General features: G+C 42.2%; 1 protein-coding gene, 1 long non-coding RNA gene and 1 pseudogene across 3 annotated transcripts; all 3 read left to right on the forward strand.

Moving 5' to 3' along the window:
* Positions 1-8,593: 8,593 nt before the first annotated feature.
* LOC115113878 (5S ribosomal RNA) lies at positions 8,594-8,712 on the forward strand (annotated as a pseudogene).
* A 6,222-nt stretch (positions 8,713-14,934) lies between these two features.
* Positions 14,935-90,398, forward strand: LOC115113435 (protein FAM184A-like). Of its 2 annotated transcripts, none has more exons than XM_029641053.2 (17): positions 14,935-15,573; positions 19,460-20,314; positions 20,980-21,115; positions 23,941-24,122; positions 26,603-26,788; positions 32,865-32,987; positions 37,111-37,272; positions 50,420-50,541; positions 51,393-51,543; positions 62,768-62,980; positions 70,375-70,528; positions 73,158-73,285; positions 74,423-74,607; positions 76,623-76,769; positions 77,218-77,356; positions 86,235-86,339; positions 89,786-90,398. In XM_029641053.2, the coding sequence occupies exons 1-17, from the start codon at positions 15,397-15,399 to the stop codon at positions 89,792-89,794; spliced, it is 3,174 nt and encodes a 1,057-aa protein (XP_029496913.1). In that variant the 5' UTR covers positions 14,935-15,396; the 3' UTR covers positions 89,795-90,398. The 2 variants fall into 2 exon arrangements, with proteins under 2 accessions (XP_029496913.1, XP_029496914.1); XM_029641054.2 differs by having other exon boundaries at positions 14,936-15,573; positions 77,218-77,335.
* A 1,319-nt stretch (positions 90,399-91,717) lies between these two features.
* LOC115112793 (uncharacterized) lies at positions 91,718-92,562 on the forward strand. Its single transcript, XR_003861020.2, has 4 exons — positions 91,718-91,893; positions 92,048-92,208; positions 92,320-92,427; positions 92,528-92,562. It is a non-coding gene; the product is annotated as an uncharacterized LOC115112793 (long non-coding RNA).
* The last annotated feature ends 51,617 nt before the right edge of the window (positions 92,563-144,179 follow it).

Below are 144,179 nucleotides of genomic sequence, written 5' to 3' on the forward strand. Positions count from 1 at the left end.
ATCTGTAAACGACAACAAAATAACAGAGAAATGAAAATGATTTGTCACATCCCTGTCAGTCTTTCTTTACACAGGTCAGTGAAAGTCATGTGCCTGGGTCCATAATACTAACCAATAATATTCTAGCAATACAAAACGATTGTCATATCTAGCCACCATGCATAAAATGCTGCAGTATGAATCAGCAGGTAGCTAAAGCGAACCAACTAGGTTCAATGTTATCTAGCTAGATAACATTTGGCTATAACTAGCAATGTAAATTGATTTCTGAGATACGAATAACATTACTACACAGATCATACACGTAGCTGGCTAACAGTACGCTTTAACTTGAAATGAAAACAACTTTCTGACAAAATTAGAAATGTATAATATCTTAAAAGAGAAATTAAAATGAATTGTACACATCCCTGTCAGTCTGTCTTTACACAGGTCAGTGAAAAACGTGTGTCATACTGAGACCAAGGTCTCTTTCACAGATGAGCCCTGAATTACATAAATTACAGAAAATACACATCAATATGAATTTAGACATGTAAATTAGTTAGCTATCTATACAATGCACCATAATCCCAAGTCATGCAGTACTAGCATAACAAACCGATTGTCGTAGCTAATGCATGAAATGCAGTAATATAAATCTGAAGCCCAGTCAAAACGGTGGGTTTGTGTCTATTCCGTTTGAGTCTCTGGGTACTCGTTATCGACTCTGCATCGACTCCGGGGGATTCATATGGGCCGAGCTTTTCCTAAGTCTGGCAAAATCATATTACTATGGGTTCTGGCTAATGGTACTCGGACCGAGTCCACTTCAGCATATCTGTTTCGATTCACTTTTTCAGAAGTAGGGCCATATGAGGTTTTTATTTGGCAGGTGATGGAAGAATAAAAAAACAAATTTGCGAGGTCATTTGCAACGAAAGATTTGGCCTATTAGGCTCTTAGTATCAGACCTCAGGATAAGACCCAGATGCAGACAGTTCGAAGTAATAAAAGTTTATTACAAAAACAGGGGGCAGGAAAACGATAGGTCAAGGGCAGGCAGAGGTCAGTTATCCAGAGCAGAGTCCGAACGGTACAGAACGGCAGGCAGGCTCAGGGTCAAGGCAGGCAGAATGGTCAAAACCGGAAAAACAGGGACTAGAGCGAAAACGCTGGTAGAGGATCCGCTTGATGAGACAAGACGAACTGGCAACAGACGAACAGAGAACACAGGCAAACATACACAGGGGACAATGGGGCCAAATGGGTGACACCTGGAGGGGGGTGGAGACAAGCACAAAGACAGGTGAAACAGATCAGGGTGTGACAATTCAATAGAGAAGGACCCTAGAGAATCTATGCTATAAATTAATTAGATTTTACTACAGATTTGTTTTTAGAACCCCACTAATTCTATAGCAGTCATTCGGCCAATCCTCACTTAATATAATGGCATTAGCGATTTTTAGGCATTTGCTGGTGGCCACATTAATTATAGGACGACTTGGCATACATGATCCACGACAGTGTCATAGGCCTACCATTGAAAAACAGGCTATAGCCTATCTGTAAATGCCAATACATCCTGACAAAATGAGTGGTCTAATGTAATTTTCTGTACCTTGTAAACTGTCGAGAAAGAATCCATAACTGATCCCAAATGGTTGTATAATCAGGACTTTATTTCGGCATGAAACGCAAAAGGACGTTTGAGGGGTTATTCAAATTAGCCTACAACACTGAAGTTTACAGCCTAGACAATAATTGTGTACTAACAATAATAAATTCCTCATTGCACTGTGTTGTTATAGCCTAGGATGTAGAATAATAGTTTTTTCTAAAAACGTAGGTCTATATCTTCCATTTGATAATCTGCTACCTAGGCTGAAAGGAGTGATGCTGCCTACAAACATGCATGTTAATGTATTGCAATAGCCTATTCAACTGTTACAAATGTAGTCTATAGCCTATTAAAATAGCAAAATAAATAACCACCATGACAGTCAATGGAAAAAATCATGGCGCTTGAAACATCATGATTGTGGGTTCAATTCCCGGGGCCAAGAATGAAAAATGAATGCATGCATACGGTGGATTTGGATTAAATTGATGATAATGGTTTATTTCATTTCATGTGTACTATGGCAGCTAAACACTGAATTACTGTAACACAATCAATGGGTCAATCAGATGCTGTCTTCATTCATTGAAAAGCAAATCTATAAAAAAAGAAAATAAATTATAAGTATAATGTAAAACAACATTCTATAGGTTGACTGATTAGTGTTTCCAGCTGATCCCATTCCTCAGTTGGATGCCATGTAAAGCCATGTGCTCCACAATACATGTCTTCCTGCCAGCAGACTCGGTCTCTCCACTCTCAGCCTATCTGACAGACTGTCTCCACCAGTGGCAATTTTAGCATGTAAATCTTGGTGGGGCAAACTCCCCAAAAAAGCCCCTACACAACACAACACTAAACAATACATTAATTGCACTATAACGGTTACAAACGGTGCCCACAAACTGTTAGGCCCTACAGAAAGCTGTCCCAACAGCATGGCTTTCTGTTCAGCACCACGGAGTGAATCCTTACCGCCGCTACACCTGGCTATCAGCGGAGCCTTGCTGGCAACGAAAAAGTAAATTCAGTCTCATTTACTGCCTGTTTAAAAAGCATATTTGATATGGCTGGCTTGCTTAAAATAATGTGGTTAATACTGACAATTGAGATCTACAAACTATGATCATAATTTCGATTAAGACAATGAGCGAGCTAGGATGGACGTAGTCAGAATACCTATTTGTTCAGCGCTTTGAAATGTACAGCGACAGAATTCAGAACATGGGCCATTCTTACAGTACACCAAGTCAGAACCGTATGTTAAATAAAGGGGGCATATGAGCAGACAATGAAAGCTCTTACAAAATTCGATAATTACATTTCTCTAAAACAGGTTACAGGCTACATGTGCACCACCAGAACATTAGGTGAAATTAAGAGTGGTAAATAGACCAAATTATTAGGGTGAGGCACATGGGCAACTAACAGCTTACTACACAACATACATTTAGTATTACTTTTTTAGCTACAGTATACATATCTCCCTGGCATATTACTTCATTTATGCAGCAGCATACAATACATTTTTGGACTCACCTTGTTGTGATGTGCTCACTTGAACAGGAAGGTGGCTCGTCGGTGTCACGTTTACTCCCCATTTCCGGCGCTCGACGTCACCAGTTGTCTCATCATTACGCAAACCTGCCACCATCGTTACGCGCACCTGTGCCTCATGACACTCATGGACTCCATCACCTTCCTGATTTCCTCCCCTATATCTGTCACTCCCCTTGGTTCTTTCCTCAGGCATTATTGACACTGTTTCTGTTTCATGTCTGTACGCTTTTCGTATTTCTTGTTTTGTACTATGTTCTATTAATTATTACATTTGCATTCCCTGTACTTGCTTCCCGACTCCCACGTTACAGTCAGTCCTTCTTGTGGGGATGTTTTGTCATCAAAGTCTGGCATTCTCTAGATTTATGGTGCTTTCAAAACAACTGGAAATTTCTGAAAAAAAAGGTCCAATCATAAAGTCAGTGATCTTCAGGTCGGAGCTCTAGAAAATGACCCGAGTTCCCGACTTGGAATTCCGAGTTGGATGACCGCTCAAAACGTATTTTCCCAGTTGTAGCTAGTTTCCCAGTTGTCTTGAACTCACTGAAGTCTGAGATTTCCCAGTTCCGAGTTGCCAGTTGTTTTGAACAATGCAAAAGTCATGCTGGATTGACAGCATTGTCAAAGTATTCAACCTTTTCAGGCCCATGGCATGTGAATGTTTATCCTTTTAAGCTTGGAAAAGAGACACTTAAACTCAGACTTGGACCACACACCCACTCCACTGAATAACAGGCTAGTGATTGCTTTGCGGTTAGCCACTGATCACTACCAAAGCACTCATTGTTGAATTTGCGATTTCCAACTTGTCGTGTAATGTTCATGTCCAATGGGCGCTGATACATTTTTCTATAATGTCTCTTCATAAGACAAGGATTTGCCAGTAGATTGTCAACTTGATTCATAATGATTCATGATGACTGCTTGTCTCGATTGCTAGCTAAGATTTTGAAAATATGATATTGACATGATCAGTCCAATCTAAGCTACAGTAGATATAACGTGATTTGACGTCATTTTATCTGTGGCCAAGGACTTTGAGCCTTCTGGGATGGGCACTTCTAATGTACCCATGGGCTTGAATTTTCGAGCTCTCCCCGTAGAGTTTGCAGTGAAGTAATGTCCCCATGAGTGGCAGAACACTGAGGCAATTCACGGCGCAACTAGAGAGAAAGCATTGAGCTAGGCTGAAACATCTGCATTGTGGCGCTGCCTTACTCAAGAAAGAAAAAAAGAGACCATGTTTGTATGCAGCTTTATTAACTACATTTACATTTACATTTAAGTCATTTAGCAGACGCTCTTATCCAGAGCGACTTACAAATTGGACTAAATGATCATGTTATTTTTACATTGTTTGCAAACTGATATGTGACACGTATTAATGCCAAAATAAAATGCAAAACAGGCTAAAATAAATAAACAGGTGAGGCTCTGCCCCACCTGCCCTGAATGACAGGTCGCCACTGGTCTCCACCTTCCACCACAATGTGCCAAATACTCAGACTGTTCACAGCTAGAAGCATATGTGTGACACAACAGTTATCACTCATAATAACATATAATTTGTTGAATAACAATTACAGTCCATCGAATCTGGTTTACAATACGTTTTAACTTTCCACTAATAATAACTATAAGTATAATGTAAAACAACATTCTAGAGGTTGAATGATGAGTGTTTCTAGTTTACCCCCTTCCTCACTTGAACCACATGTACAGTGATGTGCTTTACAATACATGTCTTCTTGTTTGTCTCTCTGATGGACTGTCTCCACCTTCCACCACCGTGCACCAAATACTCAACATGTGAATCTGAAGGCTGACTTCCTGAGCCTTAGCTGGTGTGGCTGGACAGTAAAGGAGTCAATCTCAAATGTGAAAACTTTTCAAGGGTGTGTAGACTTTCACTAGGCATTGTATACCCATTGATTCTTGAAGAAAATAAGTTATGAATGGTTGTTGAGCTTAGTTGAACTGTTCTTCCCCATCAGATCCAAACATAGGCCTGTTTAACTGAAAACAAACACTGTATAGCCTCAAAACATGGTTTAAACTATAATTTGTATATAATGGATGGCCAGTCCTTGCCTATACATAGCTCCTATATGTTTATGGTGAGGGTTATCTGGGATCCTTGGAAATTCCCAAACCTTACACATAACCAAATCCCTTACCTCACCTTAACCATTTTATATGTCAACTTCAATGGGGTAGGGATGTCCAAAGTATTCTAAGTAGCACGGACCATATGTTTATAATCTGAGAGCTATATCCATGAATACTGGGCAGGGGATACAGTAGAATCGAGTGGATTTGGGTCATTGCTGGGTCGTTTATGGCCCTAAAATGGCAGCTTTGGCTCAGTTCAGGATGTCCGATCTGGCCGCCAAATGATTCGGGCCTAGTCTGTACCATCATTCATTTTGAACTCGGGACGGGTCCAGCTGCCAGACCCCGGGCCAGAAGTTTTAGATCTGGCATGCCGGAATCAGGCTAGATGTTTGCTCAACCTGGGAAGTAGCTAAAGCTAACCAACTAGGTTCAATGTTAGCACCTAGCTAACATTAGGCTATAACTAGCAATGCAAATGGGTTTCTGAGATACAAATAATATAACTACACAGATCATACAAGTAATGTTTGCTAGCATGCCAGCCAGCTAACGTTAGCTAGCTAGCTAACAGTACGCTTTAACTTGCAATGAAAACAACTTTGACACAATTAGAAATGTATAATATCTGAAAATGTAGCTGGCTAGAATCTTACCCTGGATGAACGCTTCTCCCTGTGTGTCACAGATGCCATGGTTGCCCTTAGTTTTAAGATGTAATCCGGAGTCAGGTGTTTTATTCAACAGCCTTCTGTGTTCTCTTTTTTGGACACCCTTCACATTTGCAATCAAATGCCAGAATTATCTCCATCTCCTTAGCTATCATACTCTGCTTTTATTGTATTTTTAATCAACCTTTATTTAACTAGGCAAGTCAGTTAAGAACAAACTTTTTCCCACTGAACTTTGTTGATAACACCTACTAAATTCAGGGTAGCAATATTGTTGAGAGCAGTAGCAACACTTTTGCAGTTCTCCATAACTTAATAAAAAAAGATGTGGTAGCAAGGATTATCTACACATACTGAGAAGCTCATGTTATAGACAGAAGCATGCTACATGGTAGACCAATCCGAACTCATCTCTCGGCATGTCCTTTCTATCCATTATCACAGTTAATCCTGGCTAATGAGAAGGTTCCTGCCTTTTTCCGTGGCTAAATGAACTAGGCTCATAAATGAACAATGTTGTTCTATTTATAGACGGCATACACGGTTTTTTATTAAGGCACATGAAAGTTCACATGTTCCAGAAGGCATTAGGTGCTGCTCAAATGCCTCTCCTGTGAAGTTGTGACGTGTGACATACGCCTAGAGACGTGAAGAGACGATAAGAGGAAGCCACTTCAAATAATTGTAGTTGTAACTACATTTCGATACTTTTCTGTATTGCAACATCTTTATGCACCTTCATGTTCAATGATTTCGCTATAAACTGAAAGGAAAAGCTTTTATATAAACATTTTTGATTATCAAATAAAAATCACTTCCTAAATTGAGTGACTTTATACTAATTGGACTTAACCCTGTTATATATATCTTACTTGTACTTGAATGTGTGGGTGACAAATGTAATTGTTTAAATATTTATGTCTCCCCCGTTCCACCCCACAAATTACAACCTTGACTCGTGTATAGTGGACAGGAAAATTAAGCTCAGGTGTGATGGACAGTGGAAGTCTGACATTAATAAGTAAAATGAGAAATCACAGGCAATGAGCAGTAGCCAAAGCTAACATATCATCTAGCAATTTGCTGTGGAGATTCATCATAATGGTGAGGTTAGCTTCATTAGATTATTTGTGTGTCTGTGTTTGTAGGGGAAATACCTTTTGGAGCCTGTCTTCCCCAATTAAGGTGCCACAGACCTCCTGTGATCTGGCATGGTTGGTATATCCTCAATTCATTGAACAGATCAGTCGTCTAGATCTATTTTTGAAAAGCAGGAACAAGCATCAATAGACTTAATGGTAAAATAAAGGTTAAATGGAATAAAACATGTAATCTAATTTGACAAGCAAATTAACAAACTTGAAATGTGAGAACAATACATGTGAGAACAACACATCACTAGGCTGTAATATATGGACGAAATATAAAATGTTATGTTATAGGTTGATAAGAATTTCTATCCATTTCAAACAGTCCCCCAACCAAAACAAATGAGATGTTCCAGAATGTGGCTCATTCTCGTAAATCCTGGAGTGTTATTCCACTTAGTCCAATGGTCTGACATTTGATGTTGAACTCTGATCAATCAATAATCGAATCACGTGGCAATATTTATTTTTCACGTCACAGTACCATAGAGGTCTAACTAGAGTAGGACAGTTATCTGATAAAAACAGTGGTTGGTAAAGATTATCATTTTAATCCCTGCTCAAGAGCCTCTGGCTGCACTAGGACAACAACTTGCTAATGTGGGTATTAATAAACCTCCAGGCATAGCAGTGCCTACACCCTTGTGTACCTTGGTCAAGACACTGTATCCACATTGACCCTGGAAAATACCAGCTCACATCCCTGTCAACAACACCCTCAACCTGCGGGTTAGGAGAAAAAAGGTCTGGGCTACAGGCAGAATGCCCACCATGAGACTAACTGTTTGCTGAGTTTCTGTGACCGGCCTTCCGGAGCGGAAACTTTTGGACACCCCCTGGTGGGGACCGGCGAGAGAGGGAGGGCCGGCAGGGATACTGGGAGGAGGTGCGGTGGCAATCGGCCAGGTGCTGTTTACACTCTTTGGAAGGGAGGGCAGGAGATGGTAACACAAGGGGAACAGGGGGTGCTTGCAGACAAGGGGTGGGGGTTAAAACAATGTCTGCTTTAATGGAGCATGGGCATAATGGGTTTCCTTGACCTTTGAACTCACACAGAAAATCCCTCCTAACCCTCTCTCAGGAATTCCATTGTCCTCACGCAAGTGAACACCACTGTCCTAACATGAACAAACCCACGATCAGAGACATGTCGTGTTCTCCCTAGGCAGAGGGGTTTCACCAACATTAACAATGCTCAGACAGACACGTCCGCACAGATAAAAGCATCGGTTGGCATAAGCGGATATGGACGGAAATGTATCTAATCTGATATTGGAAGCTAAGCAGGGACAGGCATACTTAGTACTTGGATGGGAGAGTGCCTGGGAATACCAGATAATTTAAGCTGTTTTTCTCTGTTGTGTCAAATTTCCTCTGAGTTTTATGTTTTAATTGTGATGTTGTGACTGGAAAAAAATAAAAACATTAAAAAGGTGACACTGCTTTGAGGGAAGGGGCTGACACCAGCCACAAGTGGCTTCTTTTCCACGAGTGCCGTTGCTTATGGCCATACCACCCACAACACGGCCAATCTTATTTGATCTCGGAAGCTAAGCAGGGTCAGGCCTGGTTAGTACTTGGATCAGAGACTGCCTGGGAATACCAGGTGCTGTAAGCTTTTTCTCTGTTTTTCTCCCTTTCTCCAGGAGGGGCCACTGGAGCCCCACTGGTACTCCAGCTAAAGCTCTGAAATAAGATTCAAATGAAGCCTCATCATTTTGCTAGGCACTCCTTTCTGTGGAGGGCCCAATGCCATTATTCCACAGCGCCACAGTGTGGACACACAATGCTCATGTGTGATGCTGCTGTGGGAGGGTGACCGAAGAGATCAGCCTCCTCCCTGCTTTTTACTCCAGTTCCTGTCCTTTCATTCCTTTAACACAGAAGATCAAGGGAGAGTGCGGACGTGGTCCCCCACCTCCCATGTCCATGAGTCCGGAGATCGCTGCTGCCCGATACCACGCTGCTTGGTCCTTGTTTGGTGGGTGATTCTGTAACGGAATTATTTGTCCTCCTCTGACGAGGAGTATGAAATGTCGGACCAATGCGCAGCGTGGTATGTGTTCATGATGTTTATTAACTGAACAAAAAAATACAAAATAACAACGTGAACTAAACGAAAACCCGAAACAGTCCTGAGAGGTGCAGAAAACACTAGACAGAAAATAATCACCCACAAAACACAGGTGAGAAAAGGCTACCTAAGTATGATTCTCAATCAGAGACAACGAACGACACCTGCCTCTGATTGAGAACCATACCAGGCCAAACACATAAACACAACATAGAAAAAAGAACATAGACTACCCACCCCAACTCACGCCCTGACCAAACTATAACAAAGGAACTAAGGTCAGAACGTGACACCAGTGTCCAGTCATGGCCACCTAAACATCCACAGCTTCCAATTAGATTATTCATCCCCTCTCCTCCCTCCTGTAACTATTCCCCAGGCCGCTGCTGTAAATGATGTGTTCTCAGTCAACTTACCTGGTAAAACAAGGGTTAAAAGGGTTACAAATAAATCTTGATGCACAGATTACAATTGGTCAGACCAATGTTGAACAGTCCTTACCACGGGTGCTTCCTGCTTACGTTTCTGTCTATAGGCATGGAGGAGCAGGGGGAGGCGTGATCTGACTTGCCGAAAGGAGGGCTTTGTACCCATCCTGGAAATTAGAGTAACAATGATTAAGGGTGTTCTCTCTGTGTGTATTATAAGAATTGATAGAATTTCAGGGAGCGTTTTCTTCAGATTTCCTTTATTAATGTCCCCAGCTACAATAAATGTTACCTCGGGATATGCGGTTTCCAGTTCGCACAAAGTCCAGTGTAATTCGCCGTCATGGTGTCGGCTTGGGATGGAATATACAGCGCAGTGACAATAACCAAGGAAAATTCTCTCAGGGGTAATTCGATCGGCATTTGATGGTGAGGTATTCCAGATCGGGAGAACAAAATTACTTAATTTCCTGTACGTTACCATAATCACACCATTATTTAAAGATGAGACATACCCCTCCACCTCTGTGTTTCCTGGAGGTTCCTTATTTCTGTCCATGTGATGAACGGAGATGGGGACAATATATCCAGAGAGAGCTATAATTACATAAAACAGAATATGTTACAGTCCCTTATGTCTCTCTGGAAGGAGGTCCTCGCCCTGAGCTTGTCTACTTTATTGTCCAAGGACTGAACATTAGCGAGTAATATACTCAGAAGCGGTGGATGGTTTGCCTGCTGCCTGAGTCTGACAAGAAGCTAACTTCTCCTCCCTCTTCGATGTTTTGGTGTAGCACCGGGAATTAATGGGACTGCCTAAAGAAGTTCAAACAAAGGATCCAGGTCAGGGAAGTTGAACTTCTAAACACATTTCTGGTGAGTGATCACCGATATAATATCCAAAAGTTATTTTCAGCTGTAGGTAATAAAACTAGAAACGTTCTGAGCAAATAATGCAAGAAATAACACTCAACAAACAAAATACTGCAAAGCTGGCAAGGAGTTAGCAACAGGGCAACCGTGTTTGTCGACGCCAGTTGTTATTATTATGTAAATGAATAATTAGGGTGAAAATTATGGGAAAATGTGAGATCTGCACCTCCTACTTCTTCGAAGAGGGTGCTGTTCCCTGGCAACACCATAGACTACACTATGCACAACCAAAGGCTCTTTTAAGAGCCATCCACATTACAATAAGAGTATTCTTCCATTTACTTAGCTACGTCAACTGCATTTATTAAATTCCCAGTTTCTCTCCTTTTGATTTCTACTTCTCACGTAAGGGTGTGATGTCTGTACAAAAACAAAAAAGGCTGTTTTAAGCCACCCATATTGATTTTTTTTTAAACAATTAGACACCCTATAATCCACACCTACACACTCATGTATCAATCTGATTGATGGAATGTGTTGTAAAGTAAGCAGACTCAGGTGTATAACTGTGGCTCCTTCCACCTTCAAAGAATAGGCAAGAGGGCCAACCATGGAGAATAGTAAGACACTTCATGATATGTATAACTACGCTATAAATCAAATCAAATTGTATTTGTCACATACACATGGTAAGCAGATGTTAATGCGAGTGTAGTGAAATGCTTGTGCTTTTAGTTCCGGCAATGCAGTAATATCTAACAAGTAATCTAACCTAACAATTTCACAACAATTACCTTATACACACACACACAAGTGTAAAGGAATGAATAAGAAAATGTGACTCACCTATTTGTTTTATGTACCAGGTGAGTCCACACACAGATTCTCTTTAACTACCTTATTTTCTCAATAAGCCTCTCTCCTTCACTTCATCCCTCTCTCCCCTTCTCCCTAAATCATCTAGGTTATATCAGCTGTGTCGGTGAACCCCTGCCGCATCTGAACTGGCTACATAGAGGGCACAGCATGATCAGAGGTGAGAGGTCACTTGGTTGGGTCAACAGGAAATATTATTAAAGAGATGATATACTTTGAAATACAGATAGAGATGCAGTAGTCCACCTCCTGATTATGACTGCTTAAACATGTTAGCAAGTTTAAGCTTTGTGTTTAAAAAAAACATCTCTCTTGTCTGCAGGTATGTTTTGAAGTGAGAGGATGCCAACCCCCAGTCCTGTCACCTGCTCTTAAGATAACTGTAACGATTGTCGTCGGGAGAAGGAGAAGAGGACCAAGGTGCAGCATGGTAAGTACTCATAATAATTTTAATAAATACGAATACTTGAACAAAAAACAACATGACAAAACAAACAGTTCTGCAAGGTGCAATACACACAAAACAGAAAACAACTACCCACAACCCATAGTGGGAAAACAGGCTGCCAAAGTATGGTTCTCAATCAGACAACAATTGACAGCTGCCTCTGATTGGGAACCATACCAGGCCAAACACATAGAAATCTAACACACTGAACAAAACATAGAATTCCCACCCCAACTCACACCCTGACCAAACTAAAATAGAGACATACAAAAGGAACTAAGGCCAGGACGTGACAATAACCTTCAGGCCGACTGGGAGCCCAAGTCTGGTTTGGAGACACCAATATGTAATTGTGATGAACTGAGAGATGCCTTCCCTGCTATTACCTCTCTCCTGTTGTCTTTTATAATTATTTAACCAGTTAAGTCAGTAAAGAACAAATTCTTATTTACAATGACGGCCAAACCCGGACGACGCTGGGCCAATTGTTTCACATCCCTATGGGACTGCCAATCACATCCGGATGTGATGCAGCCTGGATTTGAACCAGGTACTGCATCTCAGTCTCTTGCGCTGAGATGCAATGTCGCCATTCGGGAGCCACCTCTTTCTTTCTTCTTTGTTTTTATAGTGCACACCAGATGTGTATTAAAGTACAGATTGAACTTGTATTTACAGTTGAAGTTGGAAGTTTACATACACTTAGGTTGGAGTCATTAAAACTAATTTTTTAATAACTCCATACATTTCTTGTTAACAAACTACAGTTTTGGCAAGTCGGTTAGGATATCTACTTTGTGCATGACACAAGCAATCTTTCCAACAATTGTTTACAGACAGATTATTTCACTTATAATTCACTGTATCACAACTCCAGTGGGTCAGAAGTTTACATACACTAAGTTGACTGTGCCTTTAAACAACTTGTAAAATTTAAAAATATGATGTCATGGCTTTAGAAGCTTCTGATAGTCTAATTGACATCATTTGAGTCAATTGGAGGTGTACCTGTGGATGTATTTCAAGGCCTACTGTCACACTCAGTGCCTCTTTGCTCGACATCATGGGAAAATGAAAAGAAATCAGCCAAGACCTCAGAAAAAAATGGTAGACCTCCACAATTTCTAAATGCCTGAAGGTACCACGTTTATCTGTACAAACAATAGTACGCAAGTATAAACACCATGGGACCACGCAGCCATCATACCGCTCAGGAAGGAGACGCATTCAGTCTCCTAGAGATTAACGTACTTTGGTGTGAAAAGTGCAAATAAATCCCAGAACAACAGCAAAGGACCTTGTGAAGATGCTGGAGGAAACAGGTACAAAAGTATCTTTATCCACAGTAAAACTAATCCTATATCGACATAACCCGAAAGGCGGCTCGGCAAGGAAGAAGCCACTACTCCAAAACCGCCATAAAAAAGCCAGACTACGGTTTGCAACTGCACATGGGGACAAAGATTGTACTTTTTGGAGAAATATCCTCTGGTCTGATGAAACAAAAATAGAACTGTTTGGCCATAATGACCCTTGTTATTTTTGGAGGAAAAAGGGGGAGGCTTGCAAGCTGAAGAACACCATCCCAACCGTGAAGCACGGGGGTGGCTGCATGTTGTGGGGGTGCTTTGTTGCAGGAGGGACTGGTGCACTTCACAAAATTGATGGCATCATGAGAGGAAAATGATGTGGATATATTGAAGCAACATCTCAAGACATCAGTCAGGAAGTTAAAGCTTGGTCGCAAATGGGTCTTCCAAATGGACAATGACCCCAAGCATACTTCCAAAGTTGTGGGAAAATGGCATAATCACAACAAAGTCAAGGTATTGGAGTGGCTATCACAAAGCCCTGACCTCAATCCTATAGAACATTTGAGGGCAGAACTGAAAAAGCGTCTGCGAGCAAAGAGGCCTACAAACCTGACTCAGGAGGAATGGGCCAAAATTCACCCAACTTGTAAATAAGAATTTCTTAACTGACTTGCCTAGTTAAATAAATACAAAAATGAAGTCTTTATTTGAAATACTAAACCTATCCTGTGTTTATCAGATCAATCCAGATGAAATAAATTAGATAGTGAGAGGAACCGGTTTTAGAGTATTTACATGATGCATAGGAAGTGTAGTGTACTGTTTTTTAAAATTCTATTTCTGAATTATATGAATTACAGATCAGCCTCTAACTAGTTAAATCATGATTATAGTCTATTGCATACAATGTGGGGATCTTATGCATGGTAAAAACTACATGTATATATTTATTTTTTTATTTATTTTTTTGACTTGCATCCTTGGCAGACAGTTATATTCTACTCAATCCATTGGCTTCGTTAATGTCATTCCAACAGTTTTGAAATTGATACAACTGGCTATGATAGCTGAGGTTCATAGCTAGGTTCTGAACTAATATGTATACCAAACTTTTTAGGGTCTATACACAGATCGGCTACATACATCCATAGGCATACATTTATTTTTATCCTCCACTGCACAATAAGCAAGAAAATAGTTAGCTAGCTACGTTACTTCATCTATTTGCATTGCATGGAAAATATCAGCAAGGCAAACTTACAAAATTGTGCATTCAATTTGCAGTTAATGCTTTAGCTAGCTAGAATCTTTAAATCCACCGTTAAACAAGACGACAGCAAGGTTTCCTGGTTGTTTCAGGAGTCCATAAAACATGAAACAACCAGAATTACAATTTCATACTCAATTATTTTTTTTCAATTACATACATACTCATGTCACAACACCCATAAAGCTAGCAGGCTAATGTTAGCTAGTCAGCTAGTTTGCTAAATCGTTTTTTTGTAAATTAACTTCATGACAAAAGAAGATGCATTACCGTTTCTCTCTACATTAACTAACATATTCCTCTACATTTTTTGCATGATTCGTTATGACGTTATAGTCACTTACATTTGCTTCCATCCTAGTATTTTTGTCAGTCATCTTTGCTGAAGAAAGCTCTTTGCTGGAGAGCCTTGGGTTGGGTAGCATAGCGTCAAATTCGTCATGGGAACTTGATATGATTGGTCATCACCCAGCGGTTGCCGATGGTGATTTACATAAAGTTGGGAAAAGTGTATATTTTTCACCGCCTCCCACGCACCACCCAAAGGTCCCCGCCCTCTCCGCTTTCCATCCTTCCATTGAACAGCAACCGCGCGCCACCGCTTTGCTCGTGAACAACCTCCGGGCACCGTTTGCTCGTGAACAACCTCCGGGCACCGTTTGCTAGTGAACACCCTCCGTCAACGCCCGTATACATTCCTTCAACCTTGCAGGGCATTCCGTTGCGTTATTCCGTTATGCTGATGTGAAGTCGATCGTTTGACCAAAAACAACAGCTGTGACGGACCGGGCTAAATGTTAACCCGGACCACGTTTAACCCCGCCCCGTTCCGCGGTCTGCAGCGACGACCATCTGGCGCTCTTTGCAGTCTGCGCTAGGTATACCACTATTCTGCGATTGCGACTCATATCGCACCGGTAAACAACAAAAGAGAATGCTACAACCACTACAAAACATTAGTTAACCTGGTTCACATGAACCGTTTTCTGGCTGGACTGTCGTGACAGTAGCGTGTGTCTGAAGATGGCGACTGGAACGGGTTGGCAGCAACCATACAATACCGCGTTTGGCAATCCATGTATTATTACTAGTACAGGGAAATATAATTCATCGAACATGTTTTACGAAGCAGGTTTAACGATGGAATATACTCAAGACCTGCACCTGAAAATGAGTAAGAAAATAGCACAGCTGACAAAGGTTTGTTGATGCGCACGTTTTCTTGCAAACTGTCACAGTCCAGGCCAATGCATTTATTTGTCCTGCTGGCAATGTCAATTATGTAATTCATTATAAATTCACCTAGGCTACAGTGTCTTTGTGATAGGATTATAATAATTTAGTAAAGGATACGTTGTTATAGTGAAAAAAAGGCTACGTTGTTAGTGAAAATCACACTCTGATGCTGAAGAAAAGCATTAAAATGTCCCTGTTGGAGTGGTCACTCATCGCTAAGGAAATATACAATTCAATGTTATTGTGCCACCTAGGAACACTGCAATTCTGTTGAGGCCTGATACATTTGCGAACAGCAGGAAATGTATTGTCTTACATAATTCCTGAAAGATGGTCTGTTATATACTGTATGGTTTATATAGTCATTCAATGTCAGCTACAGTAGGCCCTAAAAAACATTTAACTGACAGGATATTACTTTTGAATTGTGATTTTCTGTTTACTAGCCTTCAAAGTATTTACACTTTTCAAAAAGTGTTGTATTATAGCCTGAATGTAAAATTGATTAAATTGAGATTTTGTGTAACTGATGTACACACTACCCCATAATGTCAAAGTGAAAATTTGTACCTAATTAATAAAAAATGAAAAGTTATTTACTTGAGTCCTTCTTAACTTAGTTGCTGGAAAGGGAGGAAACTGCTCAGGGATTTCACCATTAGGCCAATGTTGATTTTAAAACAGTTGCAGAGTTTAATGGCTGTGATAGGAGAAAACTGTGTGTTTTAACATTATTTCGGGCAAACACAACACATCACTGAGTACCACTGTTCATATTTTCAAGCATAGTGGTGGCTGCATCATGTTATGAGTATGCTTGTCATCGGCAAGGCCTAGGGAGTTATTTAAGATAAAAATAAATGTAATACAGCTAAGCACAGGCAGAATCATAGAGGAAAACCTGGTTTAGTCGGCTTTCCAACAGACACTGGGAGACAAATTCACCTTTCAGCAGGACAATAACCTAAAACACAAGGCCACATATACACTGGAGTTGCTTTCCAAAATGACATTGAATGTTTCTGAGTAGCCTAGTTACAGTTTTGACTTAAATCGGCTTGAAAATCTATGGCAAGACTTGAAAATGGCTATCTAGCAATGATCAACAACCAACTTGAAAGAGATTGAAGAAATAAAAAATTACAATGGGCAAATATTGTACAATCACGTATGCAAAGCTCTTATAGAGACTTACAGTACCCCAAAACACTCACAGTTGTAATCACTGCCAATCATGTAGCTGTAATTGCTGATTTTAAGATGTATTGAATTATTTGTCATTATTTACTAAACCATTATTTATTTTTTAAATCTATATCATTTTTTTCTCCCAGTTTGACATTTGAGTATTGTCTCAAATGTCTTGAGTCAAGTCAAGAGGTGTAAATACTTTCTGAAGACACTGTAAAGATTTTCACATACTACACACCGATGTATTAGTAAGGGGAATTCCATCATATATACAGAACTTTTGAGTCTAATAAATTACTTGAAGTACTGTAAAAACAGGAGAATATTTTGTGTAAATATTGGTCGTTATTGGCATCTTCATTGTAATGAAAAATTGTGAATTATACAGTCATTTTTTGTATTATCAAAGGTAAAATACTCAAATGTTTTACTGCAGTATACTGTAAATTGTGGTGTATTGGAAAATTTTGTGGGTGGGAAAATACTTGCTGTATTTTGAATGGTACTGTAATTCCACCCCACAGAATACAGTACTTCACTGTATTTTTTTGGAGCGCCACTAGTGGGTGGATGGTATTGTTTCTGGCTCATAAAAATATTTTAGGGTGTGCCTTGTAAGAGGCTATATTTGTTACTCCTGTGAGTGAGAATGCTATACCAATTTAACTCCTATGTGATTATAGTTCTCCATCAATTTAAAATGTGTAGGGGACAGATTGGAGTGGCAGCAAGACTTAAACCTTAAATGGTTTAGCATTTTGCCATGTCCCTTTGGTCTGTTTTGCCCAGTAGTTGCTGCCAGTTTGGAAGCCTTTGTTAAGGCCTCTAGAAGTGCACGTGACATAGAACTCCTAATATTCTGTAATGTTTGTTAACACTTTACCTAGCAGCCAACCAAACTACTTGCACCAATCCCTTTTAATTACAGTAAAATATTATGAAATATAAACCCCTCCTCTCAACAAATTTCATTAATTTATTCATCCATTTTTTCATTAGTTCATTCCGAAAGTATTAACTTTTTTTTTTACAGTATAATACAGTACATTTTACAGTATTGTACTTGGTGTCATTACACAGTACTTTCTTTGATACTGTATTTATATTACAGTAAGTGTACTGTAATATGAAATACAGACTTTAACTGCCTCTGAGCTGCCTGTAAACTACTGTCAAATTCCTGGTAACCCCTTTACAGTGTTTTTTAATGCAGCACCCACCAACAAGCTGCTTGTATGGCTAGTGGGAATGTCCTGAGCCAGCGTAGAAAGGATTAAGAGGTGTATCCTTCTCCGCACATCCTCATACCCACCCATATGTCATGACAGCCGATGACTGACTTTGGCAAGTTGACACCAGCTATCATGGCTGTTTTCTGTTGTTTCATTGTTAAGATAATGTTGTGTAGGCTTTGACTAAGCATTCAACTAAAGCGAACATTTATGTAAAAATACATAATTTCATATCCTCCAAATCTTTACTGATCAAATTCTCTAAATGCACCATGAGGACAATTGTTCTGATGCTATTCAACCAGTGCCAGTGGGGTATACGTTACATGCCATCCTGTGGTTGTATAGATGAAGGGCATGGTCATATTCATTAGTGCACAACAAACCATTTTGTAACAGAAAACGTTTTGAAATAAGGACAAGTTCATGTAGTCCCTCCCATTTTCCGTACATTTTCTTTTCTTTGGTGTGTTGTAAATACCACCCCGGTGACGGTAATCAATACAGATAATTATATCCCTTACCGTTCTGCAAAAATAATACAAATGGCAAAAATCATGCTTCCTTGTTAGTACTGACCATTAAGATCTTACATAATAGAGAACTTGGGTTTGATTATTGTGGAAACCCTCTACTCCAACTGCTTTAGCTGCTGAAAAAGGGGAATAATCTTTTACTAGTCTTTCCATATTTGGCTTGTATTCAAAAACTTGACACTAGTTTTACCAGACACACTACATACACTAAAGTATTTGGACACCTGCTCGTCCAACATCTCATTCCAAAATCATGGGCATTAATAGGCAGTTGGTCTCCCCTTTGCTGCTATACCGGCCTCCAATATTCTGGGAAGGCTTTCCACTAGATGTTGGAACATTGCTGTGGGGACTTGCTTCCATTCAGCCACAAGAGCATTAGTGAGGTTGGGTACTGATGTTGGTGAGGTTGGTTGATTTTGGAATGAGATGTTCGACGATCAGGTGTCAATACTTTTGGTCATGTAGTGTATGTCTGGTAAAACTAGTGTCAAGTTTTTCTGTGCATGTGAGGAATGTTGCACACACCAGCAACATCTTAGACGAGGTAAACAGGCAGAGACAAGGGTGTGTTCATTGTTGTAAATCAAATTTTATTGGTCACATGCAGATGTTATTGCGAGTGTAGCGAAATGCTTGTGCTTCTTGTTCCAACAGTGCAGCAATATCAAACCTATAATCTAACAATTCAAATTCCACAACAACTACCTAATGTATCTAAAGCTTTTGTTTTTAATGAACAATTTCCTAATGTGTTAGTTATGTGTCATCTATGATTTACTAACTGATTAGATATTCATTATCTTTTTGATGCTGTGAGGATCCTTAACTATATCCTCACTAATCTTCTCAATCCTCATCATTTTCCTCTTCCTTGTCTTTTTGCTCTAGGTTATCTACGCCCTCAACACGAAGAACGACGAGCATGAGGACGAGATGGAGTCACTGCGGGAGGCCCACGAGGACGAAGTGCAGCACATTGTGACGGAGACACATGACAAGATCATGCAGTATAAGAGCAAGATGGTCGACGAGGTTGACCTGAAGCGCCATCTGCAATCGTTGGAGGAGTCTGTGGAGCTGCACGAGCACATGAAGCGGCAGGCACTGGCTGAATTTGAGATGTACCGCCAGCGCATGGAGGACTCGCAGCTGTGTACTGAGGCGCAACACACGCAGCATGTGGTCTCCATGTCACGCGAGGTGGAGGAGATGCGCCGCGACTTTGAGGAGAAGCTGCGCTCCTTTGGCCAGGCACAGGCCCAGTTCGAGCAGGACAAGCGGAGGGCAATTGACGAACTACGCACAACCCACCGGCAAGAGGTCCAGGAGCTGCTCCACAGCCAGCAGAACCAGAGCGCCAACTCCACCGTGGATCAGGAGAAGCTGGCTGAGCTACACAGGGCTGAGGTGGAGGCCCTCATGGAGCGAGTGGAGGAGCTGACCAAGGGCAAAGTACATCTGGTGGAGGAATACGAAGCCAAGCTCACCAAGGCTCAGGGCTACTACGAACGCGAACTGGAAGCCATGAGGCGCACACAGCAGCTGACCGCCGAGAAACTGCTGGCCTGGAAGAGGACGGAGGTGGAGCTGAGGAAGGAGTTCCAGGTGCAGGAGGCAGTGCTGCAGAGGACACTGGGAAAGCTCCGGGCTGAGCTGCAGAGGGCGCAGGAGGAGGCGAGAGAAAGCAGGGACAAGACCAACAGGCTGCAGGCTTCCCTCACCAATGCAGAGGGCACCATTAAGGTAAAACTCTCATGCATATTCACGTGTGCCGTTTTGTGTCTGCAACCCTGTTTGTGTATGTTTCCGGTATGTTTCATTGTACATGTATATAAATGCCTACACGTAGAAGCGGCAGGATTTGCAGGCAGAGACAAATAAATGGGTTATCAATATTTATTTCCAGACAATGTAATAAACTATAGCCAACTCATATTTAAGAGGTTAATTTACTTGGTATTAACTAAACTGCCCTGTGCTTCTCCGCCCATGCATATAGTCTACTCTATTTAATTGAGACCACACATATAGGCACACTTGATCTCGCATGCCTGACTAGGAGAGGAGAGTAGGGTACTGAACTTCAAGCATCGAATAATGAGTTTAGATTGGTCTGACATCAACTCCTGCATGCAGCATGAAAAATGCAGATTGTGCCGCAATGATGACTGATGGTTCTCTTTTATCCCTGGTAGTTTGTTGATTGATTCATGTCACTGATTGGCCAGATCTTCAATTTACCAGCTGTGAAATAATCACTGATTTATATGGGAAGGATGAAAATCAGCAATACTTTTGACCTCAAAGTTGAGATTTGAAAAAAGGGGCTACTAACTAAACTATAGTACTACAAACTAAACTACAGTTTTAATGCGTTCTTGTTTCTGTTCCTTGACCTGATATCTCAGAACTTGCACAAGCAGCTGGAGGAAGCCATCCAAGATGGGGAGATCTGGGTGATGCAGTTGAAGGACACGGAGTATGAACTGGAGGGGAGCCGAGATCGAGTGCAGCAGCAGGCTACTGAGATCCTCCACAAAGCCAGTGAGATATTAAACCTCCATTTATCTTGAGAGTTTGGATAGAGAATACTAATCTCTGGTATTTTGAATTGTTTTAAATATGTTCAATATGTGTTGGTGATTGGCGGGATAACTGTACGTTTTCCTAGTATATGGGGTGAGAGTGAAATATAAGGTTGTCTGGCCAGATAAGAAAACATGTTATTTTTTGATGAAAGAAGGTTAGGCCTATTAAAGTTTTTTTGTGTGCTTATTTTCTTCCATATTCGCACAGGACGAGTATTACTAGAGAACATTGGTTATGTAATTATTCCAGATGACGATTTGTACGGGATTCATTTTTTCCAAACTGCCCCTTTGTAATTCTATATTTTTTTTTATTCCAGGCGTGAAGATATTTCAACATGTCCTGGCGATAACAGTCTACACTGATAACTCAAGCTTGGCTTCCAAGTTTCTAAACCATACAAAACCATCTTTGTCTATTTGATTTGAGGAAGTGTGATCATAATCATTATTTCAGCGATCCGAGGTAGACATCCTAATTGACCCCCAGCCTGCAGATGTGAGCTAAACAGAGCACTTGCACTTCAAATCAAATCGTATTTGTCACATGCGCCAAATACAATACAACCTTACCGTTTACAAGCCCTTCACCAACAGTGCAGTTCAAGAAGAGTTAAGAAAATATTTACCAAATAAATGAAAGTAATTTTTAAAATAGAAAGTAACATAATAACAATAATGAGGCTATGTACAGGGGGTACCGGTACCGAGTCAATGTGCGGGGGTACGGGTTAGTCAAGGTAATTTTTATATGTAGGTGGGGGGGAAGTGACTATGCATGGATAATAAACAGCGAGTAGCAGCAGTGTAAAAACAAAAAGAGGGGGGGGGTGTCAATGTAAATAGTCTGGGTGGTCATTTGATTAATTGTTCAGCAGTCTTATTACTTGGGGGTAGAAGCTGTTAAGGAGCCTTTTGGACCTAGACTTGGCGCTCCGGTACCATTTGCCATGCGGTAGCAGAGAGAACAGTATATAACTTGGGTCACTAAAGATGTGTTTTTAGGCTATGGATGAGAACTTGAACTTGTTATTTAAGTTTAGCACAGTTGGAATGCTGCTTTGCAATCTATTAACAGCAAGTGTTGCACTAAATAGGGGCACAAACCATGAGGTCAAAGAATTGTCCATAGAGCTCCGAGACAGGATTGTGTGGAGGCACAGATTCTGCGGTAGGGTACCAAAAAAAGTCTAGTATTGAAGGACACCAAGAACACAGTGGCCTCCATCATTCTTAAATGGAAGAAGTTTGGAACCAGCAAGACTCTTTCTTGAGCTGGCCACCTGGCCAAACTGAGCAATCGGGGGAGAAGGGTCTTGGTCATGGAGGTGACCAAGAACCCGATGGAGCTCTATCAGAGTGACCAGAGTTCCTCTGTGGAGATGGTTGCCCTTCTGGAAGGTTCTCCCTTCTCTGCAGCCCTCCATCAATCAGGTTTTTATGGTAGAGTGGCCAGACGGAAGCCACTCCTCAGTAAAAGGCACATGACAGCCCGCTTGGAGTTTGCCAAAAGGCACCTAAAGCACTGTCAGACCATGTGAAACAAGAATGTCTGGTCTGATGAAACCAAGTTTGAACTTTTTGGCCTGAATGCCAAGCGTCACGTCTGGAGGAAACCTGGAATCATCCCTACGGTGAAGCAAGGTGGTGGCAGCATTATGCTGTGGGGATGTTTTTCAGGGACTGGGAGACTTGTCAGGATCGAGGGAAAGATGAACAGAGCAAAGTACAGAGAGATCCTTGATGAAAACCTGCTCCAGAGCGCTCAGGACCTCAGACTGGGGCAATGGTTCACCTTCCAACAGGACAACGACCCTAAGCACACAGCCAAGACAATGCAGGAGTGGCTTTGGGACAAGTCTCTAAATATCCTTGAATGGCCCTTTGAGAGACCGTGAAATAGCTTTGCAGCGACGCTCCCCATCCAACCTGATAGAGCTTCAGAGGATCTGCAGAGAAGAATGGGAGAAACCCAAAACGTACTGAATAAACAGTCTGCATACTTATGTAAATGTGCTTTTTAAAATTTTTAATACATTTGCAAAAAATTCTAAATGCCTGTTCTTTTTGTCTTGATGGGGTATTGTGTGGAGATTGATGAGGGGAAAAAAAACAATTTAATCAATTTTAGAGGACCTTGGAGTTGTTTTTTTCCGTCTGGAATTATTACTCTCCTGCTATGTAAAAATGACCGACATGGCAGATTCAGATGGGATTTAAGTTACGGATGTGGTGATTTGTGCTCGTGTACATAATTACCTAAGCCCATCTCCCCCATTAAACTAATCTCCTGCGAATAGGGCTAAGCTTGTCTGGTCAGATAAGAGAACATATATATTTTTTTTTACCAAAGAGAAGTAGGCCTATGTATGTTTTTTAAATACATTTTTTTGTTTGTTATTGAAGTAGGGCTATGTGTTTTGCAGATCGAGTGTTATTCGAGACAAGTTTCATCATCCTTTTATATTCTCCCTCAGTGCCAAGTCCTTTCTCATTTTGTACTTCCCTTTGCAGTTCTATGAATAACTCATGCATTAAAAGCAGTAAGATATTGTTGGAAAAAACGCATTGTTTTATTTGACTTTTAAGCTAACTTAGCACTTTACAGTGAGATTTTAACCGCAAGTACACTTCATGGACTTTTGAGTATTCATCCCACTTGAATATTCTGACAGAACAGATGTTCAGTGTCTGATATGAAAGCATTGCCCATTTAACTTGCCTTTCTGCCATTGCCCTTCACACCCTCACCATCTGCTTGTTTTGCATGTGTGCCTCCAGGTCAGATAGGCTCTCTACAGGCCACCCATATGAGCCACGAGGCCACTATCAGGGACCTGGACTTGGAGCAGAGCCGCCTGAGGGAGAAGATCCTCAGGCTGGAGGAGGAGAGGGAGAGGGTGCTCAACCAGAGCCAGGCCACCGACGAGCAGCACAAACATCAGGTCCTCTCACTGGAGCAGGTATTCAACTTCTCTCAGTTTTTAAGATGTGCTGAATATTATATTTCGCTTCTCCTAGTGTCTAGGTGTTTAGTAGATCCGGACACTGGGAAAACAGTGGGAAGTTTCACAGATAGCAAGCATTTGTTTGGCCAACATATTTGGCAAAAAACATTATGTACAGTACCAGTCAAAACTTGAACTTGAAAAGTTCTTGATATTTAACGGATTGACTGATCTTCATGTTTTAAAGTAATGATGAACTGTTTCTCTTTGCTTATTTGAGCGGTTCTTGCCATAATATGGACTTGGTCTTTTACCAAATAGGGCTATCTTCTGTATATGACCCCTACCTTGTCACAACACAATTTATTGGCTGAAACGCATTAAGAAGGAAATAAATTCCACAAATGAACATGTGAGGTTATGACAGAGCCAAGTGACTTGGTGTATAGCGAGAATAGGAGAGGGCCTAGAACAGAGCCCTGGGGGACACCAGTGGTGAGAGCACGTGGTGAGGAGACGGATTCTCGCCACGCCACCTGGTAGGAGCGACCTGTCAGGTAGGACGCAATCCAAGCGTGGGCCGCGCCGGAGATGCCCAACTCGGAGAGGGTGGAGAGGAGGATCTGATGGTTCACAGTATCGAAGGCAGCCGATAGGTCTAGAAGGATGAGAGCAGAGGAGAGAGAGTTAGCTTTAGCAGTGCGGAGCGCCTCCGTGATACAGAGAAGAGCAGTCTCAGTTGAATGACTAGTCTTGAAACCTGACTGATTTGGATCAAGAAGGTCATTCTGAGAGAGATAGCGGGAGAGCTGGCCAAGGACGGCACGTTCAAGGGTTTTGGAGAGAAAAGAAAGAAGGGATACTGGTCTGTAGTTGTTGACATCGGAGGGATCGAGTGTAGGTTTTTCAGAAGGGGTGCAACTCTCGCTCTCTTGAAGACGGAAGGGACGTAGCCAGCGGTCAGGGATGAGTTGATGAGCGAGGTGAGGTAAGGGAGAAGGTCTCCGGAAATGGTCTGGAGAAGAGAGGAGGGGATAGGGTCAAGCGGGCAGGTTGTTGGGCGGCCGGCCGTCACAAGACGCGAGATTTCATCTGGAGAGAGAGGGGAGAAAGAGGTCAGAGCACAGGGTAGGGCAGTGTGAGCAGAACCAGCGGTGTCGTTTGACTTAGCAAACGAGGATCGGATGTCGTCGACCTTCTTTTCAAAATGGTTGACGAAGTCATCTGCAGAGAGGAGGAGGAGGGGGGGAGGAGGATTCAGGAGGGAGGAGAAGGTGGCAAAGAGCTTCCTAGGGTTAGAGGCAGATGCTTGGAATTTAGAGTGGTAGAAAGTGGCTTTAGCAGCAGAGAGAGAAGAGGAAAATGTAGAGAGGAGGGAGTGAAAGGATGCCAGGTCCGCAGGGAGGCGAGTTTTCCTCCATTTCCGCTCGGCTGCCCGGAGCCCTGTTCTGTGAGCTCGCAATGAGTCGTCGGGCCACGGAGCGGGGGAGGGGAGGACCGAGCTGGCCTGGAGGATAGGGGACATAGAGAGTCAAAGGATGCAGAAAGGGAGGAGAGGAGGGTTGAGGAGGCAGAATCAGGAGATAGGTTGAAGGTTTGAGCAGAGGGAAGAGATGATAGGATGGAAGAGGAGAGAGTAGCGGGGGAGAGAGAGCGAAGGTTGGGACGGCGCGATACCATCCGAGTAGGGGCAGTGTGGGAAGTGTTGGATGAGAGCGAGAGGGAAAAGGATACAAGGTAGTGGTCGGAGACTTGGAGGGGAGTTGCAATGAGGTTAGTGGAAGAACAGCATCTAGTAAAGATGAGGTCGAGCGTATTTCCTGCCTTGTGAGTAGGGAAAACCAAATAGCTAAAATGTTATACAAAATTATCCTTGGCATAACCTTCCATATAGCTTAGTATATATGCAAATGTATGTGGACACCCCTTCAAATGAGTGGATTCAGCTATTTCGGCTACACCTCAGCCGTTGCTGACAGGTGTATAAAATAAAGCACACAGCCATGCCAACTCCATAGACAAACATTGGCAGTAGAAAGGCCTTACTGAAGAGCTCAGTGACTTTCAACGTGGCAACAAGTCAGTTTGTCAAATTTCTACCCTTCTAGAACTTCCCGGTCAACTGTAAGTGCAAGGAGAAACAATGGCTCAGCCGCGAAGTGGTAGGCCACACAAGCTTACAGAAGGGGGCTGCCTAGTGCAGGTGTCCACATACTTTTGGTCATGTGGTATACATAGTTTATCATTTCTTTAGCGGATTTTAAAACATCAACATATTGATTTTAAGAACCATTGGGTTCCATTAGTAACACTGCAGAAACTGCTGTGCTAAGATGAAAGTAGCCCATCTGCTCTCTATGGGGAGGGTACATTCATCTATTAGATTTCAGCTGTGGTTTGTTTCATTACAGCCATCACGTGTAAATGCTTCATGTATCTATGGCCCTGCCAGGGTGTGAAATAAATCTTGGCTATTCCCCCCCCCCCTTCCCAAGTCCCTTCGCGAGGAGAGGCAGGGCTATGAGAAGGAGCTAGCGAGGCTGAGGGGCAAATACGAAGAGGAGGGTGTGAGATTCAAAGAGGCTCAGGCACAGGCACTAGAGGAGCTGTCGGAGAAACACAGGGCGACGCAGGAGAGTGCACAGAACGCTGCAGAGAAGGAGAATAATCTATTGATGGCTGTGAGTATCATGCACACACACTGCCCTACACACTGTTGTTAACACACTATTTATTCTACACTCTGTGCACACACACACAGCCACACTCAAGCCCAGTATCTATACATATATTCATAAACAATGAACTTGGTACACACCCCCAAGTCTACATACAGTGCCTTCAGAAAGTATTCACAAACCTGGACTTTTTCCACATTTTGTTGTGTTAGTCTGAATTTAAAATGGAATAAATTGAGTTTTTTTTGTCACTGGCCTACACACAATAACCCATAATGTCAAAGTGAAATTATGTTTTTCAAAATGTTTACAAATGTATTAAAAATGAAAAGCTGAAATGCTTTGAGTCTAAGTCGTCAACCCGTTTGTTATGGCAAGCCTAAATAAGTTCAGGAGCAAAAACTTGCTAAACAAGTCACATAAGTTGCATGGATTCATTCTGTGTGCAATAATAGTTTTTAACATTTTTTAATGACTACCTCATGTCTGTACACCACACATACAATTATCTGTAAGGTCGTCCCTCAGTCGAGCAGTGAATTTCCAACACAGATTCAACCACAAAGACCAGGGAGGTTTTCCAATGCCTCGCATATAAGATGCCCTTACTGGTAGATGGGTAAAAAAAAAAAGCAGACATTGAATATCCCTTTGAGCATGGTGAAGTTATTAATTACACTTTGGATGTGTATCAATACACCCAGTCATTACAAAGATACAGGCGTCTTTCCTAACTCAGTTGCCGGACAGGAAGGAAACCACTTAGGGATTTCACCATGAGACAAATGGTGACTTAGAAACAGTTAAATGGCTATAGTAGAAGAGCGCTGAGGATAGATCAATGACTTTGTAGTTCACTTTCAGTCAGTCAAATTCTGTACCACATAGTATGGGGAGTCGTACACTCTTTGGTAGAAGGATCTACAATCACTAATGACAAGGCCAATGAAATCCGCACCTCGCTGGAAACCCCACCTTCCACAGGTGATAGGCATGAGGCATGGATTCATTCCTTCAATTATTCCCCTCTTTACCTTGATGTGAACGGGAACGATTCACGGTACTAAAACAAACAATTGGAAAACGAGATTGTCGTACGTTGCTTCAACTAAATTCCCTCATAGTGGTAGAGCCTGCTCACCCCCTGAACATTTGTGCTAAAGGTTGTACTTGTTCTCGTAAGATTTCTTATCATGCGGATATACAGTTGAAGTTGGAAGTTTACATACACCTTTGCCAAATACATGTAAACTCAGATTTTCACAGTTCCTGACATTTAATCAGAGTAAAAATTCCCTGTCTTAGGTCAGCTAGGATCACCACTTTATTTTTAGAATGTGAAATGTCGGAATAATAGTAGAGAGAATGATTTATTTCAGCTTTTATTTCTTTCATCACATTCCCAATGGGTCAGAAGTTTACGTACACTAAATTAGTATTTGGTAGCATTGCCTTTAAATTGTTTAACTTGGTCAAATGTTTAGAGTAGCCTTCCACAAGCTTCCCACAATAAGTTGGGTGAATTTTGGCCCAATTCCTCCTGACAAAGCAGGTGTAACTGTGTCAGGTTTGTAGGCCTCCTTGCTTGCACACGATTTTTCAGTCCTGCCCACACATTTTCTATAGGATTGAGGTCAGGGCTTTGTGATGGCCACTCCAATACCTTGACTTTGTTGTCCTGAGGCCATTTTGCCACAACTTTGGAAGTATGTTTGGGGTCATTGTCCACTTGGAAGACCCATTTGCGACCAAGCTTTAACTTCCTGACTGATGTCTTGAGATGTTGCATTTTTATGGCGTTTTTTGAGCAGTGGCTTCTTCCTTGCTGAGTGGCCTTTCAGGTTATGTCGAAATAGGACTCGTTTTACTGTGGATATACATACTTTTGTACCTGTTTCCTCCAGCATCTTTACAAGGTCCTTTGCTGTTGTTCTGGGATTGAGTTGCACTCTTTACACCAAAGTACGTTATAGTCTCCAGGAGACAGAATGCGTCTCCTTCCTGAGCGGTATGACAGCTGAGTGGTCCCATGGTGTTTATACTTGCGTACTATTGTTTGTACAGATGAACGTGGTACCTTCAGGCGTTTGGAAATTGCTCCCAGGGATGAACCAGACTTGTTGAGGTCTACAATTTTTTATCTTGGCTGATTTCTTTTGATTTCCCATGATGTCAAGCAAAAAGGCACTGAGTTTGAAGATAGGCCTTTCAGTACATCCACAGGTACACCTGCAATTGACTCAAATTATGCCAATTAGCCAGTCAGAAGCTTCTAAAGCCATGACATCATTTTCGGGAATTGTCCAAGCTGTTGAAAGGCACAGTCAACTTAGTGTATGTAAACTTTTGACCCACTGGAATTGTGATACAGTGAATTATAAGTGGTTATGTCGACATTGAATATCCCTTTGAGCATGGTGAAGTTATTAATACACTTTGGATGTGTATCAATACATCCAGTCATTACAAAGATACAGGCGTCTTTCCTAACTCAGTTGCCGGACAGGAAGGAAACCACTTAGGGATTGGGTGCGGTCCAGCGCTGGGTGCCAGCTGGTTTCCTGGGAACTCATCTTACCACTAAACTGAGTGGGGCTTCTGGTGACGATAGGCAAACCTTGGCACATACTGGCACATACTGTAAACCGAGTTCCACAGTGTTCACGGGTGTTAAAAGTGTTGTCTGCCATATGTGAGTTTGATGAAAAGTGTTCCTTCTCCATGTTCAGACACACAGTTGTCAAGACTGGTGGAAATGGAAGAAGAACCAAGTGTTACACACATCCATGCTACTGTCTTCTATTTAATCTCTCTAGGCTTCATAAGAAACCAGAAAAAGAGTTGTCTGACTCCAGCTCAGCGCATTCCGTTTCTGGGTCTCGCGCTAGACTCATTCATGTCACGCTTTTCTATCCCAACAGAGGGTGCCCGGGTTCCGGCTCTGCTTCGCCACATTTTGGCTGGGTCACGCACTGCATTTTCGCCAGTGCCTACGCCAGTGCCTACGTCTAACAAGTTGTTCCCTTGGGGCTATTGTTTATACAGCCCTGGACACGTACTGCAGCCTAAGCCTGTCGCTTGGGTGTCCCTGTCAGGCCTACGGGCCAATGCCCAGTGGTGAGATTCTCTGCTATTGTCAGGGGCTGAGTGGTGTCCCGCAAGGTGATCACGACAGACGCTGTACGAAGGCAACTCAATTTGGCGGGTATGGATACTGGTGTGGCACACCCTGCATGTCTATTAACCACATTATCTGGAGGTTCCCCCTGTTTTTGTTGGACCGTTTGTTCTAGTCATAACCGACTATGTCAGTGGTGCCGTGCATCAACAGATGGGGAGAGACTCACTCTCTCTCTCCCTCCTAACCTTGGCTCGCTTTCACTTTGGGTGACAAGTCCCCGGTTGCCTCAACTCAGATCTTTTAAGCAGGTATATCGGAGGGGGTGCGCCAGGAGGACTTACCATTGATTCTTATGGCCCCCCGTTGGCCCAGGCAGCCTTGGTTCACAGAGAACAGTCACCTTTTGGGCGGGGACCTGTGGATACTCACATTGCGCAGGGACCTGTTGTCCCAGGCACATGGGCAAGTTTGGCAAGTCAGGTGAGAGATTTGGTTCCTATGTGCCTGATGGCTAGAGGTTTACTGCCTTATGTTATTGCTACCATTCAGTCTGCAAGGGCGTCCTCCACGAGAGGGTTTTATGCGTATAAGTAGCAAACGTTTGAGCTCTGGTGCCAAAATATAGCACTTGTTCCTTTTCAGTGCTCTGTGTTCCTACAGGAGCTTTTCAAGTGTTCTTTATTTTAAAAGTGTACATTGCCGCTGTCTGGTGGGAATTGACGGAACCTCACCGGGGGCGGTCCTAAACCTATTGCACCCACATGGGACTTTTGGAGGCACTGTGTGCAGCTCCCTTTAAGCCTCTGGAGTCAGTAGATCTGAAGATCTTCTCCTACAAAACCTCCCTGCTCATGGCTTTGGCCTCTGCTAAATGTGTTGGGGACCTCCATGCGTTATCCATACACCCTTCCTGTTCTCAGTTTGACCCGGGCGACTATAAGGCGGTGTTGCGTTCAAATGTGGCCTTTGCCCCGAAAGTCATGGGTATGTCCTACAGGTCCTTAGCTTTTGAGCAATTTCCCTTTTTGTCTCCTCCTTTTGCTTCTGAAAAGCAACAGAGGTTACATGCCCTGTGTCCGGTGCAAGCTTTTCACACGTACATTGAGAGGAGCCGGGATATCTGTTTATGTGACCAACTTTTTGCCTGTTTTGCTAATCCTGCTCACGGCAGGGCACTCTTTAAGCAGCGTCTTTCCCCCTGGATTGTGGAGGCTCTCTCTCTGACATTTAGCAGCAAGGGTTACCTAGCAGTGTTCGCGCCCACTCCAGAAGGGGTCTGGCAGCATCTTGGGCATTGTTTAAAGGATTTACAATAGGAGATATTTGTGCTGCGGAGAGTTGGGCATCACCACACACTTTTGTGAGGTTAATCATTTGGATGACACTGCTCCCAGTATAGCACACAGTATTCTTACAGCTGGGACAGAAGTAAGTCACTAGGCAGTGCACTGTGTGTGCAATATCCAGACTACCGCATCTGGAGTGGTCAGGTCTGGGTGGTCTGCCATGGGCCATTTCATTTAGTATCTGTTGGGGTCGGCTTGTTGACTGACTGAAAGCGAATGTAACATTTGGCCCCACAGGTTCCTGGGCTCGGTGAAGAGGGGTATTTAATTTAAGGAATGAATCCAAGCCTCACGCTTATCACCTGTGGAAGGCAGGGGCATCCAGCGAGGGGTGGATTTTATTGGCCATGTCATGTGTGATGTCCTTCAACCGAAGTCGGGAGAGTGCGATTCCCCATAGTATCTTGTACCTCGATTCCCTCCGGGGAACAGTAATTACAGTAATAACATTACGTTACTCCAAATACTAGCCTAATTGACAGAGTGAAATTAAGGAAGCCTGTTCAGAATATAAATAGTCCAAGACATGCATCCTATTTGCAACAAAGCACTAAAGTAATACTGCAAAAAATGTGGCAAAGCAATTCACTTTTTGTCCTGAATACAAAGTGTTTTGATTGGGGCAAATCCAATACAACACATTACTGAGTACCACTCTCCATATTTTCAAGCATAGTGGTGGCTGCATCATGTTATGGGTATGCTTGTAATCATTTATTACTGGGAAGTTTTTTTGGATAATGGAGCTAAGCACAAGCAAAATCCTAATGGAATACTTGTTTAGCCAGCATCACTACACTGGACGGTTTTGACTTAGAATATGTGGACAACTACAAATACCTACGTGTCTGGTGAGACTGTAAACTCTCCTTCCAGACTCACATTAGGCATCTCCAATCCAAAAGTAAATCTAGAATCGGCTTCCTATTTCGCAACAAAGCATCCTTCCCTCGTAAAACTGACCATCCTACCGAACCTCGACTTTTGTGATGTCATTTACAAAATAGCCTCCAACACTCTACTCAACAAATTGGATGCTGTCTATCACAGTGCCATCTGTTTTGTCACCAAAGCCCCATATACTACCCACCACTGCGACCTGTCCCTCAAGTTAAGCACAGAAATGTCAATGACTGTCAGGCAAATTTAAAGTTTTCTTTAAACAGCAGTCTCAGTGCGTGATTGAGTTTTATAATCTATCATTTTTATTAAATGAAAATGTAGTCTAATAAAGTTATTTAGAATTGCACATATTATATTTGCCATTTTTTATGAAAGTTTTTAATGAAATATAGACCTACTAGTCCTATATTCTTGAATTATTTTACATTCATCAGCATTATGATTTCCAGTGCTCTTGATAGGTCGTTATTTCATTGGGGGCGGGAATAGAAAACCTAGACGAAGAAAGTTGCAGCTGTCCGTTATCAATGTGAGATCAGCTAAATCACTGGTTTGTTCTTGTGGGTTTTTACATTGCAATCAAGTTTATTTTAGCACGACGATGCATTTAATCTCCCTCCAGTATCCTTTTAAGAAAACCAGTGCACCATGCGAAGTTCAGCTTCTTTGTTGCATCTCAAACTCATCTGGGTATTGACCGTCACTTTAGGAAATGGGGCAGGAGTTTGAGATTCGGCGACTCTCATTGGAGGAGCAGAAGAACTGTCTCCAACAGCAACTGGACAACCTGAAGAAGGAGCTTTCTGCCAAGCTCAATATTGCCAATCAAGAGGTAAGGAAAGTCTTTGACATAAACCAGGTTTCCATCCAATTATGCAATTAACGTACCTGTCAGATAAAAAAAAATCATGACAGGCCAGATTACGACTCTCAAATTGGCAGTACATTTCCTAAACGTCGACCAAACCAAATTGGCTAGAGAAGGGCCAATCATTTTTTTTGTCAGTGGTTAGATAATGCGACAAATTGCAGTGGGAACTATTTCTTGGGCAATTGCTGATATAATTACCACCATATTGAGTTAAATTTGCAGTCATACGATGCTATGTTATGTGGTCCTCCCACTACCTCGACTTGAAGAAGCATGCACAGTTTAGTAGGCTTCAGATAAAATAAGTTATGATGAACTTCACAGGGTGTTGAAAGTACACCAGTAGATCGAGTGTTTAATTGGTAAGCTGGTGACATTATGATCGATGCTTGCCTGCTAATTGACAAATACTAATTATCGCGTTCTTATGTAGGCCTCCCTCTGCCCTGTATCTGCGAGCTGTTGGCTAAAGCGCATGTCAAGACCAGAGTTAGCACGTTTGAAATAGTTCCCACTGCAATTTGTCGCATTATCACAGACTTTTTGCACCAAAACCATCAATAGAGTTAAAAGTGGGATGGAAACTCATAGAATTTCAGTTTTTTAATTCTGTGAATGAAAAGTTATATGATAAATGGATTTTTCTGTGCGCAGCCTTTGATTTGCAAGAAGCCAGTGTGATGGAAATGCACTGCTGCTAGTAAAATGTGCATATTAATTTGTGCAAACTCAAATCTTGAAAATCGTTCCAAAAATTGATGGCTGATTTCTTTAAAAGTCCTTATTAGCAGTTTAATTAATTTTTATCTTCATTACAGCAAACTTAACTGATTCATGGTATCATATCCCATTGTGTTCTCTGTTACTGTACTCAGTGCAGCCGTAGTACATGGATTGGAAACTAGCTTGAGCATCTGCATCTTAGAATTTGCTTAAAATGCAACATTTTACCTGCTTCTGTCAAATAGACATTCTGAAAAATCCAACACCAATGGCAAGGGTTGCAAAGCTACCAGTAATTGACCAAAGTTTTTTTTCCTTTATTTAACAAGTTAGTTAAGAACAAATTCTTATTTTCAATGACGGCCTAGGAACAGTGGTTAACTGCCTGTTCAGGGGAAGAACGACAGATTTGTACCTTGTCAGCTCTGGGATTTGAACTTGCAACCTTTCGGTTACTAGACCAACACTCTAACCACTAGGCTACCCTGCCGCCCCAAGTTACTAGAATTTTGGTAGATTGCCATAGGTTTTCTGTTAATTATTGGAACGTTGGTAACTTATACTTTTTAATAACTTTTAAAACATGTACATATATAATATTAATTCTTTATATCTGTGTCCATGAGTTTTGGTTCAAGAGAAAATAGCCTAATTAATGAAAAAAGCATCAAAACAACAATTATTTTTAATTACCTCTGCAACTCGTCACAAGTATTGACTTTTTTCACAACTGCCACTAGTTTGACGCAAAAACATTGACAACAAATATATATTGACATAGAAAAATACATTTAATCAAATCTAATTTGTCACATGCTCCGAATACAACCGGCGTAGACCTTACAGTGAAATGCTGACTTACAAGCCCTAAACATCAATGCAGTTTAAAACTAAAACATAAAAAATAAGAAATAAAAGTTACAAATAATTAAAGAGCAGCGGTAAAATAACAATAGCGAGGCTATATACAGGGGGTACCGGTACAGAGTCCGTGTTCTAGGGCACCGGTTAGTCGAGGTAATATGTACATGTAGGTGTCACGTCCTGACCTTAGTTCCTTTTTTATGTCTCTATTTTGGTTTGGTCAGGGCGTGAGTTGGGGTGGGCATTCTATGTTTTGTATTTCTGTGTTTGGCCTGGTATGGTTCCCAGTCAGAGGCCTATCGTTGTCTCTAATTGAGAACCATACTTAGGTAGCCTGTGTGTGTGGGTAGTTGTTTCCTGTTTTGTCACCTGATAGGACTGTTTCTTTTTTTTGTTGTTTCACCTTTGTTATTTTGTGTTCAGATTAATAAAGTTAACATGGACACGTACCACGTTGTATTTTGGTCCGATCCTTCATATTCCTCATCAGACGAGGACGAGAATCGTTACAGTAGGCAGAGTTAGAAAAGTTAATATGTTTAATATGAAACCCTCATATTAAACACCAATGGTATTCACAAAGTTAGTTGGTTGGATGGTTTATATTTAGGATAATGTTTTACAGCTTTGTCATTCTATTTATTTTTGTTTTTAAGTCATCTTAGTTAATAATGTAATATATTTTGTGATGAGGCCACACAGGGGGCCAGAGATAATTACGCTGTTGATCACGCTCTCCGTAGCCAATGTGAGCAAGACCTTTTAAACAGGTCAACATTCACAAGGCTGTGGGGCCAGACAGATTACCAGGACGTGTACTCAGAGCAAGCGCGGACCAACTGGCTAGTGTCTCCACGGACATTTTCAAATTCTCGCTGACCAAGTCTGTAATGCCAACATGTTTCAAGCAGACCACCATTGCCCCTGTGCCCATGAAAGCGATGGTAACCTGCCTAAATGACTACCGCCCCATAGCACTCACGTCGGTAACCATGAAGTGCTTTGAAAGGCTGGTCATGGCTCACGTCAACACCATCATCCCGGAAACACTAGAACCACTTCAATTTGCATAACGTTCCAACATATTTCGATCGCACTCCACTCTGCCCTTTCCCACCTGGTCAAAAGGAACACCTACGTGAGAATGCTGTTCATTGACTACAGCTCAGCGTTCAACACCATAGTGCCCTCAAAGCTCATTCCTAAGCTAAGGACCCTGGGACTAAACACCTCCCTCTGCAACTGAATCCTGGATTTCATTGACGGTCCGCCCCCAGGTGGTAAGGGTAGGTAACAACACATCCGCCACGCTGATCCTCAACACGGGGGCCCCTCAGGGTTGCGTGCTTCATCCTCTCCTGTACTCCCTGTTCACACACGACTGCGTGGCCAAGTGCGACTACAAAACCGTCATTAAGTTTGCTGACGACACGACGGTGGTAGGCCTGATCACTGGCAATGATGAGACAGCCTATAGGGAGGCGGTCAGAAACCTGGCAGCGTGGTGCCAGGACAACAACCTCTCCCTCAAATTGAGCAAGACTAAGGAGCTGATCGTGGACTACAGGAAAAAGGAGGGCCGACCATGCTCCCATTCACATCGATGGGGCTGTAAGTTCCTTGCTGTCCACATCACCAACAAACTTTCATGCTCCAAACACACCAAGAAAGTTGTGAAGAGGGCATAACAATGCCATTTCCCCCTCAGGAGACTGAAAAGATTTGGCTTGGGTCCCCAGATCCTCAAAGTTGAGAGCATCCTTACCGGTTGCATCACTGCCTGGTATGGCAACTGCTCGGCATCTGACCGTAAGGCGCTACAGATGGTACTGCGTACAGCCCAGTGCATCACGAGGGGCCAAGCGTCCTGCCATCCAGGACCTATACACAAGGCAGTGTCAGAGGAAGCCCCAAAACATTGTGAAAGACTCCAGTCACCCAAGTCATAGAGCACCAAGGTCCAACAGGCTATTTACATTAGACCCCCCTATTTTGTTTTTACACTGCTGCTACTCACTGTTTATTATCTATGCATAGTCACTTTATCCTTACCTACATGTACAAATTACCTCGACTAACTTGTACCCCCGGACATTGACTCGGTACCCCCTGTCGTTATTGTTATTTGTTAATTTGGTAAATACTTTCAACTCTATTTCTTGAACTGCATTGTTGGTTGAGGGCTTGCTAGTAAGCATTTCACGGTAAGGTCTACAGCTGTTGTATTCGGCTCATGTGACAAATAACATTTGATTTGAATTACAGACAACTGTGATAATCTGAAGTACCCAAAACAGCCACTAAATGTCCTTTGGTAGATTACATAAAATCCTTAAAAGATACCAACATTCTGGTAGTTTTCTGGTAAACTTAGAACATTTACAGTAATATACTCTTCCCTTTTGCAACCTTAGGCATGGCCGTTCCTCTCTGCCACTACTACCTGATTTGGTCCTTGAGTTGCATGACATCTGACCTCATTCCCCGTCCACTGCAGGTGTCTCACCTTCAGGAGTTGGTGAAGGAAGGGGAGCAAAACCTTGGCTCTGCACACAGCCACATCTCCAGTCTGAATGACACCCAGGAGAAACTATGCATTGAACTGGACACCACCAGAGCCAGAGTGAGAGAGACCAGCAACCTGCTCACTGATCTGCAGGTAAGACTTTTGAGAAGATGTGCTTTATGCTCAGATCTAGGATCAGCTTGCCTCACCAAATCCTCACACACTATTTTGTGCATACCATCAAATTATATTACAAAATGTCTGATTTAATTTACTTCCAGTTAATTTAATTCCTAAATCAACCCTAGTACACTGAAAATAAACACTCTTAAACACTCTCTTATTCTCTGCTCTAAAAATAAATAAATAATTGAAATACAGAAATCTTGGCAAGATCTCAAATATGTCACTACTGTATATGTAAAATGATTAAGGGAATACCAGATACATGCACAGATATTCCTATATACAGTACCAGTTAAAAGTTTGGACACACCTACTCATTCCTGGATTTTTCTTTATTTTTACTATTCTTTACATTGTAGAATAATAGTGAAGACATCACAACTATGAAATAACACATACAGTATGTAATCATGTAGTAACCACAAAAGTGTTAACAAATCAAAATCTATTTTATATTTGAGATCCTTCAATTTAGCCACCCTTTGCCTTGATGACAGCTTTGCACACTCTTGGCATTCTCTCAAACAGCTTCATGAGGTAGTCACCTGGAATGAATTTCAATTACCAGGTGTGCCTTGTTAAAAGTTCAATTCTGGAATTAATTTCCTCCTTAATGCGTTTGAGCCAATCAGTTGTGTTGTGACAAGGTAAGAGGGGTATACAGAAGATAGCCATTTGATAATAGGCCAAGTCCATATTATGGCAACAGCAGCACAAATATGCAAAGAGAAACGACAGTCCATCATTATTTTAAGACAAAAAGGTCAGTCAATCCGGAAAATTGCAGTTGCAAATAACAATCAAGCGCTATGATGTAATTGGCTCTCATGAGGACCGCCACTGGAAAGGAAGACCCAGAGTTACCTCTGCTGCAGAGGATAAGTTCATTAGAGTTACCAGCCTCATAAATTGCATCCCAAATAAATGCTTCACAGAGTTCAAGTAACAGACACATCTCAACATCAACTGTTTAGAGGAGCCTACGTGTGAATCAGGCCTTCATGGTGGAATTGCTGCAAACAAACCACTACTAAAGCACACCAATAAGAAGAAGATACTTGCTTGGGCCAAGAAACTCAAGAAATCTGTCCTTTGGTCAGATGAGTCCAAATTTGAGATTTTTGGTTACAACCTCTGTGTCTTTGTGAGACACAGAGGTTGTAATTAAACCCAATTTTGTATTGCTGATTCAACTTGTTAGCCAGGGTTCATGCAGATAAAATAATTTACAACTTTCAGATGAGACTGAATTAAGATGACAATTGATATTGACTGCTATTGATGTAAAATATTACTAGGTCTTTAAGAGTTTATTCGGAATATAACAGCTCTATAAATATTATTTCGTGGTGCCTGACTCTAGTTAATTACATTTACATGATTAGCTCAATCAGGTGATATTAATTGTGGAGAAATTATTTTATAGAATAGCATGTAATATCACACGGCATAGCCAAAGTGGTAGACGCGATACTCTGTCTGTTCTTTCCTAGCCCACGTTTGCAGCTGCTGTTGCTAACTCAACGGCTAGGAGGTATCACTTCTATAGTGAATAAGAGTTAAAAGTTTATACCATTCTCAAAAGCTCACTCTGAGGTTGGCTTAGTTCTGTAGTTGACATTTTAGTCCTTTTAACGCAGAGGCTGCAGACCTCACATACTTGGAACAGGAGGTTGCATTTTCATCAAGGCTTTATATAGTGGAGCGAGAAGGGCGTGTTTGAAAAGTTTTATAACCCAGGTCTCTTCACAGGGGTGGGCCACTGATTGAGCAGAGCCCTAACCTTACGAAAACCCAAATCTCTCATTTGGAAGCTAAAATTACATTTAATCTCTTCACCAATAATTTCATATTCAAACATTTAAATTGAACAACAATTCCATGTGACTCCGATAACTACAGTGTGCAGACTTTCCACTGTAGAGTTTATGTCATCCTATCATTGATGAGAATGTCCCAGATGACAACCAAACTGACATCATATTCATTAAGTACCACTGCATATGTTCAATTGGTCAGATTACCAGAATATAGTTATTTTCCCCCCGCCTTCTGATGTTCCCAGAATCTCTAGGTTAACCAAGGGGTTTTCAAATTTCACATCAGTAGGGTAGAGAGAGGAAAGAGGGGGGAAGAGGTATTTATGACTGTCATAAACCTACCCCCAGGCCAAGGTCATGGCAGTGCTTAGCCCACTATTATTTGTTTTTCAACAGGACAATGACGAAATACACCTCCATGCTGTTTAACCTGTTAAGACTCTAGGGGCAGTATTTCATTTTTGGATAAAAAGACGTGCCCGTTTTAAGCGCAATATTTTGTCACGAAAAGATGCTCGAATATGCTTGGAATTGATAGTTTTGGAAAGAAGACAGTCTTACGTTTCCAGAAATGCAAAGATTTTCACTGTGAGTCCCTTAGAACAAATGCTTCGGGCAAAACCAAGATGTATGACCGACCAGGAAATGCACAGGATTTCTGAGGCTACGTTTTCCATGATCGCCTTATATGGTTGTGAATGCGACAGGAATGAACGGACTCTTTCTCTTGTTTCCCCAAGGTCTTTGCAGCATTGTGACGTATTTGTAGGCATATCATTGGAAGATTGACCATAAGGGACTACATTTACCAGGTGTCCCGCTTGGTGTCTGTGTGGCAATCGGTGCGCAAAAGTCAGGTCCCGGTATTTTTCCATTCAAATCTCAGAACAAACCAGGCTACAAGGACGGTGCTTTCAACGGAGAGAAATATGACAAACCACCTTCAGGATTGATTCAAACAACGTTTTCCATGTTTCAGTCGATATTATGGAGTTAATTCGGAAAAAAGTTCGACATGTAGGTGACTGAATTTTCGGTTAGTTTCGGTAGCCATATGCATAGTAACAAAAGGGAACGATGTGTTCTACACAAGAATCTTTCAGGAAAAACTGGACATCTGCTATGTAACTGAGAGTCTCCTCATTGAAACATCTGAAGTTCTTCAAAGGTAAATTATTTTATTTGATTCCTTGGCTGGTTTTTGTGAATATGTTGCGTGCTAAATGCTAACGCTAATGCTAAGCTAGCTATCACCACTCTTACACAAATTAGTGATTTTCTCTGGTTCTAAAGCATATTTTGAAAATCTGAGACGACAGGATTGTTAAGAAAAGGATAAGCTTGAGAACAGGCATATTTATTTCATTTCATTTGCGATTTTTAGAAATCGCTAACGTTGCGTTATGCTAATGAGCTTGGGTCGGACTATGAGGTTAAGGGCTATTTGTATATGAAATGGATGGCTGTGTAAAAATATTTTACTGCAAAAGGGGTTAAATTTATAGATATTGTGACACACACCCTAAACTCAAAAAGTACAGAATAATGCCTGGTTGGAAGGGAATGTGGAATACAAGTAGTCAGTCTTCTGCCCTACATACACAAACAAACAGCATCAGGAAATATTAATGCATCTTGGAAATATAGACCTGTTAACACAGATATACCATAGGTGGAAATGTCAACTATTAATATTTATGATGAATGTAAGCTTTACTTTTGGTAGCTGATTTAAAACCTCTAGTGACTCCCCATCCCGCATGAGGGAGCGTAATCATCGACTGACACTAATTAGCATAACGCAACGGACATAAATATTCCTAGAAAATATTCCTATTCATGAAAATCACATGTGAAATATATTGAGACACAGCTTAGCCCTTTGTTAATCACCCTGTCATCTCAGATTTTCAAAATATGCTTTACAGCCAAAGCTAGACAAGCATTTGTGTAAGTTTATTGATAGCCTAGCATAGCATTTTGTCCAGCTAGCAGCAGGTAACTTGGTCACGGAAATCAGAAAAGCAAATCAAATTAAATCGTTTACCTTTGATGAACTTCGGATGTTTTCACTCACGAGACTCCCAGTTAGATAGCCAATGTTCCTTTTTTCCAAAAATATTATTTTTGTAGGCGAAATAGCTCCGTTTGTTCTTCACGTTTGGCTGAGAAATCGCATGGAAATTGCAGTCACGAAAACGCTGAAAAATATTCCAAATTAGCTCCATAATATCGACAGAAACATGGCAAACGTTGTTTATAATCAAGCCTCTAGGTGTTTTTCAAATATCTATTCGGTAATATATCCACCGGGACAATTGGTTTTTCAGTAGGACCGATTGGAATAATGGCTACCTCTTTATTTTATGCGAGAATCACTCTGAGAGCATCAGGTGACCACTTGCGCAATGTAGCCGCTTACGGGTATTCTTCAACATAAATGCGTAAAACTACGTCACAATGCTGTAGACACCTTGGGGAATACGGAGAAAAAGTAATCTGGTTGATAGCCCATTCACTGCTCAATAGGGCTGCATTGGAACGCAGCGCTTTCAAAACATGAGGCACTTCCGGATTGGATTTTCTCAGGCTTTCGCCTGCAAATCAGTTCTGTTATACTCACAGACAATATTTTTACAGTTTTGCAAACTTTAGTGTTTTCTATCCTAAGCCGTCAATTATATGCATATTCTAGCATCTTGTCCTGACAAAATATCCCGTTTACTACGGGAACGTTATTTTTCCAAAAATGAAAATACTGCCCCCTACTCACAAGGTTAATAGACAACTTTCCAAGTCAAATTCTGCCTGACAAAATACATATAGTTCCACATGTTTTTGTGTGTGTTATGCCTAGCATAATCTGCTCTGAGGAAAACAAGTGGATTCAGACATTGGAATTCGATTTGAGGTCCAAGGATCCTTTGATGGATTTTTTATTTTTAGACGCTACTCTTGAAATTAAGTCGGGAGCCACCACAGATGATCTTTGGGGCCACCGTGGATTTTGTCTCAAATCCAATATGATATCCAAATCCCGTATGGCCGCCATAATACCATTTGATGGAGGTTAAATAATGTGTAAATATGTATTTTGTATAAATGAGGCATTTTTTCAGGATTGTGTTCAACTCTCATGACAGAGGTCAAACGTTTTCTGTAAGTCTTCACAAGGTTTTCACACACTGTTGCTGGTATTTTGGCCCATTCCTCCATACAGATCTCCTCTAGAGCAGTGGTGTTTTGGGGCTGTTGCTGGGCAACACAGACTTTCAACTCCCTCCAAAGATTTTCTATGGGGTTGAGATCTGGAGACTGGCTAGGTCACTCCAGGACCTTGAAATGCTTCTTACGAAGCCAATCCTTCGTTGCCCGGGCAGTGTGATTGGGATCATTGTCATGCTGAAAGACCCAGCCACGTTTCATCTTCAATGCCCTTGCTGATGGAAGGAAGTTTTCACTCAAAATCTCACGATACATGGCCCCATTCATTCTTTCCTTTACACGGATCAGTCATCCTGGTCCCTTTGCAGAAAAACAGCCCCAAAGCATGATGTTTCCACCCCCATGCTTCACAGTAGGTATGCTGTTCTTTGGATGCAACTCAGCATTATTTGTCTTCCAAACATAACGAGTCGAGTTTTTACCAAAAAGTTATATTTTGGTTTCATCTGACCATATGACATTCTCCCAATCTTCTTCTGGATCATCCAAATGCTCTCTATCAAACTTCAGACAGGCCTGGACATGTACTGGCTTAAGCAGGGGGACACGTCTGGCGGCGTAGTGTGTTATTGATGGTAGGCTTTGTTACTTTGGTCCCAGCTCTCTGCAGGTCATTCACTAGGCCCCCCCGTGTGGTTCTGGGATTTTTGCTCACCTTTCTTGTGATCATTTTGACCCCACGGGGTGAGATCTTGCGTGGAGTCCCAGATCAAAGGAGATTATCAGTGGTCTTGTATGTCTTCCATTTCCTAATAATTGCTCCACAGTTGATTTCTTCAAATCAAGCTGCTTACCTATTGCAGATTCAGTCTTCCCAGCCTGGTGCAAGTCTACAATTTTGTTTCTGGTGTCCTTTGACAGCTCTTTGGTCTTGGCCATAGTGGAGTTTGGAGTGTGACTGTTTGAGGTTGTGGACAGGTTGTGAACAGCTGAAGTGTACCTAGGCTTGTAATTTTCATTGTATCATCTTTTTAAGTGGGAGAACTTGCACAATTGGTGGCTGACTAAATACTTTTTTGCCCCACTGTATTTCGGACTACGAGTGGCACTGCCATGCCTCTGTTTTTGAATACGTGAAGCCAAGTAGCTTTTCAATGTGTGTTAATATTTACAGTCCATTTGGAAAATATTCAGACCCCTTCATTTTTTCAAAATGTTAAGTTTTTCCTCAATCTACACACAAAACTCCATAATGTCTAAAAACCTCATTTTTGCTAAGTTATTGATGCACCTTTGGCAGCGATTACAGCCTTGCTTCTTCTTGGTTATGACGCTACAAGCTTGGCACACCTGTATTTGGAGAGTTTGTCCTATTCTGCTCTGCAGATCCTCTCAAGCTCTTTCAGGTTGTATGGGGAGCATCGCTGCACAGCTATTTTCAGGACTCTCCAGAGATGTCCGGGCTCTGGTTGGGCCAATCAAGTACATTAAGAGACTTGTCCCGAATCCACTCCTGCGTTGTTTTGGTTGTGTGCTCATGGTTATTGTCCTGTTAGAAGGAAAACTTTCGCCCCAGTCTGAGGACCTGAATGTTCTGGAGCAGGTTTTCATCAAGGATCTCTCTGTGCTTTGCTCCGTTCATCTTTCCCTCGATGCTGACTAGTCTCTCAGTCCCTGCCGCTGAAAAACATCCCACAGCATGATGCTGCCACCACCATGCTTCACTGTAGGGATTGTATCAAAAATCTAACAAAATCGTTTTCGTCACATGCGGTTAAATGCTTACTTACGAGCCCCTGACCAACAATGCAGTTTAAAAAAATACAGATAAGAATAAGAAATAAAAGTAGCAAGTAATTAAAGTGCAGCAGAAAAATAACAATAGCGAGACTATATGCAGGGGGTACTGGTACAGAGTCAATGTGTGGGGGCACTGGTTAGTTGTGGTAATATGTACATGTAGGTAGAGTTATTAAAGTGACTATGCATAGATGATAACAACAGAGAGTAGCAGTGGTGTAAAAGAGGGGGGGAGGGCAATGCAAATATTCTGGGTAGCCATGTGATTAGATGTTCAGGAGTAGAAGCTGTTTAGAAGCCAGGTGATGAATTGTGGCTGGTTTCCTCCAGACGTGACGCTTGGCATTCAAGCCAAAGAGTTCAATCTTGGTTTCATCAGACCAGATAATCTTGTTTCCCATGGTCTGAGAGTCCTTTAGGTGCCTTTAGGAAAACTCCAAGCGGGCTGTCATGTGCCTTCTACTAAAGAGAGGGTTTCGTCTGGCCACTCTACCATAAAGGCCTGATTGGTGGACTGCTGCAGAGATGGTTTTCCTTCTGGAAGGTTCTCCCATCTCCACAGATGAACAGTGAAGAGGCAACCCCGGGATGCTGAAGAGGCAGAGTTGCAAAGAAAAATCCATATCTCAGACTGGCCAATAAAAATAAAAGATTAAGATGGGCAAAAGAACACAGACACTGGACAGAGGAACTCTGCCTAGAAGGCCAGCATCCCGGAGTTGCCTCTTCACTGTTGACGTCGAGACTGGTGTTTTGCAGGTACTATTTAATAAAGCTGCCAGTTGAGGACTTGTGAGGTGTCTGTTTATCAAACTGGACACTAATGTACTTGTCCTCTTGTTCAGTTGGGCACCGGGGCCTCCCACTCCTCTTTCTATTCTGGTTAGAGCCAGTTTGCGCAGTTCTGTGAATGGAGTAGTACACAGCGTTGTACGAGATCTTCAGTTTATTGGCAATTTCTCACATGGAATAGCCTTCATTTCTCAGAACAAGAATAGACTGACGAGTTTCATTAGAAACGTCTTTGTTGCTGGCCATTTTGAGCCTGTAACAAACCCACAAAGGCTGATGCTCGAGATTTTTTAAAATTTGTTTCATTGCACCTTTATTTAACCAGGTAGGCCAGCTGAGAACATTTACAGCAACCTGGCCAAAAATAAAGCAAAGCAGTGCGACACAAACAACAACACAGAGTTACACATGGAATAAACAAACGTACACAATAGAAAAAAGTCTATATACAGTGTGTGCAAATAGCGTGAGGTGGTAAGGCAATAAATAGGCCATAGTAGCGAAGTAATTACAATTTAGCAAATTAACACTGGAGTGATAGGTGTGCAGATGATGATGTGCAAGTAGAAATACTGGTGTGCAAAAGAGCAAAAAATGAAATAAAAACAATATGGGGATGAGGTAAGTAGATTGGATGGGCTATTTACAGCTGCAGCAATCTGTAAGCTGCTCAGATAGCTGATGTTTAAAGTTAGTGAGGGAGATATAAGTCTCCAACTTCAGCGATTTTTTTTTTTGCAATTCGTTCCAGTCATTGGCAGCAGAAAACTGGAAGAAAAGGCGACCAAAAGAGGTGTTGACTTTGGGGATGACCATGAGATATACCTGCTGGAGCACGTGCTACGGGTGGGTGTTGTTATCGTGACCAGTGAGCTGAGATAAGACGGAGCTTTACCTATCAAAGACTCATAGATGACCTGGAGCCAGTGGGTCTGGCGACGAATATGTAGCGAGGGCCAGCCGACGAGAGCATACAGGTCGCAGTGGTTGGTGGTATATGGGGCTTTGGTGACAAAACGGATGACACTGCGATAGACTACCTCCACTTTGCTGAGTAGAATGTTGGAGGCTTTTTGTAAATGACAACGCCGAAGTCGAGGATTGGTAGGATAGTGGGTTTTACGAGGGTATGTTTGGCGGCGTGAGTGAAGGAGGCTTTTTTTGTGAAATTGGAAGGTGATTCTAGATTTAATTAAAAATGAGTTAAAATATATTTTAATCCTAGAGGAAAACCTGGTTGGTTCAGTCTGCTTTCCAACAGATGCTGGGAGACAAATTCACTCATCAGCAGGACAATATCCTAAAACACCAGGACAAATCTACACGGGAGTTGCTTACCAAGACAACATTGAATGAATGTTCCGGAGTGGCCTATTTACAGGTTTGACTTAAATCAGTTTGAAAATCTATGGCAAGACTTGAAAATGGCTATAGCAATGATCAACAACCAACTTGACAGAGATTGAAGAATTGCACAGTCCAGGCGTGCAAAGCTCGTATAGACTTACCCAGAAAGAGTAACAGATGTAATCGCTGCCAAAGGTGCTCCTAAAAAGCATTGACTCAGGGGTGTGAATACTTAGGTACATTTAAATATTTCTGTATTTAATTTTCAATAAATATGCAAACATTTCAAAAAACATGTTTTCACTTTGTCCTTATGGGGTATTGTGTGTAGATGGGTGAAATCTGAGAAGAAAAATCTGTTTAATCAATTATGAATCCAGGGTGTAACATAACAAAATGTGGAATAAATCAAGGGGTATGAATACTTTGTGAATGCACTGTCAGTCTGTAATGTCTATGTTAATGTTTTAAATGTATGTCAATGATTAAGTATTTTAGTCTTATGTCTTTTTGCTGCATGGTACCCCAGGAAGACTAGCTGTCGCCATCGGCGTCAGCTAAAGGGGATCCTAATAAAAATCATACATTCAGACTGAGATTCAGGATGGCATTGACATTAGAGAGCTGCAATTCCTATCACATGTGAAGGCCCACTAAGTCGATGGAATTTCTTGTCAATGAGTGTCAGGTTGTGTTGGTTCATTATAGTGAACAGCTGCCTTATGTTCTTGTGACTCGTTTCAGGAAACTAGGCATATGTTGCGGGTCACTACTTCACATTTGAATGTGAACTTTTTAAAATGTTTTATCAAAATGTGTTTTTTGGCAGAAATGCCTTCTGGAACATGTGAACTTTCATGTGCCTTAATAATAAACTTGTATGCCATCTGTAAATACGAATAAAATGGTTCAATTACGAGCCTAGTTAGTTTAGTCACAGAAAAATACACCAACTTTCCCGCTAGCCATGATTGGCTGAGATAATGAGTAGGCGGGACATGCCGAGAGATGAGTTTGGATTGGTCTGCCATATAGCATGCTCAACTTTTTTATATATATATATATATATCACATAGTAGAAGTGCATAAGGGTTGCTCTCCACTTTCTGGAGGACTGAGTTTTGAATCAGTGGAATTTGAGTACGATAGCTAAGGAGATGTGGAAAAAAACACCTGTTTCCGGATTAGATCTTCAATCTAAGGGTAACTATGGCATCCGTGACAGGCGTCCACCCATGATGTATAAGGGTAAGAGAGTCTAGCTAGCTACATTTTCAGATATTACACATTTCTCATTTTGACAGTCGTTTTCATTTCAAGTTAACATGTACTTTAAGCTAGCTAGCTAACGTTAGCTGGCTGGCTCACTAGCTAAAGTTACATGTATGATCTTATTATTCGTATCTCAGAGCCATTTGCTTTGCTATTTATTGAACCTGGTTGGTTAGCTACCTGCAGAGTTTTGCAGGGTAGTAACGTCATGAGTTGGGATTATGGTTCAATTGTTTACCTAGCTAGCTACATGTCTTAACAAAAGACTACTATGCAAGTAACCATGTCAATAGAATGTCCCTGTGACAACTGTCGATAGACGTAGCTGGTAAATTTGCTCTGGCTATCTACTCTGATTTCAGCTCACTCTCGTCTGAGTGTGCCATAGTGCTGAATAACTGACGAATTTACGAACGCTCAACAGCAGTTGAATATGGCCGGTGTCAGTAAACGTTGGCAAAAAAACGTAAGTTGTTAATAGCAGCACAGTTGCAGTCACCAATGCTCTGGATAACATAAAAACAGCCTAACCAGCCCTGTTAGTGTGAGTAAAAGGGTCACTGAGCTGTTCTCTCATTTGTGTCTGGAAGTAGCTAGCAAGCTAGCCAACAGAACACTCTGATTGACCCTTAAAGAAATGGGTGGTGATAAAGCTTAAGATGGTGTGAATGATGCTGAATGGGTGAAGACAAAGAAGGGCTCTCCAATAGTAGTACCAAAACATCCAGAGGAAATTTTCTCAAAAGTGAGGTTACAAGTTGATCAACTTTTAAAGCATAATTACTTTCTCATTGTTCCTCAAATGCAGTGTATGATATACCGTTTTGTAGCTTTGTGTTTGCTTTTATCCAATGTAAAAAAAACACAATTGCAAATGTTGCAACATAAGACTGAATCAAGGCAGTCGGTCACACACCATAAAGTCAACATATACAGCAACTCCAAGGCAGAAAACCAGGATGGTAGACATGATTTTCTGGAAAAAGAAATGTGCCATCTCAACCTGAACGGCATAAGAGTGCATCAGAACGTCCCAATGTGCATCACGAATGCAGTGAGCCAGCGTAAGGTCATGTTGGATTCAGGCAGCCATATTGGACTATCCGTGAATCAAAGCCTACTTCTACAGTAAATGATAAGGTGACTTAAAAGCCCAATCCTGGAGTGGGGGAAAATTGTAGAGCTAGGGAGAGGGTGCCTGAGTCCAGCGTTCGATTCTCTTTCCTTTCGTTGGAGCATGCTACATGTTGCAATAGGCCTTTAGAATAATGCAAAACATATAATTGACTCTATCCAACTTGATTAGCGGGAAACAAACCATGCCAGTCAGCCTACATATCCGGCCCATCGAATCTACACTATACCGAAACTGCCTTCACACATAAGAGTTAGCCAATAGTTTAGGGGGGCCCTAATGTTATTGCAAGTGTAGGGGCTAAACAAATAAATCCACAGAGGAACCTTTGACTGAAAAAAATGGCAGTTTTCAGTGTCTGAGCCCATTTGTTTTCCTTAGAGCCGATTTAGATTACAATATCCACAACATAAAAAATAAAAAAATGTAACTGTATTTCTGTCAGGCAGGACCATACAGCATTGAATGAGAGCAAATACGCTAATGCTGTTTCTTTGTGTATGTGGTGCAGACAACTGACTCCTGTATTTCAAATGTAATATTGGGTTACATGACCTTATGTGGCCGATTCACCCTCCAGTCTGGCATATTCTGAATTTAGGGGGCGTGTCACAATATCTATACATTTAAATTTGCCATAAAATATTTTTACACAACCATACTTTTAAAATATGGGATACATAAGAGACATGGTTGTGTTTTGTTCTAGCTCAGGTAGGGGTATCTCCAAAACTGAAGACCTTTTTGAGGTTTGGCCACTATCTTAAAAGAAAAACAGTTCATGGTAAAACCCTATCCCTCTGCAAATAACCCTTTAGGAATCCATTTTTCTAAGAGTGTATGGCTTCAATTATTTAGGCAGTTTGGCTTAAAATAATTGACAAAAATCACAGTTGGTACATCATTGTGCACATGTTGTACACACCACAGTAGCCTACAGTTGGCAAAATAACTCAATTGATTAACGCTGCAATATGTCATTCTTTGGGAGACCCAACCAATTTCACGTAGAAATGTAAGTTATAGACCTGTCATTCCCATTGAAAGCAATTCTAAGAAGCGGTAGATCTGTTCTATGCTCGCTCTTTCTATGCCTCCCGTTCATAAGTTTTGTTTTTGCGTCTTTTACTTTTTGTTTTGTACACCAGTTTCAAACAGCTAAAAACACAATTTTGGGGCTTATTAAAAATATATTTTACAACGGTTTAAATAGTGCAATGATTCTCTACACTATACATTGCTTGTTTTGTCCTATAAACTGGAGTTCAGCAAACTATTCAAATTTGAGTAAACAGGAAATGGCAGAGCAAGTTCCTGTATTCAACAAAGTCATTTTTGGACACAGAGAGACAAACATTTTGATTCTGTTTTTTGTGGAGATCTTCTATGTTTAAAGTAATGACACACTTAGTTGTTCTGAGTGGTCTGAGGCAGTCGTTAGCTTACAAGCGTTTTCAAGTGCAACTTTGCGATGCTTCTACGGAGATTCTAACCATGAACTTAGCCTTAAGATGCTTTTGGCAAACCTGTCCCTGGTTAATAGCTTGGGTTGATGTGTAATTACAGAGTATATCCAAAGAGAAACAAAGTGGAACATTTATCATTATAAAAGTTGCTTTTGGTGTCAGTCTAAACTGCAGATTCTCCTCATTGAGAAGGAATTAGTATATATATTATTTTTTAACCAAATGTTTAACTACATTGCCCTTTTCTGTACTCATAACTTATATTGTATCGTGCCTCAACTTCCCTGAACTTGTCTCTGGTTTGTCCACGTGTCCAGGAGGAGATTGAGACCCAGAAACAGCAGCATGAAGCCAGGGTAATGTCCATAAGGACAGAGGAGAAGCAGAAAATTGACAAAATGGCTGAAGACCTGGACCAAAAATGGACTTATGCTCTGAGGTAGGCCTTTATGTCAGCCAGTAGGTAACATCGTCCCTAAGCTATTGTGGATAGTGCAGATAAGCCTGGAATAACAACTCAAATATGGCCTATGTGGTAGTGACTAAATCAATTAAAATTGTTTGGCAGAATTTGATTTTAGCAAATCACATGACTGCAAGGCGTGGCTCCGAATCAGAGGTACACAAGATAGGGGAATGGGTTATGAGGTTCGGAGGGAGATTATTTATTAGAGTTAAAGCCAAGTGGGAGGGAGATGATTGATTAGAGATAATGTTAATGGCTACAGCAGGTAGCCTAGCGGTTCAATCAAATCAATCAAATGTATTTATGTTGCCCTTCTTACATCAGCTGATGTCACAAAGTGCTGTACAGAAACCCGGCCTTCATCGCCAAACAGCAAGCAATGCAGGTGTAGAAGCACAGTTCATAGCGTTGGGCCAGTAACCGAAAGGTCGCTGGTTCGAATCCTTGAGCCTGCAATGCAGTTTACCCATAACAACAACTGCTCCCCAGGCATGATGACATCGATTAAGGCAACCCCCTACACCTCTTTCATCAGAGGGGTTGGGTTAAATGTGCAAGACACATTTCGGTGGAATACATTTATAGATTGGTTCTTTTTCTACTGGATCAGGACTTTTACCCACTCTTTCTATTGGGTTTACAAAGGCTATGTTTGACTTGTTGATCTAGTAGACCTTTCAAGCATTGGGCTGAAGTGTCTGGTGAATGAGATTACCCAGTATGGCTGTGCAACCCAGAATCTGAGATGTAGTGTTTCAGGCTTCAGGATCATCAGTCTCTCTTTCTCTCTCTCTACCCATTCCTTCCCCTTATCCACTCTATAGGGAGGAGTTGAGGTTGCTGAAGGAGGAATTGACGGAGGAATATGAGGCTGACAGACAAGCCTCCTTGTCCCAGCTGTCTCAGCAGAAGGAGCTGGAGTTGATGACGGCCAGGGAAGGCTGGCAGAGGAAAGTGGAGGACCTGCTGGAACAGGTAGTGTAACACACTCCCTTTCGCATTGTCACGATTTTCAGTATCACAGTACTTTTGAGTAAGTAAGGAAAGAAAACATGAAGCAGACTGGATTTCCTGAGGGAAATGGTTTTAATTTTAAAATGTGTATTTATGTTGTCACATTTGTTAATTTTTCAAGCTATAGCTCACCATTTTACTTGAATCAGGTTTGTAAATGACCATAGAGTTTAGTCTGTGTCTTGTTTTCTTTTTTTGCCATGGCAAATGTAGTATCATATCATCAGGATACTGGGATTGTAACAACACTACACTGTTGAACACGTCACACACTCACACTGCACCAAATACCCTAGTTTCAGACTCCTAATTATCCTTACACTTCATAATATTCTAACCACTTCCATGCCAGTCGGAAGAACTTGTGTTTTATCTCGGAACACTCAAGTTGCTTTCTCTACCGACTGTAGGATAAAAGGAGCATGAGGTGTTATCCACACTCGGTGGACACCTGAATGGCAAAGTGTCCAGCCTGAGACATGCCAGTTTTATCGTATCTTGATTATTGCCCAGTCATATGGTCTGATGCTGCAAAGAAGGACATAGAAACACTTCAGCTGGCCCAGAACAGTCTTGCTCTTCAGAGGGCTAAAGTATGCATGACGGTCTCTCTTGGCTAAAACTAGAGGAGAGACTGAATGCATCACTTCATTCCAAATTGTTTGCATAGTCAACTTACACACAGCAATGCAATAACACACACACTTACCCCACCAGACATGCCACATTTCACAGTCCTCAAATCCAGAACAAATTCAAGAAAACATACATTATTATATAGAGTAGGGGTGTGAACATTTAAATGTTAAAACGTTTAAACTAAGTTGGGATCTTTAATGTTAAGAAAAATCCATATCCGAAAGACAATGTGTATATATATTTTTTCTTCACTTAATTAAAATCACAGAGCAGTTATCACAAAACATATATTTTTCTGTGTTATAGGATATAAAGGCCTAGGAAAGTTAAAATAAATAAATAAAACTGAAAATAGGCAAACTATTAGAGTTTTAGCAACTAGGAAATAACAAAAAAATACCCAGCAAAATCCGTGACCACTCTTTGGAAAGGGGAGACTCTCACAACCCCCACAAGTGTCAGAAAGACTTGTGGGGGTTGTGTCAGTCTGAAGTACTGTCGATGTGCCAACTTCTATTTGGTAGCGCCCAAACCATTTTGGTTACAAACTAATGGGACCCCACTTTGGAAAGGGGAGATTCTCAAGGGTGCATTTTGCTATAGGACCCTCACAAGTATCACGGGACTCATCTGAAGGTAACTGGTACCGTTTTTTTTTAAACTAATAGAAGTATGAAGGTAGTTTTGTGCCTACCGAAAAAGGGGTTAAATATTAGTTAAAATAACATTTATATATCCTAGATTTAGGACAGACAGTTCAAAACCTCTGTTTTCCCATTTATGAATTTGTTATTCAATGCATTTCTATGGGCTTTAGTTGTGAAGGCCAAAATCTATATTTTTTCTATACAGTACCAGTCAAAAGTTTGGACACCTACTCATTCAAAGGTTTTTCTTTATTTTTTACTATTTTCTACATTGTTGAATAATAGTGAAGACATCAAAACGATGAAGTAACACATATGGAATCATGTAGTAAACAAAAAAGTGTAAAAAAATCTAAATATATGTAATATTTTAGATTCTTCAGAGTAGCCACCTTTTGCCTTGATGACAGCTTTGCACACTCTTGACATTCTCTCAACCAGCTTAACCTGGAATGCTTTTCCAACAGTCTTGAAGGAGTTCCGACATATGCTGAGCACTTGTTGGCTGCTTTTCCTTCTCTCTGCAGTCCAACTCATCCCACACCATCTCAATTAGGTTAAAGTCGGGTGATTTGTGGAGGCCAGGTCATCCGATGCAGCACTCACTCTGGGTCTTCTTTTCCTCCTCTGGGCCGTCCTAATGAGAGCCTCTTTCAAAGTTCTTGCATTTTGTGTATTGACTGACCATGTCTTCAAGTAATGATGCACTGTCATTTCTCCTTGCCGATTTGAGCTGTTCTTGCCATAATATGGACTTTTACCAAATCTTCTGTATAATACCACCCCTACCTTGTCACAACTTAACTGATTGGCTCAAACGCATTAAGAAAGAAATACATTGCACAAATTATCTTTTAACAAGGCACACCTGGTAATTGAAATACATTCCAGGTGACAACCTAATGAAGCTGGTTGAGAGAATGCTAAGAGTGTACAGAGCTGTCATCAAAGCAAAGGGTGAGTACTTTGAAGAACCTCAATTATAAAATATATTTTCATTTAAAACTTTTTGTGGTTACTATATGACTCCATATGAGTTATTTCATAGTTTTGATGTATTCACTATTATTCTACAATGTAGAAAATTGTACAAATAAAGAAAAATCCTGGAATGAGTAGGTGTGTACAATCTTTTGACTGGTACTGTGTGTGTGTGTATATACAGTTGAAGTCGGAGGTTTACATACGCCTAAGCCAAATACATTTAAACTCTGTTTTTCACAATTCCTAACATTTAATCCTGGTAAAAAAAAATCCCTGTTTTAGGTCAGTTAGGATCACCACTTTTTTTTAAGAATGTGAAATGTCAGAATAATAGTAGAGCGAGTGATTTATTTCAGATTTGATTTCTTTCCCCAATTGGTCAGAAGTTTACATACACTCAATTAGTATTTGGTAGCATTGCCTTTAAATTGTTTAACTTGGGTCAAACGTTTCGGGCTACAGGTTCATCTACCTCACCTAAAGCACATTCTTGTGGGAAGCTGCTATAGACCGCCATGTGCTAACAGTCAGTATTTGTATAATGTGTGTGAAATGCTTGATAATGTATGTGATATCAACAGAGAGGTATATTTTCTGGGTGATTTTAAATATTGACTGGCTCTCATCAAGCTGCCCACTCAAGAAAAAACTTCAAACTTTAACCAGTGCCTGCAACCTGGTTCATGTTGTCAGTCTACCAGGGTATTTACATTTACATTTTACATTTAAGTCATTTAGCAGACGCTCTTATCCAGAGCGACTTACACATTGGTGCGTTCACCTTAAGACATCCAGTGGAACAGCCACTTTACAATAGTGCATCTAAATCTTTTAAGGGGGGTGAGAAGGATTACTTTATCCTATCCTAGATATTCCTGAAAGAGGTGGGGTTTCAGGTGTCTCCGGAAGGTGGTGATTGACTCCGCTGTCCTGGCGTCGTGAGGGAGTTTGTTCCACCATTGGGGGCCAGAGCAGCGAACAGTTTTGACTGGGCTGCGCGGAACTGTACTTCCTCAGTGGTAGGGAGGCGAGCAGGCCAGAGGTGGATGAACACAGTGCCCTTGTTTGGGTGTAGGGCCTGATCAGAGCCTGGAGGTACTGAGGTGCCGTTCCCCTCACAGCTCCGTAGGCAAGCACCATGGTCTTGTAGCGGATGCGAGCTTCAACTGGAAGCCAGTGGAGAGAGCGGAGGAGCGGGGTGACGTGAGAGAACTTGGGAAGGTTGAACACCAGACGGGCTGCGGCGTTCTGGATGAGTTGTAGGGGTTTAATGGCACAGGCAGGGAGCCCAGCCAACAGCGAGTTGCAGTAATCCAGACGGGAGATGACAAGTGCCTGGATTAGGACCTGCGCTGCTTCCTGTGTGAGGCAGGGTCGTACTCTGCGGATGTTGTAGAGCATGAACCTACAAGAACGGGCCACCGCCTTGATGTTAGTTGAGAACGTCAGGGTGTTGTCCAGGATCACGCCAAGGTTCTTAGCGCTCTGGGAGGAGGACACAATGGAGTTGTCAACCGTGATGGCGAGATCATGGAACGGGCAGTCCTTCCCCGGGAGGAAGAGCAGCTCCGTCTTGCCGAGGTTCAGCTTGAGGTGGTGATCCGTCATCCACACTGATGTCTGCCAGACATGCAGAGATGCGATTCGCCACCTGGTCATCAGAAGGGGGAAAGGAGAAGATTAATTGTGTGTCGTCTGCATAGCAATGATAGGAGAGACCATGTGAGGTTATGACAGAGCCAAGTGACTTGGTGTATAGCGAGAATAGGAGAGGGCCTAGAACAGAGCCCTGGGGGACGCCAGTGGTGAGAGCGCGTGGTGAGGAGACAGATTCTCGCCATGCCACCTGGTAGGAGCGACCTGTCAGGTAGGACGCAATCCAAGCGTGGGCCGCGCCGGAGATGCCCAACTCGGAGAGGGTGGAGAGGAGGATCTGATGGTTCACAGTATCGAAGGCAGCCGATAGGTCTAGAAGGATGAGAGCAGAGGAGAGAGAGTTAGCTTTAGCAGTGCGGAGGGCCTCCGTGATACAGAGAAGAGCAGTCTCAGTTGAATGACTAGTCTTGAAACCTGACTGATTTGGATCAAGAAGGTCATTCTGAGAGAGATAGCGGGAGAGCTGGCCCAGGACGGCACGTTCAAGAGTTTTGGAGAGAAAAGAAAGAAGGGATACTGGTCTGTAGTTGTTGACATCGGAGGGATCGAGTGTAGGTTTTTTCAGAAGGGGTGCAACTCTCGCTCTCTTGAAGACAGAAGGGACGTAGCCAGCGGTCAGGGATGAGTTGATGAGCGAGGTGAGGTAAGGGAGAAGGTCTCCGGAAATGGTCTATTTACAAACAGCACAGGAATGAAATCATCAACATGTATTGATCACATCTTTACTAATGCTGCATACATTTGCTTGAAAGCAGTATCCAAATACATAAGATGTAGTGATCACAGTATAATAGCCATATCTAGGAAAACCAAAGTTCCCAAGGCTGGGCCTAATATAGTCTATAAGAGGTCATGTAGTGATTCATATCTTGATGATGTGAAGAATATTTGCTGGTCTTAGGTGTGTAATGAGAAGCAACCAGACACTTGACACATTTATGAAATTGCTTATTCCAGTTACTAATAAGCACGCACCCATTAAGAAAATGACTGTAAAAACTGTTAAATCCCTGTGGTTTGATGAGTAATTGAGAAATTGTTTGGTTGAGAGGGATAAGGCAAAAGGTATGGCAATTAAGTCTGGCAGCCCAACTGATTGGCAATGTACTGCAAATTAAAAAATCATGTGACTAAGCTAAATAAAAATGTACTTTACTATGAAACAAAGAAACTATATAAAGCATGATAATAAAAAGCTTTGGAGCACCTTAAATGACATTTTGGGGGAAAAAGCCAACTCGGCTCCATTATTCATTGAATCAGATGTCTCATTTATCACAAAACCCACTGATATTGCCAACTACTTGAATTACTTTTTCATTGGAAAGATAAACACTTAGGGATGACATGCCAGCAACAAACGCTGACACTACACATCCAAGTATATTTGACCAAATTATTAAAGACAAGAAATTGAACTTTTGAATTCCGTAAAGTCAGTGTGGAAGAGGTGAAAAAAGTATTGTTGTCGATCAACAATGACAAGCCACCGGGGTCTGACAATCTGGATGGAAAAATACTGAGGATAATAGCGGATGATATTGCCACTCCTTTTTGCCACATCTTCAATTTAAGCCCACTAGAAAGTGTGTGCCCTCAGGCCTGGAGGGAAGCTAAAGTCATTCCGCTACCCAAGAATATTAAAAACACCTTTACTGGCTTAAATAGCCGACCAATCAGTCTGTTACCAACCCCTAGTTAACCTATGGAAAAAATAGTGTTTGACCAGATACATTGTTATTTCACAGTAAACAAATTGACCACGGACTTTCAGCACGCATATAGGGAAGGACACTCAACAAGCACGGCACTTACACAAATGACTGATGATTGGCTGAGAGAAATTGATGATAAAATTATTGTGGGGGCTGGCTTGTTAGACTTCAGTTCAGCTTTTGACATTATCAATCATAGTCTGCTGCTGGAAAAACATACTGTATGTGTTATGGCTTTTCACCCCCTGCTATAATGTGAATAAAGAGTTACTTGTCTAATAGAACACAGAGGCTGTTCTTTAAAACCTCTTAAGGATCGGACCCTTTTTTCCCAATTTTCGACCTAAATGACATACCCAAATCTAACTGCCTGTAGTTCAGGACCTGAAGCAAGGATATGCATATTGTTGATACCATTTAAAAAGGAAACACTTTGAAGTTTGTGGAAATGTGAAATTAATGTAGGGGAATATAACACATTACATCTGGTAAAAGATAAACATGTTTTAATCATATTTGAAATGCAAGAGAAAGGCTATAGTGTACTATTCTAGGTTATGTGCAATTTAGCAGTGTATGTGCAAAGTTTTAGACTGATTCAATGAACCATTGCATTTCTGCTCAAACTGTTGTATCAAGACTACCCAAATGTGCATAATTGGTTTATTAATACATTTCAAAGTTCATAACTGTGCACTCTCCTCAAACAATAGCTTGGTATTATTTCACTGTAATAGCTACTGTAAATTGGACAGTGCAGTTAGATTAACAATAATTTAAGTTTTCTGCCCATATCAGATATGTCTATGTCCTGGGAAATGTTCTTGTTACTTACAACCTCATGCTAATCACATTAGCCTATGTTAGCACAACCGTCCCGCTGGTGGACACTGATCCCATAGAAGTTAATGGAAGCCTGATCCCATAGAAGTTAATGGAAGCCTCTCAAACATAATACAGGTAGAAACAGGAATTCCCCAGTAGCTTGCTTTTTTCAATCTTTACTAACGACATGCCACTGGCTTTGAGTAAGGCCATGTATGCGGATGACTATACACGTCAGCTACTATACCAACTGAAATGACTGAAGCACTTAACAAAGAGCTGCAGTTAGTTTCAGAATGAGTAGCAAGGAATAAGTTAGTCCTAAGTATTTCCAAACTAAAAGCATTGCATTTGGGACAAATCATTCACTACCCATAAACCTCAACTACACCTCATAATGAATCATGTGGAAATTGAGCAAGTTGAGGTGACTAAACTGCTTGGAGTAACCCTGGATTGTAAAACTGTCATGGTCAAAACATATTGATACAACAGTAATTGAGAAGTCTGTCCATAATAAAGCGCTGCTCTGCCTTCTTAACAACACTATCAACAAGAAAGGTCCTACCGGCCCTGGTTTTGTCGCAACTAGACTACTATTCAGTCGTGTGGTCAGGTGCAGCACAGAGGGACTTTGGAAAATTGCAGTTGGCTCAGAAACGGTGCAGCACAGCTGGCCCTTAAAAGTACACAGAGAGCTAACATTAATGACATGCATGTCAATCTCTCATGGCTCAAATTGGAAGAGAGATTGACTTCCTCAGTACTGGTTTTTGTAAGAGGTGTTGACAAGCTGTCTGTTTAAAATACTAGCACACAGATCGGACACCCATGCATACCCCACAAGACATGTGTAACAGTATAACTTTAGACCGTCCACTCGCCCATACCCGGGCGCGAACCAGGGACCCTCTGCACACATCAACAACAGTCACCCACGAAGCATCGTTACCCATCGCTCCACAAAAGCCGCGGCCCTTGCAGAGCAAGGGGAATCACTACTTCAAGGTCTCAGAGCATGTGACGTCACTGATTGAAACGCTATTTAGCGCGCACCGCTAACTAAGCTAGCCGTTTCACATCCGTTACACTCACCCCCCTTTTGACCTTCCGTTACATCCGTTACACATGTGCAACAAGACATGCCACCAGAGATTTTGCGTAGTAGGTAGGTGGTAGTGGAATATGGGCCTGAGGGCGCACACTTAGTGTGTTGTGAATTCTGTAATGAATGTACTGTAATGTTTTTATTTATTGTACAACTGCCTTAATTTCACTAGACAGCAGCTAAATGTGAGCCATAATAAATAGAAACACAAATGTCCAGTGCAGCTGTTTTTAACTCAATATCAAATCATTTCTGGGTAACAATTAAGTACCTAACTGTGATTGTTTAAAATGGTCAAAAAGAAACCAAAATAGCTTCGTAGCAAAGAGCAATTTTTCAAGCAATCATTTTGCTAGGACTGTCTGGGAGTGGTCTGAGTGGGGAGCGAAAAACAATCTGTTTTTGGCAGAGAGGTTCAGAACTCTATTTCTTATTGGTCTAATTCACTGCCAGGCAGTCCAAAACTCCATCCCAAATAGGCAGAAATTTCAGGCGGTCTTACGCTAAAGGGACACCATCATCGTTTTCACAATTTCACAGTATTATTTCATGCTCACAGTGTGGAAATATATATAAAATACAGAAAAATCCAAAATGTTTGACTGCACTGGGCCTTTAAATCAATGTCCTGTGGTTGCGGAATGGTGAAACTCAACACAGAAGTAGGACAAATCCAACACATGCAGACTTGTGGCAAAGCTACGCAGCCTAGCAGCAGTACAGTCTGCCTCCACTAAAAATGAATGAATTCTGCCGGATCGCAAAGATTTGAACGCAGTATGTCTGTAGCCTCCATTAGTTGCTGGCCTCTGCATTTTCTTGTGTTACATCCTGAATTTAAAATTGATTCATTTTTTTAAAAATTGTCATTGGCTTACCCCATAATATCAAAGTGGAATTATGTTTTTCTAAATATTTACAAATGAATAAAATATGAAAGGCTGAAATGTCTTGAGTCAATAAGTATTCAACCCCTTTGTTATGGCAAGCTTAAACAAGTTCAGGAGTAAAGACTTGCTTAACAAGTCACATAATAGGTTGCATGTGACAATATTTTTTTATTGACTGCCTCATCTCTGTACCCCACACCTACAATTATCTGTAAGGTTCCTCAGTCGAGCAATGAAATTCCAACACAGATTCAACCACAAAGACTACCTATTGGTAGATTGGTAAAAAAAAGAAGAAAGCAGACGTTGAATATCCCTTTGAGCATGGTGACGTTATTAATTACACTTTGGATGATGTATCAATACACCCAGTCACTACAAAGATACAGGCATCCTTCCGCTCAGTGATTTCACCTTGAGGCCAATGGTTACTTTAAAAGAGTTACATAGTTTAATGGCTGTGATAGGAGAGAACTGAGGATGGATTAACAACATTATATTTACTCCACAATACTAACTTAATTGACTGAGTGGGGGGGGGAGGAATCCTGTACAGAATAAAAATATTTCAACACATGCATCCTGTTTGCAACAAGGCAAAAAGTACTGCAAAATAATTGGCAAAGCAATTAACTTTTTGTCCTGAATACAAAGTGTTACGTTTGGGGGAAATCTAATAAAACACATTGAGTACCACTCTCCATATTTTCAAGCATAGTGGGGGTTTCATCATGTTATGGTTATGCTTGTAATTGTTAAAGACTGGGGGGGTTTCAGGGTAGAAAAGAAATGCAAAGGAGTTAAGCAAAGGCAAAATCCTAGAGAAAAACTTGCTTCAGTATGCTTTCCACCAGAGACTGGGAAATGTATTCACCTTTCAGCAGGACAATAACCTAAAACTCAAGGCCAAATCTACACTGGAGGTGCTTACCAAGAAGACAGTGAATGTTCCTGAGTGGCCAAGTTACAGTTTTAAATCTGCTTGAAAATCTTTGGCATGATCTGAAAATGGTTGTCTACCAATGATCAGCAACCAATTTGACAGAGCCTGAAGGTTTTTGAAGAGAATAATGGGCAAATGTTGCACAATCCAGGTGTGGAATTCTCTTAGAGACTTACCTAGTAAGACTCGCTCAGCTGTAATCGCTGCCAAAGGTGCATCTACAAAGTATTGACTCAGGGGTGTGAATAATTATGTGTATTAAATATTTCTGTATTTCATTTTCAATCAATTAGCAAAAATGTATGAAAACATGTTTTCACTTTGTCATTATGGGGTATTATGCTTCAATGGTTGAGATGTATTTATTTTGTACAAACAATAGTACGCAAGTATAAAAACACCATGGGACCACGTAGCCGTCACACCGCTCATCTTAGAGATAAACGTACTTTTGTGCGAAATGTGCAAATCAATCCAAGAACAACAGCAAAGGACCTTGTAAAGATGCTGGAGGACACAGGTACTGTTTATACTGTCTATATCCACAGTTAAACAAGTCTTATATTGACATAACCTGAAAGGCCACTCAGCAAGGAAAGAGCCACTGCTCCAAAACCGCCATAAATATGCCGGACTATGGTTTGCAACTGCACATGGGGAAAAAGATCATTATTTTTGGAGAAATGTTCTCTGGTCTGATGAAACAAAAACAGAACTGTTTGGCAATAATGACCATTGTTATGTTTGGAGGGAAAAGTGGGAGTCTTGCAAGCCGAAGAACACCATACCAACCGTGAAGCACAGGGGTGGCAGCATCATGTTGTGGGGGTGCTTTGCTGCAGGAGGGACTGGTGCACTTCACAAAATAGATGGCACAATGATGAAGGAAAATTATGTGGATATATTGAAGCAACATCTCAAGACATTAGTCAGGAAGTAAAGCTTGGTCGCAAATGGGTCTTCCAAATGGACAATGACCCCAAGCATACTTCCAAAGTTGTGGCAAAATGGCTTAAGGGCAACAAAGTCAAGGTATTGGAGTGGCCATCACAACGCCCTGACCTCAATCCTATAGAAAATTTGTGGGCAGAACTGAAAAAGTGTGCGAGCAAAGGAGGCCTTAAAACCTGACTCAGTTACACCAGCTCTGTCAGGAGGAATGGGACAAAATTCACCCAACTTATTGTGGGAAGCTTGTGGAAGGCTACCCGAAATGTTTGACCCAAGTTAAACAATTTAAAGGCAATGCTACCAAATCTTAATTGAGTGTATGTAAACTTCTTACCCACTGGGAATGTGATGAAAGAAATAAAAGCTGAAATAAATCATTCTCTCGACTATTATTCTGACATTTCACCTTCTTAAAATAAAGTGGTGATCTTAACTGACCTAAAACAGGGAATTTTTACTCAGATTAAATGTCAGGAATTGTGAAAAACTGAGTTTAAATGTATTTGACTAAGGTGTATGTAAACTTCTGACTTGAACTGTATATTTTATTCCCCCCCTAGGTAGAGTGTTAAGATGACTTTGTAATGAAAAGCGCTATAATATACAAATATAATAATATTGTTTTTGTGTTATTTTTTTTTATTAATACACTACAGGGTAAAAATGAAGACGAATTGCACATTCATGGTTGTGTCCCAAATGTCACCCTCTTTCCTATATAGTGCACCGTCTGACCAGGGCCCAAAGTAATGCAATACAGGGAATAGCGTGCCATTAGGGACACATAGCATATAACACACCACTCCCTCTTATCTCTTTCTCTCCAGATCTCCCTGCTGAAGCAGAGTCTGGAGCTACAGCTCTCCCAGTCCCAGGGCGCGCTGCAGCAGCTGCAGGCCCAGTTCAGCCAGGAGAGAGAGCACCTGAGCCAGCAACTCCAGGAGCTGCAGCTGGAGCACCAGCGTAGAGAGCACCGGCTGCAGGAGGCTCAACGCTGCGCCCATGGCACACTGGAAGACGCCCGCCAGCACCAGCTCAGGGTGAGAGAATAATACACACACACACCCCTCATATAGTGCAATCAGAAGGTATTCATACCCCTTGACTTATTCCAACAAAAATTGTGTTACAATTTTCATCAATTTTGAATTCAGGCTGTATCTCAACATTTTACACATATTACACCATCATGACAAAATGAAAACACGTTGAATTTCTTTTGTTGCTATTTATTGAAAATGAAATACATTATTATCTCATTTACATAAGTATTCACACCCCTGAGTCAATACATGTTAGAATCACCTTTGGCAGCGAATACAGCTGTGAGTTCTTGAATAAGTTTGTAAGAGCTTTGCACACCTGGACTGTACAATATTTGCACATTCTTCTTTTTGAAATTATTTTGTCAAGTTGGTTGTTGAGCATTGCTAGACAGCCATTTTCAAGTCTTGCCATTGATTTTCAAGCTGATTAAAGTCAAAACTGTAACTAGACCACTCAGGAACATCAATGTTGTCTTGGTGTAACAGTACTCTTCTTGCGTTGTGTACAATCAGTCATCGACACGGAACTCCAATATGTAGCACCAGTCATGTAGCTTTATTCTGTTAGGAACGGCACAAAATTGCACGTCATGCAATGCACGTCTCACCATCCAACTCTGCACTCACGCACGCTGGTTTGGTGCTTGTTCACTGGGATAGTTACCAAAATAATACAATTACAATATACAATATAATATCTTTAACAATGTACCTGTTAGGAACGGCACAAAATTGCACGTCATGCAATACACATCTCACCATCCAACTCTGCACTCACGCACTGTACAAAATAATGAACCCCCGCCCACCAGACACAGTAAGTTGCTAGCTAGTACTGGCGGGAATTCTTTACAACAAAATGCACAACAAATATTCTCCAAAAACCGCTGCATCTTATGTGTGATGTTCGAATAACATTTACAAACAATTTGATATAAATTGTACATTTAAATCATCACTTGAGAGTATAAAAATCACTTTTGATGTACAGTGCTTGGCAACCAACAACTTACCGCTGGTTTGGTGCTTGTTCACTGGGACGATTCTAACTGGAACATCCCCCCTCGTAAGCAAGCCACGCAAACCAGTCAATAAGATGCCATGTTGAGTAGGTGAAGGCAAGACAAACTCAAACCAAAAACCCATTGGCTTAACAATAAAGTGGCAAGGGGAATCACCAATATAACCCTGTTACATTGGTAAGCAACTCCAGTGTATATTTGGTCTCGTGCTTTAGGTCATTGTTCTTCTGAAATATGAATTTATCTCCCAGTGTCTGTTGGAAGCAGACTAAACCAGGTTTTCTACTATGATTTTGCCTGTGTTTAGCTCTGTTCCGTTTCTTTTTATCCTAAAAAAAATCCCTAGTCCTTGCTGATGACAAGCATACCCATAACATGATGCAGCCACCACCATGCTTGAAAATATGAAGAGTGGTACTCAGTGATGTGTTTTGTTGTATTTGCCTCAAACATAACAATTTGTATTTAGGACATAAGTTAATTTCTTTGCCACATTTTTTGCAGTTTTACTTTAGTTCCTTATTGCTAACAGGATGCATGTTTTGGAATATTTATATTCTATACAGGCTTCCTTCTTTTCAGTCTGTCATTTAGGTTAGTATCGTGGACTAACTACAATGTTGTTGATCCATCCTCACTTTTCTCCTATCACAGACAATAAACTAGGTTTCCTTCCTCTCTCTGGCATCTGTGTTAGGAAAGACCCCTGTATCTTTGTAGTGACTGGATGTATTGATACACCATCCAAAGTGTAATTAATAACTTCACCATGCTCAAAGGGAATTTCAATGTCAGCTTTTTACATTTGTTTCCCATCTACCAGTAGGTGCCGTTCTTTGAGAGGCAGTGAAAAATCTCCCTGGTCTTTGTGGTGGAATCTGTGTTTGAAATTTACTGCTCGATTTAGGGACCTTAAAGACATTTGTATGGTTGGGGTACATGCAACTTAATATATGACTTCATAAGCACATTTTTACTCCAGAACTAATTTAGGCTTTCCATAACAAATGGGTTGAATACTTATTGACAAAAGACATTTCAGATTTTCATGTTTAATTAATTGGTAAATGTTTTGTCAAGGGGTGTGTATACTTTCTGAAGGCATTGTAAATACTTTGTACCCATACACATGCTCCATACACCTCACTCATTGACCATTGTTTCTCCAATAGTTTTTGTGGTATAAGACAGCATGTACTGTTAACCATCCCCTACTATGTGTCTCCATATCCTATCAGATACTTAAATGTTTTACATTTTAGTCATTTAGCAGACACTCCAGAGAGTAGTGAGCGCGTTCATTTTTATCCTTTTTTTGTTGTACTGGTCCCCCATGGGAATCAAACCCACAACCCTCGCATTGCAAGCACCATGCTCTACCAACTGAGCTACACAGGAGATATACATTGTCAGTGTCACTCATCTGAAATGGTCACTGTGTCTCACTCTCCCTCTTTATCTCCCTCCCTCACTCTCTCCCCTCCCTTTTTATCTGCCTCTCTAGTACCTACAGTAAATGCACTTTTAGCCAGTTTATTAGGTACACCACCCCGTTCATGAAAATGCTTTGGTCCTACAGACAGTGAGTCACGGGACCGCTATATAAAACAGACAGACAGGCATCGAGGCATTCAGTTACTGTTCGATTGAACGTTGGAATAGGCAAAACGAGGGACCTAGGGGACTTGAGCTTGGTATGATCGTGAGTGCCAGGCGCGCCGGTTTCAGTATCTCAGAAACGGCCCGGCCTCCTGGGCTTTTCATGCATGACAGTGTCTAGGGTGTACAAAGAAACATCCCGTCAGCGGCAGTCCTGTGGGCGAAAACAGCTCATTGATGAGAGAGGTCCAGTGGCCACCAACACTGGACAATTGAGGACTGGAAAAACATTGCCTGAAAAATCCCGGTTCCTGTTGCGTCATGTTTGATGAGAGTCAGCATTTGGAGTAAGCAGCAGGAGTCCACAGGCCCCGTCCTGCCTGGTGTCAACGGTACAGGCTGGTGGCGGTGGTATAATGGTGTGGGGGATGTTAGGTCCCTTGATACCATTTCAGCAACGTTTGAATGCCACACCTTGTAGAAACGTTGCCCCTGAGAATTCAGGCTGTTCTGGAGGCAAAGTGGGGTCTAACCCTGTTGTAGATGGGTGTACCTAATAAACCGAAACACTGAGTGTATTTCTCTTCTCTTTCTTATACCTCTCCATTTCCTCCAGCTGGCTCCTTTTTCTTCCCCTCTCTTCTCCTAATGTATCTATACCCCTGCTCCCTTTCCCTTCATCCACTCAGCCCCCTTCCTCACTCCCTCTCTCCATTAGTCCATGTCCAGTTGGATTCATTCCCATTCCCACCCTTGTGTCCATGTCACCATCTGGATGTGTCCTCTGACCTTAAGCCTCAGTCACCAAACCACAGAGCAGTGAGTTGGAAAAACTGCAGTGCTGCTGCTACCAGACCTGCTGATGTAATGGCAATTAATCCCAATTGAAAACCACTGCTGAATTGTTGCCTGTTACAAGAATGTGGGCTTCTTCAAGAAAGACTTCAGGCTCTAAAGAAAAATCATGGAGTTGCAGGTATAGTAATTGGATTTCAAGTATGCATCAAAGCAGTATTTATATTGTAGTGTGAAACAAAAGGAAGTTAGTCTGCATAATAATTCAGATAATATTCTGTGTTTGTGCAGTAAGGATATTGTTTTTGTCGGAAACCCAGTTACTAACTTTGATTGAATTGGGACCTTAATAACTCTACTGGCCTCTTACCTAACATATCAATCCATTTCATTTGTGAATACAGTGCAATATACCGTATCGACCACCACCTGTTTCTGAAGGATCAAATTTGTTTCAATTGTAAAGAGGGTAGGTCGCTGTTGTAATAGAGCAGTGTTATCAGGACTAACCTCCAGTTAAATTAGATTGAACCCAGTAGAAAATCTTTGATGTAGAAAAAGCGGTATACAGAGGCTTACAGGCTCTATATTTGCCTCACACCCATGCTGGGGCCTTGAAAGCTATACCTCTTAAGTTACTGTTCCATAAGAATTAACAGAAAATGTTTTAAAAAACAACAGGCAGCTGCTTTTATATTAAAATGTATCTGGAGAAAAAAAAAGTTTGTTCTTCATATTCACAGTGCAGCGCTTGGTCATAAAAAACAGCACATATTTCACTGAACAAAAATATAAACGCAACAAATTTTCCATATGCACAAAAAGCTTATTTTGGGGCAATAATTTGTTTATATCCCTGTTGGTGAGCATTTCCTCTTTGCCAAGATAATCCATCCACAATGACAGGTATGGCATATCAACAAGGTGATTAAACAGCGTGATCATTTCATAGGTGCATCGTGTGCTGAGGACAATAATAGGCCACTCTAAAATGTGCAGTTTTGTCACACAACACAATGCCACAGATGCCTCAAGTTTTGAGGGAGCGTGCAGTTGGCATGCTGACTGTAGGTATGTCCACCAGAGCTGTTGCCATAGAATGTAATGTTAGTTTCTCTACCATAAGCCGCTTCCAATGTCATTTTAGAGAATTTGGCATTACGTCATGCTCGTTATCCTCAACAGGGTCTTGACCTGACTGCAGTTCAGCGTCGTAACCGTCTTCAGTCGGAAAATGCTCCCCTTCGATGGCCACTGGCACGCTGAAGAAGTGTGCTCTTCGCGGATGAATCACGGTTTCAACTGTAGAGGGCAGATGGCAGACAGTATGGGCTCGTGTGGGCGAGCGGTTTGCTAATGTCGTGAAAATAGTGCCCCATGGTGGCGGTGGGGTTATGGTATGGGCAGGTTTAAGCTACGGACAAGAACACAATTGCATTTTATCAATGGCAATTTGAATTGATCCTGAGGCTTATTGTCATACCATTCATCCACCGTCATCACCTCATGTTTCAGGATGATAATGCACACCCCCATGTCGCAAGGATCTACACAATTCCTGAAAACAGAAAATGTCCCATTTCTTCCATGGCCTGCATACTCACCAGAAGTCACCTATTGAGCATGTTTGGGATGTTCTGGAAGAACGTGTACAACAGTATATTCCAGTTCATGCCAATATCCAGAAACTTCGCAGTTATTGAAGAGGAATGGGACAACATTCCACAGGCCACAATCAACAGCCTGATGTGTTGCACTGCAAGAGGCAAATGGTTGTCACACCAGGTACCGACTGGTTTCTGATCCACACCCCTACCTTATTTTTAAAGGTACTGTTTCTGTGACCAATAGATGCACATCTGTATTCCCAGTCATGTGAAATCCATAGATTAGGGCCTAATGAATTTATTTAAATTGACTGATTTCCTTATATGACTGCGTGGCCATGCACACCTCCAACTCAATCATCGAGTTTTCAGACGACACCACAGTGGTAGGCTTGATTAACAACAACAACGAGACGGCCTACAGGGAGGAGGTGAAGGCCCTCAGGGTGTCTGGTGTCAGGAAATAACCTCTCACTCAACGTCAACAAAACAAAGGAGATGATCATGGACTTCAGGAAACAGCAGAGGGAGCACAATGCTTCACCGGGGGCAAACTACCAGCCATCCAGGACACCTACAGCACCCGATGTCACAGGAAGGACAAAAATATCATCAAGGACAACAACCACCCGAGCCATTGCCTGTTCACCCCGCTATCACCCAAAAAGGCGAGGTCAGTACAGGTGTATCAAAGCTGGGACCGAGAGACTGAAAAACAGCTTCTATCTCATGGCCATCAGACTGTTAAAAAGCCATCACTAACATAGAGGCTGCTGCCAATATACAGACTCAAATCTCTTGCCACTTTCATACATTTATTTAATAAAGGTATCACTAGTCACTTTAAATAACGACACTTTAATAAGGTCTACAGATCCTACATTACTCATCTCATATGTATATACTGTATTCTATACCACCTACTGCATCTTGCCTATGCCGCACGGCCATCGCTCATCCATATATTTATATGTACATATTCTTATTCATCCCTTTACATTTGTGTGGGTAAGGTAGTCATTGGGTAGTCAGTGGTTTAACTGCCTGTTCAGGGGCAGAACGACAAATGTGTCCCTTGTCAACTCGAGGATTTGAACTTGCAACCTTTTGGGTACTAGTCCAACCCTCTAACCACTAGGCCACCCTGCCGTTCCGGCAGGCTTATTTTTTTGCCATGCTAAGATTATTTAATGAAAATATGACTATAATATTATAAACAAGCACATAAAATGGCACAATCTGGAATGATCTAGTCTTTAATGGCGCAAAAAGGATTATATTGGATATCACAATATTTGGAGAAGCATATCATAGAACAGGTCTCCTGTCAGAACAGAAATTACAAGATGTTATAATGCTGTTATTGCATCAAATGGTTGTTTTATGCAACAGAATAAGGGGTTGTTAGAACGCTCATCTGTGTGTCTTCTACTGAGGATGGGCCGCTGGAAGATTTACGATGTCTTTGGGTGATACCGCATTCCAGAGCATGAGTTAATGTTTCTGTTCTGTAAGGTACCCGGGAGAGATGACTCCAGGGCCAGACCCTGGTCTCTACACAATGAGATACTATCTGCTGTGAATTAGAAGTATATTTCATACAAATCTTAACCTTGTGACCTGTTTCATACATCTGTTGTTTGTCATGTAGACTGAAGGAGGGTGGACTTTCCTATAAAATGCTGTGGCTCAAAACAGCTCGTTGAGTTCTCAGTGATCACCTCCAGGGGTGATTACCAATCAGCTCCATTACTGCAGTAATTAAATAATAAAGTTTGATTGTTTTGAAGACATCTACAAGTCTTTCCTTTTGATTACAATAATTCCACCACACTCCCCAAATATCGCCCAACCCTAGTGTGTATGTGTGCCTATTAGGGGTGTGCCCATCTGGCCATATTCATAATAGAATCCGTAAATTGACAGGGGCAGTCGGATCAGATAATACTCATAATCAGAATAACAGCAGTGTTTTAAAATGCCTAAATAGAGGATGGCAATACATAATCATCTCCAGATGATGCAGATGACGCTGCAGATCAGCAGCAGCAGCGGACTTGTGTGTCTGTGTGTTTGTTCTCAAAACTTGCAGGCAGATGAGTTTGCTGACACTCAGTCAGAACGTGCATAAGCTTTTCATGTTTTTCCTCCCCTTGCTCTGCTTATTAGATATTATGCACATTCTAGAAAACATTCTTGCTGTGTGTGCGCGTATATGCATTTACATATGTTTGAAAATATATTATGTCATTTTAGGTGATGTACTGTATATGTTGCTACCATTTGTACAATGATTTGTTGAATGATTAAACACAGTGTGTGTGTGTGTGTGTGTGTGTGTGTGTGTGGGTGGGGAGGGTTCTAGGCTTTGGAGGAGCGTTTGAAGCAGGAGCAGAGGGAGGAGGTGCTGGCGCTGAAGGATGCCCACAGACGCACACTGGACATCCTCAGACAGCAGTCAGAACAGGAGCTGCAGACGTTGCGCTTTGAATTGGAGGACGAAGGCAAGGCCATGCTGGGTAAGAGTCTCACACACTGGTAATTTTTTTTAAAGAACTGGGGCAGTACCACAATCCACATATTTTTTGTTTATTGGATAGGGTGGAGGTAAAGGTAGAACCCATGCGGCAGTGGTATATGTGATCCAGAGGCAACAGCTTAAACCGAAAGACAACCCTAAGCCACCGTGCTGGACTATTCGATCACAAAAGCCACCTTTGAAAGAACACACACACACACACACCCCCACACACACACACACACACACACACACTCTCCAAAGCTCTTTTTAATGAACCAAGGCATCATTTTCAAAGTGATAATGAATGACGAGTGAGAAATACCTCATTGTAAATTTCTAACAGTTTATTATCAATGTAGGGGTGTACTACCTATCAATAATCAGGTGTCAGCAACAGGGGCTCAATTTGGCTCACAAGTGATTTTATTTGCACAATTTATGTTGGACAAATAAAAACACTAGGAATGCAGCTAGTAATGACTTTAATTTAGGATATTTCTTCTCAAATAAATCCTTTAATAAATAAAGTTATATATTATCATATCCGTACCAAATCTGAACCAATTATAGGTCTATGTTTGGTTCAGATTTGGTCCAGACCAGCCTTGATTTCAACGTCCACAGATGTCTGGACCAGCATCGATTTGGCCCAAACATACAGTGGTTGCTCCACTAAAAGTTTTGTGATTATGCTGCGGTACTTAGAGGTAATTTGTGGTTTAGTACGGTACCCTGCGTCACCATTTCATTGCTCCAGACCAGAGCAAGGGGGAGTTAGAGCACTGATTATGCTTTTGGGTCCTACTGTTTCTCTGACAATGAATGGGCGACATAAACATAAATAGAAACGGATAATTTTGCACGACTTCAGTATTACTTACTAAAACTGTTGTTACACTAAGGTTTTTATTATTTTATTTTGTTAGGATTATTTTGCTCTGACTAGTAGTGTAGCCCACTCCCGACTGGTCATGTTGTACAGCGCCTGAATGTCGCAACGGTCTAAGACACTGCATAGTAGTGCAAGCTGTGTTGCTACAGATGCTGGTTCAATACCTGTGCTGTCCTCAACTGGGAGACCCATGAGATGACTGTAGGTTTTTGGTTTCCCTCTGTCTAAAAACATAAATATATAATTCTTACAAACTGGCTTTATTTACAAATTAGCAACAAGGTCTCTGTCCGTGTTCAAGAATGGTCTTTTTCTCACTCATTTTACGTTATTTGAAAATTAAATCATTATCAATATGTTGTTATTTTATAAACAAAGCGATTTATTATTCATTTAGAATTATATAAAAGCCCCTTGGATATTCTCAGATATATTATTAACCCTGTATATTAGCAGGACAGTATATTGGTCATGGCGCACAATGGGATTGCCTTACAGTTCTCCAGCTGTATCCACTGAAAGCATGTGAGGTGCAAGGCACGAGGGCATGGGGCACGGGATAGTCCACAGAGCAGCGCACAGAAGATGGACGTAGCCCATGGGGAAGGGAGAGGGGGGGTTGACCCCCACCCTGCCACACTGGGTAGCACAGGGCAACACTTTAAGGGGGAACGTTCCCGCTGTTCTTAGTGCCAGTCTGCACGTTCAAACTTAAACAATGTAACTAATAATGGCATCTTTATGCTTTCGTTAATAAAATAATGATAAAAATACTCTTTCAACATGCCAATGTTTATTTAGTTATGGATCCATAATGAATTACTATGGGAATAAATATAACTGAATTACAGAAATATCCTCCAATATGTAATTATTGGCGGAGAGTCACGTCATATTTTTCGATATACTGTAGGTGTACCGTAGGCGACATGAGTCTCAAAAGTGTTGAGTAATGTGCTGTTAAATGGTTGATTTAGGTGCAATCTTACTGGCAGCAAGAAGCCCTTTTTGTGCAAAGCAATGATGACGGCACCTGTTTCCTTGCCGGTAACCATGGTGGTCAATCAGCATGACAGAGTGATCTCCAGCTTTGTCCTCGTCAACACTCACACACGTGTTAACGAGAGAATCACTGACATGACAGCTGGTCCTTTTGTGGCAGGGCTGAAATGCAGTGGAAATGTTTTTTGGGGATTCAGTTCATTTGCATGGCAAAGAGGGACTTTGCAAGTAATTGCAATTCATCTGATCACTCTTCATAACATTCTGGAGTATATGCAAATTGCCATCATACAAACTGTGGCAGCAGACTTTGTGAAAATGTATATTTGTGTCATTCTCAAAACTTTTGGCCACGACTGTACTATGTTCTTACAAAAAAGGTTTTAAATTCTCTAGTACAGCCACTATTGAAGGCTATCAAATGCTTCTCAAATGGCTTAAGGACAACAAAGTCAAGGTATTGGAGTGGCTATCACAAAGCCCTGACCTCAATCCTATAGAAAATGTGTGGGCAGAACTGAAAAAGCGTGTGAAAAACTGAGTTTAAATGTATTTGGCTAAGGTGTATGTAGACTTCCGACTTCAACTGTATGTACGGTTGAAATTTAGCCATCGAAATGATTACCAAAAAAAGACGTTGTTTCAAAGTAAAATATGTATTTTCAAAGCCATGCTCTACCAATTGAGCCTCACAGGACTTTAATGTTCCCCTCCTCCTCTTCCTCCCCTGTAGCCTCCCTGCGCTCTGAGCTGAACCACCTCCATGCAACAGCCATAGAGCATCTGCGCCAGATCCACCTGAAGGATAACACTGCTGCCAAACTGGAGCTACAGGGTGCTCTGGAACAGAGTCAGCAACAGGTCAGTCCGTAGTTGACACTTTTTGCTGCTTGAGGTAGAAGTTGCCCCTAACCACACTCTTAATCATACCCATAACAATTTGGGAGGGGGGAAATTATATCTGGGGGTGTATGTTTTACACGTCTCATAGTAGGAGTTCTGATCTAGGATAAGTTTTGCCTGATCCTAGATTAGTACTCTTACTCTGAGATGCTTGATACACATGGCCCCTGACTTGCTATCAGTGGCTAGAAAGGACCATAGGAGGACTTTTAGGGTGTGTTTGTGCTTATTTTTATTTTTTTATAAATTGTTATTTGGGACTCATCCCTTGGGAGCTGAAGCTCACTGTTTGCCAAGCATATGTGATGTAGCCAAAACAATATTATAATTATATTTGAAATACAACAGCTTGCGATCACATCGTGTACACATTTCTATATATGTTTCTGAGCACTTTGGTTGCATAATTTTCCTGTTGGACCACACTCTCGCTTTCCCTGTCTCTCTCTCTTTCCTTCCCTTGCTCTCTTTTTATTTCTCAGAAATACAAGGACAACTCATTTCAGTTCATTGCAGTGCTACATCTTTTAACATGACCCACTTAAAAATGTAGACTGCGCCTTAGGGCTGACATCTACCCATGCCTCTTCCAAGCAGCTTCTACAATATCTCTTACAAATTAAACGAATTAGATATAGGGTCCCAAATCAAATATTTCTATATTGGGACACACAGTCTGTAAACCGCTTTAGAAATGTTGAAGTATTGTTGTAACCATATTGTTTTGAATAATATCTGGGTGTCACAAACTCACATCAATGAGGGAAAGAGAGGAAACAAGTTTGTTTCTTGGTGCAACCCTAAATTTACACACTGGCAATTACTATTGAATTGGCTGTAGCAAAGTTGTGGAACTATTTATGGATGGAATCAAACCAGCCCCCCTATGTTTTTAGAGCAGGCGTACTAAGCTCTGTACCAATAGGATTAATTCGCTTTGATAGCTATCCCCATCCTAAAAAAATACCTGAAAATGTGGGATTTTTCATTCTTGAATTGGAATTTCAATTTTAGTTCTGAATTGACTGAATTAGATTGGAATTGTCACATCAGCAATTATGATTGTCTTCATTATCTTGTCTGACTTGGAACCAGGAGGAGGACCTGCTGGGTAGTATATCAGACCTGCAGCAGGAGGTGTCCTGCAGAACCCACCGTATAACAGACCTGGACCATGAGATCCACTCCCTCAATGAGACCATCAGCACCCTCACCAGAGAGCTGGAGCTCAAGGGCAAAGAGGTTCTCCGAGTCCGCAGCGAGGCCAACCAGCAGATCAGGTACTGGGACCCATTAACTGGCGTCTATTTATAGTGACCCCTAAGGGAGCGAGGGAGTACCCAGGTCTTCCAAACCTCTCAGTATATGTGGACCCTCATGGTCTTAGAAATGCTAGATTGACAATGAAAAATAGTATTGTATTTTTCAAGAGCCCACATTATCATGTGAGGTGTGATTTACAGTTTTTTTCCCCAATCACTTTGGTGCTTAAGTGGTATATTTTTAAAACTCTAAGCACAAAAATCTAAACAGATAATCAAAATGGCTCATAATTCACAATTCTAAGCACATTTTCAATTGAGTGAGTACAACAAACAAATTCACAAAGTAACTTGTTCACTGTACCAAATCACGATTTCAATTTGGATCTGCTTTTTTCAAAATGCAATATTCACTTTACTTTTGATATGATTTTCTTGTCATTTGTCAACAATACTGTTAACTGTGACTTTATCAAACTGCTCAAAACTGATAACTACTGAACCAAAATTATGTAGTGCCTAGTTAACGTACACGCAGTGTACAAAACATTAGGAACACCTTCCTAATATTGAGTTGCACCCCTTTTGCACTCAGAACAGTCTCAATTTGTAAGACATGGACTCTACAAGGTGTCGAAAGCATTCCACAGGGATGCTGGCCCATGGTGACTCCAATGCTTCCTACTGTTGTGTCAAGTTGGCTAGATGTCCTTTGGGTGGTGGGCCATTGTTGATACACACGGGAAACTGTTGAGCGTGAAAAACCCAGCAACGTTGCAGTTCTTCAGACACACTCAAACCGGTGCACCTGGCACCTACTACCATACCCCGTTCAAAGGCACTTCAATGTGTTGTCTTGCCCATTCACCCTCTGAATGGCACACATACACAATCCATGTCTCAATTGTCTCAAGGCTTAAAAGTCCTCCTTTAACCAGTCTCCTCCCCTTCATCTACACTGTTTGAAGTGGATTTAACAGATGACATCAATAAGGGATCATGGCTTTAGTACTATTTTCAATATGTGGTACATTTTCATAACTCTTAGCACAAAACTCTAAACTGGTCACACTTGTAACACAGCCAGTCTTTCATTGAAAGCCTGTCATTGTGCGTTAATTTGAATAGTAAACATCTCTCACCAAACAACCATTGATTCGAAATATGTTTATTGTGTAATGTAATGAGAACATTGGTTTAATCACCACAACACAATGATATCTTTTCAATTTAGTCATTTTAACTACCAGTTAATCCAATAGCAAACAATGCAAGATACGTGTTTCAAATAACCCTTAGATGTGCTGAAAGTATTATGCTACAGTACTGTAAATTGCAGTAGATTACACAGTTTTCACATTAGGCAATACAGTTACATTGTTTTTAAACATTCTAAAAACCTGTTTTTGCTTTGTCATTATGGGGCATTGTGTGTAGATTGATGAGGGGGGGAAAGAATTTCATCATTTTTAGGCTGTAACGTAACAAAATGTGGAAAAAGGAAAGGGATTGAATACACTATATGTACCCGGAGATAAGTGAAGATCTCTATCTCTGGCATAATGCTATGCTCTGTGGCTAGAATGATTGACGTGATTGTGGCCATCCTACAGTATGACGTGTCCTACAGAGACTCTCAAGATATAAATAAAGTCCCATTTCTCAGGACATGGCAGGTGTATCTTTTGGAGGTGACTGACATACACATCCCTCTTTTATTCCACTTGAATTCTACAACATCCACAACCAGTTAAGCAGAGACTGTATTGCAGTTTGGATTTGTGGGAAAGTAGTGTTGTGTTTGGATAAATTCCATGATTAGATATGGGAAGAGAGGTAAAAATCTCACAGGAGTGAGTGCCTGTTATATAAATGCATTATTGTTATTTTTAGCTTGCTTTAATTATTTACTCATCGTTATTGACTGGAGAGTGTACAGAGACTCATTTTAACATAGTTTGGCTGCAAACCTTTGTTTACATTCAGCCACTGGGGATATGTGACTGACCTCTGTCTCTCTCTCTGTCCCTCAGGGCTCATGAACAGGACCTGACAAAGAGACATGAGAGAGAGCTGGGGGAGCTGAGTGCTGTTCACCATAGAGAGACTCAGATCATGCTCTCAGACTTCAACAAAGCCCAGGAGCTACTGAAGGACAAGATCTCTGCCCTCCAGATACTGTAAGGGCACGGAGTGTGTATGTGTGAGTGTGTGTGAGAGAGCAATCAAAAGCCAGGGATCTCACCTCAAATGTTATTTTTATCCGATGACGTGTGCTAGAATGTTATGCCACTGTTGAAATGTTGATACACAGATCCTCCCCCATTGTTCTGCTTACATACTTAATGCCATCTATGGTGACCTAATTTAGATGCTTCTACACCTGCACACCTGAGTGCTTCTACACCTGCATTGCTTGCTGTTTGTGGTTTTAGGCTGGGTTTCTGTACAGCACTTTAAGATATCAGCTGATGTAAGGGCTATATAAATACATTTGATTTAGATAACTTTCAATGTGTGCACCATCTAGATGCCATACAAGGTACTGTGTAGCATCTACTTGGCAATTTGATACTTTTATGGTTATCTAATGCATATTTTATGTTTTGATGTGTCACCCTGGTCTAGATTGGAGGGGACAGAAGATAAGTTTCGGAACAGAGAGAGTCGTCATGAGGACCTACAGGTCATTGCTGAGCTCAAGGACATGGTGACAGAGCGAGAGGCCCTTGTCAAGAAACTGGTGGTGGGTGGTCAACTCAAGGGCGTAGGTTTCACTTGAACATTGGGGGGAAAATAAACAGCAAATTCACTGGTGACTTTAAATAAATTTGATGAGGGGATACATTGACATTTCTACCATCCAATTAATCCTATTATAGTTGTATGCCATTACCCAAGTCCATTTTTGAGATCTGCCCCTGACACAGTAGAATTCAGTAGAAAAGTAATTCTCAGGGAATGGTGGTGGTTGGTCAACTAACAAGAAACCTTCACGGAACATAAAGTAATTACCATTTGGTTGGGCGCTGTTGTGGAAGTATGTTCCCTGGACATTATTTTTACATTATTGTGTTATTCCACAAGTAACTTTTGGGTCCTTTAATTTTGTCAAATATAACAATTTCACCTCATTTTAACATTCTGTCACAAAGAGCACATGTTCAACTTCATAACAAACATATTTTTCCATCTCAAGAGGTAAAATAAAAAATACATTTTAAAAAGTGACTTACTGACAGGGTTGACGATTTTTATCTTAGATTTCATCTCCCCTTGTGACAAAGGAAATAGAAAGTTGTTGTGTGCCCTTTGTTGTTGAAATTGTTAAAACATTTCCAGCTTATCTATGTATGGGCAACAGCGTTGACGTGTTATGCTAGATGGGCCCAGTTTTCCACCACAAAACACCAGAAAATGGCAGCTATTAGATGATCAATGTTTGTTTCGACAAAAAAAAGATTTTAAAGGAATACGAGAGTTCACGTTACAGGGTTGACCTTAAAGCTGGAATCCCAGCGGTTACAGCGCTGTGACAGTAACCAAAAGGTTGCTTATTGGAATCCCTGAGCCGGCAAGGTGGAAAAACTTGCCATTCTGCCCTTGAGCAAGGCAGTTAACCCCCACAAAAACTGCTCCACGGGCACCGATGACCTGGACGTCGATTAAGGCAGCCCCCCGCACCTCTAATTCAGAGGGGTTGAGTTAAATGCAGAAGACACATTTCAGTTGAATGGATACAGTTATGGAACTGACTCGGTGTCCCCTTCCCCTTAATGGTGAAATTGCCACGTCCGTTTGCGATATTACAGCAACAAACGCGTTTTTCCCCCCCTCGGACATCATTGAATCCCCCGCGATAGAAGAGAAGATATGGACTGCAATTAATTTTACCATGCTGGGTGACGCTCCTCAGCTCTGCAACAAAAACAACTATGGCGGCCAGTGGCACTGATTCCCCTTACTACGGATTACATCTAAACTTGAGTGACAAATGTAAATTAATTAAGAAAAACATTAAATTAAGTAAAAATCTTCAGAATTTACTTTCCCAAAGCAACAAAGAACTAGTGCTTTACAATGATGGTGAAATATTGGGGTTAAGTGGATTAAAATATTCCTAGAAGTTGGAAACGGATAAAGAATAGCACTAAACCAGGACAGATGAAACTGTCCAAGTAGTAGATACATCTCCTTCAAATGTTAATATTTGGTTTTATTGACAACCAAAAACAATTCGATATCACTTTTCCAATACAGTAAGGCCACAATTTAATTTATAGCACAGCGTGTTGTACAGTCGACAATTCGGATTTTAAAGGCATTTTCCCTGACATTCATGGAGATCTCATTCACAGTAAATGCAATGGAAATTACCTTTAAATGTCAAGGGCGCTATAATGCGTATCAGATTGAGTCCCGGCCTAAATAGCAGTTAACAATTAACATGTTGGATTCATGTCTCCAACTCAACCAAAACTCGAAGGTTAAAGAATAGGACCACGTGGGTGGCATAGATTGAACTATCCAATCAGTATATACAGTACATCTCCTTCAAATGTTGATTTGTGGTTTGTTGACAACCAAACAATTCAGTATAACTTTTGCAATACAGTGAATACTAACTTGACAACAGGTCAACAAATAATGTGTTGGATTCACATCTCTAACTCAACCAAAAATTGAAGTTAAAGAATAGGATTAAGCACAAACTTTTCCCTGTTTACTTGAGTGGGTGGATATCTCATTGATCAAGGTCTCAACCAAATATTACCTAATTGTCCACAATGAAATATGTCCTGATAGGCCCTAAGTTGTATATACTGTATGCTGATTTGATTGGCTGACAGCCATGGTATGTCAGACCGTATACCACGGGTATGACAAAACATTGATTTTTACTGCTCTACTTATGTTGATAACCAGTTTATAATCGCAATAAGGCACCTCGGGGTGTGTGGTTTTTGGCCAATATACCACGGTTAAGGCCTGTATCCAGGCACTCTGCATTGCGTCATGCTTAAGAACAGCCCCTAGCCGTGGTATATTGGCCATATACCACACCCCCCCATGCCTTATTGCTTAAATAGTCAACTATAACAATAACTAGGTCCCTGGTTAGATCACATGGTCTGGAAAAACAAATGTCCGTAGTCATGAATGGTCCTGAAATCGTATATGACAGAATCTTTATAAATCTTTACTTGGCAGTTCTCACCCTCGTTCACTCCCCCGCATGGATTTAAAGCATGGTGTAAGAAATACATACAGTTGAAGTTGGATGTTTACATACACTTAGGTTGGAGTCATTAAAACTAGTTTTTCAACCACTCCACAAATTTCTTGTTAACAAACTATAGTTTTTGCAAGTCAATTAGGACATCTACTTTGTGCATGACACAAGTAATTTATCCAACAAGTGTTTACAGACAGATTATTTAACTTATAATTCACTATATCACAATTCCAGTGGGTCAGAAGTTTACATACACTGACTGTGCCTTTAAACAGCTTGGAAAATTCCAGAAAATGATGTCATGGTTTAAGAAGCTTCTGATAGGCTAATTGACATAATTTGTGTCAATTGGAGGTGTACCTGTGGATGTATTTCAAGGCCTACCTTCGAACTCAGTGCCAGAAAAAAAAGACCTCATAAAAAAAATTGTAGACCTCCACAAGTCTGTTTCATCCCTGGGAGCAATTTCCAAATGCCTGAAGGTACCACGTTCATCTGTACAAGCAATAGCAAGCAAGTATAAACACCATGGACCACTTAGCCGTCATAACGCTCAGGAAGGAGATGCGTTCTGTCTCCTAGAGATGGACATACTTTGGTGCGAAATGTGCAATCAATCCCAGAACAACAGCAAAGGACCTTGTGAAGATGCTGGAAGAAACAGGTACAAAAGTATCTATATCCACAGTAAAACGAGTCCTATATTGACATAACCTGAAAGGCTGCTTAGCGAGGAAGAAGCCACTGCTCCAGAACCGCCATGAAAAAGCCAGACTACAGTTTGCAACTGCACATGGGTCAAAGGTCGTACTTTTTGGAGAAATGTCCTCTGGTCTGATATAACAAAAATATAACTGTTTGGCCATAATGAGCATCGTTTGGAGGAAAAAGGGTGAGTCTTTGCAAGCCGAAGAACACCATCCCAACCGTGAAGCACGGGGGTGGCAGCAACATGTTGTGGGGGTGCTTTGCTGCAGGAGGGACTGATGCACTTCACAAAATAGATGGCATCATGAGGTGGGAAAATTGTGTGGTTGTATTGAAGCAACATCTCAAGACATCAGTCAGGTAGTTAAAGCTTGGTCGCAAATGGGTCTTCCAAATGGACAATGACCCCAAGCATACTTCCAAAGATGTGGCAAAATGGCTTAAGGACAACAAGTCAAGGTATTGGAGTGGCCATCACAAAGCCCTGACCTCAATCCTATAGAAAATTTGTGGGAAGAACTGAAAAAGCATGTGAGTAAGGAGGCCTACAAACCTGACTCAGTTACACCAGCTCTGTCAGGAGGAATGGGCCAAAATTTACCCAACTTATTGTGGGAAGCTTGTGGAAGGCTACCTGAAATGTTTGACCGAAGTTCAACAATTTAATGACAATGCTACCAAATACTAATTGAGTGTATGTAAACTTCTGTCCCACTGGAAATGTGATGAAAGAAAAAAAAAGCTGAAATTAATTCACTCTACTATTATTCTGACATTTCACATTCTTCAAATAAAGTTGTGATGCTAACTGACCTAAAACGGGGAATTTTTACTCAGATTAAATGTCAGGAATTGTGAAAAACTGAGTTTAAATGATTTGTCAAAGGTGTATGTGAACTTCTGACTTCAACTGTATCTAGCCCATGTACACACCTATCCAATGCTATTGAGTCCATGAGGGAGAGTGAATGGGTGCACACTTCATTGAGAAAGGGAGAGAATTGGACTGCAGCTGTAGTTTCTGAACCTACCAGAAACATTTTGGGAACCAACTACAGATAGCACAAAAGCCTAAGAGACTCCAACTTGATTCCCCCTGCTAGCTCCATCACCCTCTAAACAAATGGCCTCTCACTGACACTCATAATGAGACCTTCAAACCAAACCATGAACAAGCACTGACATTCTTTGATTGTATGCCATGATTTCATTGATTTTTATTATCCCTTGTGATTTATTTCAATGTATGTAATGTCTGAATTGCATGCTTCATGTACACATCAAACAAATAGAAAAATACCCACTCAGAATTTGTGGCCAAGATGTGACTATAGGATTTACATTTACATTACATTTAAGTCATTTAGCAGACGCTCTTATCCAGAGCGACTTACAAATTGGTGCGTTCACCTTAAGACATCCAGTGGAACAGCCACTTTACAATAGTGCATCTAAATCTTTTAAGGGGGGTGAGAAGGATTACTTTATCCTATCCTAGGTATTCCTGAAAGAGGTGGGGTTTCAGGTGTCTCCGGAAGGTGGTGATTGACTCCGCTGTCCTGGCGTCGTGAGGGAGTTTGTTCCACCATTGGGGGGCCAGAGCAGCGAACAGTTTTGACTGGGCTGCGCGGGAACTGTACTTCCTCAGTGGTAGGGAGGCGAGCAGGCCAGAGGTGGATGAACGCAGTGCCCTTGTTTGGGTGTAGGGCCTGATCAGAGCCTGGAGGTACTGAGGTGCCGTTCCCCTCACAGCTCCGTAGGCAAGCACCATGGTCTTGTAGCAGATGCGAGCTTCACCTGGAAGCCAGTGGAGAGAGCGGAGGAGCGGGGTGACGTGAGAGAACTTGGGAAGGTTGAACACCAGACGGGCTGCGGCGTTCTGGATGAGTTGTAGGGGTTTAATGGCACAGGCAGGGAGCCCAGCCAACAGCGAGTTGCAGTAATCCAGACGGGAGATGACAAGTGCCTGGATTAGGACCTGCGCTGCTTCCTGTGTGAGGCAGGGTCGTACTCTGCGGATGTTGTTAGAGCATGAACCTACAAGAACGGGCCACCGCCATGATGTTAGTTGAGAACGACAGGGTGTTGTCCAGGATCACGCCAAGGTTCTTAGCGCTCTGGGAGGAGGACACAATGGAGTTGTCAACCGTGATGGCGAGATCATGGAACGGGCAGTCCTTCCCGGGAGGAAGAGCAGCTCCGTCTTGCCGAGGTTCAGCTTGAGGTGGTGATCCGTCATCCACACTGATATGTCTGCCAGACATGCAGAGATGCGATCGCCACCTGGTCATCAGAAGGGGGAAAGGAGAAGATGAATTGTGTGTCGTCTGCATAGCAATGATAGGAGAGACCATGTGAGGTTATGACAGAGCCAAGTGACTTGGTGTATAGCGAGAATAGGAGAGGGCCTAGAACAGAGCCCTGGGGGACGCCAGTGGTGAGAGCGCGTGGTGAGGAGACAGATTCTCGCCACGCCACCTGGTAGGAGCGACCTGTCAGGTAGGACGCAATCCAAGCGTGGGCCGCGCCGGAGATGCCCAACTCGGAGAGGGTGGAGAGGAGGATCTGATGGTTCACAGTATCGAAGGCAGCCGATAGGTCTAGAAGGATGAGAGCAGAGGAGAGAGAGTTAGCTTTAGCAGTGCGGAGGGCCTCCGTGATACAGAGAAGAGCAGTCTCAGTTGAATGACTAGTCTTGAAACCAGACTGATTTGGATCAAGAAGGTCATTCTGAGAGAGATAGCGGGAGAGCTGGCCAAGGACGGCACGTTCAAGAGTTTTGGAGAGAAAAGAAAGAAGGGATACTGGTCTGTAGTTGTTGACATCGGAGGGATCGAGTGTAGGTTTTTTCAGAAGGGGTGCAACTCTCGCTCTCTTGAAGACAGAAGGGACGTAGCCAGCGGTCAGGGATGAGTTGATGAGCGAGGTGAGGTAAGGGAGAAGGTCTCCGGAAATGGTCTGGAGAAGAGAGGAGGGAATAGGGTCAAGCGGGCAGGTTGTTGGGCGGCCGGCCGTCACAAGACGCGAGATTTCATCTGGAGAGAGAGGGGAGAAAGAGGTCAGAGCACAGGGTAGGGCAGTGTGAGCAGAACCAGCGGTGTCGTTTGACTTAGCAAACGAGGATCGGATGTCGTCGACCTTCTTTTCAAAATGGTTGACGAAGTCATCTGCAGAGAGGGAGGAGGGGGGAGGGGGAGGAGGATTCAGGAGGGAGGAGAAGGTGGCAAAGAGCTTCCTAGGGTTAGAGGCAGATGCTTGGACTTTAGAGTGGTAGAAAGTGGCTTTAGCAGCAGAGACAGAAGAGGAAAATGTAGAGAGGAGGGAGTGAAAGGATGCCAGGTCCGCAGGGAGGCGAGTTTTCCTCCATTTCCGCTCGGCTGCCCGGAGCCCTGTTCTGTGAGCTCGCAATGAGTCGTCGAGCCACGGAGCAGGAGGGGAGGACCGAGCCGGCCTGGAGGATAGGGGACATAGAGAATCAAGGGATGCAGAAAGGGAGGAGAGGAGGGTTGAGGAGGCAGAATCAGGAGATAGGTTGGAGAAGGTTTGAGCAGAGGGAAGAGATGATAGGATGGAAGAGGAGAGAGTAGCGGGGAGAGAGCGCGAAGATTGGGACGGCGCGATACCATCCGAGTAGGGGCAGTGTGGGAAGTGTTGGATGAGAGCAAGAGGAAAAGGATACAAGGTAGTGGTCGGAGACTTGGAGGGGAGTTGCAGTGAGGTTAGTGGAAGAACAGCATCTAGTAAAGATGAGGTCGAGCGTATTGCCTGCCTTGTGAGTAGAGGGGGAAGGTGAGAGGGTGAGGTCAAAAGAGTAGAGGAGTGGAAAGAAGGAGGCAGAGAGGAATGAGTCAAAGGTAGACGTGGGGAGGTTAAAGTCGCCCAGAACTGTGAGAGGTGAGCCATCCTCAGGAAAGGAGCTTATCAAGGCATCAAGCTCATTGATGAACTTTCCGAGGGAACCTGGAGGGCGATAAATGATAAGGATGTTAAGCTTGAAAGGGCTGGTAACTGTGACAGCATGGAATTCAAAGGAGGCGATAGACAGATGGGTAAGGGGAGAAAGAGAGAATGACCACTTGGGAGAGATGAGGATCCCGGTGCCACCACCCCGCTGACCAGAAGCTCTCGGGGTGTGCGAGAACACGTGGGCGGACGAAGAGAGAGCAGTAGGAGTAGCAGTGTTATCTGTGGTGATCCATGTTTCCGTCAGTGCCAAGAAGTCGAGGGACTGGAGGGAGGCATAGGCTGAGATGAACTCTGCCTTGTTGGCCGCAGATCGGCAGTTCCAGAGGCTACCGGAGACCTGGAACTCCACGTGGGTCGTGCGCGCTGGGACCACCAGATTAGAGTGGCCGCGGCCACGCGGTGTGGAGCGTTTGTATGGTCTGTGCAGAGAGGAGAGAACAGGGATAGACAGACACATAGTTGACAGGCTACAGAAGAGGCTACGCTAATGCAAAGGAGATTGGAATGACAAATGGACTACACGTCTCAAATGTTCAGAAAGTTAAGCTTACGTAGCAGGAATCTTATTGACTAAAATAATTCAAATGATACAGTACTGCTGAAGTAGGCTAGCTGGCAGTGGCTGCGTTGTTGTTGTTCTATCTCTCTATAGTGCTGTTTCTTGTATTATGGTCTCTTGTTTCTTTAGAGGTTTCACTTTGTTGTCCTTTTTCTTTTCCTTTTTCTTCTGTCCTTATTTTGTCTTCCTTTCTTCTGTTAACTAGATATTTTTTGTTGTTATTCTTTGTAAGCTAGCTAGCTTCTTCCAGGAGAGTCCCTAGCAACTGCTTAGCAACAAGTAAACAATTCAGCTAGCAATTCAGCTAGCTAAGATAACTGTACAATTTTATGAAAAATAATTACTTCTTCAAAAGCCTGTCTTTTTGGTTTGTTCCTTGTTTTGTCTTCTATTGAGTCTTGCAGTTTTCTCTTGATTTTTTCGATGTACTTCACTCTAAAAAACCATTTAAATCTCAATATATACAGGAGCTCATTTTTCAGCAGCTGCTCAATTTGGAACTCCGGAACACAATTTCAATTGATTTCTTGACTAAAGTTTTAGAATTTGAATATCTACCATCTAGCTACAAATCAGAGGGAATTGTTTTAAGTGTTTGCACCTGCTGTGGTCATAAGGGAGTAAAATAAACAAAAAAGAACAGTGAAATCATTAAACTCTCTTTAAGTTTATATATACTTTACCTTAAGATTTCCTCCTTTTAGTGAACTTATTTTACCTTCTTACAACTTCTAATGATTTTACCAACATTCCAACTTCAAGGTTTTATTCCCTGTGAATGATACAAAACATTGTACTGATGCAAACACTTAAGGGCCCTAACTCAATTCAATCAGTTGCAGATAAAGGAAATCCTCACTGAGGGTTAACTCAGAGTGTGGCATGGATTCCTGTCAATATCCAATATATCCTGTGCCAGAAGAACAGCTTTACCATAAAATACAGCAGAAATATTCTAAGTGAACCTACAGTTGGCATTTATTTTATTGGCTTAAATTGGGACCTTAGTGTCAGTCCTCTGACTCACATGTTGAATTTGATTTATTTGGGTATGAAATAATACAACAAGATGTCCATTGGTTCCCTACTTCAAAGCAGTAATTTAAACACTTTTTTTCCAAAGTGGTCCTTCTGTTACAGACATGAACTGATCAGTCTTTCCTGTTTTTTTTGTAGGATGACAAAAAGTTCTATCAGCTGGAGCTGGTCAACAGAGAGACTGGCTTCAACAAAGTGTTCAACACCAGTCCTAATGTTGGAGTCATTAACCCTCTCATCAAGGTTAGTTATCCACTGAACACCTGCTCAGTTTATACTAATTCAATTAGAATCACCTATATTCTGATCAACAATATACTGATTGAATCTGGTATGGATACCAAAAAGCATACATAAAATTGTTGTACACAACCGATCCACAACTGATACGTTTTTTGCTTTAAGGTTGATATTTAATATAACGTACATAGGTACATAATATACAGTCATGTCCAAAATTATTGGCACCCTTGATAAAAAATGAACAAAAAATACCTATATTGTATGTATATAAAAAAGGGGGGGTTAGATTATATTATTTTATACTAATACATTTGCTTAGAGAATTTTTATTTTTGTTCTCTCAAAAAGATAGGGGTCCAAATTATTGGCACCCCTTTTCAGTAATCCGGCACCCTCCACTTGCAAGGATAACTGCACTGATCTTTTTTTTTATAACTTGTTCCAGGAAACTAAGCAGATGGTTCCCGTCACTACTTTACAAGAGTCATTTGATCATATATATATATATATATATATATATACACTGCTCAAAAAAATAAAGGGAACACTTAAACAACACAATGTAACTCCAAGTCAATCACACTTCTGTGAAATCAAACTGTCCACTTAGGAAGCAACACTGATTGACAATACATTTCACATGCTGTTGTGCAAATGGAATATACAACAGGTGGAAATTATAGGCAATTAGCCTATAATAAAGGAGTGGTTCTGCAGGTGGGGACCACAGACCACAGTTCCTATGCTTCCTGGCTGATGTTTTGGTCACTTTTGAATGCTGGCTGTGCTTTCACTCTAGTGGTAGCATGAGACGGAGTCTACAACCCACACAAGTGGCTCAGGTAGTGCAGCTCATCCAGGATGGCACATCAATGCGAGCTGTGCCAAGAAGGTTTGCTGTGTCTGTCAGCGTAGTGTCCAGAGCATGGTGTCGCTACCAGGAGACAGGCCATTACATCAGGAGACGTGGAGGAGGCCGTAGGAGGGCAACAACCCAGCAGCAGGCGCACTCCATCACTCATCACTCTCCAAATAGCCCTTACATAGCCCTTACAGCCTGGAGGTGTTTAAAAATATATATATATTTCACCTTTATTTAACCAGGTAGGCTAGTTGAGACCAAGTTCTCATTTACAACTGCGACCTGGCCAAGATGAAGCAAAGCAGTACGTCACAAACAACAACACATGGAATAAACAAACATACAGTCAATATTACAATAATAAAAATAATACAATAATAATAATACAATAGAAAAGTCTATATACAGTGTGTGCAAATGAGGTAGGATAGGGGAGGTAAGGCAATAAAATAGGCCATAGTGGCGAAATAAATACAATATAGCAATTAAACACTGGACTGATAGATGTGCAGAAGATGAATGTGCAATAATATGGGGATGAGGTAGTTGGATGGGCTATTTACAGATGGGCTATGTACAGGTGCAGTGATCTGTGAGCTGCTCTGACAGCTGGTGTTTAAAGTTAGTGAGGGAGATATGAGTCTCCAGCTTCAGTGATTTTGCAGTTCGTTCCATTCATTGGCAGTAGAGAACTGGAAAGAAAGGCGGCCAAAGGAGGAATTGGCTTTGGGGGTGACCAGTGAAATATACCTGCTGGAGCTCGTGCTACGGGTGGGTGCTGCTATGGTGACCAGTGAGCTGAGATAAGGCGGGGCTTTACCTAGCAAAGACTTATAGATGACCTGGAGCCAGTGGGTTTGGCGACGAATATGAAGTGAGGACCAGCCAACGAGAGCATACAGGTCGCAGTGGTGGGTAGTATATGGGGCTTTGGTGACAAAACGGATGGCACTGTGATAGACTGCATCCAATTTGCTGAGTAGAGTGTTGGAGGCTATTTTGTAAATGACATCGCCAAAGTCCAGGATCGGTAGGATAGTCCGTTTTACGAGGGTATGTTAGGCAGCATGAGTGAAGAATGCTTTGTTGTGAAATAGGAAGCTGATTCTGGATTTAATTTTGGTTTAGAGATGCTTTAATGTGAGTCTGGAAGTTGAGTTTACAGTCTAACCAGACACCTAGGTATTTGTAGTTGTCCACATATTCTAAGTCAGAACCGTCCAGAGTAGTGATGCTGGACGGGTGGGCAGGTGTGGGCAGTGATCAATTGATGTGCATGCATTTAGTTTTACTTGCATTTAAGAGCAGTTGGAGGCCACGGAAGGACAGTTGTATGGTATTGAAGCTCGTCTGGAGGTTAGTTAACACAGTGTCCAAAGATGTGTTGGGTTGTTGTCCATATTTTCAAGCGCGGTGGTGGCTGCATCATGTTATGGGTATGCTTGTCATCGGCAAGAACTAGGGAGGTTTTTTAAATAAAAAGAAACTGAATAGAGCTTAGCACAGGCAAAATTCGAGCGAAAAACCAGGTTGTCTTCTTTCCAGCAGACACTGGGAGACAAATTCATCTTTCAGCAGAAATATTACCTAAAACACAAGGAAAAATATGCACTGGAGTTGCTTACCAAGATGGCATTGAATGTTCCTGAGTTGCCTAGTTACGGTTTTGACTTTAAAATGGCTGTCTAGCAACAACCAACTAGACAGAGCTTGAAGAATTAAAAAAATAATAATAGTACAATCCAGGTGTGCAAAGCGCTTAGAGACTAACCCAGAAAGACTCACAGTTGTGATCGCTGCCAAAGGTGATTCTAGGTGTGAATATTTATATAAATGAGATATTTCTGTATTTTAATTTCAGTAACGTTGCAAAGTTTTCCAAAAACATGTTTTGACTTTGGTGTATTGTGTGTAGAAGGGTAAGAATTTTTTTTTTATATGCATTTTTTTATTCAGTAACACAATAAAATATGGAGAAAGTCAAGGGGTTTCAATACTTTCTGAAGGCACTGTACATAACAACCAAAGCTTCAATTAGTGCTGAGCGATTTGTGCCTTTTGAGGTCAATTATTATTTTTATTAAATGTACTATGCATTATGTGGGTTGAATCCTGTAACAACACAGAATGAAACAAATAATAAAATGTCCATGATGGGAATATTGGGTTGTTAAAATGTTTTTATTTTTTATAGAAATAAAATGTCGGACACAAAGAAAAGGCAGTGCCACACGTCATATTTAGAATTCAATAACTACTCTAATAGCTATTGTTAAGAGGGAATGCTGTCTGGCTTTGATTCGCACCATCACTGAGAAATAAGAAACTACATTTTGAAAATACTTATGGACAATATTGTGGAAAGGTGAAGTAACTGATTTTTGGATCAAGAGAGCCAAAGGGTTTGAGGCAATGCACTTTTAGTGTTATGAAGACTATATGCAGCCTCTTTATGTAGCTGCATTGCATTCTGGAATGTACTGTATGTCGAGTGTATTCATTAAACTCTGTGTTGGCTCTTTGAAACCTTTTGTTGTTGTGTTTGGCATTGTGTAACTGCTGTCATTTCAACCTTCTTATGCAGCCTTCCTGAGACTGACAAGCCAACCATGGAACCAAACGAATCGGAGGAACAAAAGGAGCTTGTTCGCCCAATACTTTACTTTCTGACTCTCACTGAAGGAGCCCACCCAAGAGCATGTGAAAAATAATAACATTAACACACCATGACTCTCTGTTCATTCATACACTGTGAAACTGTCCGGTTTGTTATTTTGTTTGTTTGAATAACAATAATTATGTTGGATATGGACTATTATGCAATTTCTGCATTGGTGCAGATCTGTTTTCTTTTTTCAGTATCATATTTATGGGGACACTGTATGTATGGTTGGGGTCAATTCCATTTAACTACCGGTCTGTCCAGGAGATTAATTTAAATTAAATTCACAAATTCAAATATCCCAATGGAAAAAACGATAGGCACTTTTCAATTTGATGTGTTCAGTAAAAGGACTGACTGAAAATGTAATTGCCCCCAATCTTGACTGTTTTGTGTCTGCTAAAACTGCATTAACCAGTCAAGGTCGACCTGAACTGTTCAACACAAATGATGTCTTGCCAGTTTTGAAATAAATAGCACAATATATCTATATTTATATTATACCTCTGTGTATGAAATAAACATATAAAATCAATTGTGAGATTTACTTGAGATTAATATTTTACCATAATGGCTTTGTTGCCGTTAAGGAACATTTGGGTACTATATACACTTCTATGATGTTTGTCCCTTCATTTTCTGTGCGTGTTTGCGAGCGCATACAAATCAAATTTATTTATATAGCCCTTCGTACATCAGCTGATATCTCAAAGTGCTGTACAGAAACCCAGCGTAAAACCCCAAACAGCAAGCAATGCAGGTGTAGAAGCACGGTGGCTAGGAAAAACTCCCTAGAAAGGACAAAACCTAGGAAGAAACCTCGAGAGGAACCAGGCTATGTGGGGTGGCCAGTCCTCTTCTGTAAAAGTGAGAACAGAGCTCAGTGAGGACTTCTCAGCAGTGATGCCAATTTAGCAATTTTGTTGCTAGATTTAGAAACATTTCAGACTACCCTGGCAACATTTTTAGCAACTTTTAAAAATGTATTTTGAACTTTTAGCAACTTTTGAAAAGTGACTCAAACGCTAAAATGCACGCATTTTCCCTCTAAATGACAAAAACGATTTTCTCTGTCACACACTCAGTCACAACACACGTGCCTGGCTGCGAAAGTGCATTGTGAGTGACGTCAGCAGCAGGGCACTCAGCTCGTGCACAGGAAGCAGCAATTTCAGCAAATTGCAAATCATTGTTGGCTGACTGCAGCAGTAGTAGTACGGGTTCGACGAGCCAAAACCAATGAATATAGTTGGTCACAAATGTTTTGATCTTGAACAGAACTCACAACATCAATCAAAAGATGTACAGAAAAGAGTGGGAGTCTGTACCTGAACCTCATTTTCTCTGAGATGGCCAGTCAATTTCAGTAACTTTACTGTGTATTCTACGTGATGACGCAGTTTTACGATATCACGCAATGACATCACAACATCTTTTAGCAACAAATCAACCTACCTGCAATTTACTCTGAAAATGAGTTGGCAACACTGCTTATCAGACCACAAACATCATGTTGATGAACTACCTGCTGAAACTGCCCCATGATGTCACATTCCTTTTCATTAGACTCAGCCTGATGAGGGCACAGTTCATGAAATTCGATGAGTTCCAGCTTCTGTTGCTAGGGCTGTTGCTAGAAAAAGATGAGGGGCCTGTAATTTTCATCATAGGTACACTTCAACTATGACAGACAAAATGAGAAGGAAAAAAATCCAGAAAATCACATTGTAGGATTTTTTATGAATTTATTTGCAAATTATGGTGGAAAATAAGTATTTGGTCACCTACAAACAAGCAAGATTTCTGGCTCTCACAGACCTGTAACTTCATCTTTAAGAGGCTCCTCTGTCCTCCACTCGTTACCTGTATTAATGGCACCTGTTTGAACTTGTTATCAGTATAAAAGACACCTGTCCACAACCTCAAACAGTCACACTCCAAACTCCACTATGGCCAAGACCAAAGAGCTGTCAAAGGACACCGGAAACAAAATTGTAGACCTGCACCAGGCTGGGAAGACTCTGCAATAGGTAAGCAGCTTGGTTTGAAGAAATCAACTGTGGGAGCACAATGGTTTGTTTTATTAATTTTTTACAATTTATTTTTGTTTTCCCATGGTACATAATCAGACATATTTCAATATCTTAGATTGTCAATAGATATTGCTTTCCTACCCCCTCCAAGTTTGGTGAATTGACCAACCAGACCCTCAAGACTGCCATGGGCAAGTCCCTTGATTGGTACCAGGAAGGGTGGGCAAACAACCTGAAGGTAATTCTCTTTGCACACAACAGCAGCATCCAGGCCTCCACTGAGTACCGCAGTAGCTGCAGCTGTTGACTGAGGTAAACAATGCAATTCAATTTATGTACAATTATTGCATATAGTCTTTCAAATTTGTGCTTGACTTAGTGTTGTTCTTTGTCTATTGCTATTTTTGTATAACGTACTTTCAGATCACTGAAACCCCAGCTGATGTGGTGGAAGTTGTCAAATCAGATTAGAATGCCTTCGAGGACCACCTTCAGGCACGGACTAAGAAGGATGTGGAGGTTTTTGACCAGGTTAAAATGATTGCTGTTAATTTATTTTCTCGTCCTCCAAGAGATATGTAAGAAATGTATTTGTAATATGAAGTATAATTGCATGTATTCCTGTTATCAGTCAAGGTGGACTGAACATCAACAAGGCGCAGGAGAAACAGGAGAGCTACCGGAGCAGAATCAAGCACAGGAGCAAGACCTGAAGGCGAGACCTGCGAAACCTCGCTGTTCTTTCACTCCTACCATCTGTTAAAGTGAATATAAAACATCTCAGATAATAACTATTTGCATTTGCACACAATAACCTGAAGCTAGTTTTAGTTTCCCTAACACTGATATTTTTCTGGCTCTATCATACTGGGCATGTAATATGTGAGATGCAAAGATTAACTAAAAACACTAGCACTGCAAAAACTCAGAACAAAGTGAGCAGCAGTGCCCAGACTTTGCAGTCTCCCTCTTCAATTTCCCCTTCCAAGACTGGCTGCCTGTTGAGAAGTGACCAGCAGGACCTCCCACCCACACAGCAACCACCTCCTCTATATTCCACACTCCAGAATTCAGTATTTTAGTCGGATTGCCATGTGAATGTACAAAGAAATCTGAAAATAAATTACTGACACAACTGTACCAAAAAATAAACATTTATGTATTAAAATATTAAATATTGCCAGGTTGATTAATTGTAAGGTTTCCTTTGACTGTATTTATTTGTTCCAAATTATTCATTGTTGTATCCTGGGACCTACAATAGATACACATATATTCAACCACAAGGGTGTATTAATGAGCTATACGAGATAGAAAAAAAAAAAGTATCCTAATAGAGGACTACTGAAATGATATTAGTTCAGTGTAGATAAGGGACGGGCAGGTTAAAATAAAAACATGACAGCCAGACAAGCCAGTGTATGAATCAAATGGATTTGCATATGAATGGAGTGGAAATTATCTGACTTTTATCTGTAAGGTCAGTAACAAGTGTGTCAAGTAGATAACGTTTTCTTTGTCATTTCCCGAAACATAGCAACATTTAAGACATGGATTTCATGTTATAATGTTAACAAGGTACCCAAAAGTAGTTTGAAGTCATGTTTTCATTTTATTAGCTTGTCATGGAAATCAGCCTTGTTTGCATAGCGATGATGAAAATAACAATTTAGGCTGTAATGATCTCCAAAATTCTAATCATTAGGTCATCACACCGTTGATATAGCAACGGACGGTAACACAGTTTATTGAATCCCATTGTGACGCAGAGGGGTACACGTTTTGGCCTGGGAACATTTGGCATGGCAGGCCCCTTATACATAGCCGATACATTTTTCCATTGACTTTGTCCAAGTTGTCCCTCAGGCCACAGCCAGGCCAGAAATACCACTGTATCCAATCTGTGTACTCTTATCAGTTGCAAAAATGTGTCTCTAGAAAGAATGGGCTCACTTACCCTGCCCCAAGGATGTTGCTCTGATTTCAATTATAGCAAAGTGACTGCTACATCTACAGAACAAAAACACCAATCTAAAAAATATCTACAACATCTGACTGTTCTTGTTCTCAGTGTATCATTCAAGTTAATCATAACCACATGATTGCAGTGTTTATTTACTCTCAAAGTGGCATGTTTTTGAAGGTTGTGAGTGTTGCTTAGAGATGTGCCCATTAATTAACCTAATACAATCTCTGTTACCTTGTGACAAAGGTTATCCATTTGAGTTTGGACATGCCAGAGAGACCCTGAGAGAGCAGAGCTTTGTTTTTGTTTTCTTCTTCTGTTATCCAATGTTAATTTCTCCTAGTGATAGACTCCAGAACCCTCTGCTCCTGGTTACCACGCTGATTGGTCCGGTTGTGGTGGGTAGTTCTGTAACGACCGTTGGTGGAAGAAGGTGAGGACCAAGATGCAGCGTGGGAAGTGTTCATCATTATTTTAATAAACTGAACACTAAATACAACAAGGAACAAAAGAAACAACCAAAACAGCTCCGTCAGTGGCAAAACACACTAAACAGAAAATAACTACCCACAAACACCAGGTTGGAACATGCTACCTAAGTATGGTTCTCAATCAGAGACAACGATTGCCAGCTGCCTCTGATTGGGAACCATACCATACACATAGAAATAGAAAACATAGAACACAAAACATAGAATGCCCACCCCAACTCACGCCCTGACCAAACTAAAACAGAGACATAAAAAAGGATCTAAGGTCAGGACGTGACAAAGACGTGTATTCAAGTGAGGAATGTGATCAGCTGCAAACACTAATCATTCAACCTATAGAATGTTGTTTTATATATATATATATATATATATATATATATAGTTTATTTATAGTTTGTTGTAGATTTGCTTTACAATGAAAGAATCCAATCTTCAAATAAAATGTATTTATAAAGCCCTTCGTACTTCAGCTGATATCTCAAAGTGCTGTACAGAAACCCAGCCTAAAACCCCAAACAGTAAGCAATGCAGGTGTAGAAGCACGGTGGCTAGGAAAAACTCCCTAGAAAGGCCAATACCTAGGAAGAAACCTAGAGAGGAACCAGGCTATGAGGGGTGGCCAGTCCTCTTCTGGCTGTGCCGGGTGGAGATTATAACAGAACAAGGCCAAGATGTTCAAATGTTCATAGGTGACCAGCAGGGTCAAATAATAATAATCACAGTGGATGTCGAGGGTGCAACAGGTCAGCACCTCAGGAGTAAATGTCAGTTGGCTTTTCATAGCCGATCATTCAGAGTATCTCTACCGCTCCTGCTGTCTCTAGAGAGTTGAAAACAGCAGGTCTGGGACAGGTAGCACATCCGGTGAAATGGTCAGGATTCCATAGCCGCAGGCAGAACAGTTAAAACTGGAGCAGCAGCACGCCAGGTGGACTGGGGACAGCAAGGAGTCATCAGGTGAGATAGTCTTGAGGCATGGTCCTAGGGCTCAGGTCCTCCGAGAGGGAGGGAGAAAGAAAGAAAGAAAGAGAGAAAGAAAGAGAGAGAGAGAGTTAGAGAGAGCATTCACACAGGACACCGGATAAGACAGGAGAAATACTCCAGATAACAGACTGGCCCTAGACCCCCGACACTTAAACTACTGCAGCATAAATACTGGAGGCTGAGACAGGAATGGTCGGGAGACACTGTGGCCCCATCCGACAATAACCCCAGACAGGGCCAAACAGGCAGGATATAACCCCACCCACTTTGCAAAAGCAAAGCCACCACACCACTAAAGAAGACAGCAGCTGATTGACCCATTGACCCATTAATTGACCCATCAACCATGAATAGTTTCGCAAAAATAATTCAGGTAATTATAAACAAACAAATACAAAAATGGAAATATAAAAACAAAGTACCTATACCTAACAGACATACATATTGAGATCAATTTTCAATTTGTCAAAAAGTTTATAGTACGTATTGCTTTTTTGTTTTTACACTTACTGATCATTTCAACAAAAAAATTATATTCTATCTTAATTAAACAACGTGAAGAGGGGTTTGTTCTCCGCCCTTTTCATTTTACGGATAAAGAATCTGCCATGAAAAATAAACAAATTAACAATGAAAGTTAAATCAGGGTCCATATAATTTGGATCAAAATAAAACATAATACCAGAGTCTTTCAAATGAACATTAATAGTTGTTTCTTTTCAAATAAAATCTTCTTACTCACTCCAAAATCTTCCGACATAAGAACAGTCCCAACATAAATGGTCAAGAGTCTCTGGGTCACAACCACAAAACAAACATTTGTTATCAATAGCTATTTTGAGTCTGTGTATAATAAAGGTCTTGTAACGGATGTCGTCTGGAGATAGAGAAGAGTAAGGATCGGACCAAAGCGCAGCGTGGTAAGTGTTCATGATGATTTTAATTAAAGAAAGCACTGAACACTGAATCAAAACAATAAATGATGACGTGAAATTACAAACCTGGAAACAGTACCGTGTGGCCCATACACTCACACGGAAACAAACACCCACAAACCAAAAGTGAAACCCAGGCTACCTAAGTATGATTCTCAAAAACCAACATAGAAAAACAAACATAGACTGCCCATCCCAACTCACGCCCTGACCATACTAAAACAAAGAATAAAATAACAGAACTATGGTCAGAACGTGACAGTACCCCCCCCCCCCCCCCCCAAAGGTGCGGACTATGGCCGCAAAACCTGAACCTATAAGGGAGGGTCTGGGTGGGCATCTGTCCGTGGTGGCGGCTCTTGCGCGGGACGTGGACCCCACTTCACCATAGTTTTTGTCCGCCTCCTCAACCGCCCCCTTGGCCTCTTATGAGCGGCGACCCTCACCGCCGACCTCGGACTGGGGACCCTCGCCACGGGTCCCGAATGGACGGGAGATTCCGGCAGCGCCGGACAAGCAGGAGACTCAGGCAGCGCCGGACAGGCGGGAGACTCCGGCAGCGCCGGAGTGAAGGACGGCTCTGGCAGCTCCTGGCTGACTGACGGCTCTGGCAGCTCCTGGCTGGCTGACGGCTCTCGAAGCTACTGGCTGGCTGACGGCTCTGGCAGCTCCTGGCTGACTGATGGCTCTGGAAGCTCCTGGCTGGCTGACGGCTCTGGAGGCTCCTGGCTGGCTGGCTGACTGGCAGCTCCTGGCTGACTGGCGACTCCTGGCTGACTGGCGGCTCTGGCGGCTCAGGACAGACTGGCAGCTCTGGCGACTCAGGACAGACGGGCGGCTCTGGCGGCTCAGGACAGACGGGAGACTCTGGCGGCTCAGGACAGACGGGAGACTCTGGCGGCTCAGGACAGACGGGAGACTCTGGCGGCTCAGGACAGACGGGAGACTCTGGCGGCTCAGGACAGACGGGAGACTCTGGCGGCTCAGGACAGACGGGAGACTCTGGCGGCTCAGGACAGACGGGAGACTCTGGCGGCTCAGGACAGACGGGAAACTCTGGCGGCTCAGTACAGACGGGGGACTCTGGCGGCTCAGGACAGACGGGAGACTCTGGCGGCTCAGGACAGACCGGAGACTCTGGCGGCTCAGGACAGACGAGGGACTCTGGCGACTCAAGACAGACGGGAGACAGATCGCTATTATTTTAAATTTTTAGAACACACTCAAGAACCTCCAGAAGCTAACCAGCTAACTAGTTACATGCTATTTAGTCATTGTTAGCCACTGCTAGCGGCTTTTACCTTTTACCTTCTGCACAGCCAGCCAGTTTTTTAACCTGGATAATACTCGCCAGTTCAGCTTCCCTGCCCCATCCACCGCTGCCCCCTGGACACTGATCACTTGGCTACATAGCTGATGCATGCTGGACTGTCCATTAATCACGGTACTCCATTCTGCTTGTTTATGTTTTATCTGTCGGCCTCAGCCGCACTCAGGCTCTGTGTGTAGTTAATCCGACCCTCCCTGCCTAGTCAACGCCATTTTACCTGCTGTTGTTGTGCTAGCTGATTAGCTGTTGTTGTCTCACCTACTGTTTTAGCTAGCTCTCCCAATTCAACACCTGTGATTACTGTATGCCTCGCTGTATGTCTCTCTCAAATGTCAATATGCCTTGTATACTGTTGTTCAGGTTAGTTATCATTGTTTTAGTTTACAATGGAGCCCCTAGTTCCACTCTTCATACCCCTGATACCTCCTTTGTCCCACCTCCCACACATGCGGTGACCTCACCCATTACAACCAGCATGTCCAGTGATACAACCTCTCTCATCATCACCCAGTGCCTGGGCTTACCTCCACTGTACCCGCACCCCACCATACCCCTGTCTGCGCATTATGCCCTGAATATATTCTACCATGCCCAGAAATCTGCTCCTTTTATTCTCTGTCCCCAACGCTCTAGGCGACCAGTTTTGATAGCCTTTAGCCGCACCCTCATTCTACTCCTCCTCTGTTCCGCGGGTGATGTGGAGGTAAACCCAGGCCCTGCATGTCCCCAGGCACGCTCATTTGTTGACTTCTGTGATCAAAAAAGCCTTGGTTTCATGCATGTGAACATCAGAAGCCTCCTCCCTAAGTTTGTTTTACTCACTGCTTTAGCACACTCTGCTAACCCTGATGTCCTTGCCGTGTCTGAATCCTGGCTCAGGAAGGCCACCAAAAATTCTGAGATTTCCATACCCAACTATAACATTTTCCGTCAAGATAGAACTGCCAAAGGGGGAGGAGTTGCAGTCTACTGCAGAGATAGCCTGCAAAGTAATGTCATACTTTCCAGGTCCTTACCCAAACAGTTCGAACTACTAATTTTGAAAATTACTCTCTCCAGAAATAAGTCTCTCACTGTTGCCGCCTGCTACCGACTCCCCTCAGCTCCCAGTTGTGCCCTGGACACCATTTGTGAATTGATCGCCCCCCATCTAGCTTCAGAGTTTGTTCTGTTAGGTGACCTAAACTGGGATATGCTTAGCAGTACTACAATCTAAGCTAGATGCCCTCAATCTCACACAAATCATCAAGGAACCCACCAGGTACAACCCTAAATCTGTAAACAAGTGCACCCTCATAGACGTCATCCTGACCAACTGGCCCTCCAAATATACCTCCGCTGTCTTCAACCAGGATCTCAGCTATCACTGCCTCATTGCCTGTATCCGCTATGGAGCCGCAGTCAAACGACCACCCCTCATCACTGTCAAACGCTCCCTAAAACACTTCTGTGAGCAGGCCTTTCTAATCGACCTGGCCCGGGTATCCTGGAAGGACATTGACCTCATCCCGTCAGTTGAGGGTGCCTGGTCATTCTTTAAAAGTAACTTCCTCATCATTTTAGATAAGCATGCTCCGTTCAAAAAATGCAGAACTAAAAACAGATATAGCCCTTGGTTCACTCCAGACCTGACTGCCCTCGACCAGCACAAAAACATCCTGTGGCGGACTGCAATAGCATCGAATAGTCCCCGCGATATGCAACTGTTCAGGGAAGTCAGGAACCAATACACGCAGTCAGTCAGGAAAGCTAAGGCCAGCTTCTTCAGGCAGAAGTTTGCATCCTGTAGCTCCAACTCCAAAAAGTTCTGGGACACTGTGAAGTCCATGGAGAACAAGAGCACCTCCTCCCAGCTGCCCACTGCACTGAGGCTACCGATAAATCCATGATTATCGAAAACTTCAAGCATTTCTCAACGGCTGGCCATGCCTTCCGCCTGGCTACTCCAACCTCGGCCAACAGCTCCGCCCCCCGCGCAGCTACTCGCCCATGCCTCTCCAGGTTCTCCTTTACCCAAATCCAGATAGCAGATGTTCTGAAAGAGCTGCAAAACCTGGACCCGTTTATGTTGAAGAATACCGGCTACATTGTGCAAGTGGTCACCTGATGCTCTCAGAGTGATTCTCGCGTAAAATACAGAGGTAGCCATTGTTCCAATCGGGAAAGAAAGAGAGGGTCCAGATTGTCTAGCCCAGTTGATTTGTAGGGATCCAGATTTTGTAGCTCTTTCAGAACATCAGCTGTCTGAATTTGGATGAAGGAGCAGGGAGGGGGCTTGGGCAAGTTGCTGCAGGGGTGCAGAGCTGTTGGCCAGGGTATGGGTCGCTAGATGAAAAGCATGGCCAGCCGTAGAAAAATGCTTTTTGAAATTATCGTAGATTTATTGTTGGTGACAGTGTTTCCTAGCCTCAGTGCATTGGGCAGCTGGGAGGATGTGCTCCTTCTTTACAGTGTCCCAAACCTTTTTGGAATTAGTGCTACATGATGCACATTTCTGTTTTAAAAAGCTAGACTTAGTTTTCCTAACTGACTGTGTATATTGGTTCCTGACTTCCCTCAAAAATTGCATATTGCGGGGGCTATTCGATGCTAATGCAGGATATTTTTGTGCTGGTCAAGGGCAGTCAAGTCTGGGGTGAACCAAGGGCTATATCTTTTCTTAGTTCTACATTTTTTGAATGGGGCATGCTTATTTAAGATAGTGAGGAAAGCACTTTTAAAGAGCAACCAGGCATCCTCTACCTTCCAGGATATTAAGAATGATATGGTGACCAAAGATTATCAGAGGGATTTTCAGGCTAAATTCACGTGAAATCCATTTCAACAACAGCTGATAAGTGATGCGATACCATTTTTCCCTTCACAGCAAAACAGAATATAGTCAATTAAGGTTAGCTAGCTTGCTAGCCTAGTTGGACTATCTGGGAAAGTTAGCCAGCTAGATAACATTACAGTCCTGTATTGAACTCTGAAAGCCATCAGCTCGTATAGCTATCTTTTGGTATACACACTGTCAATCAATTTCACTTATGCCACGGTTGTTACTGCTAGACTGGTAGCTACCTTTAGAGTAAACATCTTTGACTGATGTTAGCTAACATAAGCTAGGTAATGCTACTCTTATTTGGTATCTCAATTGGGTAGCCATCTATTCTACCCTTGGAAAACACTCTGTTACTAAAATATAATTGCCGATATAGCTGTTTGTCTGTTGGTAGCGATGATGAATGTGTATCAGTCGTCTATGGTTGGGTAGGTGTTTCTCAGCCAGTCTCAGCTGGCTAGCAATCTTGCTCCCAATTTAGTGATGCTAGTTAGCTAACAGCAAGCTGACAATATCGAAATATCAAAATTAGGTATGCTTAGATAACCAGGTGTAATAGAGATCAATACAATTAGCGGTTAAATTGTATTTTGTTGTACGTGGTACAGAATCTGATTACACCAACATGCGCTTCCAACCCCTAGCTCTGGTGAAGGTTATTTGGCAAAAAGAATCCAAGTTGACGGCAAAGATAGCTACATTTACAGTAAGCATGGTATAAACCTCAATTGGGTAGTGTTTGTATGGTTTGTGTTATGGAGTCACAGGTGGTTAGAGGAAGCCCGAGGACCACAGAGTACCTTCCAGAACATCCAGAACATCATGAACATGTAATCAATTTAGTCTTATCTTTTCTTTTTGTACAACTCTGGATATCTGGAGTCATTAGACAGTGCCCTGCTGAAAAATACCCCAAAGCGGGAGCATTTTGAGTACACAAGCATGAGGGAGAGGACACACCTTGCGGCTATGGAGCACAACACGATTGTGGGACAGAAACCAGCAAGGGACACTAAAAGGTATACACTCAAGACTACAACTAATGACACTACCACCTCATTCTTCTCTCTGCAGATTCTCAAAACACAATACAAAGACATGTCTACAAAATTACCCTGCAAAGGGGTATTATTGACAAAAATTATCTGTCAAAGTCAATGGGCTGGGGGAGGTTTACAGACAGTGCTTTGTTTGTGCAGGGTTGTGCTTAGACAGTAAATGTATTGTTTTGTATGAGAGCAATTGAGGTGCAATTTCTCCTCAATATCCTACACACAACAAATCATACTGTGTAAGAGTTCCTTCCTAAGACCTTTCACACCTTCTTTAGCCCCCTCATAAAAAAAAGAATAGCAGATCCCAATGTCCCCTTGTTGTCCCTAAACAATACACCAGCCTGTCCCTTTCGGTTGATACCTTTACCAACAAACGCATGTTGCCCTAAGACCCTGACACAAAAATAGTAAAATGCTAACACCACAACCATGGATTTCCAGGGCAAGAGGAGCTACCCTCTTGTAGGTTTTCACTTCTACCCCAGTTGTAATTAACCTGGTTTAGTTTATCAAACAGCTAATTATTAAAACCAGGTGTGCTAGATTAGGGTTGGAATGAAAACCTACAAGAGGTTAGCTCCTCTTGCCCTGGAAATTATGGATACACAGAATATATTTATATAAGCCGTACAGGGCTCTGTAGTATCAAACAGATACTAGACATTCAGATATGTTTGTTTATTTGTCAAATTCTAAAATACAGGGAAGTGTACACTACTTAACGCTAATTCAGGACAACTGGGTATTCAACAAGAATGTTAGCTAGTTCAGTATCCGAGTGGGTCTCGGGGGTAGAGACACACAATTACAGGGAACTAGTTACAGATTGTTACACCAGATAATGTGATTTTACACCACAATTTTTCCTTCTCTCATTGTTTGAGACAGGTGGGTGTCCACCCCAAAGTGCTGCATGTCATGATGACACAGACTTCAAATAGACACGATGGTTGCGCAAAGAAATATCTATTTTAATACATTTCTAAATTTTAACTGAGCCCCTGCAACTGGACACGGACATTTTATGAGACTACAGCTTGCCGTGTGGTAGCAGAAAGGACAGTATATCACTTGGGCGACTGGAACCTTTGACAATTTTGGGGGCCTTCCTCTGACATATAGGTCTTGGATAGCAAGAAGCTTGCCTCCACTGATGTACTGGGCTGTAAGCACTACCCCCTGTAGGTTGGATGCCGAGCAGTTGCCATTCCAGGTGGTGATGCAACAGGTCAGGATGCTCTCAAAGGTGCAACTGTAGAACTCTTTGAGGATCTGTGGACCCATGCCAAATATTTTCAGCCTCCTGAGGAGAAAAAGGCGTTGCCCTCTTCACGACTTTCTTGGTGTGTTTGGACCATGATAGTTTGTTGGTGATGTGGAAACCAAGGAACTTGAAACTCGTCGATGTGAATGGTGGCATGTTTGGCCCTCCTTTTCCTGTAGTCCATGATCATCTCATTTTTCTTGTTCATGTTGAGGGAGAGGTTACTGTCCTTGCACCACACCGCCTGGTCTCTGACCTCCTCCCTATAGGCTGTCTCATCGTTGTTGGTGATCAGGCCTACCACTGTTGTGTCGTCAGCAAACTTAATGATGGTGTTGTAGTCGTGCTTGGCTAAGCAATTGTGGGTGAACAGGGAGTACAGGAGGGGACTAAGTACGCACCGCTGAGGGGCCCCAGTGTTGAGGATCAGCGTGGCAGATGTGTTGCTGTCTACCCTGATCACCTGGGGGCAGCTCGTGAGCAAGTCCAGGATCCAGTTGCAGAGGGAGGTGTTTAGTCCCAGGGTCCTTAGCTTTGTGGGCACTATGGTGTTGAACACTGAGCTGTAGTCAATGAACAGCATTCTCACATAGGTGTTCCTTTTGTCCAGGTGGGAAAGGGCAGTGTGGAGTGCTCTTCAGATTGTGTCATCTGTTGATCTGTTAGGGCAGTATGCAAATTGGAGTGGGTCTATGTTTTCTGGGATGATGGTGTTGATGTGAGCCATGACCAACCTTTCAAACCATTTCATGGCGTGAGTGTTACGAGGCGGTAGTTACCACAGGTTACCGTTGCTTTCTTGGGCACAAGGACTATGGTGGTCTGCTTGAAACCTGTAGGTATTACAGACAAGGTCAGGGAAAGGGTTGAAAATGTCAGTGAAGACACTTGCCAGTTCGTCCGCGCATGCTCTGAGTACATGTCCTGATAATCCGTCTGGCCCCGCGCCTTGTGAATGTTGCCCTTTTAAAGGTCTTGCTCACATTGGCTGTGGAGAGCGTGATCACACGGTCGTCCGGAACGGCTGGTGGTCTCATGCATGCTTCAGTGTTGCTTGCCTTGAAGTGAGCATGAAAGGCATTTAGCTCGTCTGGTAGGCTCGCATCACTGGGCAGCTCCCTTTGTAGTCCATAATCATTTGCAAACCCTTCCACATGCGACGACCGTCAGAGCCGGGTGTAGTAGGATTCAATCTTAGTCCTGTATTGATGCTCTGCCTATTTGATGGCTCGTCTGAGGTTATAGCGAAATTTCTTATAAGCGTCCGGATTAGTATCACGCTCCTTGAAAGCGGCAGCTCTAGCCTTTAGCTCGGTGCGGATGTTGCCAACAATCCATGGCTTCTTGGTTGGGATATGGATGTGCGTTCACTCTGGGGATTATGTTGTCAATGCACTTATTGATGAAGCCGGTGACAGATGTGATATACTCCTCAATGCCATTGTATGAATCCCGGGACATATTCCAGTCTGTGCTAGCAAAACAGTCCTGTAGAGTAGCATCCGCGTCATCGGACCTTGCGTCATGCCTATAATTTTGTGAGATTGAAATTCGTCCATGGTCATAATCATAACCAATGTCAACCCTCGTCAATTATGTTACATAAATAGCTAGTAAAATTATTTACAGCTTCTGAGGTTACATGTTTGCAAACAAGTCACAAATGCGAGGTGTAGTGCATAACAAGATACACAATTTAGCAGACGCCAGGCTAACTAGCTAGCCAACTCCAGTCATGTGCTAATGCTGGTAAACCTAGCTTTAGGTGACCTGGTTGTAATGTTGTAAGTTGCTGTTCAATAGCCATATCTACGACTAATAAGATAGTAGGTTTTTACAATTAGAATACAAAAGAGCTCCGATTGTAAAACCCATTCTATTTTGTGGCATAGATATGGCTGCCGGTAGTTATTTAACTAGCCAACTTAGCACACAGAAAAATTGTTAGATTTTCCCACACTGTAACACAGTAGTATGTTAGCCAGCATTACAAAATATGGGTTTTAGTAGATAAACTAAAGTTAGCTAGACTGCTTGCAGGAAAAATAACTTACTTAGCTAGGTACCGTATTTTTCATCTGCCCTCTTGGTGCCGCATTCGGCTGTAGCGTAGCTTCTAACGTTAGCTAAATCCCACTCTTTGCTTCAAATCCTCTTCACTATATTCCGGTTGAACTATTTATGATTGAATATCACCATGTAGCTAATAGATGCTCCGTTGTCGAATTTGAAGCCATTGCATCTGGTCAGTTCTTTCAGCTTTGCCCAAAGAATTGTTGTTGGTGTCCACCCCTCCTTTTTAAAAAAAGCCCGCCTTCGGGGAGGTAAAGAGGTTGTAGTCTTCCAGAGACAACACAAGTTGTAGTCTTCCAGAGACAATGTGTCCGCTTGTATATTTAGCAATGAATCCGCCGATAGGAACATCAATGAAAGACGTCCAATGGCTCCATTGAACAAGGACAATCAGATCTACACCCACAAAAACATATAGTGCGATCAGTATTACAGAGAGCCTTTGCGAAATGCCACAAACAGGACTACATTCATAAGGTGTATCTTTCAGCTAGTGAAGGCCTGACCTGCATTCCTCCTGGGCAATTATGTATGAATCCCAACTCACTGTCCTAGAAATGCCCTAGACATGATGAAAACAAGCCTTTATCCCAGGGTGAAATTCCCCTTTAAGGTTTAAAACATGGCCTTTAATTTAATAATATGAACACAATCTATTTAAATTCTAAATCAAGCAAACAAATGATAAGTCTAACGCAGTGCCAATGCCATTGATTTAATCATGTAATGTCTGATGGCATTTCTCATTGCATTTAATTACTGTATCTATGTTGCTTTATGTGTAGCAGACATGAGTCGGCTCATGGTTTTGTGATGAGGTACTTCCCTTCCCCCGCACCATCCTTATAATTTTTTTATTATACCTTTATTTAACTAGGCAAGTAATTTAAGAAAAAAGTATTATTTTCAATGACGGTCTAGTGGGTTCACTGCCTTGTTTAGGAGCAGAATGACAGATTTATACCTTGTCAGCTCAAGGATTTGAACTTGCAACCTTTTGGTTTAGTAACCTCTGGCTACTGGGGCTGTCCATCCGTCTGCATCTCCTACTGGTGCAGGTTTTTCTTTATAAAGAAGGACAAGACCCTGTGTCTGTGCATTGACTACCAGGGACTGAATGCCATTACGGTTAAAAATCGGTACCCCCTACCATTCCTCTCCTCGGCTTTTGAACCTCTCCAGGGGGCCACCATTTTTTTCAAGCTGGACCACCTACCACCTGGTTCGGGTACGCGAAGGGGGTAAGTGGAATACACCCTTCAACACAGCCAGCGGATACTATGAGTACCAGGTCATGCCATTTGGTCTCACCAACTAGCCAACGCTGTCTTCCAGGCTTTCTTTGGTAAACGATGTGCTCCGGGACATGCTAAACCATTTTGTGTTCGTCTACCTTGACAACATCCTGTTTATTTCCTGGTCTGCCCAAGAACATGTTCTTCATGTCAGTCAGGTCCTTCAGTGCCTCCTGGAGAACCAATTGTTCGTGAAAGCCGAGAAGTGTGAGTTTCCCCGCTCTACAATCGCCTTTCTGGGATATGTCATTGCTGAGGGTAATGTCCAGATGGATCCTGGAAAGGTGAAAGCAGTGGTGGATTGGCCTCAACCTACGTCCAGGGTGCAGTTGCAACGATTCCTAGGCTTTGTAAGTTCTACTGGCATTTCATTCTGGGTTACAGCACCCTGGCGGCCCCCCTCTCTGCACTCACCTCTCCCAAAGTACCATTCACATGGTCTCCAGCTGTCGACAAAGCCTTTGTGGACCTGAAGCATCTGTTCACAACAGCACCCATCCTCATCCATCTGGACCCATCTCAGCAATTTGTGGTAGAGGTTGATGCTTCCACGTTGGAGTGGGGGCAATCCTGGCCCAGCGATCTGCCCAGGACCAAAAGCTTCATCCCCTGTGCCTTTCTGTCCCATCGTCTCAATCCTGCAGAGAGGAACTACGACGTAGGCAACCGAGAACACCTGGCGGACTATATGGCGTTGGATGAGTGGAGGCACTGGCTGAAAGGAGCAGAACAGCCATTCTTGGTCTGGACCGATTATACAAATGTGGTATATCTCCGTACAGCCAAGCGCTTTAACTCCAGGCAGGCTCGGTGGGCTCTCTCGGTGGGCTCTACTAAATTCAACTTCACCATTTCCTACTGCTCAGGGTCCAAAAATGTTAATCCTGACGCTCTCTCCCGCCTATACAGTTTCTCTGTCACACCCTCGGTCTCTGAAACCATTCTCCCTACCTCATGCCTTGCAGCCACAGTGGTTTGGGGTATTGAGACCCTGGTTCACAAGGCACAACGCTCCCAGCCTGGACCTGAAGGGGGCCCAGCTAACCGGCTGTTTGTCCCTAACTCAGTCCGGTCCCGGGTCCTGGAATTGGCTCATTCCACTAGGCTAACCTGTCATCCAGGTACCCACTGTAGCCTAGCATTCCTCCAATGTTTCTGATGGCCCACAATGGTTCCTGATGTCTCTGCCTTTGTCGCCGCATGCACGGTGTGCCCAGAACAAGACTCCATGGCAGGCTCCTTCTGGCCTTCTTCAGCCATGACCAGTTCCTCATCGTCCCTGGTCCCATATCTCTCTGGACTTTGTCACTGTGCTTCCCCCGTCTGATGGCAACACCGTCATTCTGACAGTGGTGGATCGGTTCTCTAAGGCCACCCATTTCATCCCTCTCCCCAAACTTCCCTCTGCCAAAGAAATGGCCCAGCTCATGGTACAGCACGTCTTCTGGATCCATGGACTCCCGGTGAATATGGTGTCCAGCCGCGGTCCTGTATTTTCAGCTCAGTTTTGGAAGGCGTTCTGCACCCTAATTGGGGCGTAGGCTAGCCTATCCTCCGGATTCCAAACACAGTCGAACGGCCAGTTGGAGCGAGCTAACCAGAACCTGGAAACCACCCTAAGATGTCTGGTCTCAACCAACCCCGCTACCTGGAGCCGACAACTGGTCTGGGTGGAGTATTCCCGGAACACTCTTCCCTGTTCAGCAATAGGACTCTCCCCTTTGAGTGCTCCATGGGGTATCAACCTCTGCTCTTCCCAGAACAAGAACCAGAAGTCAACGTACCCTCGGCCCAGATGTTCATCCGCCGCTGTCGATGTACCTGGAGAAGAGCTCGGGTAGCACTTTTCAAGACCAACTCCAGGTATCGTCAACAAGCGGACCGCTGCCGGACTCCAGCTTCCTGCTACAGCATGAGGGTATGGCTGTCCACACGGGACCTGCCCCTTCGTGTAGAGTCCAGCAAACTGTCCCCCTGTTTCATTGGTCCGTTTCCCATCTCTAGAGTCCTTAGTTCCACTGCTGTCCGTCTCTTGTTACCCAGTACCCTCCGTATTCACCCTACGTTCCATGTGTCTAGGATTAAGCCCGTGTCTCACAGTCCTTTGTCTTCTGTCCCCAGGCCTCCCCCCCTCCCCGTGTCATTAATGGCCATTCAGAATTCACGGTGAGACGTCTCCTGGGTGTTCAACCAAGGTGCAGGGTTTTCCAATATCTGGTTGACTGGGAGGGTTACGGCCCGGAGGAGAGGTGCTGGGTTCCTGCTAGAGACCTCCTGGATTCATCCCCGACTTCCACCGCAGACACCCCGGTCAACCCCAGGTAGGGGGCGTACTGTCACACTCTGATCAGTTTCACCTGTCCTTGTTATTGTCTCCACCCCCTCCAGGTGTCGCTTGTTATCCCTGGTGTATATATCACTGTGTTTCCTATCTCTCTGTGCCAGTTCGTCTTGTATGTTCCAAGTCAACCAGCGTGTTTTTCCCGAGCTCCTGCCTTTTCTATTATCTTTTACTAGTCCTCCCTGTTTTGACCCTTGCCTGTTTTCTAGACTCTGTACCCACCTGCCTGACCATTCTAACTGCCCTGACCTCAAGCCTGCCACACTATACCTCCTGGACTCTGAACTGGTTTTGACTTTCTGCCTGTCCACAACCATTCACTTGCCTACCCCTTTTGGATATAATAAATATCAAAGACTCAAACCATCTGCCTCCCGTGTCTGCATCTGGATCTCGCCTTATGCACTTATAGTGAGAGTGGTCATAATAGTTTGTAGGTCAAACCGTTCAGACGCTACAGATGTTTTTGTGAGAAGACTGATTTTCGGGATGTCTCATAGTCTGACAAACATCGCTTTAGCTCTGCCTCTTTCCACCGCAGATGGGAAAGGCCGACAAAGGCGGATGCGGTGGACTGAGACACAGCTCATGCAAAAAAACACATCTCTCGCTTAAACGGAGGGATTTTGATGGGGATTTTTGGATTATGTTAATTAGATTACACAGGTGCGTCAATAGACTCTGAATGATTTTAAATGTGTGTGTGTATAATCACTCCTGTCCACATGTTTCCCCCTTCCCTGTGTTCCTCTCTCACTGTATTTGTTTCCTTTCAGGACTAGAAGTACACTGGGTATCTCTCCTCTGAGGCTGGCTGCCATGACTGGCCATGTCCCTACAGTCAATCTGCCGCTGGACATGAGCTCAGACATCAAGGCTCAGATCGAGACCAACCGCCACAAGGCAATGACCCTGTTCTGCTTCCAGGGCCAGGGCAGAGTTGGTCGGTCTGCTTTTGTACCGCGAGGCCAATGTGAAAGCAGCCACAATCGACTGAACCTGACATGTCATGTTATTCATAAACTGATTGATATAAATACTATATTATTGACAGAGAAAATATACCTTTATGTTATAAAAAACATTTAGATTAGCTTACATATTGCATATTGCGTCAAGGTATTGATTTTAAACAGCCATCACTAACATTGAGTGGCTGCTACCAACATACTGACTCAATCTTTAGCCACTTTAATAATTCAAAATTTGATGTAATAAATGTATCACTAGTCACTTTAAACTATGCCACTTTATATAATGTTTACATACATCTCATATGTATATACTGTGCTCTATACCATCTACTGTTGCCTATGCCGTTCGGCCATCACTCATCCATATATATTTTTATGTACATATTCTTATTCATTCCTTTACACTTGTAAAGTATAAGGTAGTTGTTGTGACATTGTTAGATTACTTGTTAGATTACTTGTTAGATATTACTGTATGGTCGGAACTAGAAGCACAAGCATTTCGCTACACTCACATTTACATCTGCTAACCATGTGTATGTGACAAATAACATTTGATTTGAAATTTGTAATTTTTTATTTATTTTACCTTTATTTAACTAGGCAAGTCAGTTAAGAACAAATTCTTATTTGTAATCTATTTGTAATCTAAAAGCAACCATCATTTGTCACATTTGTAGGAATCACAGTAGCCAACACTAGATCTGAAACAGACTGGATTACAATAACAATGGTGGTAGCCTATGAACCTGTTGATTGTGTTTTCAATAACATCCATATTGCTTTTAAAGTGATAAATTAGTTTAGTGTGCTGGTGTGTTTAGACTGTGAATGTATTAATTATTGTCATGTTATTTTTTATTGCATGCTTAAATGGGCTGTCTTTTAAGCTGACGAATATACAAATAATAACCTTTATTTTTATCTGGAAATGTATTTGAGATCCACTATAATTGAATTCCACTCACTGAAAACATGTTTTGCCTTCTTGCCAGGTCGCCCTCGCAAAATAGGTTTTTAACCTCAATGGGTCTCTTGGTTAAGTAAAAGGTTAAATTCTTTCCCTAAGAATAAATGCTTTTGCACACACTGTAAAACAATTCGTCGTGCCCACAGATTATCCATTATATTGACCAGATAATCAAGTGGCCGAGCTCACAATTGGAAGGACATGTCTTCAAAGACAGAGAGCAGTCGGGAGGAGGCGAGAGCAGGTTGGCTAAAATGGTCCAATGAGAGGGTAGACACGTGTGTGAACAAAAGGCACAACTCCGATGTGAAATAGTTTTCTCCATATCAGTACAATGTGTAACAACCTAAGCATTACGGAACTTATCAACGAAGCCTCACGTAGCAAATAAGCAAATAATTACATTTTTTTTGTTGACCAAATTCCACACTTTCATTGACTTCCATTCAAAAACCCTTGCATTGTGGGCGAAAAAACGCCACCTGCTGGAGAAGACAGATTTTGGGCCTCAAGTCTCGGTGAATAGGAGTAGACCAACAGAAGGTAAGCTTCGTGATACACCAACCATCTAGTGACCCCCCTTCCCTTTCGCTTACAATGCGCCTCTCCCCTTCTTCAACGATCGCTTTGGTTGAATCCAAAACAGAACATCATGGCGATTGATGGTAAGTAAGGCCAATAACGCGTCTCCTCGTCTTGTATAATGAACATCCATTGAAAATAATTAATATTGGCACGACAAACGTGGTTGAATATATTTAGTGAACGTACTGATTTATGACATTTGCAAAAGTTTTTGTCGTTTGCAACGTCGCGATGGGTTTACATTGGAAACGGGTGAAATCTCATAGCAGCACTGCAAAGATCATGTAGCCTACTCTGCATGTAAATTTCTTTATTGCTGAAAAGATAGCTTCCCCCGAAATGATGTGATTTTGTTCCACCCTGCCTGTGTGCTATTTTCGATTGAGAAGATATCGAGTTGTTTGTTGAATGCTATGTTTTAACCCATTCAACTTTTGTCTGACTACGATAGCGAGTGTTTCATATTTAGGCTACGATTGGGAAACTGTTGCCATGTAGTGAGGAAATGGTGGAGACCTGAAGTTTAAATAAATAGCCAGAATAAATAGTGAGATGTGTACTCGTGCACAAAGCAGGAAAGTGCTGTAGGCAAGCAGGTGTCTGGATGTCGTTTATCAAATGCGTTTAATCTGCGGGCAAATAAAGCAAAGCACAATGTGTTCTTATAGTGGTACATGAAGAACTAACTTGTTTGCTGGTTTTGGATTGGGTTCTTCCTGTTTTAGCTTAAAAATATAAACGCAGCATGTAAAAATATTAACACAACATGTAAAGTCTTGGTCCTATATTTCATGAGTTTAAATAAAAGATCCCAAAAATATTCCATATTGACAAAAAGCTTATTTCGCACACATTTTGTGCATTTGTTTACATCCCTGTTAGTGAGCATTTCTCATTCACCAAGATAATCCACCCATCTGAAAGGTATGTTATATCAAGTAGCTGATTAAACAGCATGACCACCTTGTGCTGGGGACAATAAAAGGCTACTTTAAAATGTGCAGTTTTGTCACACAACACAATGCCACAGATGTCTCAAGTTTTGAGGGGGCATGCAATTGGCATGCTGACTGCAGGAATGTCCTCCAGAGCTGTCAGAGAATTGAATGTTACTTTCTCTACTATCAACATCATGTTGGAGAATTTGGCAGTACCTCCAACCGGCTTCATAAACGCAGACCGTGTGTAACCACGCCAGCCCAGGACCTTGACAACCAAAGAATTTCTGCACAAACTGTCAGAAAATCAATCATGCTCATTGTCCTCACCAGGGTCTTTACCTCACTGCAGTTCAGTGTCGTAACCAACTTCAGTGGGAAAATGCTCACCTTCGATGGCCACTGGCACACTGGAGAAGTGTATGGTGTCGTGTGGGCGAGCGGTTGATGTTCACAACGTTGACATCAGTGCCCATGGTTGTTATGGTGCTGGCAGGCATAAGCTACAGACAACAAACACAATTGCATTTTATCGATGGAAATTTGAATGCACAGAGATACCGTGACGAGATCCTGAGGCCCATTGTCTTGCCATCCACCCCATCACCTCATGTTTCAACATGATAATTCACTGCGCCATGTCGCAAGGATCTCTACACAATTATTGGAAGCTGAAAATGTCCCAGTTCTTCCATGGCCTGCATACTCACCAGACATGTCACCCATTGAGCATGTTTGGGATGCTCTGGATCAACGTGTTTGACAGCGTGTTCCAGTATCCTCAAATATCCAGCAACATCGCACAGCCACTGAAGAGAATTTGTTCTTAACTCACTTGCCTAGTTAAATAAAGGTTAAACAAATATATTAAAAAGAGTGGGACAACATTCCACAGGTGACAATCAACATCCTGATCAACTCTATATGAAGGAGATGTGTCGCACTGCATGAAGCAAATGGTGGTCACCAGATACTGACTGGTTTTCTGATCCAGGCCCTGCCTTTTTTATTTTTTAAGATACTGTGTCTGTGAACAAGAGATGCATATCTGTATTCCCAGTCATGTGAAACCCATAAATTAGAGCCTAATGAATTTATTTCAATTGACTAATTTCCTTATGAACTGTAACTCAGTTAAATCTTTGAAATTGTTGCATGTTGCTTTTATAATTTTGTTCAGTGTATATTGTGTAGAGTTGACCTGTTTACAAGGAACATCTGTTTCTAAATATGTCCTCTCGGGGGAGCTTGACATTTTGAAGATTGGTCTAGTTTATGCTGTTCTTTCTGCGTAGTTACCACTTAATCTCCCACACCCACACACACAGGGTTGCTTTCTCACTGCAATAGTTTGAATAACTTTCATTTTGACCACTGACTGTATCTGCTATTACATGATTAATACTTTTGTAACACCTCTCTTTTTCTTGATACAATTCTGAAAATAGCCTTTGTAAAATGTATAACTTGTAAGTGATTTATCTACAATGTTTATTGAAATAACATGATAAAAAAATGAAATTAGAGCATTTTGCTATTCAATAAAAAAAAACATGGTTTGACCATCACTAACCCATTCTAAACTCAGTTTGGTTGTTCATAAGAATAAAACAGGAGGATAAATAAAAAGCAGTGGCATGAATTTAAAGCAATACATTGCAAGCTGATGCAGTGGTGTTTATTGATGAATGCCAAGGATAGCCAGGCTTCCCCCCCCCAAAATGTACCAATAAAAAGAAAAAACATATACAATTATTTATCAAGGGAGGCCAAATTTCCCTCTGTGTTTCATAATTTTCCTTCAATTCACAAGAAGCTGAATGTATAGTATTTCATTGGAGAAAGCATCCGAACAAGCAAAACAGCGCCCCTCTGTCTCTGTATGTGTAGCCCATCTATGTAGCCCATCTAATGCTGTCTGGTTAAAGAGTATGCTGTTGTTGCCGCCCAAGCATTGAATGCAAGAGAAGCCAGCGAGCATTTGGCCTCCCTTGATGATAATAATTTTTAAATAAAAAAAATCAACTTTGAGCCAAACTGAGTGAACTTAATTGGCACACCAAAAAAAGTGAAATGGGAAACCAGTTGAAACAAGGATTTGGCTTCACACCAATCACATCACATCACATCCAAAGCCAAACGTCATTGATAGAAAAAACTTGAATTGTTGCATCTTGTTGTGATGTTGTCCTCCGGGCTGGCTGGCTAGCTAGCTAGGTAGCTAAAATTGTCCCTTTCCTAAATTAGCCATGGATGGAGATAGGGATTTGGACCAAAAAAAAACAGACATAATTCTCCGTACTAGCCAATGATTATAACGTTGATTCTGATCCAACCATAAATTCATACATTACGCCCCTGGCCTGAAAGGATGGAAGTTCAATATGTAGCTAGATGTCGTTGGCTAATGTTAACTAGCTGGCTCATAGTTATGAGCCAGGTAGCCGAGGACAACAACTAAAAGCGTGTACTATATGACAGTTATAGACCGTTTTGGTAACAAGAGAGGAGGATGGCATTGGTGTTTCTTTACAAGTAGGGTGAGTCAACATAGTTTTTTTTCTACTTAAACACACATCTAAATCAATAGTTGATTAGTAGTCCGAAAATATCAGAAACATTAACTTGATTGACCATGCTGTAGGTCATGTAACTGTTTGTTACATACAATATGCTTTGTGGACTTTACCGAAAAGATGTTGCTCTCAGGTTTTGGGATGAAACAAAGGTGTGGTTGAATTTATTCTGCCACTGTGTCTTCTTATTGTGTTGGCCTTAGGTCATTGTATATATCAAGGTGGCAAGCCATATGAACTAACAGGTTATAGAGCATACAATGCAATTATCACAACACACAGGTTGTAATATGGCATTTTTAGGCTTCCACTGTGATTTTTATCTTCCCACCGCTAGTGAGCTGATGTACATTGTATTTGGATATTGATGCAAAACCATACATGTCTTGTCAACATTCTGAGTGAACTGGCAATGGGATTGGATCAGTGTTTCATTTGATTCTTGGAAACAATATGAACATTTTAGGAAACAGCTGTTGTGAACTGACAGTGCAGAGAGATTAATCTCGATGTGCCAGTGAACTACAATGTAGCAGATTGGCCTCGGGACAAGGTTTCCCCTAGGTACAGATCTAAGAATCTTCCCCAATCCTAACCTTAACACTAGGTCCGCTGACCTTCAGAACCTACAAGTACCAGCCAAGAGTGTGTGTTCGAAGATGATGTTCTGTTTTGGATTCAACCAAAGCGATCGTTGAAGAAGGGGAGAGGCGCATTGTAAGCGAAAGGGAAGGGGGGTCACTAGATGGTTGGTGTATCACGAAGCTTACCTTCTGTTGGTCTACTCCTATTCACTGAGACTTGAGGCCCAAAATCTGTCTTCTCCAGCAGGTGGCGTTTTTTCGCCCACAATGCAAGGGTTTTTGAATGGAAGTCAATGAAAGTGTGGAATTTGGTCAACAAAAAAAATGTAATTATTTGCTTATTTGCTACGTGAGGCTTCGTTGATAAGTTCCGTAATGCTTAGGTTGTTACACATTGTACTGATATGGAGAAAACTATTTCACATCGGAGTTGTGCCTTTTGTTCACACACGTGTCTACCCTCTCATTGGACCATTTTAGCCAACCTGCTCTCGCCTCCTCCCGACTGCTCTCTGTCTTTGAAGACATGTCCTTCCAATTGTGAGCTCGGCCACTTGATTATCTGGTCAATATAATGGATAATCTGTGGGCACGACGAATTGTTTTACAGTGTGTGCAAAAGCATTTATTCTTAGGGAAAGAATTTAACCTTTTACTTAACCAAGAGACCCATTGAGGTTAAAAACCTATTTTGCGAGGGCGACCTGGCAAGAAGGCAAAACATGTTTTCAGTGAGTGGAATTCAATTATAGTGGATCTCAAATACATTTCCAGATAAAAATAAAGGTTATTATTTGTATATTCGTCAGCTTAAAAGACAGCCCATTTAAGCATGCAATAAAAAATAACATGACAATAATTAATACATTCACAGTCTAAACACACCAGCACACTAAACTAATTTATCACTTTAAAAGCAATATGGATGTTATTGAAAACACAATCAACAGGTTCATAGGCTACCACCATTGTTATTGTAATCCAGTCTGTTTCAGATCTAGTGTTGGCTACTGTGATTCCTACAAATGTGACAAATGATGGTTGCTTTTAGATTACAAATAGATTACAAATAAGAATTTGTTCTTAACTGACTTGCCTAGTTAAATAAAGGTAAAATAAATAAAAAATTACAAATTTCAAATCAAATGTTATTTGTCACATACACATGGTTAGCAGATGTAAATGTGAGTGTAGCGAAATGCTTGTGCTTCTAGTTCCGACCATACAGTAATATCTAACAAGTAATCTAACAAGTAATCTAACAATGTCACAACAACTACCTTATACTTTACAAGTGTAAAGGAATGAATAAGAATATGTACATAAAAATATATATGGATGAGTGATCAAGGCAAAGATGAACGGCGCAAACTATAGAGAGACCCTTGATGAAAACCTGCTCCAGAGTGCTCAGAACCTCAGATTGGAGCGAAGGTTCACCTACCAACAGGACAATGACCCTAAGCACACAGCCAAGACAACGCAAGATTGGCTTTGGGACAAGTCTCTTAATTTCCTTGAGTGGCCCAGCCAGAGCCCGGACTTGAACCTAATGGAACATCTCTGCAGAGACCTGAAAATAGTTGTGCAGCAACGCCGAGACCTTGAGAGGATCTGCAGAGAAGAATGGGAGAAACTCACGAAATGCAGGTGTGCCGAGCTTGTAGTGTCATACCCAAGAACACTCGTGGCTGTAATCGCTGCCAAAGGTGCTTCAACAAATTGAGTAAAGAGTGAATACTTATGTAAATGTGATATTTCAGTTGTATTTTAAATTAGCAAACATTTTAAAAAATCTGTTTGCTTTTCCTTGTGTGTAGATTGAGGAAGAAAAATGCAATTTCATCCATTTTAGAATAAGGCTGTAATTGGGGAAATAGTCAAGGGGTCTGAATGTTTTCCAAAGGCACTGTACATTTTACTGACCATATTTTACCTCTCTATTCCACACAACCCCTCTCATCGATCTCTTAACATCATCCATTTATTTTCTTCAATTTGCCATATATTTTTCAACTTTATAATTGTTATTAATTATCAATTGACTGACTTTTCAAATCACCCAGCAGTGCTCTTTGCAGAGTTAGCTCCAGGTAAATGTTGCATTTCTTCAGCCATTCCTGGACCTGCGATCAAAAACAAGCCACATATGGACAGTACCAAACAAATTATCTAAAATATGCAGAGCCTAGCTGATGGTGGGGCAAAAAAGTATTTAGTCAGCCACCAATTGTGCAAGTTCTCCCACTTAAAAAGATGAGAGTCCTGTAATCTAATTTTGTCTGTCATAGTTGAAGTGTACCTATGATGATAATTACAGGCCTCTCTCATCTTTTTAAGTGGGAGAACTTGCACAATTGGTGGCTGACTAAATACTTTTTGCCCCACTGTATACCCTCTTCCCCTGAAATACACCCACTGGTCCCCTGTTGTGACCATTTCCCCAAGCATCTCTGTACAGTCAGACACTTGATTATTTTGTGCCACGAAGGCCACACTAATATGCCCCCTCTCTAAATGTCTGGGTGTGACCCCCCCTTGGTTAATGCAGCTAGTGTTGCCAGCACTGCTACTACCTGGGTGGAATCCCCACCGGCTAGGTCACCGGAATCCCCACCGGCTAGGTCATCAAGGTTCTCATTAGCAACTTTGATCATTTCCTTGTATATTATGCTGTCCCATCACAGGGCTTTGGCTTTGTAGGACCAATCCTGCCAGGCAGGTTCAAAATCTTGAAGGGACGTTGCTGCTTTAGTAGGTCTCTGACCACATTCAACTTTCTGATTTGGCTGCGTATAGGATACTTACAGTAGGCCTATAAAACAGATAAGGACTTGAGTCGCTGAGGTGGGTGTCAAGGGTATATGGTTGGGGACCATTTCATCATGATAGGACAATAAATAAATAAATAAACTATATTTATAATTTATTTTAAAATGTATATCAATTAAATGCACAAAATTGAAAGCTCTCTCTCACGATTTGCAACCATTTATCCTTTTTCACTCGCTTAACGCCACACTTTTCCAAACAATCACACACACCCTGTCACGCCTTGGTCTTAGTATTTTGTGTTTTCTTTAGTTATTTGGTCAGGCCAGGGTGTGACATGGGTTTATTGTGTTGTCGTATTGGGGTTTTAGTAGGCATTGGGATTGTGGCTGAGTAGGGGTGTCTAGCATAGGCTATGGCTGCCTGAGGCGGTTCTCAATCAGAGTCAGGTGATTCTCGTTGTCTCTGATTGGGAACCATATTTAGGTAGCCTGGGGAAAGCGGAGAGGCGCTGGTATGAAGAGGCAGCACGGCGACGCGGATCGAAGCCCAAGAGTCAGCCCCAAAAATGTATTGGGGTGAGGCTCACAGGGAGTATGGCTACGCCAGGTAGGAGACCTGCGCTAACTTCCTGTGCTTACCGGGGGGCTAAAGAGACCGGGCAGGCACCATGTTATTATGCTAGTGAGCGCACGGTGTCTCCAGTGCGGGTGCATAGCCCGGTGCGGTACATACCAGCTCTTCGTATTGGCCGGGCTAGAGTGGGCATCGAGCCAGGTAAGGTTGGGCAGGCTCGGTGCTCAAGAGCTCCAGTGCGCCTGCACGGTCCGGTCTATCCAGTGCCACCTCCACACACCAGTCCTCCGGTAGCAGCTCCCCGCACCAGGCTTCCTGTGCGTGTCCTCGGACCAGTACCACCAGTTCCAGCACCACTCACCAGGCCTTCAGTGCGCCTCGCCTGTTCAGCGCAGCCAGAGCCTTCCTCCTCTAGAGCGCTGCTGGAGTCTCCCGCCTGTTCAGCGCAGCCAGAGCCTTCCTCCTCTACCGCGCTGCTGGAGTCTCCTGCCTGTTCAGCGCAGCCTGCATGGAGCTGCCAGCCTGCATGGAGCTGCCAGCCTGCATGGAGCTGCCAGCCTGCATGGAGCTGCCAGTCTGCATGGAGCAGCCTGAGCTGTCAGACTGCATGGAGCAGTCAGAGCTGCCAGTCTGCATGGAGCAGCCAGAGCTGCCAGGTTACATGGAGCAGCCAGAGCTGCCAGGTTACATGGAGCAGCCAGAGATGCCAGTCTGCATAGAGCAGCCAGAGCTGTCAGTCTGCATGGAGCAGCCAGAGCTGCCAGTCTGCATGGAGCAGCCAGATCTGCCAGTCAGCCAGACTCTTCCAGATCTGCCAGTCAGCCAGACTCTTCCAGATCTGCCAGTCAGCCAGACTCTTCCAGATCTGCCAGTCAGCCAGACTCTTCCAGATCTGCCAGTCAGCCAGACTCTTCCAGATCTGCCAGTCAACCAGACTCTTCCAGATCTGCCAGTCAACCAGACTCTTCCAGATCTGCCAGTCAACCAGACTCTTCCAGATCTGCCAGTCAACCAGACTCTTCCAGATCTGCCAGTCAACCAGACTCTTCCAGATCTGCCAGTCAACCAGACTCTTCCAGATCTGCCAGTCAACCAGACTCTTCCAGATCTGCCAGTCAACCAGACTCTTCCAGATCTGCCAGTCAACCAGACTCTTCCAGATCCGCCAGCCAGCCAGGATCTGCCGGAGCCAACTACCTGCCTGAGCTTCCTCTCAGTGCTGGGCTTCCTCTCAGTGCTGTGCTTCCTCTCAGTGCTGGGCTTCCCCTCAGTGCCGAGCTTCCCCTCAGTCCCGAGCTTCCCCTCAGTCCCGAGCTTCCCCTCAGTCCCGAGCTTCCCCTCAGTCCCGAGCTTCCCCTCAGTCCCGAGCTTCCCCTCAGTCCCGAGCCACCTTGCATCACAATACATCTGCACATACCCACATACTGTGCCTTCTATGTCCTTTGTTTGCTGTGTTTTTATCTCTACCATGTTGAATGAGTACTTTTGTATTTCAATTCCTTATAATTGAAGATGTATTTTTTTTAGCTAATTATCCTTTCTTCTAATGCTGTCTTAATCATTTCTGAAATACTATAAATGGAAAGTCTAATGCAAATTATTTTCCAACATTCCCTATCTAGAATGTTGTAGTTTATTTATTTAGCAGTTGTTGGATAGTATTGGTTGTTCCATTATTCGACGACTCTATGGGAACATTGCAATATTTAGAATAGCCATGGAGTAGTCTTTGTGTCTCTGAACATTTGGTTATCAATATACAGTTTAGCGACTATTAGAGCTACACGTTTCCCTTTTAATCTATTTTCCTTGAAGATTGGGTACAGAACTTTGCGTCGTTCTGCTATTTCTTTCGGAACCTGCCAGCAAGTATTAAACTCAGGCTTTTAACCATTATTTAATCTTTAAAGAATGCAAATTTGGCAACGATTGGGCACTCATATCTCTGTCCTAAACGGTGTAGGAACTCCCTCACTACGCTCATAGGAACTTCTCCTTCTTTCTTTTGGATACCAGTAAGTACCAGCTTTTCTCTCATAGTTCTAGTCTGCTTGTCAAGCAAGGCTTCTCTCAGAAAGATATTCTCCTTTTAAAGTTTATTAACATCTGTTTCAGTCTTATTGACGGTCCCTTTTAGCTTGTATGTTTCTTTGTTTGTTCCTCTATTGCCGCAGCTTTTTCATCACTTATCTCGAGGCTCGCCTTCAACACCTTTATATGCTTACTGACTAATTCAAGTATGCCCAGTTTGTCATTTATTAATTTTTCACAGATCAGTTTCCACCGTTCATTCCCGGTGGTTGAAAAGCTTAATTGTCTGTGTCCGTCGTGGAGTCGCTCCTTGTTTACTCTCCGTCATGTTCGGGTGTTGCTTGTTTGCATAATATTTGTAGATACATTTCTCTAGCCTTATGATTCATTTTGTGTTGTTATACAGATTGAAGGTTATTACCCACCAGTATGTGAAGTGCTAATATTTAGTCTAATTTACAGTATTGAATATTATGTTTTTATCTTGAGGTGATCTGCACTGCTGTGTTCAGTCTGCCATCTTGATAGGCACTCTCAATTCTTATTAGCCAATGCCCGTTACGTGATCGGGTCGTTCTCACAGGCTACAAATGAAGACAGACACATCGGGGATGCAACTGCGAACGTCCTTATCAAATTCCGAGGTGCATATTGAAGATGTTGGAAGAACTGTCCACATTTTACTTTTCGTCAGCCAACAAGATGAATAGGCCTAACGAATAGCAAAAGCACTAGCCTATGTCAGTCTACTCTCCCCCATAATACAAAAGTTGACCTATTCTATGAGAAATAAATATTCCAAACATAGCTGGGGACAGATGTGGGATGCGATAGATCCCAAATTAATACAATCACTTGCATCAAAAAACGTTTTAAAAGCATTGAGGCTGATGCAACAGATCAGAAAGTTAAGATTAAAATGTTGATAAACGAGTACGCTACTTCACATAAGCGCAGCAATGCGCAAAATGCAGTCAATTAGCAGGAAAACACTATTCTCAAAAGTGACTGCAAATGCAATAATGCATGTAATGCTTTTATTATAAAGATGGATTTTTATGGTGAAAAATTATCATCAAATCAAATTTTATTTGTCACATACACATGCTTAGCAGATGTTAATGCGCGTGTAGCGAAATGCTTGTGCTTCTAGTTCCCGACCATACAGTAATATCTAACAAGTAATCTAACAATTTCACAACAACTACCTTATACACACAAGTGTAAAGGAATGAATGAATGAATATATGGATGAGCGATGGCCGAACGGCATAGGCAAGATGCAGTAGATGGTATAGAGTACAGTATATACATATAAGATGAGTAATGTAGGGTATGTAAACATTATATAAAGTGGCATAGTTTAAAGTGGCTAGTGATACATTTATTACATCCAATTTTTAATTTTTAAAGCGGCTAGAGATGAGTCAGTATGTTGGCAGCAGCCACTCAATGTTAGTGATGGCTGTTTAACAGTCTGATGGCCTTGAGATAGAAGCTATTTTTCAGTTTCTCTGTCCCTGCTTTGATGCACCTGTACTGACCTCGCCTTCTGGATGATAGCGGGGTGAACAGGCAGTGGCGCGGCTGGTTGTTGTCCTTGATGATATTTTTGGCCTTCCTGTGACATCGGGTGGTGTAGGTGTCCTGGAGGACAGGTAGTTTTCCCCCGGTGATGCATTGTGCAGACCACACTACCCTCTGGAGAACCTTACGGTTGTGGGCGGAGCAGTTGCCGTACCAGGCGGTGATACAGCCCGACAGGATGCTCTCGATTGTGCATCTGTAGAAATTTGTGAGTGTTTTTGGTGACAAGACGAATTTCTTCGGCTCCTGAGGTTGAAGAGGTACTGCTGCGCCTTCTTCACCACGCTGTCTGTGTGGGTGGACCATTTGAAACTCACGCGCCGTGTATGTGTGCCAGTTAGGCATTACACCAGTTGTAAAGTGGATTAATGTGCTTAATTTTAAGAAGTTATTTTGACACTTTAGTTGTGATACAAACCTTATCAAAACATATAGGCCTATGTGCTGTTTCTTGCTTTACTGCACACAAGCTGGGCCTCATTCACAAGTGCTAGGCTAATATTTTCCCCCATCAGACTACTCTTTATTTAATCTTGTCTTTACATATACTAAATCATTTGTTTTGATTTAAAATTTTCCATGATCATGCACCTGTCTCGAAGCAGGGGAAAAAATACATGTAATCTATGCACTTAAATAGCGAATGGACAAAGCTTTTCCCCGTGGTTAATTTTCATTTTGCAAATCTTGGAATAGTCCTACAGAGTCGTCCTAGAGATTTGGAGTAGTCCTACAGAACCGGAGACAATAGCACCATGTATTCCTCTTCTGTTTCCAAGGCTTGATTACAACCTATTACAATGGTGCCAACATTTTGTGGCTGTTATTTCTGCAGGAGAGAGGGTGAATGAGTCAAAGACCTGATTGGGCCCCGCACCCCACAGTATGGCTTGTTATATTGTTGTTTCAAAGACCTGACTTGGTCCAGCACCCCATGGTATGGCTTGTTATATCGCTGTGTCAGTTTCTTCCAGATCAGTATGGCCTGTTATATTTCAGTGTGTGTGTGTTTGACCTGAGGAACATGTAACATTGTTTCCGAAGAAAGACACTTTCAATGTCCTTATGTTGGGGGCTTTCATCAAGGTAATTGTTGCCTGGTGTAATGTGACTAACATGACTTCTCGTTAGAGCGTGTCATCCTGCAGCCCAACATGTCACCCTTTATAAAGCACATGTTTGTCATATTCTACATAGTGGGTTATGTCACATTTGACATTGGTTATTGTCACATGGTTATGCCACATTTATGAACCTTTTATAAGGCATGACATAGTTAGAAATGCTTTGTAGCATGTATGTAATGCTTAGAAGGAAGGCATTATGAAGTGTTTATAAGCTGCATGTCATTTAAAGCGGGATGTAAAAGTTTAGTCATCAAGATCACACAAAATTAATTGCTTTGAACAGATTCATATATTTGGTTGGAACTGTGTATTTTTATCATACGCGCCTGTCCATTGCAGGACTTAGAACACAGTTGTCATTTTCAAACTCAAATCGCAGTGAAAAATTGGGGCGCTCTCTTTGAAAGTTGCTGGCCACAAACAAATATACAGCCAAGCTATCACTCAAATGAGAACCAACCCCTGTCACTATTTAGAACTGCCTGTGGAGAAATTATTAGTTGAAATTATCTAGTCAAAAAAGTATTGTTTCCTCTTTCATATTTGCCATCTACCTTAACCATTCTCCCACAAGGAGATGAGTTGACAAATGGCTACTACGGTTCTATCGACAGGTACAGCATATGGTATATGATTCTTAGTGCAAATTTAGACATTTAAAATACCTAGGTAGACAAAAGACAAAAGTAAACCAGTACCCTTTTAAAAGTTGCAGTTCATTTTCTCTGTTTGTCCATTTCCCCAGTTCATTGTGGTTTGCTTTTTAGAAGAGCGCAAATGGCACATGTAGCGTCAGGGAATTGTAGTCTCGTACAAAACATACATTTTGTTTCGCTGCATGGATTATGTATATGACCAGATTCAAACCGTTTAAGCCTCTCCCTTTCCCTCCACCGTATGGCCGGACCAATCAGCGTCCTTTTTTGGGGTGGTTTCTTTGACGATGGCAATCATAACATGGTTGCTCTTGAGGAGGTTAGTGTTGATGCCGTTATAGCAGCGGTTATATCAGAACTGGTAGGCATAACTTAATTGAAAAACAGCAAATACAGTGTGCTCATAAGGTATTGGGACAGCTTTTTAAAAAATTGCTTTGGCTCTGTACTCCAGCACTTTGGATATGAAATGATACAATGACTGAGGTTAAAGTGCAGCTTTAATTTGAGGGTATTTTCATCCATACCAGGTGAACCATTTAGAAATTACAGCACTGTAATTAGGGGACCAAAAGTATTGGGAAAAATTCACTTATGTGTATTAGTAGCAAAAAGTTAAGTATTTGGTCCCATATTCATATCACATCACACTACATTAAGCTTGTGACTGTACAAACTTGTTGGATGCATTTGCTGTTTGTTTTGGTTGGGTTTCAGATTATTTATTGCCCAATGGAAATTCATGGAAAATAATATTTTGTGTCCTTTTGGAGTCACTTTTATTGTAAATAAGAATAGGATATGTTTCTAAAATACGTCTACATTATTGTGTATGCTACCATGATTATGGATAAGCTTATGGGATCAAATACTTAACTTTTTACATTTACATTTACATTTAAGTCATTTAGCAGACGCTCTTATCCAGAGCGACTACTTTAATACACATATAGTGGCTTGTGAAAGCATTCATCCCCTTGGCATTTTTCCTATTTTGTTGCCTTACAACCTGGAATTAAAATAGATTTTTTGGGGTTTTGTATCAATTGATTTACACAACATGCCTACCACTTTTAAGATGCAAAAAAACGGATAACTTGAGCCTGTATAACTATTCACCCCCCCCCCCCCAAAGCCAATACTTTGTAGAGCACCCTTTGCAGCAATTACAGCTGCAAGTCTCTTGGTGTATGTCTCTATCAGCTTGGCACATCTAGCCACTGGGATTGTTGCCTATTCTTCAAGGCAAAACTGCTCTAGCTCCTTCAAGTTGGATGGGTACCGCTGGTGTACAGCAATCTTTAAGTCATACCACAGATTCTCAATTGGATTGAGGTCTGGGCTTTGACTAGGCCATTCCAAGACATTTAAATGTTTCCCCTTAAACCACTCGAGTGTTGCTTTAGCAATATGCTTTGTGTCATTGTCCTGCTGGAAGGTGAACCTCCGTACCAGTCTCAAATCTCTGGAAGACTGAAACAGGTTTCCCTCAAGAATGTCCCTGCATTTAGCGCAATCCATCATTCCTTCAATTCTGACCAGCTTTCCAGTCCCTGCAGATGAAAAACATCCCCACAGCATGATGCTGCCACCACCATGCTTCACTGTGTGGATGGTGTTCACAGGGTGATGAAAGGTGTTGGGTTTGCGCCAGACATGGCGTTTTTCTTGATGGCCAAAAAGCACAATTTTAGTCTCATCTGATCAGAGTATCTTCTTCCATACGCTTCTTCCATATGCCTTTTGTCGAACACCAAACATGTTTGCTTATTTTTTCTGGCCACTCTTCCGTAAAGCCCAGCTCTGTGGAGTGTACGGCTTAAGGTGATCCTATGGACAGATACTCCAATCTCCGCTGTGGAGCTTTGCAGCTCCTTCAGGGTTATCGTTGGTTTCTTTGTTGCCCCTCTGATTAATGCCCTCCTTGCCTGGTCTGTGAGTTTTGGCGGGTGGCCCTCTCTTGGCAGGTTTGTGGTGCCATATTCTTTCCATTTTTTAATAATAGATTCAATGGTGCTCCGTGGGATGTTCAAAGTTTCTGATATATTTTTATAAGCCAACCCTGATCTGTACTTCTCCACAACTTTGTCCCTGACCTGTTTGGAGAGCTCATTGGTCTTCATGGTGCCGCTTGCTTGGTGGTGCCCCTTGCTTAGTGGTGTTGCAGACTCTGGGGCCTTTCAGAACAAGTGTGTGTATATATACTGAGATCATGTGACAGGTCATGTGACACTTAGATTGCACACAGGTGGACTTTATTTAACTAATTATGTGACTTCTGAAGGTAATTTGGTTGCACCAGATCTTATTTAGGGGCTTCATAGCAAAGGGGTGAGTACATGTGTTATTGACTGTACGTTTGTTTATACCATGTGTAACTCTGTGTTGTTTGTGTCGCACTGCTTTGCTTTACCTTGGCCAGGTCGCAGTTGCAAATGAGAACTTGTTTTCAACTGGCCTACCTGGTTAAATAAATGTGAAGACATTTTTGAAATAAGTATTTTATTTTATTTTACTTCACCAATTTGGACTATTTTGTGTATGTCCATCACATGAAATCCAAATAAAGATATATTTAAATTACAGGTTGTAATGCAATAAAATTGAAAAAATGCCAAGGGTGAGGTTATACATTGATCTCTGTTATTCTACAAGGCCTATGGTCATAGCCAATATGCCTACAGTACCCTTCTACTGAACCTTTTAATATCCCCCTTGACTTTCACCTGGAATAACTCATTAACTTCATTTTTGAAGGGCCTGGGTCCAAACATAACTGAGAAAGCAGCAGACAGGATTAGCAAGTCCATTGGTGTCATGAAGGACTTGATGGACACCACAGATGCTGAGTTGGGGGCATCAAAGTCTAGATGTGTCCATCATGCTGCTAGCCAGACCGAGGACATCAAAATCAAATTGTATTTGTCACATGCACCGAATACAACTGGTCTAGACTTTACCATGAAATGCTTTCTTACAAGCCCTTCCCAACGATGCTTACGAGCCCTTCCCAACGATGTTGAGTTTAAAAAATATATATAAATAAAATAGTAAGACGAGGAATAAATATTACGTAAGAATGGAGCTATATACAGGGAGTACCAGTACCAGATCAATGTGCTGAGGTACTTAAGGTAGATCTGTACAGGGCAGGGTAAAGTGACTAGGCATCAGGATAGATAATAATAAGAGTAAAATAAAGAACAGAGTAGCAGCAGCAAATGATGTGTAGAAGTTTGTGAGTGTGCGTGTTTGTAATGTGTGTGTGTGTGTGTGTGTATATACTGTACAGTCTAGTGAGTGTGCGTAGGGACAGTGCAACATAGTTTGGGTTCCATTAATTTACTATTTAGCTTTCTGGTTATTTAGCAATCATGTGGCTTGCGGGAGAAGCTGTCTCGGAGCCTTTTGGTCCGAGAGCAATACTCTGGTACCGCTTGCTGTGCGGTAGCAGAGAGAACAGTTTGGCTTGGGTGGCAGGAGTCTTTGGCAATTTTTCGGGCTTTCCTCTTACACCGCGTGATATAGAGGTGATGGATGGCAAGGAGCTCTTCCCCAGTGATGTACTGGGCTGTCCACACCACCCTCTGTAGGACTTTGCGGTGAATTTGCCATACCAAGTGGTGATGTAGCCAGTGAAGATGCTCTCGATGGTGTAAAACATTTTGAGGATCCGAGGGCCCATGCCAAATCTTTTCAGCCTCTTCATTTTAGCCCTTGTGGAGGTTGTCAGGGAGACAGAGCTGTTCAAAACCCAACCAGGCAGAGAGTTCACAGAATTCCCTGGTTTTAACAGAAACTCTCAAAAGTGAAGTGCAGTTGTAGGGGTGGATAAATGTCATATCTGATGTTTTTGAAAATATTATAGAAACACTGCTTTGTTTCAAGATGTAATCTCTTTTTTTACAGTGGTGTATGTGCAAAATTATTTTATTGATCATCTTAGCTAACACTACTCATATTAAAAGTGCGCAGGACTGTGTTCTTGCGTGTCCCTCACACAGACCTAGAGGCTCTCAACCAATCATTACTTAGAGATATTTTCCTGTTATATGATGGGAAATCAGCTGGATAGGCATCCTCTTGAATTAGAGGGCTATAGGATAGTGTTGAGAAGGAAGTGAAAATTACAAGGCCCCATATTTAGGAGATAACAAACAGGTGGGAAATTATCCTTGATCAGCAGCACACCACCTCGAAGACACTTTATGCATATTGGCCCAGGAAATTAACGGGCACTGGTTTTATTCGGTGACAAGACCATCTTTACTCACCTTTGGTGCTTAATCAGAGTTTTCCTCTCTGAAGGCTGGAGCCCCCTTTGCACCTTTTCTCCTGGTTGAAAGAAAATAAGATCCAACATAAGAGTCTAGATCAAAAAGTATAATAATGACCTTGTCAGCTCGGGGATTCGAACGTGCAACCTTTCGGTTACAAGTCCAATGCTCTAACCACAAGGCTACGCTGCCAGACTACAGTTTGCAACTGCACATGGGGACAAAGATCATACTTTTTTGGAATGATGTCCTCTGGTCTGATGAAACAGAAATAGAACTGTTTGGCCATAATGACCATCGTTATGTTTGGAGGAAAAAGGGGGAGGCTTGCAAGCTGACGAACACCATCCCAACCGTGAAACACGAGGGTGGCAGCATCAATTTGTGGGGGTGCTTTGCTGCAGGAAGGAATGTTGCACTTCACAAAATAGATGGCTTGATCAATAAAAAAGTGGTCAGATGAAGCAGATGCTAAGCTACAGGACTGTTTTGCTAGCAGAGACTGGAATATATTCCAGGATTCCTCCAATGGCATTGAGTACACCACATCAGTCATTGGATTCATCAATAAGTGCATCAAGGACGTTGTCCCCACAGTGACTGTACATACGTACCCCAACCAGAAGCCTTGGATTACAGGCAACATCCGCACTGAGTTAAAGGCTAGAGCTGCCGCTTTCAAGGCGTGGGACTCGAACCCGGAAGCTTATAAGAAATCCCGCTATGCCGTCCGACGAACCATCAAACAGGCAAAGCGTCAATACAGGACTAAGATCGAATTGTACTACACCAGCTCTGATGCTCGTTAGATGTGACAGGGGCTTGCAAACCATTACAGACTACAAAGGGAAGCACAGCCGAGAGCTGCCCAGTGACAAATATTGACTATTTGCATCAACTTCATGTAATTGTCATTAAAAGCCTTTGACACTTATGAAATGCTTGTAATTGTACTTCAGTATTCCATAGTAACATCTGACAAAAATATTTAAATACACTGAGGCAGCAGACTTTGAAAATTTGTATTTGTGTCATTCTCAAAACTATTGGCCATGACACCTGTTGTTTACGAAGCATGTGACAAATAACATTTAATTGATTTGTGTGTGTTTGCATGTGTTCATTGGTGCGTTCATTCATCTGTGTGTGTGTGTAATAAAGCCAATATCCGACCAAGGGTGTAGGCCCAGTATCTCAGCCTTCGAATACAAAAACCTACTCTCTTAGCTAGAACCAAAAAGGGTTATTTGGTTGTCCCCATAGAATAACCACTTTTGGTTCCAGGTAGCACCATTTTGGTAATAGGTTGAACCCATGTGGTTTCCATGTAGAACCCTTTCCACAAAGAGACCATAAAAATGGTGTACGTGAGTTCTGACTCTGGGGAAGTCGATAAATGGCCTCATTGCCAAAACCCCGAAGTATGCCTTTAAGGTTCAGTTTCCCAGACACAGATCCGGCCTAGTTCTGGACTAAAAAGCACTGTCAATTGAGAATCTCCATTGAGAATGCTTTTTAGTCCAGGAGGATTAGGCTTAATCTGTGTCTGAGAAACTGGCCCTAAATGTTATAGGGATTTCTAGTAATGTGCCATCCCTCTGAACCAAAGTAGTTTGGACTGTCCCATAATTGTAGTCCTAATGATTAATAAATGAACAAGTGTTGACTAACAGTGGTAGTAAATAATTATATTAGGGTGAACTGCCTGGACTCAGAATTACTTGAAAAGATTTACTGCGAACCAATACTGTCCATTGGTTCAATTGAGTATTTTATTAAGATCCCCATTAGCTGTTGTCAAGGCATAAGCTACTCTTCCTGGGGTCCAAACACAAATAAAACATTACATCATACTTGACATTGTGCATCATTTACATTGCTCCATTATTACATCACAATATTAACAATGTGTGGGTGTGTGTTAGTGTGCACAACGCCCCTCTCCCCTCTTTGACCTAGATCGTTTGTGTGTATGCATGTAGGCTACGTCTGCCTTTAAAATTTTTTTTTATGTAGTTCTGTCTTTGAGCATTTATTGTCTATTGATGTTCTGTATTATGTCATTCTGTATTATGTTTCATGTTTTGTGTGGACCCCAGGAAGAGTAGCTGCTGCTTTTGCAACAGCTAATGGGGATCCTAATAAAATACCAAAATGTTAGTGTGTGTGTCCCTTCACAATCCGTGTTGTGATGTGTTGTTTTTTAAATCAGATTTTACTGCCAGCCTGAGTTAACTGATGTGGAAGAGTTTCATGTAGTCATGGCTCTAGTGCTGTGAATTTTGTTGTCATGTCTAAGTTTGCTAATGTTACCAAGGAAGAAGTTGTTCAAGTAGTTAGCAATATCATAGGATTTTGTGATGAATGACCCAGCTGATTCAATGAAGGATGGAGCTGAGTTAGCTTTTTTCAACATTTCATTATACCGCATCATATGATGCAAAGTGCAATCATACCAGCTGTATTTCTGTATTTTGAAAGTTATTTACAGTGGAGCAAAAAAGTATTTAGTCAGCCACCAATTGTGCAAGTTCTCCCACTTAAAAAGATGAGAGAGGCCTGTAATTGTCATCATAGGTACACTTCAACTATGACAGACAAAATGAGAAAAAAAATCCAGAAAATCACATTGTAGGATTTTTAATGAATTTATTTGTAAATTATGGTGGAAAACAAGTATTTGGTCAATAACAAAAATTTATCTCAATACTTTGTTATATAACCTTTGGCAATGACAGAGGTCAAACGTTTTCTGTAAGTCACAAGGTTTTCACACAGTTTGTTGCTGGTATTTTGGCCCATTCCTCCATGCAGATCTCCTCTCGAGCAGTGGGAGAACTTGGGAGAACTTGCACAATTGGTGGCTAACTAAATACTTTTTTGCCCCACTGTATCTTGAAAACGTGATTGCTGACATGCAAAAAAATACACTGCTCGAAGAAATAAAGGGAACACTAAAATAACACATCCTAGATCTGAATTAATGAAATATTCTTATTAAATACTTTTTTCTTTACATAGTTGAATGTGCTGACGACAACAAAATCACACAAAAAAAATCAATAGAAATCAAATGTATCAACTCATGGAGGTCTGGATTTGGAGTCGCACTCCAAAATTAAAGTGGAAAACCACACTACAGGCTGATCCAACTTTGATGTAATGTCCTTAAAACAAGTCAAAATGAGGCTCGGTAGTGTGTGTGGCATCCACGTGCCTGTATGACCTCCCTACAACGCCTGGGCATGCTCTTGATGAGGTGGCGGATGGTCTCCTGAGGGATCTCCTCCCAGACCTGGACTAAAGCGTCCTCCAATTCCTGGACAGTCTGTGGTGCAACGTGGCGTTGGTGGATGGAGCGAGACATGATGTCCCAGATGTGCTCAATTGGATTCAGGTCTGGGGAACTGGCGGGCCAGTCCATAGCATCAATGCCTTCCTCTTGCAGGAACTGCTGACACACTCCAGCCACATGAGGTCTAGCATTGTCTTGCATTAGGAGGAACCCAGGGCCAACCGCACCAGCATATGGTCTCACAAGGGGTCTGAGGATCTCATCTCGGTACCTAATGGAGGTCAAGGCTACCTCTGGCGAGCACATGGAGGGCTGTGCGGCCCCCCAAAGAAATGCCACCCCACACCATGACTGACCCACCGCCAAACCGGTCATGCTGGAGGATGTTGCAGGTAGCAGAACGTTCTCCATGGTGTCTCCAGACTCTGTCACGTCTGTCATGTGCTCAGTGTGAGCTGTAAGCACAACCCCCACCTGTGGACGTCTGGCTCTCATACCACCCTCATGGAGTCTGTTTTGGCCTGCAGGAGGTGATTTTGCACGGCTCTGGCAGTGCTCCTCCTTGCACAAAGGCGGAGGTAGCGGTCCTGCCCTCCTACGGCCTCCACGTCTCCTGATGTACTGGCCTGTCTCCTGGTAGCGCCTCCATGCTCTGGACACTACGCTGACAGACACAGCAAACCTTCTTGCCACAGCTCACATTGATGTGCCATCCTGGATGAGCTGCACTACCTTAGCCACTTGTGTGGGTTGTAGATCTCATGCTACCACTAGAGTGAAAGCACCGCCAGCATTCAAAAGTGACCAAAACATCAGCCAGGAAGCATAGGAACTGAGAAGTGGTCTGTGGTTATCACCTGCAGAACCACTGTCTTGCTAATTGAATATAATTTCCACCTGTTGTCTATTCCATTTGCACAACAGCATGTGAAATTTATAGTCAATCAGTGTTGCTTCCTAAGTGATTGACTTGGAGTTACATTGTGTTGTTTAAGTGTTCCCTTTATTTTTTTGAGCAGTGTATATCTACACACACACACAATGGACTAATGAAACAAATACCAAAAGATCAAATACCAAAATATAGTTTTTTACTATCATCCTTTTATATAATGTCTTTGTTTCGTATTAGTTTGTTTAGTTTAGTCACATGATTTCCCAATTTACAGTAATCAGCTGTGCAGCCAGACTTATTTGCTATTCCTTTTGCCGCGTCCCTCTCAACCATACAGTTTTTAAATTCCTCATCAATCCACAGGGATAGCCATTCTAATAGTCAGTTTCTTAATTAATTAATTCCATTTTTATTGATTCTTTATTTAACTAGGCAAGTCAGTTAAGAACAAATTCTTATTTACAATGACGGCTTACCAATAGGCAAAAGGCCTGCTGCGGGAACAGGGGGCTGGGATTAAAAAAATGTACGTTAAAATATAGGACAAGAGAGACTCGACAACACTACATAGCATGGCAGCAACACATGGCAACACAGTATAGTAGCAGCACAACACGGTAGCAGCACAAAATATGGTACAAACATTATTGGGTACAGACAATAGCACAACAAGGAACAACAATGCATCACGTGAAACAGCCACAACTGTCAGTAAGAGTGTCCTTGTTTGAGTCTTTGAATGAAGAGATGGACGCTGTCCAGTTTGAGGGATTTTTGCAGCTCGTTCCAGTCGCTGGCTGCAGCGAACTGAAAAGAGGAGTGACCCAGGGATGTGTGTGCTTTAGTGACTATTAACAGAATTTGACTGGCAGAATAGGTGTTGTATGTGGAGGTTGAGGGCTGCAGTAGATATCTCAGATAGGGGGGAGTGAGGCCGAAGAGGGTTTTATAAATAAGCATTAACCAGTGGGTCTTGCGATGGGTATATAGAGATGACCAGTTTACAGAGGAGTATAGAGTGCAGCCGCTCGAGAGCGCCCTTACCTGCTGATCTATAAATTACAACGGCGTAATCTAGCATTGGTAGGATGGTCATCTGAATCAGGGTTAGTTTGGCAGCTGCAGAGAAAGAGGACCAACTACGATAGAGGAAACCAAGTCTAGATTTAACCTTAGCCTACAGCTTTGCTTTGTGCTGAGAGAAGGACAGTGTACCGTTTAGCCATACTCCCAAGTACTTGTATGAGGTGACTACCTCAAGCTCTAAACCCTCAGAGGTAGCAATCACACCGGTGGGGAGAGGTGGCATTCTTCTTTCCAAACCACATAACCTTTGTTTTGGAGGTGTTCCGAAACAAGGTTAAGGGCAGAGAACTTGTTGTACACTAAGAAAGCTTTGTTGTAGAGCGTTGAACCTTTCTGGCGCAGGAGTTCCGCTATCGACCCACCTTGACAACATCCGGTGAAATTGCAGAGCCCCAAATTCAAAATACAGAAATAGTCATAATAAACATTCATAAAAATACAAGCGTTACACATCAGCTTAAAAATGTACTTCTTGTTAATCCAGACGCTTTGTCAGATTTTAAGAAGGCTTTACGGCGAAAGCATACCATGTGATTATCTGAGGACAGCGCCCCACTTACAAAAGCATACAAACATTTTCCAACCAAGTAGAGGAGTCACGGAAGTCAGAAATTGCGATAAAATTAATCACTTACCTTTGAAGATCTTCCTCTGGTGTAGTAGTCCCAGCTACACAATAAATGTGTGTTTTGTTCGTTAAAGTCCCTCTTTATATCCCAAAAACTCAGTTTTGTTGGCGCATTTTGTTCAGTAATCCACTGGCTCAAAGGCAGTCAAAACATGCAGTCGAATACATCCTAATAGTACCGGTAAAGTTCGTTGAAACATGTCAAACGATGTTTATAATTAATCCTCAGGTTGTCAATTGTCTAAATAATCGCTAATATTTCAACTGGACAATAGCGTATTCAGTAGAAAGGAAAAACAACGAAGGGCACGCACTAGGGCACGTGCGCAAACCAGCACTGCATGATTCTACAGTCCACTGACAGAAATGTCTCATTCTTCTTTATTTTTCAGAAAACAAGCCTGAAAAAATGTCTAAAGACTGTTGACATGTCGTGGAAGCCATAAGAACTGCAATCTGGGTCCTAACCCATTAGATACTCTATAGGCATTCAATTGAAAACTACCCACATAAAAATATAGTCCCACTTCCTGATGGATTTTCTTCAGGTTTTTGCCTGCCATATCAGTTCCGTTATACTCACAGACATTTATTTGAACAGTTTTGGAAACTTTAGAGTGTTTTCTATCCAAATCCACCAATTACATGCATATCCTAGCTTTTGGGCCCGAGTAATAGGCAGTTTTCTTTGGACGCGCTTCTCATCCAAACGTCGAAATACTGCCCCCAAGCCATAAGAAGTTAACACAAAGTCCGGGGAGGGGCCAGAGTATAAAACTGTATCGGCATATAAATGTATGAGAGCTTCCTACTGCCTGAGCTATGTTGTTGATGTAAATTGAGAAGAGCGTGGGGCCTAGGATCGAACCTTGGCGTACTCCCTTGGTGACAGGCAGTGGCTGAGACAGCAGATTTTCTGACTTTATACACTGCACTCTTTGAGAGAGGTAGTTAGCAAACCAGCCCAAAGACCCCTCAGAGACACCAATACTCCTTAGCTGGCCCATAAGAATGGAATGGCCTACCGTATCAAAAGATTTGGCCAAGTCAATAAAAAGAGAATACTATAGACATCAAGAAAGCCTGTCAGTTGATTATTGACACATTTTTCCAACACTTTTGATAAACAGGGCAAAATAGAAATTGGCCTATAACAGTTAGGATCAGCTTGATCTCCCCTTTTAAATAAAGTGTGCATCATGGCAGCCTTCCAAGTAATGGGAATCTCTCCAGAGTGGAGAGACGGGTTTAACACGTCAGAGATAGGCTTGGTGATGTTAGGGGCAGCAAACTTAACTTCTTGGTGACAGGGGCAGTATTTTCACATCCGGATGAAATGCATGCCCAAATTCAACTGCCTGCTACTCATCCCCAGAAGATAAGATATGCATATCATTAGTAGATGTGGATAGAAAACACTCTGCAGTTTCTAAAACTGTTTGAATCAAGTCTGTGAGTATAACAGAACTTATGTAGAAGGCAAAACCCGAGGAAAAACCATTTAGGTTTTTTGTTTTGTTTTTGAGGTCACTCTCTTTTCAATAAGCTTTCATTGGGAATCCAGATTTCTAAGGGACCTTCTTGCAGTTCCTACCGCTTCCACTGGATGTCACCAGTGTTTGGAAATTGGTTGAGGTTTTGAATGAAGAAGTAGCCCTGTTCAAAATGAGGGTCACTTCAAGCGTACTGTTTGTTAGAGGAGCATGACCAGAAAGGTAGCGTCAGTTTGTTTTCTTGCTGTATTGAACACAGATCATCCCGTCTTCAATTGTATTGATTATTTACTTTAGAAAATACCTAAAGTTGTATTACAAAAGTGGTTTGAAATGTTTTGGCAAAGTTTACAGGTAACGTTTGAGATATTTTGTAGTCATGTTGTGCAAGTTGGAACCGGTGTTTTACTGGATCAAACGCGCCAAATAAATGGACATTTTGGATATATATCAACGGAATTAATCGAACAAAATAACAATTTGTGATGTTTATGGGACATTTACATTTAAGTCATTTAGCAGACGCTCTTATCCAGAGCGACTTACAAATTGGTGCGTTCACCTTAAGACATCCAGTGGAACAGCCACTTTACAATAGTGCATCTAAATCTTTTAAGGGGGGGTGAGAAGGATTACTTTATCCTATCCTAGGTATTCCTGAAAGAGGTGGGGTTTCAGGTGTCTCCGGAAGGTGGTGATTGACTCCGCTGTCCTGGCGTCGTGAGGGAGTTTGTTCCACCATTGGGGGGCCAGAGCAGCGAACAGTTTTGACTGGGCTGCGCGGGAACTGTACTTCCTCAGTGGTAGGGAGGCGAGCAGGCCAGAGGTGGATGAACGCAGTGCCCTTGTTTGGGTGTAGGGCCTGATCAGAGCCTGGAGGTACTGAGGTGCCGTTCCCCTCACAGCTCCGTAGGCAAGCACCATGGTCTTGTAGCGGATGCGAGCTTCAACTGGAAGCCAGTGGAGAGAGCGGAGGAGCGGGGTAACGTGAGAGAACTTGGGAAGGTTGAACACCAGACGGGCTGCGGCGTTCTGGATGAGTTGTAGGGGTTTAATGGCACAGGCAGGGAGCCCAGCCAACAGCGAGTTGCAGTAATCCAGACGGGAGATGACAAGTGCCTGGATTAGGACCTGCGCTGCTTCCTGTGTGAGGCAGGGTCGTACTCTGCGGATGTTGTAGAGCATGAACCTACAAGAACGGGCCACCGCCTTGATGTTAGTTGAGAACGACAGGGTGTTGTCCAGGTTCACGCCAAGGTTCTTAGCGCTCTGGGAGGAGGACACCATGGAGTTGTCAACCGTGATGGCGAGATCATGGAATGGGCAGTCCTTCCCCGGGAGGAAGAGCAGCTCCGTCTTGCCGAGGTTCAGCTTGAGGTGGTGATCCGTCATCCACACTGATATGTCTGCCAGACATGCAGAGATGCGATTCGCCACCTGGTCATCAGAAGGGGGAAAGGAGAAGATTAATTGTGTGTCGTCTGCATAGCAATGATAGAGACCATGTGAGGTTATGACAGAGCCAAGTGACTTGGTGTATAGCGAGAATAGGAGAGGGCCTAGAACAGAGCCCTGGGGGACGCCAGTGGTGAGAGCGCGTGGTGAGGAGACAGATTCTCGCCACGCCACCTGGTAGGAGCGACCTGTCAGGTAGGACGCAATCCAAGCGTGGGCCGCGCCGGAGATGCTCAACTCGGAGAGGGTGGAGAGGAGGATCTGATGGTTCACAGTATCGAAGGTAGCCGATAGGTCTAGAAGGATGAGAGCAGAGGAGAGAGAGTTAGCTTTAGCAGTGCGGAGGGCCTCCGTGATACAGAGAAGAGCAGTCTCAGTTGAATGACTAGTCTTGAAACCTGACTGATTTGGATCAAGAAGGTCATTCTGAGAGAGATAGCGGGAGAGCTGGCCAAGGACGGCACGTTCAAGAGTTTTGGAGAGAAAAAGAAAGAAGGGATACTGGTCTGTAGTTGTTGACATCGGAGGGATCGAGTGTAGGTTTTTTCAGAAGGGGTGCAACTCTCGCTCTCTTGAAGACAGAAGGGACGTAGCCAGCGGTCAGGGATGAGTTGATGAGCGAGGTGAGGTAAGGGAGAAGGTCTCCGGAAATGGTCTGGAGAAGAGAGGAGGGAATAGGGTCAAGCGGGCAGGTTGTTGGGCGGCCGGCCGTCACAAGACGCGAGATTTCATCTGGAGAGAGAGGGGAGAAAGAGGTCAGAGCACAGGGTAGGGCAGTGTGAGCAGAACCAGCGGTGTCGTTTGACTTAGCAAACGAGGATCGGATGTCGTCGACCTTCTTTTCAAAATGGTTGACGAAGTCATCTGCAGAGAGGGAGGAGGGGGGGGGGAGGAGGATTCAGGAGGGAGGAGAAGGTGGCAAAGAGCTTCCTAGGGTTAGAGGCAGATGCTTGGAATTTAGAGTGGTAGAAAGTGGCTTTAGCAGCAGAGACAGAAGAGGAAAATGTAGAGAGGAGGGAGTGAAAGGATGCCAGGTCCGCAGGGAGGCGAGTTTTCCTCCATTTCCGCTCGGCTGCCCGGAGCCCTGTTCATACATATTGGACTGCCAACAAAGGTAAGGCATGATTTATGTTTTTATTTCTGCATTCTGTGTCGCGCCTGCAGGGTTGACATATGCTTCTCTCACTTTGTTTACGGAGGTGCTATCCTCAGATAATAGCATCGTTTGCTTTCGCCAAAAATACTTTTTAAAATCTGACATGTTGGCTGGATTCACAACACGTCTATCTTTAATTTGGTATCTTACATGTGTGATTTAACAAAAGTTTGATTTTATAGTAATTTATTTGAATTTGGCGCTCTGCATTTTCCCTGGCTTTTGGCCAGGTGGGATGCTAGCGTCCCACATATCACAGAGAGGTTAAAGAAGGGTCTAAACCTTCTGACCCAGCTGTTTTTTTGGCGTTAAGTTTAAGGAGCTTTTTTAGCACCTCTGACTCAGTGACTGCCTGCAGGGGAAAAGTGGGAGGAGCTTTGGGATAGTCACATTAGAAGGGGTGGGAGATTAGGAAATGTTGGATGGCAAGGAGACATGGCTGAGTCAAATGGGAATCCTGACTTAATGAAGTGGTGATTAAAGAGCTCCGCCATGTGCTCCTTGTCAGTAACAACCACATCATCAACATTAATGGACATGGGCAGCTGTGAGGAGGAGGGTTTATTCTCCAGGGCTTTAACCATTTTCCAGAGAACTGCTCCTTTAAAGTAAATCATTTTAGCCTTCCGGATAGCCTGAGTGCACTGATTTCTCATTTGCCTGAACGAGAACCAGTCAGCCTGAGTGTGTCTGCCGACCCTTTCGCCAAATGGAATTCTTGTGGTGGAGTAACTCTGCCAGATCACGGTCGAACCAGGGGCTTGAACCGGTTGTTAACAATACCACTGAAAATATTAAAAAAGATGGTCCAAGCGTCCTCGACAGAGGGGATCAAGCTGATTCTATACCAATTTACTGGGGCCAGGTCATGAAGGAAGGCTTGCTCATTAAAGGGTTTTAGCAAGTGTCTGACAAATCAGGACCGGTCGTTTCACTGAGCAGTCATTGCAAACAAAGGCTGTAAAACAGTGATCACTAAGGTCATTACAGAAAACACCAGACTGATGATACCTACCAGGATTTGTGAGGAATGGGTACATGCTTGTCAGTAACTGGAAGTAGCAATTTCACAAATGTGTCAAGTGCGGTGTCTGGTTGCTCTTCAATACACACAACAGACCAGCAAATATTTTTTACATCTTCAACGTAGAAATCACTACAAAACCTCTTGAATGATCTGTTATACACTATTTTAGCCCCAACCTTTGCAACTTTGGTTTTTATAGATATGGACACTATATCACTACATCCGATGGGTGTGGATACTGGTTTAAATTCAATTGAGTTTGGTAATTGATCACACCAATGACTTTGCTAATGAAACCATAATGTAACTAAGTCCACTGTAAGCTCTGTGAATATTAGAATATATTTGGTGCGCATGTTTTTAGCTCATGCAATACATAATTAGGCAGATTGTTTCTGAGTTTGACTTTCTCTATGGTTATTGTTAGGTGAGATGTCAAAATGTCAGTCTTGATGCAATAATGCATAGATTTGTCAGTTCTAAAAAGCTGTGTGTCAATTGGACTACTTTCAAAGAGCCTCAGGGATTTGGGTAGAAGAGTGATTGTGGAACTCTCACACTTTTAAGACCTACAGATTTTCATGAAAAATATCCTGCAAATAACAATAACATTATTAACTTTATTCATTAACGAACACAATAAGGCAAAGACACTCAGGATGGCCATTATGCTTCACCAATGAAGAAAATAAAGCTCTTGCTAATGAAGGCCAGTGTCCAATATTAAGTGGTGGAAAAAAGACCCAATTGTCATTTATGACTCAAATAAAAGGGAAAGTCACCCAGTAAAATACTACTTCAGGAAAAGTCTAGAAGTATTTGGTTTTAAATCTACTTACTGTTGTCCGTAATTAAATCTACTTAAAGTAAATGTAATTGCTAAAATATACTTAATTATCAAAAGTAAAAGTACAAATCATGGGCCTCCCGAGTGGCGCAGCAGTCTAAGGCATCACTACAAACCCTGGTTCGATCCCAGGCTGTGTCGTGTTTGGCCGGCTATTGTGCTCTAGCGACTCCTTGTGGCGGGCTGGGTGCATGCACGCTGACTTCGGTCACCAGTTGTACGGACACCAGTTGTATGGACACATTGGTGCGGCTGGCTTCCGGGTTAAGCAGTGTGCAAGAAGCAGTGCGGCTTGGCAGGGTCGTGTTTCGGAGGATGCATGGCTCTTTGCCTCTCCTGAGTCCGTATGGGAGTTGCAGCGATGGGACAATACTGTATTTGTATTTATTATGGATCCCCATTAGCTACTGCTAAAGCAGCTACTCTTCCTGGGGTCCAGCAAAATGAAGGCAGTTTATACAATTTTTAAACCATTACAAAACATTTCACAACACACTGTGAGCCCTCACTCCCCTACTCTACCACAACCATATATGTGTATGTAAATCCATGTGTATGTATAGTGCGTATGTTATTGTATGTGTGTGTGTCTGTCTGTCTGCCAATATTTGTGTTGCTTCACAGTCCCCGCTGTTCCATAAAGTGTTATTAGTTTTTAAAAAATCTAATTTTACTGCTTGTGTCAGTTAATTGATGAAGAATTGAGTTCCATGTAGTCATGGCTCTATGTAGTACTGTGTGCCTCCCATAGTCTGTTCTGGACTACCAATTGGACTACCAAAGTATTGACAGTAAAAGTATAAATAATTTAAAATTCCTTATATTAAACAAACCAGACGGCACGATTTTCTTTTTTCTTTTATTTACAGATGGCCAGGGTCACACCAACACTGACACATCATTTACAAACTAAGCATTTGTGTTTAGTGAGTCTGGCAGATCAGAGGCAGTAAGGATAACCAGGCATGTTCTCTTAATAAGTGCGTGAATTGAACAATTTTTCTGACCTGCTAAGCATTCAAAATGTAACAAGTACTTTTTTGGGGTGTCAGGGAAAATGTATGGAGTAAAAGTTGTCAAAAGTATAAATAATAAAGTATACAGATAAAAAAAAAACTTTAGTATTTTTAAGTATTTAGTGCAAAGTAAAGTTTGAGGCCAATTGCCATAATGATGATTTAAAGACTTAACCCAACTGGATTACCCTTCAATAGATTACTGCTTTATAGTTGAAATATAGTTGAAATGAATATAGTTGAAATGAAATATTTATCTCTATGTAACATATAGGCCAAGCGAGGCAATGGAGTTAGTGATTTTTAGACATTGTGGGTGTTTGGCTGGAAGAAAAAAAAAGAGTCCTCCTGTCTTTGTCACTGTTGGCACCTGTGTGGAACCCATCAAAGAGTCCACTAATCTTTGACATGAGCTGCGTCCTCCTCTTAATTGATTTTACTGGGTCTTCTTGAGAGAGCCAAGCTAAAACTGAAGAAAGGACTGTTATTCTCATCTCTCTGTTTCGCTCTCTCCCTGTCTTTAGGTGCTGTATTGCTGTTGTCACTGCTTCATGGATAAAGGAGTGAATGTTATTTATAATAACCGTTACATGGAGAAAATCAGACCTCTGAATTTAAAATGGAGGCCCTCACTTTAGTAAATTTATATTTTACCTACAACTTCCCTGAACACTTGAAAGAAAACAACCATTTACCCTAATTTCTTGGTCAGTCTTTTAATAAACATTTCATGCAATTCCAGTCATTTTACATATTAGCTGAATCTTTTTTAATACCACACAAATTACTCAAATTGCAGGCTAAGAATGGACAGAGGTAGGCCTACAGTATGTGTTCATCTTATCATATTTCTCCAATGCCAAATCAGTGTGTTTTCTTTGCAATGAAACTCCCTGTTTGGAAATAATGAAAGTTGAGACGTTATTAGGAATCTGAGCATGGTACTGTCAAAAGGTAGGCCTACCTTTCTGCCCCAGACAGAGTAGGCCTACCGACAGAAAAGTGGAAGCTTTAACTGCTGGCTACTCTTCTGTGGCTTAACCCAATGAGAGAAGGTCACAAGTGCTTCCCTAAAAGCTGTCTAGGTTTAAAGATCTTCTTTTGTACATAAAGTGAATAGCATAATCAATTGCTAGTGACAGAATTTGAGTACTCACCAAGCAAAGTCTATTTTTTTGTCTCCTCGGCTATAGAAGGCTGTAAATCATCCTCTGAATGTCAGAAAAGGAACGATTATATTCCCATATGCATCGGATTCATGTATTTTACAGCTTGTTTCTAGCATAAAGCATCTCGAACAAAAGCGCCGTCATAGAACACTTTATTTAATCGAATCCGCTTATCTTAAGCTAAGCACAGGTAAGCCTGTGCTTTAAGCTATTTTCTTTACTAAAAGGTAGGCCTACGGATTACACTGTCAAACCCTCCATTCAAGTCTTGGTTTAATTTAGCCTACCTCTGTGTCAGTGTCACACCAGCATTCGCTTTGGCTCCCTCTCCACTCCAGCTCAGGTGTTCGGCGTCCGCCGGCCTTCTAGCTGCTGCCGAACCTACTGCTGGCAAACGCTCTTCACTCATCAACCCCAGACTTGTCTCATCATCATTACACACACTTGGTTCCAATCCTCACTCTATCACTGTATATATACTCCCTTTACGATTTGTCTTTGTCTATCATTGTAAATGTTACTTGTTTTCCTGAGAGAAATCTCCTACATTTTCCTGAGTACTTAATACTTTGGGTTCGCCCTGTGCCTTTTTGTTTATGAAGATATATTTTGAGCACAACAGCGTTTGGGCTTCGTCCTGCTTCGTTCTATGGTTCTAAACCTGCGACTACCTCCTGCCTACTCCTCTCTACACCAGTGACAGTCAGTGTTATTTAAAGAGTGCATGGTGGGTGGAGGAATTGCCCGACAAATCTATGGATATACAGTGCATTTGGAAAGTATTCAGACCCCTTTCCTTTTCACATGTTGTTACGTTACAGCCTTATTCTAAAATAGTTTTTTAATATCTTTTCTCCCCTCATTAATCTACAAACAATACCCCATAATGACAAAGCGAAACTAGGTTTCTTGAAATTTTAGCAAATTTAGTCAAAGTCAAAAACAGCACAACCTTATTTACATAAGTATTCAGACACTTTGCTATGAGACTCAATTGAGCTCAGGTGCATCCTGTTTCCATTGCCCATCCTTGAGATGTTTGTGCAATTTGATGGGAGTCCACCTGTGGTAAATTCAATTGAGTGGACATGATTTGGAAAGGCACACACCTGTCTATATAAGGTCCTACAATTGACAGTGCATGTCAGAGCAAAAACCAAGCCATGAGATCAAAGGAATTGTCCCTAGAGCACAGAGACAGGATTGTGTCGAGGCAAAGATCTGGGGAAGGGTACCAAACATTTCTGCAGCATTGAAAAGTGGTGCCGAAGAACTTGCTGACGTTTTACATTCTCCCAACCAATTGTGCTATTTTGTATTTTTTTGGTCTAATATTAGAGGTCTCAAGGTATTGCTCGCCGGAGGTAGAGTACTTTATGATAAGTTGCAGACCACATTATCTACCAAGAGAGTTATCATCTGTATTATTCGTAGCTGTCTATTTACCACCACAAAACGAAGCTGGCACGAAGACCGCTCTCAACCAACTCTAAGGCCATAAGCAAAGAAGAAAATGCTCACTCAGAAGCGGTGCTCCTAGTGGCTGGGGACTTTAATGCAGGCAAATTAAATATGTTTTACCAAATTTTTACCAGTTGTCACATGTGCAACCAGAGAAAAATATTCCTAGACTACCTTTACCCCACACACACACAGATGCATACAAAGCTCTCCCCCGCCCTCCATTTGGCAAATCTGGCCATAATTCTATACTCCTGATTCCTGCTTACAAGCAAAAAGCGAGTCGCTGGAAGTTCTAGTGACTCGCTCAATACGGAAGTGTTCAGATGACGTGTAGCGGATGCTACACTACAGGACTGTTTTGCTAGCACAGACTGGAATATGTTCCGGGATTCATCCAATGGCATTGAGGAATACACCACCTCAGTCGTCGGCTTCATCAATAAGTGCATCGATGACGTCGTCCCCACAGTGACTGTACGTACATATCCCAACCAGAAACCATGGATTACAGGCAACATCTGCATCGAGCTAAAGGCTAGAG

The sequence above is a fragment of the Oncorhynchus nerka genome, linkage group LG28, assembly GCF_034236695.1.
Source record: "Oncorhynchus nerka isolate Pitt River linkage group LG28, Oner_Uvic_2.0, whole genome shotgun sequence".
In the NCBI taxonomy this organism is placed as follows: domain Eukaryota; kingdom Metazoa; phylum Chordata; class Actinopteri; order Salmoniformes; family Salmonidae; genus Oncorhynchus; species Oncorhynchus nerka.

Bases quoted from the DNA above. Each gene is read 5' to 3' on its own strand.
- LOC115113435 (XM_029641053.2), top strand. From the start codon at position 15,397: ATGGCGACTGGAACGGGTTGGCAGCAACCATACAATACCGCGTTTGGC. The intron at 50,542-51,392 runs GTAGGCCTTTAT...TCCACTCTATAG, and splicing joins AAATGGACTTATGCTCTGAG to GGAGGAGTTGAGGTTGCTGA. The intron at 74,608-76,622 runs GTACTGGGACCC...TCTGTCCCTCAG, and splicing joins GAGGCCAACCAGCAGATCAG to GGCTCATGAACAGGACCTGA.